Source organism: Cantharellus anzutake (genome assembly GCF_015039405.1).
Source record: "Cantharellus anzutake strain C23 chromosome Unknown EI90scaffold_21, whole genome shotgun sequence".
NCBI classification, from domain to species: domain Eukaryota; kingdom Fungi; phylum Basidiomycota; class Agaricomycetes; order Cantharellales; family Hydnaceae; genus Cantharellus; species Cantharellus anzutake.
In genome coordinates, this window is record NW_024066971.1 from 45993 (window position 1) to 181221 (window position 135229).

A 135229-nucleotide genomic window follows, 5' to 3' on the forward strand; every position below is an offset into this window, starting at 1 on the left:
GTGGAAAAACAAATGAAAGGAAAAATATAAAATGAAGGATTGTTGTTATGGGCACCATGTGGACCGTTAAGTATGGCCGATAAGTCCAACGGCCGATGTGGAAGTTCAATAAAAAGAAACAGGAGTGATAAGCAGGCCATATCCGCTAATAATTGCCATTCTCCACCAATTTCCACCATCACACTACACTCATCCGTCTCTTCCTACCTGTAGCATCCTTTCCTGACCTCTCCATTCGATTCCCCGGGTTCGCAGCTTTCTCTCGATACTAAATTTGTCCCAAATGGTTGAGATTTGACCGAGTGGTGGGCGTGAGAATCGTAAAATTGGCCCATGCACAGGGTTAGACATCCCGAAAAGTGTTTGCGAGAGTCCCCGTGTCAATTGGATCTTCATACGCATCCTTTGTGATTCTTCTGAGTTTTTATGAGCACTCCGGAGTGCATTTTGGCTGTTTGTTTGCTTTGGTACGGCTTGTGATTTCCATATTGGGCTGAAAACCAGTTTCGCGATCTCCCGAAGTACGGATCTTGGCTCTGCCGCACGGGACTTTCGACACCGCCACCCTCACGTGCCTTTCGACATCGTGCGGAACCTCGCAGTAAGATGAGAAATCATCACCACCATTGTTCCACAACGGCTGGGTCGATCTGGACGAAATTCGGGAAATCCATAGTTATGATTTTTCTCTATTTTCTGAGCCCTTGATCGTCTTCTGGCGGCCAGTAGCGCCAAGCGTAGTTTTTGGGCTGAACCAATTCAGTACCAGCACATTATGCGCAATTGTACCCCATATTAAATGAAATAAAATGTTCTTATGCACCATTGGCATTGGTAGGTGATCATCGCATATGGGAAATCCTTAAGGAATGTAAAACCACAAAAATACTGGCAGTGTAGGGTATAGTAGGTTATCCTGCCTACAACTGTTATAGAAACGGATCTAGAATCTTATGGTCCATGACTATAGGCAAGCAGACTTTGGGATTCCATCACCTTATTTCGCTGTCAAACCCCATGCCAAGCTTTCCCACTGGGTTTTGGTGCTGGCTGGGGGATTTGTTGAGTTTCAAGGGATTTCCCTTGACCATTGTAATATTTATATTAGATAGTTATGAGTCATATGACATGTAAGGCAGTTGCCGGAATTGTTTTCTCATTATCGAATACATAACCCACAAACCTTGTACCGCAATTGTAACATCCTCACCATTGTGCCACCACTGTAAACTCAACCTGTAACCTTGGAACCATGTCCACCTCCCTATTCATCCTCTCCATGACACAACCACAGCGAGGAGGGCATTCCCATGCCCAACCTCCTGCTGCCCGCTCCCACCAGTCCACCGGGTGGTTGAGCGGTCACTCCCATCCAACCAGAAGTTCCCTATCAGGAACTGTAGCCTATCCCACCTCCTTAGGAGAGGGATATAGTCCAGGCAGCTCCAGAATGTCTGACCACGCACCCGCGGGTCCCACTTCCCACGGTCACTCACTACCGTGCACTGGTCCACCAACCTGCTTTCCCCAACAACTCCCGCTGCCGGTACGCTCCCATGAGCGCCAAGTCACCGATAGCCACCAACTGGGTGACTCCCTTTGGGAGTCCCGGTATCCCATGCTACCGGTACGCTCCATTGAGCGCCAAGTCACCGCTAGCCAACTGCTCCCAGCACACCCGCTACCGGCATGCTCCCAGGAGCGCCAAGTCCCCGTTAGCAGACAGCCAGGTGGCTCCCTCAAGGAGCCCATGTCATACTCGCTACTGGTACGCTCCCAGGAGCGCCAAGTCACCGTTAGCCAACCCACAGGTTACACTGCCAGACACTCATCCCATTCTGCTCTCCCTCCGATGGCTACGCAGCCACCTCCATTAGTGAGCCGAACGGCTCAGGTTGGGTTCCCCGGAACCCATTCCTGTAACAACAACGTTTATTAATATTTCTACCTACTGTAAGGGATGGACAGGGACTGGATCTTGTGCACTTTGCGTGCATTTCTTATTCTTTATTACTTCTCGTAATAAACAATGTAAAACACCTGTATGTACATATATAGCATCCGGGGTTGGGAAAAGGGGCTTTGCTCTTCTCCTCCCCCCCTGTCGAATACTAGCTCCATACAGTCTACGTTATCGACAGCCTGAGGATTGAGGAGTCACCAAGGCTGGCACCCCAACCAGCCTTACACCTACCCAATATTACTACGGACCTCCTAGGACCTCTGCCAGCCCTGCAAAGGTTTTCCCACTTTCCAATAGCTGTCACTAATTCCACCCTTCATCTACCCACTCCACAGTGCGCGATAAGGTGATTCTCTCACAAGCTTGCCAACCCGGCAAGTGGGTAAGTCCATCTTGGGTTTTCCCTTTGTTCCTATTTGTCTTGTATTATGCATATAAGTCATGTACTGTAGTTGATGGCACCTCAGTGCAAAATCGACAACAACAACTATTCCCCCAGAGTTCGTGCCCCCTCGTTCTGAAGTTAAGGACCCAACACTAAGCATTACCGAACGTAGGCACAGCGCTCCCCTCCGAGTTGCTGAGGCCATAGTCCTTTGCTCGTCCTCTACCTCTGGCCTCCCTTCTGGGGAAAGGTCCAGACATGCCCCTCCCGGCCATGTTCTGACACCCAGACCCAAACTGCCTAAGGTTGCCCCCCCCCACCCCCTTCTCTGGAGCAACTGAAGACCTTGACTGCTTCAAGGCTGAATGCAGCATATACTTTCATGTTTGGGCAGCGGAGTTCCCTGACACCCTCTCCCAAATCCTCTTTGTCCTGTCCTACATGAAGGGAGGGACTGCAGGGGCATGGGCAACACAGCGCGCCATCGCGCTACTGACAATGGGCTCACCATGGACGAGTTCAACATGGAACTCAATGCCATGTTCCAAGACCTGAACCATGAGGCCACGGCCAGGTGGAAGCTGGCCACCCTGTGACAAGGCACTGACTCTGTGGACAAGGTCATCCAAGAGTTTGAGATCCTCAGCCCTGCCTCGCAGCTAGGAGATGTGGGGCTGGTAGACCATTTTGAACAGGCAATCAACTCCCGGCTCTGTGAGAGCATCTACCACCTCTGCCCCATGCCGACAACCTGGGCCAAGTGGAAGCGCAAGGCCACCCTCCTTGACAACCAGTGGCAGCGCTTCCAGGCAACACAGCCCCACTTGCCCCCAGTCAGACCCCAACTCCCACCTGCAAGACCCCCACTCCCTACCACCTTCCTGCAAGCATGCCCAGCCCCCGCACTGCCATGCCCCCCAGCCGCCGCTGCACCGCCACCTCCCATAGCCTGCACTGCAGTGGGGGCAGGGCTGCAACCCATGGACCTCGACTGCTCAAGGATAGACCAAAGATGGAATGGGCTGTGCTATAACTGCAATGCACCAGGGCACATTGCACAGGACTGCCTGCAACTGAATTCCGCTGAGCCAGATGGATGCACCCAGAGGACCTCAGAGCACTCATGGAGGGGCTGAGGAGGCAGCTAGTGGATGAGCTGGAGATGGATGGAGGAGAAGGGCAGGAGGCAGAGGCCCAAGAGGATTTTCAGGAAGGTGACCAGTGAGGGACATGCCCTGGCTGCCTGTAGGCAATAGTACTAGCTCATGTAGATACCGTGAGGTGCCTGAGCCAGCGCTGACGTCCAAATTCCACTGAGTCATCACCAAGAAAAAGAGGAAAACTGCATCCTCAATCAGTAAGGGCAGAGAAACCCCAAGTGCGGTGACGGAGGTAGCGGTCCCACCACCTGCCATCCATGTGCTGTCCAAGCAACCCCCCAGATCCCTCAACCTCACTGTAAAGCTGACCACCCTGACCACCCTCACCACTGTCTCTGTGTCAGTGCTCCTAGGCTCAGGAGCCACAGTGTAAGGGATGGGTGGTAGAGCAGTGATGTGCACAAAACGCACTTTCTTTATTCTTTGTATACAATGCAAAACAACTGTATTTACATATGTATGGCTCAGGATCAGGTAAAGGGTTCTTTACTCTTTACCCTCAACCTGCAGTTGAATCATAAGCTCCATACAGCCTAGATCTTGACTACTGAGGACTGAGGAGTCAACCCAGGCCAGCACCCCAACTGGCCTTACACACAGGGGACTTTGTAAGCCCCGAGTTTGTCAGAAAGCATGGGCTCGAGATGACCCCGCTCCCCCAACCCATTCCTGTCTGCAATGTCAATGGGACCCCAAACGAGAACAGGGCCATAACCGAGGAACTAGAGGCCCTCCTGACATTCAGATGACACACAGAGCGAGCCCACTTCACCATCGCAAACCTTGGGCAGCAGTCCCTCATCATAGGACACTTGTGGCTGCTCCACCACAACCCAGAGGTGGACTAGATGTGGCAAAAGGTCAATATGTCCCGCTGCCCATCCTCCTGCTGGTTGATGCAAGGGCACACCGACCCAGACCCCACAGTGGAACCTGGGGATGGGATTTATGCTGCTATCATCCCTCCAGGGTGGGGACACAAGCTGAGAGCGACCACAATGCCATCTCAGAGATGGCCCAGGAAGCCTGTGAACCAGAGGTGGAGCCCACACCATTTGAGGTGCTAGTCCCAGAACAGTACCAGGACTGTTATAAAAATGGGGCCTGATTGGCCCATTTCTATAGTGTTTGGGTGCAGGAGAGGGCCGTGACATCGAAAGAGTGTTACAGTTAATGTAACAGAAGTTATAACAGTGGTGTTTACAATAACATGGACAGGAGTGTTTTTGGGTAGTAATTGATTGTTAAGTTGTGACTATTTACATGTCACGTGATATTATAGTACACAGGGCCCATAAGAGGCTAGAAATGGGAAATTCCCATTTCCATAACAAGGACTTCCAAGATGTATTCTCGAAGGATGTCATATCCGTGCATACCCGATCCCGACCCGACTTCCGGACCTCCTCCTTCTCCACCTCTGGAGTCTTACCCTGCTGTTGTCCATTCCGATACTCACCTTCGGTCCTGGCAACACACCTCCTTCTACCTCCCATGCCACCTCTACTCCACCTTCCCTCTCCTCCCCTATCTCCATCCGCTCCGATACTCACCTCGGACCGAACACCGCCCCTCTCGCCACCCTCCTACTACTACTCCTCCTACACCTCCGCTCCCCCCTCACAACACCTCCACCCTCCCATCATCCTCCTACGCTTCCCCCGTCCGCTCCGATACTCACCTTCGGACCTGACAACTCTCCTTTCTGCCACTCCTTCTCTCTTCCCTTTCTCCTCTCTCCTCCCTCTGGTACTCTTCCGCTGACCTCCCGCCAAGTTACGACCTTCCACCGCTGTCCCGTACTTCATACTCAGGCACTGATCGTACCTTTGCTCCGAGCCTCCGTCATAGTCCCTACCTCGGACTTTGACTCCACCTCAGTCTTAGTCCATTGCATTGGTGACCTCATACTACGTGAACACCATTGCCAATATCCCTCGGACTTTCAACCCCGCCTCCGTAAGCTCCGCAACCTCCGAGCTTCGCGGATCACCTTTGGCACTTTCGCCGCTTGTAATGTATCTCTCGCATTTTCCCCTCATCCCTATTTGGACTGCTGCTTCTTCCCATTCTAGCCAGTTAGTCATCATCCCCACTTCTCACCATCCTCCTGCCCCTCTGGGCCTCACCCTCCCTACCTCCTTTCGGATGTATCACAGGTTCTGTCTTATGACCTTCGGTACCACTCTGTTTCTGTCTACCCTTTGTTCCCGTTTGGATGTCTTCGTTCCGATTCGGATCCCCTTTGTTTCCTTGTGCTTTTGCCCCCTCCATTATATATATCGGCGCTTGTACATACTCGTATCGGGCTCAGTCCGAAATCGACCTGAAATGCCCCCTAGAGACTTCCTGCTCGCCTACTGTGAAATTAAGGACCAAATGGACAAACAGCAATGGCACAGCGCTCCGCTTGAGTCGCTGAGGCCAAGGTCCCTCCACGCTAAGTCTCCGATTCCACTCCGGAGTCATCTGAATCAGCCCATCTCTAACAAAGGAGGCCTTCAACCAGCTGCCCCCATGGAAGCCCTGGGACCATGCAATAGACCTAGTGCCGGACGCCAAACTCCCCAGAGGGAGGACCTTCCCCCTGTCATGGCCAGAGCAGAAGGAACTGGACAAGTTCCTGCATGAGAACCTGCAGAATGGGTGGATACAGGTGTCCAAATCCCTGATGGGAGCGCTGGTCTTCTTCATCAAGAAGGATGGATTGTTGTGTCTAGTCCAAGATTACCGGAAGCTCAATGAGATCACGGTCAAAAACTCATACCCCCTCCCACTCATTTTGGATGTCCTTGTGCACCTCCGAAATGCCAAATACTTCTCGGCGCTAGACTTGCACTGGGGATTTAACAATGTCCACATCAAGGACAGCGATGAGTGGAAGGCAGTGTTTTCGACCAACTGGGGACTGTTCAAGCCCACCATTATGTTTTTCAGCCTGTGTAACTCCCTGGCGACATTCCAGACAATGATGAACAACATTCTTGTCAGGGCACACCCGCCTCACCCGGCTCCACCCCACCCGCTACCCCCTTCTTCCCCTTCCTGTCTCCTCCTCCCTCCACTTCCCCCTCTTCTTATTTCTCCTCTGTCTCATTCTCTATTCTTCCTATTTCTATTTACATGGATGACTTTCCTTGATCGATGTACTACTAACCCGCCTGCGACCCATGCATGACGCACCCAGCCCCGGACGCTCCGGATGACCCCTGGGTACGCCCAGCACGCGCGCCTGCAGCGGATCCCTTCGGGATCCCCCATGGGAATACCCGGGTGGCTGGGGCTGTGCATGGGGACGACGTGGCAACTCTCATGTGACCTGAGCACCATGTATATAAACATACCTGGGGTGGGAACCAGAGAAGCAGTCTTCTTCTCACCATTCCCACTTCAGGTAAGTAGCTTAGTTTTCCTTCTAATGATAATTAACACCATTCCCACTTCAGGGACATCTGCCTGCGCCGGACCCAATACCGTACGCGCCCACTTCACACCCCACCGGGCCCTCAGCGCCGGGCGATATACCCGGACGCTCTCGACCCCGGACCGGTCCCTGACAGCAGAAGAAGACTTTAACCTCATTCCCCCCCACCTTGCCATGGTGATGCAAGAACAATATGATGACCTGCTGGCCCGGTTCCAGAAACTACAGACCATTGTAGAGAGCCGAACCCGAGACCAGCCCACGCATGCACCCAGACCCAAGCCACCGAAGGTTGCCCCCCCACCCCCTTCTCCGGAGCCTGTGGGGACCTTGACCGTTTCAGGGCTGAATGCGGAATCTACCTCTACTGTTACGGGGATGGGGGAAATTCCCCATTCCTCGATCCGTTCTTATAGTGGGATGATGAAGGTCATATCTGGTCTGTACCATAACGGGATATGTAATCGATGAGTGATCCCAGTCTTGCCTGGGAGTGGACGATCGAATTCCCATTGATTGCGATTGGTGATGTAGTGAGCTATTAAGGGATTGATGGTAGGTAGTTGGAGATGCCAGGACGGACGGGTCAGCCACAGGTACTTGGCGCTCCTCAATGGAGCGTACCGTGTGCGAGGTCGCGACTTGTGAGATGGGTGAGAACTTCGTATAGTTGCCATTGGGGTACTTGGCGTTCGCAGTGCGAACGTACCAGTAGCAGGTTGATATCATAAGCGTGCAATGAGGACTGACTAATAGGGCCTTCGGTGACTTGGCGTTCCCAAAGGGAACGTACCGTTGGCGGGGAAACATGATGACTGACAAAGGAGGGAACAGACGGTGGATGGGTGGCGACTTGGCGTTCGCATAGCAAACGTGCCGGCATCACGGGAAGGTGGGCCTCAGAGTATTCACGATCTCCATGATCGTGATGTGACATCGTATGTCGAGTACTGGGGGGAGAGCGGAGTGACGAGGACCCATAGGGTACAGATTCAATAGGACGATACACATGTCGAGAGTCTTCGACTCGCGACCTCGAGTTCTCATGGCGAGGGCCGTTAGAGGACTCGATATAACCAGACTTATAAGACATATTGAGAGTTGTACAATCACACAGGTTCAGTTGAGTCACAGGGAGGGTTGTTACAGAAGACGATACACGAGACAGTTGTAGAGCAGTTGTTAGTTAGCGGGAACCGCCTTCGGCAGTTTCCATACAAGACGCATGACTATCTACAAATGGTAAGGTCAGGGAAATCCCGCAAAACACAAGTAACCTCGGCCAGCACCAAAACCCCAATGGGGAAAGCTTTGCATGAGGGGGGGGAAAGGGGTAGAACGGGTAAGGAGGATAGGGTATCGGGATAGAGGACGGAAGGGAGAAAGAGGGGAGGAACAATAGAGAGGAGAAGTCTTTGACCATGTGACGGATATGGTCATTGGAGACTCTGTATCCGTAACATCTACGTCCGCATGGACAAGTTCCCGGACGCCCTCTCCCAGGTCCTCTTTGTGCTGTCCTACATGAAAGGAGGGACTGCAGGGGCGTGGGCGACACAACGCACCATGGCACTGCTGGCAGCAAGCTCTCCCACACCCACCATGGATGAGTTCGATTCAGAACTTGACACCATGTTCCAAGACCCAAACTGAGGAGCTACAGCCTGGCAGAAGCTAGCAACCATCCGGCAGGGGAGCGAGTCCGTGGACAGGGTCATCCAAGAGTTTGAGGTACTGGGACCCGTCTCGCAGCTAAGCGATGTGGGGCTAGTCGACCGCTTTGAGCAAGCGATCAACCCCCGGCTCCGTGAGAGCATCTACCAGCTCCGCCCCATGCCCACCACCTGGGCCGAATGGAAGCGTGAGACCACCCTCACCTCCCTTGCCTCTGTGTCCGTGTCAGCCCTCCTAGACTCGGGGGCCACTGGGAACTTCATAAGCCCCGAGTTCATCCGGAAGCACAGGCTCGAAACCACCCCGCTCCCTCAGCCCATCCCTGTCCGTAACGTCGATGGGACCCCAAATGAGAATGGAGCCATAACGGAGGAACTAGAAGCCCTCCTGACATTCGGACAGCATACAGAACGGGCCCGCTTCGCGGTCGCAAACCTTGGGCAACAATCCCTCATCATAGGGCATTCGTGGCTGCTGCACCACAACCCGGAGGTGGACTGGGTACGACAAAAGATCACCATGTCCCGCTGCCCATCCTCCTGCCAGCTGCCACGAGCACGAGATGAGCAAGACCCCATGCTAGAGCCCGGGGATGGGATCTATGCCGCAATCATCCCCCCAGACTGGGGACATGAACTGAGGGCGACTACCACCCCTTCCCAGCGGATGGCCCAAGAGGCCCACAACCCAGAGGCGGAACCCGCACCGTTCGAAACACTGGTACCAGAGCAGTACCAAGACTTCCGGGACATGTTTTCAAAAGAGGCCTTCGACCAGCTACCCCCCTGGAAACCTTGGGACCATGCCATTGATCTGGTACCGGACGCTAAACTCCCCAGGGGGAGGACCTTCCCACTCTCACGGCCGGAGCAGAAGGAGCTGGACGAGTTTCTGCGCGAAAACCTGCAGAACGGGCGCATACGACCATCCAAGTCCCCAATGGGGGCCCCAGTCTTCTTTGTCAAGAAGAAGGACGGGTCCCTACACCTGGTCCAAGACTACCGGAAGCTGAACGAGATCACAGTGAAGAACTCATATCCGCTCCCACTCATCTCGGACGTCCTTGCCCACCTCCGCAGTGCTAAGTACTTCTCTGCACTAGACCTGCGCTGGGGGTTCAACAATGTCCGGATCAAAGATGGTGACGAGTGGAAGGCCGCGTTCGCGACCAACCAAGGGCTGTTCGAGCCCCTGGTGATGTTCTTCGGGTTGTGCAACTCGCCCGCGACTTTCCAAACCATGATGAACAACATCCTTCGGGATTTCATCGACCAAGAGGTTGTCATCTGTTACATGGATGACATCCTCATCTTCACTGCTACCCTAGAGGAACACCGGAGGGTAGTATGAGAAGTCTTGGAGATGCTGCGGAGGAGGAAGCTCTTCCTGAAGCCCGAGAAATGTAAGTTCGAGCGGACACGGATCGACTACTTAGGGCTTGTCATTTCCGAAGGTAGCGTGGCAATGGACCCTGTAAAGGTCCGGGGAGTTCTTGACTGGCCAGTTCCGACCAAGGTGAAGGAGGTGCAGTCCTTCCTAGGGTTCGTGAACTTCTATCACCGGTTCATCAAGGACTTCTCAGAGAAGGCACGCCCACTCCATGCGCTCACCCGGAAGACCAAGGTTTGGAGCTGGGGCCCGGACGAGGATCTGGCCTTCCATGCTCTGAAGGAAGCCATCACCACTGCCCCTGTCCTCTCCTTCCCCACTGATTCCAGGCGCTTCAGGCTCGAGTGTGACGCCTCCAATTTCGCGACCGGTGCGGTCCTCTCCCAACTCCAGCCGGACGGAGAGTTCCACCCGGTAGCATTCATGTCCAAAAGCTTCACGGACGTAGAACGCAACTACGAAATATACAACAAGGAGATGCTTGCGATCATTCGAGCTCTCGAAGAATGCAGACACTTCCTGGAGGGCGCCCAAGAGAGGGTCGAGGTTTACACGGATCACTGTAACCTGGGGTATTTCCGGACGGCTCAAAGGCTGAACTGGTGCCAAGCACAATGGTCCCTCTTCCTCTCCCGCTTCTACTTCACCCTCGTCCACCACCTGGGGAAACTCATGGGGAAACCTGACGCACTCTCCCACCGTTCAGACCACCCGAGAGGGAAGGACGACAATGAAGGGCTGACGCTCCTTCAACCGGCTTGGTTCGAAGCCCGGGGGATGGAGGCGATCTCAGTAGAAGGTGAAGAGGCAGGTATACTGGAGAGGATACGTGGGGCAAAGGACCATGATGAGAGGGTGGTGAAAGCTATGCGAGAGTTAGGAGAGGGAACACTCAGGTCGGACGAATGGGAGAAGCAAGGAGAGCTGGTTCTCTACCGGGGGAGGGTGTATGTCCCGAAGGACCCTCAACTCCGCCATGATCTGGTACAGCTACACCACGATGCACGGGCGACAGGGCACCCAGGGCGATGGAAAACCCTGGAACTCGTCTCCTGTGACTACTGGTGGCCCCGGATGGCAGAGTACGTCGGGCGATACGTACGCAGGTGCGACACCTGCAACCGCGTCAAGCCCTTCCCCACGCGCAAAGTGGGAAAGCTCACCCCAAACAAGATCCCTACCCACCGCTGGCAGGTGATCTCAGTAGACATGGTGGGAGAACTCCCCGAGTTGAAGGGCTACAATGCCATCCTAGTCGTAGTGGACCGCCTGTCCAAACGTATCCACGCGATCCCCACCACGACATCAGTGGACTCGGCTGGTATCGCGCAGCTCTTCCTGGACCATGTCTGGAAACACCATGGGCTCCCAGAAGAGATCCTCAGCGATAGAGGGAGCGCCTTCGTCTCCCGCTTCTCGAGAGAGCTTGTGGACCTCCTAGGAGTGAAGCTGACCCCCTCAACACCCTACCACCCCCAGACGGATGGACAGACAGAGTGAGTTAACCAGGAGATCGAGGCCTACCTCCGGGTATTCGTCAACCACTGCCAGGACGACTGGGCGGACTGGCTACCCTTGGCAGAGTTTGCCCACAACAACCGCGTCCACTCCTCCACCCGCTGGACCCCCTTCGAACTCGATACCGGGCAGCACCCCAGGATGGGGATGGAACCCACATGCACGTCTGAAGTGGAAGCTGCAGATGCCTTCTCGTCTAGGATGATGAAAATGCAGGAAGAGGCGAAAGCAGCGCTGGAACACGCAGCGGACGAGATGGCCCGCTATTACGACCAAGACCGTGAGGCAGCCCCAAAGTACCAAGAGGGCGACCAGGTCTGGCTTAGCGCCCAGAACTACACAACGGACCAGCCGACCAAGAAGTTGGACCACAAATGGCTAGGCCCCTTCAAGATTATTAAAGTCATCTCCCCAGCCGCTGTCAAACTCCAACTCACCGCACAACAACAGGGAGTCCACCCAGTCGTGTCTGTGACGAACATCAGACCGCACCGCCCAGACGAGATTGCAGAACGACCTCCCGACCCCCGCCCAGGTCCAGAACTCGTAGATGGAAAGGAGGAATATGAGGTGGAGAAAATATTGGACTCCAAGTGGCTACACCGGAGACTTTGGTATTTGGTAAAATTCACCGGCTGGCCGGACTCAGAAAATGAATGGCTTCCCCGCGACCAACTAACCCATGCCCCCGACCAAATTAAGGAGTTCCACCAGACACACCCCCACGCCCCAGGGAGGGAAAGGGAAAACCCTCTGGCCACTTCGAGGCAAAGCAGCTTAAGGGGGGGTGATGTCAGGGCACACCCGCCTCACCCGGCTCCACCTGGCTCCACCCCACCTGCTACCCCCTTCTTCCCCTTCCTGTCTCCTCCTCCCTCCACTTCCCCCTCTTCTTATTTCTCCTCTGTCTCATTTTCTATTCTTCCTATTTCTATTTACACGGACGACTTTCCTTGATCGATGTACTACTAACCCGCCTGCGACCCATGCACGATGCACCCAGCCCCGGACGCTCCAGACGACCCCTGGGTACGCCCAGCACACGTGCCTGCAGCGGATCCCTTCGGGATCCCCCATGGGAATACCCGGGTGGCTGGGGCTGTGCATGGGGATGACGTGGCAACTCTCATGTGACCTAAGCACCATGTATATAAACATACCTGGGGTGGGAACCAGAGAAGCAGTCTTCTTCTCACCATTGTCAGGGATGTGTCCGGGGTCGAGGCGGTCCGGGCATAGCGTCCGGTGCTGAGGACCTCATGGGGGGTAGATCGGGCATGCGTACTGGCAGGCCCGATGCAGGACAGCGATCCCTGGCCACTTAGACTGAAGTGGGAATGTTGAGAAGAAGGTTACTTCTTCGGTTCCCACCCCAGGTGTGTTTATATACATGCGGCTTGGGTCACATGAGGTCCGCCACGTCACCCCGCATACAGCCGCGGTCACCCGGGTGTCCCTGTGGGGGATCCCAAGGGCGTATGCTGCACACGCGTTGTAGGAGAAATAACGGCCACACTATGGAAACCCATTATGAAAATATGCCAGATAAATCACAAAACCTCATACGACAAGTAGATATGAGAACATAGAAGGACCTGAATTTTAACGAATTTTACGAATTTTTACGAATTATTACGACTATACACGATAAATCGAAAGAAAGAAAAATAACAAAAATACTTCAAGCTTACCATCAACGAGACGGAATTCTCGGGGAATTTATAGCAAATATTAAACCAAGAATTAGGACAATCGACCAAGATTTGACTATAAAAATAATCAGAGAACCTCCACGGAAACTACTTTCCCACGTCCGCACACATAGCAAGGATGGAAGTACCACGGAACAAAGATTCCTCAGGAACTAATGCAAAAGTCAAAGTCGTGTTTATAATAGGAAATGTAGATGTCACCCAAACGGAACCAATGAGAGTAATTATAGGGGAAACTACCCATAAACGACGGAGATATGACTAAAACTCCTGCAAAACGAGGACAATGTCTAAAAAGCAAGCGCGAAGATTAACTAGTAACGACCGAGACAAGCTTGATAGCCCATTAGAAAGGAAAGGATCTACTCTTAATCCTCCCAAATTTCCATAATAAAAGGATCATGCGTTAATGAGAAATCCAATAACGGGAATAGCGACATCAAAAGTCCGAGCTCAGGGACAAGACGATGATTGCGTAGGATCCATAATTAAAACATACAACGAAATTTACACGGAAAATATGAAAAATAGGAAACTATAGTTATGCAAATTCTCAGCCCAAACGGTCCAGCCGTTGTGAAGTTATACCCATGGCGGGAATATAGGAATCCGCATCATGTGTAATGACACGTGAGGGTGGCGATGCGCAGGGAACCGGCCATCGGAACCGAGATCCGCACTTCGGCAGATCGCGAAGACCAATTTCCGTCCAAATAAGGAAGAGCCCGGTCAAAACAAAGCACGAAAGGTGCAAAACAACCTTAGATCATGAGGGAAAAATCTGAAATAAATCACAGAAGCCCATATGAAAGAAATAAACACCCGCGCATATCATAAATCCCGAACAACTAAACGAAAACGGCTCCCGCATACGAACAACTATGGGAACGACGCACGTGATTACCGAATGTGCGCGCGAAACTTTGCTAACTCAACGAATACAGGGAAATAGGACACAACCTTAGTACCATTGGAAAGGTGGGAATAAATGGAAATTTATGATACCAAGAACGTGAGAAAACATCCAGAAATGAATGAGATACAAGGACATGAAGTTAGAAACCTGAAAACACGCGGGAAGACAGCTTCAAGAGGTCTAGAGCCCTAAATAAAATACATAAAAATATGATATCTTCGAGGACGACCTACTATAACAACGAACAATACATATGGAGGATTAGGATGTGATAATACAAAAGGGAATCAGGGAATATGAACGAAATTCACGAAAACTACTAAACTACGACGGACCATGGCGGGAATTTTAGGGAACGATGTTCTAATGAAGTAGAGAGCTATAACACATTCGTTTGAGTAATTCTTGATTACTAGCAACTTTTTCTTTCAGTTTTAAACCTGAATAATTCACTCATTTATCATTTCAGTCTCATTTTAACTAAAATGTCACTAAATAAAATTGGAATAAATCAGCTGAAGGTCTCAGCACAGTCGCACGCATAGTAATGCGAGGTTTGAATTCAGTATGACCGAGTCATAGCGAACTTAATGGGAAATATGGGGAATTTGAAATAGGGAACTGCGGCAAATGCGGTGCAGACAAATTCTAATTAACCATTAAAATAGCTTAGGCGAGGAAGGACAATAAGGATTCCAGGCGCAGTCTGACCGCAGTAGACCGCAGTTCAGCGCAGCAAAGCGCAGCGGAACTATAGCGTGAAAATTTCACTTTTTATTCAGTTTGAGAAAAATACACTGTAAATAAATCCTGTAAATAGAAGGTAGAGCGTGAAAAAGGAAGGCGACCCAAGGAGTATAAAAGGGAGACCCTTTCTGCGACCTTTCGCCCCCCTCAGAGAAGTAAGAAAATAGAGTATTATTTTTCTCAAGCATTTCTGGTTGTCACTCCAGTGCGAAAAAGTGATATACAGTTAAGATTGCCACTGTAGTAAAAGGCAGCAATTAAGGAGAGAAATATTAAGTAGATATTTCAACAGGAGAGCTGGTTAACACTCCAGATTTCAAAGTGTAAACACAAAACAGTTATTTTGCTACTGTTAAAACAAGCAATAAAATAAAGACAAAAATAAAACGAACTCAAGGGACACTCCAGACACCATCCAAATTCATTAACTGAATAGAATCTTTGAAACTTCACCAAGTAGAAGATTAAATTCAAGTTTAAATCCAAATTAAACAACGCTACACAAAATTACACCTAGACAAATTAATAAATTTCAATAAAGAAACAGCTCCGCAGGGCTCGGTTTATCTGTAAGTCAATTCCCAGGAACTTTAAAACTAACCCATAAAAATAGAATTAGCCAAAACACTCGGATTGGTACTATATTTACAATAAACAACACTAGTACACTTCCCCATCCTAACTAAAGAACCAGGGAACAGCTTGGTGGTGGTCTCGTTTGAACCTCCCAACTGACCTTCCTTCGTTCTCTCCTTCAGCGTGCACTAGGTTGTGCCCTAGAGCCGTCCGGGGTCATCCGGGGCTAGGCATGTCGTGTGCGCATCGCGGGCAGGTCAATAATACATAGATATAAGGGAAAGGTCATCCGTGTGAAATAGAAATAGAAATAGGAATAGAAATAGAAGTGGGAGAGGGATAGAGGGGGAAGGGATATGAAGGAAGGGTGCAGGGTGGGAGAAGGGGTACCGGGTGAGGTGGGTCCGGGTGGAGGCGGGTCAGGCGGGTGTGCCCTGACAACCATTCCCACTTCAGGTAAGTAGCTTAGTTTTCCTTCTAATGATAATTAACACCATTCCCACTTCGGGGACATCTGCCTGCACCGGACCCGTTACCGTATGCGCCTGCTTCACACCCCACCGGGCCCTCAGCGCCAGGCAATATACCCGGACGCTCTCGACCCCGGACCGGTCCCTGACAATTCTCCAAGACTTCATCGATCGAGAGGTCATTATCTGCTACATGGACGACATCTTGATCTTCACTGCCACCCTGGAGGAGCACTGGAGGGTTGTCCAAGAGGTCCTGGAGACGCTGCAGAAGTGGAGGCTCTTCTCGAAGCTGGAGAAGTGTAAGTTCAAGTGGAAGCAGATCGAGTACCTTGGCCTCATCATCTCTGAGGGAAGTGTCGCGATGGACCCTGTGAAAGTCTGTGGAGTTCTCAATTGGCCAATGTCAAAGAAGTACAGTCCTTCTTGGGGTTTGTCAACTTCTATCACCGGTTCATCAAGGACTTCTTCAAGACAGCCTGCCCCCCCCATGCACTGACCTGCAAAACTAAGGCATGGGTCTGGGGACCAGGCGAAGACCATGCATTCTGCACCCTCAAAGACACTGTCACCTCCACCCCAGTTCTCGCCTTCCCTGCCAATACAGGTCACTTCAAACTCGAGTGCAATGCCTCTAACTTTGCAACTGGTGCAGTCCTATCCCAGCTGCAAATGGACAGAGAGTTCCACCCCATAGCCTTCATGTCCAAGAGTTTCATGGATGTGGAGCGTAACTATGAGGTATGACAAGGAGATGCTTGCAATAGTGCACACTAGGGCTCCTAGCGGATCAGATCAGTCCGGATCCGGATCAGAATCTGCGGATTTTTAGAGGTTTGAAACAAAAACCGTATCCGGTGGTTAGAAATCCACGGATATGCGGATCAACCGCAGATTATGGATAATACGTCATGGATAATACGTTCCAAAATTATATTTTGTTAGAACGGCCCTGATGAGAGCTTTTTAACAATACCAAATATGTCCATATTGGTGGAGAACTGACAGAGATATGGGGAAAATGGCACAAAAGATGGGTGTCAGATGCCAAATTTGGAAATAACGGGCCTGGGTGGTTAGATAGGACTTGAAAAAATTGGGAGAAAATATGGTAACATAGGAGGGGTATCTAGGAAAGTGGGATATATTTAATCCATGGACAATCCACCTATCTGCGGACTAGAAACCGTGGATATTATCCTCTCAAAAGCCACAGTAGAGTAGGAGTTACAGCAAATATGGGGAATTTCACCCTTATTTGCCTCAGATCTCCTGCATATCTGCAAGCAATAAATCATGTGATAAAACTGCAGATAATCCGCAAATCTGCGGATTAAAAACTGCAGATATTTTCCTCTGAAAATCCAACACCGGATCCGTGAATTTCCAGATGTGGTTGCAGATATCTGCAGATCATCCAATCTGCTAGGAGCCCTAGTGCACGCCCTCGAGGAGTGGCAGCATTTCCTACAGGGAGCGGAGGAGAAAGTCGACATCTACACCGACCACTGCAACCTAGGGTATTTCCACACTGCACAATGCCTGAACCAGTGCCAGGCATGGTGGTCACTCTTCCTCTCCCAATTCCACTTCACCCTCATCCACTGCCCAGGGAAACTCATGGGAAAACCCGATGCACTCTCACACCATGCTGACCACCTGAAAGGTAAGGACGATAACAACGGGCTGACTCTCCTCCAACCCACTTGGTTTGAGGCCTGTGTGGTGGAGGCGGTCTTGGTGGAAGGCGAAGAGATGACTATCCTTGAGAGGATCAGCAGGGTGAAGGACCTGGATGAGAAGGTGGTGAAGGCAATGCAAGAACTAGGAGAGGGCATGCTGAGGTCAGACGAGTGGGAGAAGCAGGGAGAGCTGGTTCTGTACAGAGGAAAGGTATATGTCCCGAAAGACCTGCAGCTCCACCATGACCTGGTGCAGTTACACCACAACACATGGGCAATGGGGCACCCAGGGTGGTGGAAAACCCTGGAACTCGTCTCCCATGACTACTGGTGGCCATGGATGGCAGAGTATGTCAGGCAGTATGTCTGCGGGTGCAACACCTGCAACTGTGTCAAATCCTTCCCCTCTCGTAAAGTGGGGAAGCTCATCCTGAACAAGATCCCTGCCCGCCGCTGGCAAGTGATCTCAGTGGACATGATTGGAGAACTCCCCAAGTTGAAGGGCTACAATGCTGTTCTGGTTGTAGTGGATCACCTATCCAAATGCATCCATGCGATCCCAATTGTGATGATGGTGGACTGTCAGGGGATGACTCCCAGGTCCCCATGACCCTCCCCTATGGTCCACAGCCCTATGGTGTAACCAGCCCTATCCAGGGCACAACCTACTGTGGGTAAGGAGATGAGAAGGAAGCTAACTTCTCATCTTCCCACAGTGGCCACAATATCAGGAAACTTCTGGGGATACCCGGAAGTCACATGAGGAATAGGAACCGGGCCTGGAGCATGCGGTGCATGGAGCATGCGGGGTGGAGCACACATGCGGGTCCGGATGCGGGTCTGGGTCTGGGCTAGTCAGGGTGTGTGCCCTGACATGGACTCAGCAGGAATTGTGTGGCTTTTCCTTGAACACATCTGGAAGCACCACAGTCTCCCTGAAGAAATCCTCAGTGACAGAGGGAGTGCCTTTGTCTCATGTTTCTCGAAAGAACTCATGGACCTCCTTGGTGTCAAGCTCACCCCTTCGACACCCTACCACCCCCAGACAGATGGGCAGATGGAGCGAGTAAACCAAGAGGTAGAGGCCTACCTCTGGGTATTCGTCAGCCAAGATGACTGGGCAGACTGGCTCCCGCTAGCGGAATTCACCTACAATAGCCACATCCACTCCTCCACCTGCCGGACCCCCTTCAAGCTTGATACTGGCCAACACCCCAGGATGGGGATGGAGCCCACACGCACATCCGAGGTAGAAGCTGCTGATGCCTTCTCATTGAGGATGATGAAGATGCAGGAGGAGGCGAAAGCAGTGCTAGAGCACATGGTGGACAAGATGGCCCACTACTATGACTGGAACCACGAGGTGGCCCCTATGTACCAAGAAGGCGACCAAGTCTGGCTCAGCACCCAGAATTACACAACCAACCACCCAACCAAGAAGCTGGACCATAAATGGACCGGCCCCTTCACAATTGTTAAAGTTGTCTCCCCCACTGCCGTCAAACTCTGGCTCACTGCCCAACAAAGAGGGATCCACCAAGTTGTATCCATGACGAACATTAGGCTGCACCGCTGTCAGGGTCATGCATGCTTGCAACGAAGAAGGCCCCAGAAACCTAGTTGATATCAAAGCTGGGGGACATGCCCATGCCAGCGCAAGGTCTTATGTACACGATAGAGGCGGCTATCAGGCAACTAACTAATAACCGGTAGCAACGGATCAAAGAAGATAGAAGATCATGCAGTGTCATAACTGACAGCTGCAGACCGGATCAAACCGGAGATCAAGAAGCAAAAAGAAGAAGTTGATGGGAATGCAGGTCATGTGGCAATGTGCTACTTACGCTAGTGACCCGAAGACGTGCCCTGACAACCACCCTGACAAGATCGTGGAACAGCCTGCTGACCCCCACCCAGGCCCAGACCTTGTAGATGGAGAAGAGGAGTATGAGGTTGAGAAAATCCTGGGCTCTAAATGGCTACACCGAAAACTCTGGTACTTGGTAAAGTATACAGGCTGGCCGCACTCGGAAAACCAATGGCTTGCACATGACCACCTGACCCATGCCTCTGACCTAGTTGAGGAGTTCCATCGAATGCACCCCCATGCCCCAGGGAGAGAAAAGGAGAACCACCTGGCTGCTTCGAGGCAAAGCAGCTTAGGGGGGGTGATGTCAGGGCATACCCTGCCTGACCCCCGTGCCACCCTCCCCTACTCTGCTTCCCCCACCATCACTCCCCACTCCTCTTTCCTCTTTCCTCTTTCTCTCTATTTCTGTCATATCCATACAACTCACTCCACTCCTTCCCCTCTTGGCCTTGCCCTTTTGGGAAGCACCATAGAGTTCCAACCCTTGACCCTTGGGGTTGTTCCCTCATCCAGTCCCCCTTTGTCTCCTTCCAGTTCCCTTTGTCCTCTGACTCCACTCCTGTATTATTATATATACACTCTGTACATAGTTTCTTGTACCCCTAGTCTGAAATTGACGACTAGAGAACCAGAATTGACTGGATTGTCCCCCCAAGAGACTCCCCATGCTAACCTGAAGTTAAGGACCACCTTAGACAACAAAGCAACAGCACAGCGCTCCACTTGAGTTGCTGAGGCCAAGGTCCCTCCTTTCCTGAGTCCCTTCTCCGCTTCTGGACAATTACATGCTCTATAACAATTTCTGTTCTATGGTCAACTTCCCCTTTCTCTATGTACCACTACACCCTAATGCCACGGCCCCCACCGCCACACCCACCATGCACACCCCCACCCACACAGTGGCCACCTCTGGGATCTCCTGTGGAGACACCCAGAGAGGTGCAGCTGCATGCAGGGATGATGTGGTTCCCTCCACATGACCTTAGCCACATGTATAATAGCACCTGGGGTGGGAACAGAAGAAGCAGCCTTCTTCTCACTTTCCCACTTCAGACCAAGTGGTCAGGGATGCTCACCCCATGACAGGACCACTGCTATGCATAGCCAATACCCATCCCATCAAGTCCCCCATGCCAGGACTTTGCCACTTTTGGAGCTGCCCCTGACATTAAGCCAGGGTGGAGTCAAAGTCCAAGGTCTGGGACCAAGATGGGACCTCAGAGTGGAGGTATGATCAGTGTCCAAGGTCAGGGTATGGGACAGAACAGGGGTTGTAGGTTTGGTGGGGGAGAGTTGGGAGGAGCAGAAGGTGAGGTCAGATCCAAAGGTGGGAATCAGAGTGGACAGGGGAGGTACTATCAAAAAGTGTGATCCACTTCATGAACCTTCATGAACCTTCATGAAAATTTTCATGAATTTCATGCTGTTTCATGAAACTTCATGAAGGTTCATGACTGCTGACTTCATGAAGAGTCATGAAGCCATGCATCATGAATCTTCATGCATAGCCATGAATGTCCATGAATGTCCATGCATGGTCATGCATGGTCATGACTCTTCACAGGAATTCATGAGCATGCCCAAAAATTCCCATACCTGCACATGAATGCTCATGACCCTTCATGAATATTCCTAACTCTCCATGAATATTCCTGACTCTTCTTGGAGAGTCATGACTGAGCAGCACATGGCTTGAGTGTGCAAGGCGCAACCAAATCTCCCCCCATTTGTCTCTCCTTCAATTCTCCATCAAATGTTATGTGGTAGGTACCATTTTTGTCACATGAATTAAGGCTTTTTTCTGTATCTCATTGTGATGCAATAGTCCCAGATTATATGAAGGAATTTGGATGAGCTGGTTCACTATATGTGCACTTATTCTGCTTACTGTGCTCTCAAAAAATACAGAAATTTGGGTTACATGAAACACTTGATTTCTCTCAAATTATTGCCAGTTTGATTGCCAAAATCCATGAAGATTTGGTGTAGATATGGCCATGCACCCAGGGTGAGCACTTATTGTGACTGTGATTGTGGCTCTATTTGTTAGAAGGTGGCAGATTTGGATGGTTCCAGAAGTGGAATGGAGACTTAATACATGAGGACCTTGGCCTCAGCAACTCAGGTGGAGCACTGTGCCACTACTGTTTTGTCATTAATTTTGGTGGAGCTAACAATGGAAAGTCTCTAAGGGAAATTGGGTGGGGTTTCAAGTCAATTTTCAGACTGAGGCTACAAGTAATTATGTACATTGTATATAAGGAGGGTCAGAGAAAACAAAGGGGGCTGAATTGGGACAAGGAGCCTGAATGGAGACAAAGGGGTCTAAGAAAAAAAACAACATCAAGGGTCAAGGGTTTGACTCAATGGTGCATCTGAGAGGGGGTAAAGAGGGTGCAGGCCCAGAGGAGCAGGAGGAGAGGTGGGAGTGGGGTGTATGGCTCTAACTGGTTGAATGAAAAGAAGCAGTTGCCCAAATAGGAGTAAGGGAGAAAGGTGAGAGTGAATGGGACAATGCAGTAAACTGCAGGGTCCGTGGTGCATCTGTGAGGTCCAGGGGTAACAGAGGTTACAGAGGCAGAGTTGGGAGTCCAAAAGGATATTGGGAAAGGTGATTGAATAAAATGAGGTCACCTGTGCAGTGGAGGTGAGGTCAAAGTCTGAGGTCAGGGCTAAGACAGAAATCTTGGAGACAGAGGTACAGCATGGTGTCTGAGGTCAGGGTATGGAGACAGAACAGAAGGTAGTACCTTAGTGGAGAAGTGGGGTGGGAGTTGGGAGATGGAAGTGATGTCAGGCCAGAGGTAGAGTAGACTCTTGGAGGCTGGCCAGGGCATGGGTGAAGTGGGACTCTGGAGTTGGTGCAGGAGTCAGGTCAGATCAGGTATGTATGGATATGTGTCAGGGGACGACTCCTGGGTCCCCATGACCCTCCCCTATGGTCCACAGCCTCACATGTAACCAGCCCTGTCCAGGGCACAATCCTACTGTGGGTAAGGAGATGAGAAGGAAGCTAACTTCTCATCTTCCCACAGTGGCCACAATATCAGGAAAACTTCTGGAGATATCTGGAAGTCACATGGGAACAGGATCCAGGGACTGGAGCATGCAGCACCAGAAGCGCACATGGGAAGTGCAGCAGGTCTGGATGCAGGTCCAGGTCTGGGCTAGGTCAGGGTATGTGCCCTGACAATATGACACTATTCTTCTTCATGGAAAGTCATGCACATTCATGAACATTCATAAGAAGGCATGGGGGTGCATAATGTGTCCTGTCAATTTCCAACTTGAACTGGTTATATTTGGTCATGGGGGTTCATGGAGGTTCATGAAACATCATGAAAACTTTCATGAGACTGCATGACTGTGTATGCTCCTGCATGAACCCTCATGAATCCTCATGAATTTCTGTGCAGCTTCACGAAATGTCATGAATTCATGACCCTTCATGACTTGGTATTACACTTTTTTGCAGTTACTGGGACAGGGATAGGGGTAAGACTCCAGAGGTGGTGGAAAGGGTCCAGGAGTTGAATCGGGATCAGGTATGTATGGATATGACACCTCCCCAATGAGCAACTCACACTCCCATCTTACAAGATTCCCCAGCCCTATGAAATTAAGGACACCAGATGTAATGGAGGCACAGTGCTCCCTTCCAAGTCGCTGAGGCCACATCCTTCAAAGGCTCTTGTATAGCCTGCAGACTCTGACTACCCTGGAGAAGCTTCAGTCCACTACCTGGCCTCCCGGAACCCCTTAGTGGAGCCCCATCTGCACCAGAATTGGCATGTTTGACACTGCAGGCAGCTCAGCAATACATAGATATAGAGGAAGTCATCTGTGTAGTAGGAAGAAAAGGAAACAAAGAAGAAGAGGTAGAGGGAAGGGGAAACAGGGGGAAAGGGGAGTGGGGCACTGGGTGGAGTGGGTCCAGGTGGAGCTGGGCCAGGTGGGTGTGCCCTGACCATGAGCCCAGGTGGCTCACCTGGACAAGCTTAGGTATTAAGTCCACCTGACTCTCACAGCAGTTGGTCAAAGCACAGTTGACCACCTTCAAATAAGTCCTCAGCAGAGGCAGGGGCAATCCCCCATATCTTAAGTCCCATGCAACATCTGTTAAGTCCTGTACACCAGGCATCCTTTTAGGTCCTACACAGCATTGTTTTGGGCACTAAAGTCCAGCCTGGCATCCACCATTAAGGCTGGTGTGTGGCATTCTTCAAGTTTGTTTGGGCACACAAGTCCAGTCTGGCACCCATCCTTAAGGTCGGGCTTGGCACCCCTTCAAAGTCCTCAGACAGGCATGCAACACTCTTATTTCCCTTCCCTTCCTTGCCATGTCACCATTTTCCATTTTCCCATGGTCCAATTGCACATGCTCAAAGGCAGCAACCCAATCCCACCTTGTGTCAGGACACAGCGAGGAGGGAGCAAGCATGCCTGGACCTTTCCCCAGAAGGGAGGCCGGAGGTAGAGGACGAGCCGAAGGACTGTGGCCTCAGCGACTCAGAGGGGAGCGCTGTGCCTACGTTCGGTAATGCTTAGTGTTGGGTCCCTAACTTCAGAACGAGGGGGTGCGAACTCTGGGGGAATAGTCATTAGTGTCGATTTTGCACTGAGGTGCCATCAACTACAGTACATGACTTATATACATAATACAAGACAAATAGGAACAAAGGGAAAACCCAAGATGGACTTACCCACTTGCCGGGTTGGCGAACTTGTGAGAGAATCGCCTTATTGAGCACTGTGGAGTGGGTAGATGAAGGGTGGAATTAGCAACAGCTATTGGATAGTGGGAAAACCTTTGCAGGGTTGGTGGAGGTCCTAGGAGGTCCGTAGTGATATTGGGTAGGTAGAAATATTAATAACCTTCTATGGTTAGGATAAGGGGTACCAGAGAAGGTACCGGAGATCGGAGGTGGAGGTGGACCAGAGGTGTACCAGAGGGTATGGCAGAGGTGAGGGAGGGGATGAACTGGAGGTGAACCAGAACGGTGGCGGAGTAGGTCAGAGGTTGGGCAGAGTTGGTATGGATATGACACCTTGCACCTAGTACCAGCAGGTCATTGGGGCTACTCCCTGACTGCCTTACCACAGCACACTGTGGATTCAGAGGGTGATCTCTCCCTTTCAAATATTGTATTGGTCCCCATGCACACTTTGGACAAGTTGGACATCTGGGATCACTGAGAAGGCTCACCCCACCAACTGCCTGGCATGGCATCCACTCAAAATTGGAAGACACAAAATCCCTGTTGATTAATGGACTAACAACCTTGGCCATGCATCCATTGGATTTCACCCCTTCCACATTTCTTTCACCGCTTCATTCTCATTCAATCTGATAATTTTTTATTTCCACATTATATATTTATGTCAGACTGTTACTTTCTTCTTTGTTTGAGAGGGTGTGTTGGAGGAACAACCTCAAAGCATGTATTTACTATTGTTTTGTGGTAATCCTTCCTAATTAAGAGTCTACCATATGTCATATCCGTACGTACTCGATCCCGAACCGACTCCTGGACCTCCATCTTCAGAGTCCTACCCTACTGCTGTCTGTTCCGATATTCACCTTCGGTCCTGACACCACACCTCCCCTCACCCCTCATGCCACCTCCACCCTCCGGTCCTTCTCCTACCCTATCTCTGTTCGCTCCGATACTCATCTCGGACTGAACATCACTCCTCTCGCTCCTCCTCCTACTCCTCCTCATGACACCTCCACCCTTCCGTCACTCTCCTACCCTCCTCCCGTCCGCTCCGACACTCACCTTCGGACCTGACACCTTTCCTCTCCTCTCTCCTCTCTCTTCCCTCTGACTCTCTTCCGCCAGCCCTCCGCCAAGTTACAACCTCTCACCGCTGCCCCATACCCCATACTCGGACACCACTCGTACCTTCGCTCCAAGACTCCATCATAGTTCCTACCTCAGACTTTGACTCCACCTCGGCTTTAGTCCATTGCATTGGTGACCTCATACTACATAAACACCATTGCCAATATTCCTCAGACTTTCAACCCCACCTCCATAACCTCTGTAAGCTCCACAACCTCCGAGCTCCACGGATCATCTTCGGCACTTTCGCCGCTTGTAATGTATCTTTTGCGTTTCCCCCTCATCCCTATTTGGACTGCTGCTTCTTCCCATTCTAGCCAGTTAGTCATCATCCCCACTTCCCCTCATCCTCCTGCCCCTCTGGGCTTCGCCCTCCTTACCTCCTTTCGGATGTACCACAGGTTCTGCCCTATGACCTTTGGTACCGCTCCGCTTCTGTCATCCCTTTGTTCCCGTTTGGACACGTTCGTTCTGATTCGGACCCCCTTTGTTTCCTTGTGCTTTCGCCCCCTCCATTATATATATCGGCGCTTGTACATACTCGTTTTAGGCCTTTAGTCTAAAATCGACCTGAAATGCCCCCTAGAGACTTCCTGCTCGCCGCCTATGAAATTAAGGACCAAAAGGACAAACAGCAATGGCACAGCACTCCGCTTGAGTCGCTGAGGCCAAGGTCCCTCCTTGCTAAGTCTCCGGTTCCCCTCCGGAATCGTCCACCCTCACCCAGTTCTAACACCATAATCTCGTCCACTCACCCTCAATTTGGTTTTCCCTATAGGTCATTGAGTGGCTGCCTGAACTCTTGACCTGAGGCAGAGGACAGTTTTCTCTTTGATGGAAGTTGAACCAGATTGCAATCAGGTTGGGGTTGGGTGGGATAACAGATAATGAAAGGGTCATATTTGGGAGGCATGCTGATACTTAGGTGCTGTTTGGTGCTATCAGGGTTTGGGTTGTCAGTCTGTTGGCAAATCCAGGGTGTGTGAATTGACGAAGTGGTTTGTAAGGAGTGATGTTCCTTGAGGCCTGTTAGAGACCAGATCGAGATGAAGGATTGTCTCCATGGTGGAGGGCTTCAGCCTCAGCGACTCAAGCCAGGAGCACTGTGCCAAGTTACACGTCCGTGCCCTAATTTACTTACTGGCAACAAGAACTAAAGGGGGATCAACTCTAGTCGATTTTATCACTGAGGTGTAACCTATGTACAAGTTAAGTATATATAGTTACAGTGAGAGTGGGCCCATGAATGGCAGGGCCGAGCGGAGCGGAGCTAACAGAGTTAAACATTAGCCGACTGAATATTACGGACAAGTCAGGTTACGGGGTTAGCGGAATGGCAGGCAATAACCCAGAAATGGAAAGGAGGGATAGACCCAAAGGTGGGCTTGCAGGGCAAGCAAGTGAATTGCCCAGTGGAGGCAGGAGTGCGCTAGCGGATGTCGAAGCTGTCCGGAAGCCTTCAGGGCTCTGTACTTAGGGAGGCATAGGTAATATATTGAAAAGAGGGGGTGGTGACCATCGAGGGAGGTGGAGGTGATTATGGAATATGGGAGCTCCGAGGTTAGTGAAGAAGGAGTGGAGGTGGTCCGGAAGGATTGGAGGCAGTGGAGGTCGATGGCCGTGGGTGGATATGACAAGGCTGACCATCTTTATTCCCTTGCTATAAATAATGTAATTACATATTTATATAATGGAGTGTGAGATGAATGGAGTTTAACTCCTTTCCTCCACACCTGTCAAAATATAGCTCTATACAGCTTATCTCTTTGACAGACTTGAGGAACTAGGAGATACAAGGTCGGCACCTACACTGACCTTACATGGTCGAAGTTCATTAGTCACCATAATTACATGTACAGTAATACAAAAGAAGTAGACAAAAAATGCTGAGTCATTGTCAGGGCACACACCCTGACCTAGCCTGGACCCAGTTGCTATACTTCCCATGCGCACTCTGCACTGCATGCTCCATGCACCGCTTGCCCTGGGCCCCAGGTCTCTTCCTTCATGTGACTTCCGGATATTCCCAGAAGTTTTCCTGATATTGTGGCCACTGTGGGAAGATGAGAAGTTAGCTTCCTTCTCATCTCCTTACCCACAGTAGGCAAGTGTACCTTACCTACTGTTTATCTATCCATCTCCTTACTGAAGGGTTTGCTTACTATTTTGGGGACAGTAATGTTCCATTCCCCCATTCGCCTCAGGCCTTAGTAAGTCCATCTAAACATAAGCTTTGATGGGCTGTATATTCAATGGAGTAGAGGTAAAAGGCTACCAGGCCTTTACAACTACTCCAAGGTATATATATGTAAATTACATATCTTGGCACAAATAAATAAATAAATAACAGCATCACTATAATCAGAATTTGTCAGGGCACACCCACTCACCCGGCTCCACCCGGCTCCACCTGGCCCCCCGGACCCAGCTCCACCCAATGCCCCCTTCCCCTCTTCCCTCCTTCTGTTCTTTTCTTTCTTTCTTTTCCTTCTTTCTTCCCTTTCCTTTATTTCATTCTTCCCATCACCCTCTTCTTGTTTATTCCTTCTATTTACATGGACCACCTTCCCTTGTATCACTGTACTGTTAACCCATCTGGCCCAGACACCCCAGATGGCTTCCTGCTGTGCCCAGCACATGCGCCTGCAGCGGATGTGTCAGGGCACCGAGCTGCTCTGAATCCAAATCAAGGATCTCAGAGGTGTCGACAGAGTTGTCACTAGAAGGATGGAGGTCCACTTCAATGGGAGACCCTGAGGATGCAGTCCATGCTGAGGACTCCAGCTGAGCAGCGAGGAGGAAGTGAATTGTATTACATTATGTATATTATGCACAACATACCTGAGCAGCGAGGGGGAAGTGAAAGAAGAAAACTACCTTCCTCACTCACTACTCAGAGAATGATAAGGTTGGCACACCCGGCTATGCGGTGTAGGAGAAATAATATTCAAAGAATAAAACAATGATCTATCAGAATAGTCAACAATCAGGTGACAAGTTCAGATGTTTAACAGATCTCATGATCTTTATGAGACTGGACAGACATTAGAAGATCATTATAAATTATCCACACCCATGTAGCATGAGATTTAATCTACTACAAGCATGCCTAGAACCTGGCATAGGTGTAATATTCAAAGGATGTATCCCTACAACAAGAAAATAGCACATAGACAGCAGAATAAGAAGGAACATTGGGAAAGAAATGTGAATATCTCGGGAACCAGTAAACTTTTGACTGTAATATTTTCACCATCTGAAAGGACTGTTTCTAAACTTTATCCACGGTTTTGTTTCATTCAAAAAGCTTCAAAACTGACGGAGATATCGCTCAAACGGCGAAACACCTTATAATTCATATATATTTATTTGCTAATTCTTACAAAAAGTAATGTGACTCAAGGGAAATATATTGGCGCCCAAAAGTCTGGCGAACCAAATACCATATGACAGAGTATTCTCCGGCGCGGGCGGACAGTTTTTGATTGCATCAGAAGAGGAGAAAATGCTAAAAAACCGGATCTTGTATATTTTCCCATGATTCATCAAAACCTTTTGATTTTAAGCTCAAATAAATTGGAACAAAGGAATGATTGATGATCTGGATCTCGGATCATAAGCATAAAGTGATTCAAAAGTCCGCGGATCAGTTAATCAATTGGGAAAGCTCTAGAACATTAGTAATGATGTGGCTTCACAAAAAGGGGTGAATTAGAGAACAGTCTAGAAAGTTCCTTTATAGCTGAGTCATTTCTAAAGATAACCGTTTGTAATTAAGGCGGTGTGAGCATAGCTTTAGCGCTACAAGACCCCGCTAAGATCGGCCCAAAAGACAAAGAACTGAATTACTTATTGCTGAGTCATGTCCTAAGTCCATTATTAAGCTTACACAGCCCAAGCCCCTATATCATTCTAGAACTATCTATAATACAAATGTAGCACATGTAACTAGTGCGAGGCATGGGAGTAGAGAGGCCTCTGAAAAGCATAAAAGGCTGCCGCTTCTGCCCCCTCTCAAACCTCAGGTAGAAATATAAGTTTAATTCTCCTCACCAGTGGTTGGTTCGTTTGCTCCAAAAGATAAAAGCAAATATTAGTTGTTAGCTAATATAAAACTAACACGTCACTCTAAGCGTGAGTTAGGGTCAGTTAGACAGCTGAACAAAAGTGTCATAGTGAGAATTAGTGAGAATTTGGTGGAGGGACTTCTTAATTGAATAATCTCTCAGTAATATTTGGTTATCACACCACAGGAGAAAAGTGAGCGATCCTGAACCTGCTAGATAACTAGCACGCACTCTAAGCAATAGAAAGAGCAGTTTGGTCACTCCTGTATTGAGTAACATTTATTGCAGAATTATTTTATTAGTCATTTTCTTTCAGTAAATTATCAGGAAAATCATGTCCTACTGAAAAGTGGTATATCTAGGTGTAATATTGACTAGAAATTATAGTAAAGTCAATATAAAATTTTATCCATAGACGATCTATACGTCAGGTGAGATTGTTGGGGGGTGTTTATTGTTGTTTAGACAGTGAACAATTACATATTTGGCAACCAAAACACAGTCAGTATACAAATCAGCACAAACTCTAATATCATTATTGGACATAGGAAACTGGTTACATAAGGTGATCCAGCTCCGCTCCTTCAGCAGGGCCGCTTCACAGAAAGAAATGCAGTACTAGTCCAGGGGTGTGATCAGGCTATGCCAGTCTGGGGATGGTGAACAGGATAGGTCAGGTGCTCTATAGTGTCATCAGTGGTGAGTAAGTAGCCGTACTCTGACAGGATGCTCTCGGGATCCCCATGGGGACACCCGGATGGCTGTAGCTGCCTCCAAGGATGATGTGGCATCCGTCATGTGACCCAAGCCGCATGTACATAAATGTACCTGAAGTGGGAACCAAAGAAGTGTTAGAACATGCGGATTCGGACAACTCCGGAGTGGAATCGGAGACTTAGCATGGAAGGACCTTGTCAGAGACGGGATTATTGTCAGAGGCTGGGATATTGTCGGAGTCGGAGGTGATGCAGAGGTCTGTTGGAGCGCGCATGCGCGGATATGCGGGCGGAAATATGCGGCGCGTCCGGAAGCGCTGTTCAAGGTTAGCAGAGTGGGATCGCGGCCTCAGTGACTCAGGTGGAGCGCTGTGCCCTGAGCTTGACGTTTGGGGAAGATCCTGTATTTACAAACTGGCACTTACAGCGGACTTCAAACAAGACTTGCGGGCGGAGCGGGCCTATAGGAGGAGCACGGACTCCACGAGCACGGACTCAGAGGGGGGAAGCCCCCTTTGCAGAAGGAGAGACTCAGACCAGACAGGGGGGGGTACTCTAGTTGATTTCAGACTAAGGTCCCCGAAAGTATTTACAGGATATAAATAGGCAGGAGGGAAACACAGAAGGACTGGTCAGTCCGGTGCGGTCCGGCGCGGAAATAAGCGGGGATTGTCAAACTGAATGAAGGACAAGAGCCCGGGAAATGGGAGGCAATGAACTAAACAAAAGCGGATCAAGTGCCAATATTGACAGGTAATAAGAAGTGCATCAGCACATGGATCAAGTGCCAATATTGGCAAGTTAAGCGAATGAATGGATGAACAGTATAGGCACTCGGCAAGGAATGAATGGTATGCTGCCGAGTGACAAGATGGCCAGAGAAAAGCGGAGGTCAGCGCGTGGCACCGATACAAGTCCGCAAATAAGCGGGGTCGGTGCGGTGCCGACACAGGTCCGTGAAGGGACATGGAAATCAGCGCGGTGCTGACAAGTCCGCAACAGAGGGTGGTCCGTCAGTGCCGTCACAAACAAGGGCAGCATGATGGCCAGCAAGGTCGGAGGGGAGTGTTGGCCTGACCACAGGGTGTGGAGGGCAACCAGGAGTGGCAGAGGTCCAGAGGGTGTGGAGGTGGGCAGAGGTACAGATGCAGGTGGAGGTCCGGATGCGGGCAGAGGTCCAGATGCGGGTGGAGGACTGGATGCAGTGCATGGTTGATAGGGCAGGGGGCCAGAAATCGGATTGGGGGCTGGTTAGATTGGGTTTCGGGTCGGCGGATTCGCCTATCGGCATTGATTCGCCGCTGACAGAGCCCCAGGATTTGTTGGTCATGACAGACCTCGGCCTCAGCGACTCAGGTGGAGCGCTGTGCCATTGCTGGTTGTCCTGGGGGTCCCTAATTTCGGATCTAGCAGAGGGGAAGTCTCTTGGGGGAATTCAAGTCGATTTCGGACTGAGGTTACAAGTTACTATGTACATTGTATATAAGGAGGGGTCCGGAATCAAAAGGAACAAGGGTAGGACGAAAAGGAGACAAAGGGAGATGGAAAGAGGAACAACACCGAGGGTCAAGGGTTTGACTCAATGGTGTTTCTCAAAGGAGGAATGATGGGCCAAGGCCCAAGGAGGAAGGAAGGAGGATGGGAGTGGGGAATGGCCAGCTGACTGAATAGAAAGGAAGCAGCAGCCCAAATAGGAATGAGGGAGAATAGCAGAATTGAATAGGACAATGCAATAGTTGCAAGGTCCGAGGTAAGTCCGGAAAGTCCGAACTCGGAAGTTAAACTCCGGAATATTGGCAAACGTAATTAAATGGAATGAGCTAACCAATACAATGGGTATAAGCGGAGGTGGGGTCAAAGTCCGAGGTCGGAGCTAAGACCGGAGGTTCCGGAGACAGAGACATGAAATGGGATTCCGGAGCGGAGGTCCGGAGTCAGGGGCATAGGTGTTGCGTGCTCGTCTGGGAGGTGTCAAGGTTGAGGTCGGACCCGGAATGTTCCGGAGTCGGACCGAAGGTGGTGTTGGAGCCGGAGGTGGGATAACCTCTTGGGAGTCGGCAAGGAGAAGGTGACGGAAGGGAAGTAGGGCTCCGGAATCAGTTTTGGAGTTCCGGGAGCCCGGAGCGGAGGTCGGGATTGTATGGATATGACAAGAAGTAACCTTCTTCTCACCTTTTCCACTTCAGTCTGAGTGGCCAGGGACAGCTGTCCCACATCGGGCCCGCCAGTCGCATGCCCGATCCACCCCTGTGAGGTCCTCAGCGCCGGGCACTACACCCGGACCGCCTCAACCCTGGACACATCCCTGACAGAATTATAGTTAATCCCTTACACTTACCCACAGTATATTGTGCCCTGGACAGGGCTGTTTACAGGTTAGGCTGTGGGCCATAGAGAGGGGTCATGGGGACCTGGGGATCGTCCCCTGACAGTCATACCAACTTCATGTACAATACAAGAGAAAGTGCTGAGTCATACTGGCTACATGTACAATACAAAAAAATTGAATGGAATGGCCAGCTCTATTGGTTGTCTGATGCATATTCCCTTATGAGGCACTTCCATTTCTGAACACTATTCAACTTTCCCTTACTCAGCATTTCCATGTCTGACCTCTATTCAAGAGGGTCCGTCGGGTCCCAGCCTCTACTTTAGTAGAGACTGGGATCCTGCCTAGAGTGGAGGTCAGGATTGTACAGATATGACAGTGCCTCCTCATGGGGACTTCCTCAGCTTCAAGCAAGCTTCCCTCTTACTTCAATGATCATTGTTTGTACTTAAGGTCCAGCATACAAATGTAAATACAACACATGCCATGCAAAAACTTTGGAGCCAAGTGTAAAATTAGCAGCAAGGGCTGACAGGTCTTCACCCTTTCTTAGGAAAATATTCTGTAATTTTCCCATTCTGCTGTTTGTGTACTCCATCAATCTTCTGCTTCTTTGGTTTGGGGAGCATCTATACACAGGTGAAGGCACAGCAAATGTCTCAAAACATAACAATACTAACCAGATCATCATCCTCATCTGCTGGACCATGCTGCTTAACACTTTTAGTTGCAAAGTTCTCAACAACTCCAGAGTGTTGTGGCCATCCAACCTGACTTTGGCTCAAATGCAACCTAGATTGTGTATCTGGTGGTCATACATAATGCCAATGTATAAGCACTCCCTTGGGGTCACACAATGCAGTTACCTTCTACCTTCATTCTCTGGTTCTGAAAAAATGCTTCTATGCCATCCCTACGTTGGGAGACAGGCAAAAAGAATGTGGGACTGTTTGTCCCAACTTTCCCAACCTCTTTAGGGACAGGATAACTAATGTAATCAGACCATCAAAGCATACTGTGTAGACCTGCTGAGACACATACCAGTCAAAATCCGATTCATTGGAGTGAAGTAGTCCACACAATTTTTGGGACCAATCTTCCGGGCTCAGCCACAATTCAATGTCTTCTTGTGAAGACAGAATAAGCGGCATGCGGTCATGCAGAAAGGCCAGCCTCTTGGAGGCTTGAGTCGTGACAATTGTGACGGTGAACGATGGCTCTTGAGATCCTGAATGGAATGTCAACTGAGATGAGCTGTGGTGAAGGAATCTACACACTCAACCTTCATGATATACAACATCCCACAGTCCAGCAAAGAGCATCAGGTGGTCATCCTTATACTTGGTGAAATAAGGTATTCGATGATTCCCCTTTTTCAACCACTCAAAGTATCCTTGTGCCGGCACGAGTGCCCGCTTCTTGCTCTTAAGAGAATTCCAGAGAGCGGAGGTACCATCCATGAGATGTTCAGATCGCGCATTGATGGTATTCAGTGAACCATCATGTTTAGTGAAGTGGGGAACAATTCCCCATTTCATGGTGTGCAGAATAAGTGAACCCATGCGAGCGTGAGGGTCCTCGGGGGGTGTTGATTCACGCCTGATGACAGGGATATTCGACCGAGGTGCAATATTGTATCTAGCCAGCAAGAGTCAGAAACAATTCCTCTCTCAGCTCTTCACGTACCTTCCGCTAAACCGGTTTTCATCCATGAACCTCTCAACACCAAGATAAGGGTAGGAGACGTTTATGTAGCTAATTGACTAAGGAACCGCTTCTGCGGGTCTCCAATGTATTAAGGGGCTAAGACACCCACGAGATGCGGCAGGCCGAAACGGCCACACATTGAGATAAAGACAGTTATTTTCGAGCTGGTGTTAAAGTGAGAGGTGGAATCGGGGTGAGATCCTTTGAGACTTAGTCATCGGCGACAGCCGATCTTGGTCCCTCACATGACAGTGGTCCAGCAAATATTTCGCCTAAGTTTGCGAAGATTGACGGTAGAGAATGGCTTAGGTATACAACCCTTCGCCCGTCATCGGTACGCACTCGCTTCTTCACCCAATAGGTTGTGCTGAAGGTTTCAAGGCACGATTGGAATTCGCAGAAACACGATACTTTATCTGTCGTTGGACCAGTCCAGGTCAGTAACCTACGCCATAGCTTCGTCATAGAGTCTGACCTCATTATCCGATGAACCAGGGCAGCGGTTCGCCTCATTATTCAGAGGAGAACCTGGAGGGATTCTACCATGATATCTTGTCGCCTATTTCGTCAAAGGAGAAACACTCAGCCTCGCCACCTTCGCTATCCTATAAGGAATGGTTCGAAACTGTTCGATATCTAGTAAGTCTCGCCTCATCTGTCCCATTCCAACACTTTTCGATATCCTTTCAAGTCATCGCGAGACAAAAATGGAGTATTCCGATCCCTCGAAACGATGTTGGTCTGTGCACTTTGCAAAACATTGGCCCCCTGACGCTGATCCTTCTCAAGAAATCAGGACTGAATGTCCCTCCCGGCTTAGCATCATTCGTGATGGAAGATCTAGCTGATTCAGGACGGGTTGCAGCCTTCGAGGCTATACAGGGACTTTTTTGCGCGTGTAAGCCGCAGCCCGGTCATTTCAGAGCAATCAGTGACACCGTATCTAGTTGGAAAACCTATTGATTCAGCCGGTGTGCACTTGCATGTGAAGGCTTACGTGCGGAACGGCCAGATCGAAAGAGCCTGCGGATTGATACATTCCTACGAGGAGCGTAACATTATGCCTCAACTGAAGACATACTCATTCATCATCAGATCTCTTCTCACATACGCACGCTCGGACTTTCGTGCACTGGCATGGGACATGTTTTCCCACATGCGTTATGTTGCGCACCCCGTGCCAGACGCCCAGTTATACAGCGTAATGCTCAAAGCCTGTGCGGATGCACCAACACCCCAAGCTGAGCGTGCATTGGACTTGTTTGCTGAAATGAGCACCGATCACCAAATACGGCCTACCCGGGAAGCTTACAATTCTACCATCCTGGCTTGCGCTAAATCCCGAAATCATTTACACGGTGCATTCCAGCTCGCTCAAGAAATGCTTGAATTGTTTCGCTCGGGTGACAAGTCTTTGAAACCAGATCAAACAACTTTTGTCGCGCTGCTTGAGTGTACAAAGCGCAATGGCGACTTGAGACGGGCTAAGTGGATCTTATTTGAACTAACACGAGCACACCAATCCGGGGATGATTCACTTACACTGGATGATCGTGTTCTCTCGAATGTATTCCTCACCTATGCATCATATCGACCACGGCCTATGCATTCACTACGGCACGTGGGTGACCGACGCCCATATGCAGGTACGCGCCCGGAACCACCACTTCAACCCCCTTCCCCTCCCCTTCGGTACAACTCGAGGCAGCCTCTATCCTCCGTGGCTCTGCCTGCAACCCGTGAAGAGGTCCTGCTCGAAGCTTCGTCTCTGTTCTCACAATTTCTCGACTCCCGCGATGCTTCAAACGAGGAATCGAGGTCACTATACTGGAATGTGCCCCACTCAACACATTTACTGAATGCTTACCTCTGTGTCGTTCTCGCACATTCCTCCCTATCGAAAGCGAAATCCATATTTGACCAAATTTTCCAAGAGAGCGGGGTAACCAGGTCGGATAGGTCATATCAACTAATATTGGAACGATGTGCCCACCCCCGGACCTCCGCGGAAAAAAGAGAAGTTTTACCCGTGGCACAGTCTATTTGGCGTGAATGGACTGACGAGGGTGGAACGGGGTCTTGGAATGTGCCACTGGCTCGTACTGTCACCAAGATGTGGGCGGCAATGATTCGGGTCTGCGCGCTGTAAGCCCTTCTTTCCCTTCCCACAGGGCGATGCCACTAATGCGGAATCCTCTCAGTGCTGAAGACTATGACGGCGCGATGCAATTACTTCGGGAATTCGCCATGCGATATCCTCCATCCAGTGTTCTACATAGGCCTGACCTTAGACCGTCTTCTGAAGCGGCCCGCACCTGCCTAGCCGGACCCCGACGGTTAGTTCGTCTGACATCTGACAACTGGATCCCCGATGATACAGTTCCCCCATACCTGCTCTTCGATGACTTGGAGACACTTCACCATCGACTTCTAGTAGCTAACCGGCTTCAAGACATCGGATACATCAAGTGGTTGACAACATCATATCAGTATGCCCTCAAGTCGAGAAGGGAGCAATGTCTTACAGTAAAGGAGCGTTCGTGACCCGTGTTAACGAATACACTAGTGAAGTACACATACGTAGTTAGCATCAATTTATATAATTTCCAGCTCCTCATCGCTTTCAGTACCCGCATCTATTTGAGCCTTCCCTACCCTCTCGCGGGATGGACGAGTCGCCTTCGCCGATTGACTTGATCCTCCTTCGGAATTGGGCTGGGAGTTGCGCAGTTCCTCGACGACTTGACGCTGGTCAGATTATCAGTTCAACGATCAGAGAATGGATGGGTACTGTCCCACTATTTGCACGTTATCTTTGATGCGCTCTCGGGATATCCGCAAAGGGTCAAATCCTATTCTACGAATAGTTGATGCAGAGAATGGGCAAGTTACAGACCTCTGACTTGTCGGTGGGGTGACAGCGGGGGTGTGAGATGGTGTTTTGATCATGTCCCTCGCTTTGATAGACCTTCCCGCACACACCAAGCCCCCCATTCCTTGACTGCGTCCCGTACCACTTTCCATCGACTGTGCGATCTCAGCGCCTTGGGCACCGAGCCCCGGGCCGGGTTTCGAAATACGAAAGGGCGAATAAGTACGTAGACCCGGTTTGGGGAATTGTTCACCCGTGTCGAACCTCGCGACATGACCTGGGAATACATAAGTTGCTCCTGTCCCTGACGATGGATCTTTCGTCGCCTGGTCACTACTTCCTTGTCTCGGTAAAAGACCCCGCTTCCGACTGTAATCGGACAATGTGCTGCCAGCTCTGCCCTTGCGAAGGCCTGTGAGCATGCCCCCGGTGCTTCGGAAGCGTCAGCGATAGGTTCTACCCGAATCCAAAATCCAAACTCTTACGCTGAAGAGAATTCTGGACGAGACGCACGTCTGGACTCGACGGCTCTCTGTATATGATACTCGCACACGTCGCTGACCCGCCTGTCGTACCATGATTTGCATGTGGTACCATCTCGCCTTAACGCCGAGCATTTGCCCAAATCCTGGGACGTGCCGATAATCATAACAGAAGCCTCATGCTGTGGTGTGATAGCAAAAATGTTGTCCATAGGATGAGGCTTGTCCTTCGCTCGCTGGTGGAAAAGCGTGAGCATTCTGATCGAGCGGACCGAGGGGGTTGTTTCACCTGAAATGGCTTCAATATACGAGGATTCGTAACGACTATCACTGCTCCTTCGCGGAGTGTCGAGCTCGCCTCAAATACTCCTCCACTTCCACCTTTGTAAACGCGCTGCTCACTACCTCCTGCATCTTTGAGACTGGAAACAGTATCAGACTCAAACAGGATCATATTGAGAAGTGCATCGCCCTTGATCACGGATTTCCCTGTGGTTGGGTCCTGTCCTCGACGGCCAAAATCCACAAGACGGAGCGTGAGATACTTCTTTGCTGATTTGTGTACCACTTCAGATGCTCCCTGCGATGATTCACACAAATCATCGAGCTGGCTTTGACCCTGTGCCTCGGCCGTTGAGTGCTGAACACGCGAGCCATATCCTCGTGAGACCGATATTTGGCCGCGCTCAGCAATGACTCCAATGGTTACCCATTCGCCGGCTACAGGGACTTCATAATTGTGACCGCCTCTTGCAAGTCTGGCCACAGAATACAGCATTGAAGGGGAAATGTAGAAACGACCTCTTAAATGCTCTTGCACAACTTCATGTGCCGTTGCTCGAGATCTTTATGGTTAGATCACACACAATAAACGAATGGATGTAGCCTACATACTTCAGATTGATGTTCGAGTGCGGTTCCAACCGTTTGAAATGAGGGTCCGCAAGAGGAGGGTTGAAATGATAAGGCCCGGGTTGCAGATCTTCAATCACAGTCAAATCTTCACTGCGACCTGACAATGTGGCCCAGGAACCTCCCATTGAGGACGACGGAGTCGTGTTATGCCTGGGTGGCACGATGGACGTTGTGTTCTCTGATCCGACTGTTGCATTGAATGTGCCCAACGCTAAAGCAACACCAGATTTCTGCACAAGAGTGTTGGGGTGGTCCCACCCGGACGAACTACCGAGAGTTGCAGAGATGTCGTGCTTTCGTTGGAAAGAATCGCCCTGCCGTTTTCGGGGAAAAGTGGCGGATGGCGATGTATTGTGCGAAGATTCCCCGCGCGTTTTACGCCTCTCTGCTCATTCCAAAACCGTAAGCGAGCGGAATACTGACGGCTATGAATACACCTTACTCGGAGATGGCGTGGCAGACACGCGAATGGCTTCCGCACCCCTCTTTTTCCCTTCTTCACGAGATATCTCTTCTTCGAGCTCCTTTTGAAGTACAGCCATCTTGGCGCGCAATTCAGCTGCTCGAGAAGAAACTGCCCCGTCACCCATGGTAGAGCGATGACGAGGGTAAATCTTGAATAGATGATGATGAGATAAATCAATCTTATTACCCCGCGGCCTCGTGATGACGTGGCAGTGCGGCTATCCCATCATAACACCGTAGCGCACATGAGGGACCATCTCTACATGAAGGAAGGTTCTGGTTGGTATCATGACGTCAGGTGTAAGTTGGTGTTGAGTCAGATGATGACGTAGCGCTTCGCGGCTACCGTAACGAAGGGACCTAAAGTGAGACCAAAAGATCATCAGCAATCCTCCCTCTAGCTATGATGGCTCCATTGATCGTTCTAGTGAGCCATGTAGCCTCTGTCTCAAGCCCAGCCCCCTTAGTCGGTTTGTTCTTATGAATAAAGGAGTCGACTTCAACAAGTCGATGTGCGCCAGGCTCACCAAATTCTTGTATGAGCCAGCAAGCACTCCATCTCAAACGAACCCATGTGGGAATGTCCCAGTAAAGTGCACCCGTTGTTCAAAAGGATCAAGCGCAGTTTGGAAATATAATTTAGACGCTCACTGACACGCCAGCGCTTCCTCCTGCAGAGCTTACAATCACTGACTTCGAACTAGAAGGAATAAAGGTGCTCTGGGACAATAGGCATGTAGAAAATCGTGTCCAAGTTAGACATCAGAAGCACCTCAGGCCATGCCTCGTGATATCTGAAGCGCACAGCACGCGACTCTCTCTCTGGACCACCGATCTAGAAGAATCAAGCGCGAACACTTCCCAGCAGGCGAGGAGGGCCTAGAACAGCCTAACAATAGAGGCGATCCTTCATCGGCCGGGCCTGCATCTACCGATCCCAGCCTGCCACCCCCGACCAACCCTTTGCCGCCAACCAAACCTTCACCACCAGCCCCGCCCTTTTTTGCCAACAGATGCGGTACAGCGGCTGGAGAAGATGCTGCTGAAATTGCTGACGGGTCCACTGTTGTACGCTGTCCGTGGCCAGGATGCGAGACAGTTTGGGTCGTCAGCTTGAATGCTTTCAACTTTGATAACAAAAATCCATTCTCCTTATTAGTTTCATCGATTCTGTCAAGGGCTTGGACCATATATTCCCTCAGGGTGGAATTGCGGACCCCACAACAGCGCCAGAGCAACTAAACGTGCATGAAGACACTAATTTTTCCCTTCTCATAACATACACCCTTCGCCTAACAATCGATTTCTCACTGTACATATGGCCTATAACTTGATCTAAAATGTCGTCTGAAATAGGTTTTGCCGTCCCTCGTGAACGCCCTCGTATCCTGCGTTTGGCATTTCGGGAAATGCCCCTCCCCCTGGCCGTAATCGGACTGAACAACATAGCACCTGCATGCTAGCGCCTCGCGGCACCATTATGCGCTGCTCTCCAACATCTTGGGCAGTCCAGAAATACCACAGTCGCTGCCAAATATTACCAGAGGTAACGTAAGAGAATCAGCTGAAATGAAACAAAATGTGGAGTTCTGCTTTGATTTCGAGTACTCCAAGCACAGTAGTGTTATAATGTGATCACACAGATGTGGGCAATACCAGGCATCTACTCCATCTCAACATTAAACCCTTTGTCTACAATCTTTCAATGAGAAATACCCATGTTCTCATTCCGTTAATAAAAAATTCTCGTTCCGTGCATCCGTGCTCCCACCCCAGGTGCAGAGGTTGCCAGATGAATTGATGAGATAGACATCTGCGAAACAAGGGAGCAGCTGCCGTACAAAGGACAGCAAAGGCACCGGGACGACACACTCTGCCAAGCTCCGCAAGAAATTTGGGATACAGGCGACGCAAAGCGGAAGGCGACAGTTCACGATGTCCATAAGGAAGATCTAGATGAATGGAAGCAGTGGAACCCTGTTGCTCGCATACTCGGGTAGATATGTCATACCAGAGACGATGCCATCCACCACAGAACCCCTCAAACCACCCCCCACACCACTTGAATCCCATTGAACAGGTTGGAGCCTTTCAGTTTGGACAATTTGTTCATTTAGAACGGTTGAACGGCCAATCTGCTCCAAATTGCTCCACTGAATGTCAGCACAAATGACAATTACGCCAATGCTTTGCTGAGTGGCAAGTTGGATCATCTGATATGGAATTGATCCAGTCCCGGAAAAAGGATCCATTAGCACCGAGCCCGGTTCCAGATGCGCACGGAAATAGCGACGTAGAGGGATCGGGTTGAAGAACGGGTGCAGCCGTGTTAAAAGATAAGCGGATGAGCAGCGCAGTGATGTCCGACCGCGCGGAATCGAGACCTGTTGCTGGTAATCTGGGTAGGCGATGGCGAGGAGAAGGCAAAGCGCGGCAGGAAAGTCTGGCTGGGATGTGACTCGAGGCGCATGCTCAGGAGGTATGAGTTTCGCCGCACGAATAGATCCAAGTAACCTATCACTATACACTGGCTGAACTCCCAGTATCCGCAAACCAATGTTCAACGTTGGCCGCGTTAGGTCAACTCTCCAATTGTCATCGGTTGTCAATGGGGAACAGTCTCGTGCCTTTCCATTGAGTAGGTCATAGATTTCTTCACCAACGAACTGCGCTATTTCAGTAGTGGTAACAGTGCTAAATGGTAGAGTATGTGAAGGATTGTAGCAGGATCCTCTGAAGGTGGATGGTTCCAACGAAGGCAGGAACGTCAAAACATCCTTCAGGGCGTCATAAGACTCTCTTACGAATGATCGGACTTCCAGCAGGAATGTTTGGTCCGATGGAGGGTAAGTGCCCGCATCTATACATTCCGGTTTCCCTTCAGACCAAGCTCTTGTACCCTGGTACCTTGGTTCCTTGTCATGATTTCCTTTGAGTACTCTATTGATATGAGACTTTTGAAGCATTTTTCTGACCGACTCGAGATTCTTATCCGATACAACAAGGTAAACGGAGTCGGCACATTTCATTTCCCCAGCAGTGTAACAATCGAGGCACATGAGCAAGTGATCGCGATCGCAGAATCGGAGAATGACATGGTTTGAAAAGAGGCCGCCTGCTGCCTGGATTGTGATGGGGGTGAGACGGGGGCCATAAAAGCGATGATACCACTTGTCGAGAGTCTCAACAATGCATTCCAGCGCGAAATCCTCGAGGCCTACGCATACCAACACAAGAAGTCGGCTCAACACAGAGTGGTGAGGATACGATAGCTTGCAGCACCTTTGAGAACAGAGAATGCGACAGAAAACTTGAACTTGGGATTAAACCCCGACATTCTGGTCTCCAAGTTGCAATGACAACTGAATGTCCGGAGTCGGCCGATTCCAATACGTAAGAGGCGAAATCGAGTGAAGTTCCTCAATGAGACGTCCACCGAAGTACATCACCACTATTGGCCTGTTCTTCACGGCAACGGGGGTGTCTTCTGGCTTTGACCGCCCAGGCATTGGTCGCGGGATACGATCAGGTGGGTGGAGCTTGATCGAAGGCTGGCGCAACCGTCCTTTCTTACACTCGTCTTTCATGCTTTAGATGGGTCACTCGGTGGTCCCAGTATGCCAGAAGCGGAAGCAAGAGAAAGGCTTGTGATATCACAATGGGATGATTGTTTCAAGACGGCAGTGCACACGATCCAATCTGAGTACGCGATGCGATATCCCACCATTGAGTTATTTGAAAATTCCTCTCAGGTGCTCTCAGAACAGAGAGCTCGATCTTCCATCTCGCGTTCGAGGTGTGAAAGTCCATTCCTTTTGCATCGCGCCTTCCACTTCGAGCATTTTTTCCGTATAGCATCCATCTCAATGACCTTATGCGAGATCACTACAACCGAGAGACTATCTGTCCCTTTGGAGTGTCAGGAATACCGGAACGAAGCCCACTATACTTTCAGTGATAAGCGGCTGTCGAAAATTGATACTGTGCAGTCTCAATGCGTCGAGTATGTGCCTGGTTTTATTCGAAACCCAGATCTTTTATGAACCACCATCCCCTTTACACGCTCAAAGAGCACTTTCTCGCAGTGCACAACTCTGGACAAGCTACTCGGGCTACCTCCGTGAAATACGTAAGAGAAACGCGAAGGACATTACGCGCCTTTTTGATAAAGCATTTGCTCCAGCGCAGCTTTGCTTCGCTTTTGGTACCTGGAATGAAGTTGGTGGGTCTCAGTGGATACGTCCAGTACTGAGGGCCTTGTACTTAATAGTTCTAAGATATCGCTAAGTCACTGTACAGGAATGCAACTATCGAGATTTCAGCACTTCTTGCAGTCTTACGACGAGATGCCGACCGAATGGCTCTCGCTGCTGAGGAGATATCTAAGTCGACTGGGGTTCGCGGATTCAAGCCCGTCGCCATTCTCACTACTAACTTTCAAGTCGTAAGATATTTGGTTCATTGTCCTCTGCTTTGGAGCAAACATCCATCACGCTTGATCGCTCTGCCAATCAATTCCGCAACACACTGTACGAGACGTGGGACGAGGCAAGAAGGAAACCGAGTACTATTCTGACTTATCTTGACCAATCTCCTCAACCAGCTCCGGGAAATGCTACATGTTGCCTCACACAAGTTTCATCACGAGATGCAACAACATCGCTCCGAGGTCGTGTCAACTGTAAGTTCCGTGCTCATTGTTCACAAACAACTGAATTCAAATCCTAGGTTTCGCTCGAGTTTCAATCGTCCTTTGTGGAGGTAAACGACGACTCTTCATACCCTCCAGGAAACCGACATGATCTTAGCATGACGAAAAATTTACGGGCATCTTGATCACCATACAACGGGCCATTGATGACTACAAACACGTCACACGTAGTATTTTCACTGATATAATCGTGAACCTCACTGCAGTAATGGTGGGTGTCTCGCAGCCATCACGACCGACAAATCTTTAATTGCCATTGCAGAGCCACGCGAACTTGCAATGGGGGGTTCTACATTCTCACATAGATTTATTGCAGGAGGTTGGTCCATTTCCCCCGTCAGTCGAACGTAGGTCAAACGGTGTTGCTTCAGAACATGTATGAGCTTTCCAAGCGTAGCCACGTTGTCCTACATGAGGTCGAGCTTGGAGCGAACGCGGCAACTCGTGTCCATGTAAGACTATTGCTGTTTTCTTCAATAACAACTGACTACGTTATAGCAAGCATTGGAGAACTCGGTGCTTGCAGCAGAGAAAGCTACGGAGTCCTTGATTGCACTGACAAATGTTGCCAACACAGAGATGGTGTTCTTGAATTCGACCGCTCAAGCGGTGCATGCTAATTTCGCAGAGTTAATGCATCCCATCCCAATCCTCGCAAGTGACGTGTGGAGACAGTGGGCCGTGTCACTGCGACAGTTTGCTCCCGATTATAGTGCGTGACTTTCCCTACTCGAGCAGGTCATTCCGTCTCATCCAAACGTGAGTCCTTGATATGTTTAGTTCACATTTGACACGAATACTTGTCACTACGCTACGAACCATCGTTGCTCTACTGCGAGTTATTTTGGTGTATTTCGGGGTAAGACTAATGGTTTTTGGATCTCTCTGCGAAGAGTGATCTTTGCTGCAGAGCGGGGTACTGGTGATTTTATCGATCAGCCGACGTTTCTCAGCAATGGTTGCAACCAGTCGTTCAGCGCCCCAGCCAGATGGCACTCCAAGGTACCCGAAATAGCCAGCCTTCGCTTCATTAAGGCCGCTGAGTTTTGCTTCCATCTTCAGCAACTCGCTCATACTAACAGGGTATCGTAAACGCACCAAGAATAAAGCCCGGGTATCACTACCTTATAATCCGTGAAGAAATGTTCCAGAAGGGTATTGTTGTGATGACCGTGAGAGGGTTGACATTCTGGCAAAGGCTACTAATGGCATAGTTCGACCATCGCAGACGCATATATATATGCTGTGATGTATCACAGTAGTACCAGCACCACAAAACTCTTGAGATTCCCATGAAGGAACCATGCGAGGTTTCTCACTGTTTTTTCCTACACAACAGAGTCACTTCCCCAGCCCACAATTACGTAACTTCTGACGCTGAAAACGTGCGAATATAATACAGTTCTCCCACTATATATTGTAGCGGAGTTGTCCGAATTATAGTGTTATATTGTTATAACAAGTGGAATCCCGCGCGTGGCAGCGGATTCCCCAACAAGACTGCTCTTGCCAGCTTCGCCAACCACCCAAGTGCAAACACGACACAACCTCCGCCTGGCATGTCATATCCCATAGGAAGCCGTGAGATTGGTCCAGAAGCTCAGCCTGGTCAAGCCCGGATTCGCAGGTCCAACGTCAGCCCCGACGTGCTTGTTACCGAACCTCAAGAGGGTATTCACACTGTCTATGATATCTTGCAACATGCAGCACGAACGTATCCTAATAAGGATGCCCTGGGCTGGAGGGATATTGAGAATGTCATCGAAGAGGAGAAAGAGGTCATCAAGGTATGCTCGAGTCTTGGCTCCATCCTACCCACCAATCTTATGCATTCCATTCGGTAATGGCCAGATGGTCGCTGGAAAGACAGTCACAGAGAAGAAAACTTGGAAATATTTTCAACTCTCGCCGTATAGGTACATCACTTTTGCCGGCTTTCGTGACAAGGTTGCCACGGTCGCGAGTGGTTTGGCGTCGCTCGGCATCGCCCCTGGTGCGGTCTTCAACGTATATGCTGGGACAACTGTAAATTGGCAATTGATGAGTCACGCGTGCGCGTCAATTGGTGTGACGATCGCAACTGCATACGAAACTCTTGGAGAGGAAGGGCTGAAACATTCTCTGTCTGAGCCAGACTGTGTAGGGGTTTTCACAAATCCTGATCTTCTTCCTACACTTTCCAAGGTCATCGAGAACACACCAACCGTCAAAACAGTCATTTATGATGACAAAGCGACGCCAGCTGTTCTAGAGAGCATAGCCAGAGCACGTCCAGATGTCAAGGTTCTCAGTCTGGAAGAGGTCCTAAAACTTGGATCAGATTCTTCCATCCCCGATCTTGCCGCTCGTGCTCCCAAGAGAGAGGACTTGGTTTGTATTATGTACACCAGCGGCACGACCGGATCCCCTAAGGGAGTGATGCTTACACACGCGAACATTATATCCGCTGTTGGTGCAGTCATCAAACACCTCGGCCATCGTCTTCATTCCAACGATTTTTTCCTCGCCTTCTTGCCCCTTGCTCACATCCTCGAGTACGTAACAGAGCTGTCTCTGTTCTACCTTGGGATGACCACTGGGTATGGCAAAATCAAAACCCTGACTGACGCCTCAGTACGCAATTGTCAGGGAGACATTGGCGCGTTCCGTCCAACCCTCATGGTCGGCGTCCCTGCAGTGTGGGAAGCAATCAGAAAGGGTGTGCTGGGTAAAGTCAACAAATCAGGTGTCATTTCCAAAGCAGTATTTCATGCTGCGTACACATTAAAGAAGAATAAGGTGCCTCTGCTTAGTGCAGTGGCGGATGCAATAGTTTTCTCCAAAGTTAGGGCACAAACTGGCGGCCGCTTGCGCCTTGCTCTGTGTGGTGGTGCCGCCCTATCCCATGAAACCCAGGAGTTCTTGTCTGTGTCTATTGTCACTGTACTTCAAGGTGTGCAATGGAACCACCCAACCTTGTGCCTTCGGCTGACTATTGCACATTAAGGGTATGGCATGACTGAGTCCTGCGGGTGAGTAAAGTCCTTACAAAAGATGCGACGCGTTTCCTGATGCTTTTTAGCATGTGTACTGTCCTTACTCCAGATCAGTTTATCTATGGATCTGTCGGCACGCCGATGCCTTCGATTGAAATCAAGCTTGTCGATGTTCCAGAAGCCAATTACCTCACCTCCAATTCACCTCAGCAAGGTGAAGTGTGGATTCGTGGTCCCAGCGTAACTGGTGGCTACTTCAAACGAGACGATCTCAATAAGGACCCAAATGTCTTTACCCCAGATGGATGGTTCAGGACCGGGGACGTCGGCCAGTGGAACGTAGACGGCACGCTGACAATCATTGATCGGTGCGAACAGTGTGGCCTAGGTGTGCCAGATACTGACACCTTCCTAGGATCAAAAATCTCGTGAAGCTTCAAGGTGGCGAGTATATCGCTCTGGAAAGGTTGGAGTCGATCTACAAATCGTGTCAATATGTGGCGAATATTTGCGTCCACGCCGTTCCTGACGCCCGTCAACCAATGGCTCTAGTTTTCCCACATGAGGCAAACCTGCGTCACGCTCTTATCACTTCCCCGCCACCTGGTTTTGCGGGTGACGCCCAACATTCGGATTTATCGACCATCTGTGCGGACAAAAGCGTTCAAAGCATGGTCCTGAAGGAATGCAATGCAGTCGGGAAAAGCGCGAATTTTAAAACTATCGAGCTCCTGGAGGCCGTTGTGTTGACATCAGATGAGTGGACTCCTGAATCAGGTTTAGTCACACCAGCGCAGAAACTACAGCGGCGCGCGCTGCACCACAAGTATAAGGATGAAATAGCTGTGAGTCCGCTGATTTACCTTATGACACATCTGAGATTCCTGTACAATCTAGGCCGCATATTCTGCTTGAACTTGGCGTTGGACGGGTTGGTTCACGCACGTATCCGAATTTATTGGTGTTGGCCACGAGTCCCTCAAATTGTTTGATGCCTGATGAGACTTGGCACACACTGTACTACTGATGAGGTACCACTCCAATATTGCCGAAGTGATTAAACATTTGACTCTCATGGTGCCCACGTGCACAGTGATTGAGTAGTCGCTGGTCCCTCGTAAGACGGTTAATGCGTTCCGAAGCATGGACATGAACATGCTCTCTTGAGGTGTGCTCTTGGCCTGCCCCAATACAGGCGATGGGTCTACATATCATTGCTGAGTGAAAATGAGATGAGTGGGGTACTACATAGCGCCTGAGTTGCAAGCACTGATAGCGACCTCATTGAGGTCGACCTGTAAGAGTCACTAGTACTACTTATCCTATGTGGATCTTGGCTAAATAAACACCCGAAAGGAAGGCAACGACAGTGATACCGAAGGCCACTGTGCAGCCACGGTGTCAAATAGAATTGAAGCAGGCTGACGGCGCATGTGTGGATGGACGGATAAAGATGTTTAATTGAGAAAGTTGCCAGAGGGACAGACAAGCCACAGAACAAGTACGAGTATACAAGTGCGCGTGTTCAATGCGGGTGGAGATGGAACATGAACAAATGGACAAGAAATATTTTCATGTGGGTTGAAGGGAATCACCAGTCAGACTACCATATTGTCAGCCTGAAAAAGGGTATCAAGAGCAACAGTGATTGGGAGTCCACAGCACATACAATCAGCATCTGACGTCTTGGGGTCCGTAACCGTGGGAATCCAGCAAATGTCTACATCCAGCTCCGTGCCCACAGATCCACTCGTTTTGCAGGTTGGGGACAGTCAGTAAATTTGTATTGAAATGGTAATTATTGTTTGAGTTGTTTAGGCGCTGCAAGCTCGGCCATCCAGTTTGAGGGGAACTGGTATAATCAAATATGTTTACGTCCGCGTTCGAGTTGCCGCATCCTAATCACGTGTCAGTCCGTGGGAAGTCTTGAAAACCCTTTGACAACTGTTCCACAAGTGGGGAGGGGCTACATTATGTTTGGGCATATTACGGGTCGAGCTTGCAGGTCGACTCTGTGCCTCCATCGTGGATTCGCGACGCATGCTAGCACTCCCTTCAATATCATGGCACTCGATCATGGCCAAGCAACTTCTTCCCTCACGCTTCTCTTGAAAGCCGGTTCGCGATATGAGACTAAGCCTGGCATCGCTCGTGTACTTAAGAACTTTGTCTTCAAGGTGGCATTCTCGTTCCATTGTTTTTTTTTATCTCGAAACCCGTATAACTGACGAGGCGATGGACGTCGCGTCCCGTATTCACAGGGCACAACTGAGCGTTCTGCTCTCAGACTGGCTCGTGAAAGTGAACTGTATGGCGGGATACTTTCTGCATCATTAGGAAGAGAGTATCTTGCTCTTACGGCAGAGTTCCTTCGAGGTGATGAGTATGTCAGTTCAATTTGATCATTTATCGATATTTATGTTTTTGGACAGGGAACACTTCGTAGATGTGTTGTCCAGCGTCTTGTCCTCTTCCAATTTAGCAACCCACGAACTTCGGGAGCTTGTCGGCCCACTTGTTGATGCTGAATGCAATGCTGCATCTGCAAACCCTACCATCATTGCAATCGACACTGCTCACTCTCTTGCTTTTCGTTCTGGGCTGGGCAATCCACTCTTCACTACTCATAGAGGGGATATTTCCGTCGAAGACGTGCGCGCATTCGCAGCGAAAGCGTTCACACAAGATAATGTCGCGGTCTTAGGAAATGGCATTAGCTCTTCTGTCCTCACGTCCCACATTCAAAAGGGACTGAGCAAATTACCAGGCGGGGCCACTACTGCACGGTCTACGACCAAGTATTTTGGTGGGGAAGCCCGCATTGAATCGCCCTCGAGGCCCACACTGTTCATTGGTTTTGGGACATCGTCTCCGTTGTCTGCGCTCCCAGTGCTTGCGGCTTACTTGGAGCCCACGCCTTCACTGAAATGGACCCCAGGGACGTCGCCACTTTCCAAGGTACCGCAGGGCGCTTCTGTAGAGATTGTGCATGAAACATACAGCGACGGGGCATTGCTTGGAGTACTGGTTCAGGCTCCGACCATCGCGGCTGCAAAAGAGGCTGGGACAATCGCTGCCAAGGCTTTGAGAAATTTGAGCTCCATTAATAAGCAGGAACTTCAGAAGGCGATCTCCAAAGCCAAATTCAAGGCAGCTAGTGCACTTGAGAGCCGAGAGACGACGGCAGTTGCCATTGCACCTCAGGTATGCGGTCTTGTGTTCTCGCTCTTTATTTTCGCATTTCCTGAGATGATTGGTGGTCAGGTCTTCACTGGAAAAGGCGATTTAGTTCAAAGCACATTGAAAGAGCTTGAGAGTATTGCTGAAAGCGAAGTGAACAAGGTAAGATGTATCATCAGGATTAGCCTACACTTTTGTCCCGTGTTTCACGGAATGCTGACGTTGTGGATGGGAATCCATCTCTTTAGGCTGCGAGGAGCCTGACGTCCGGTAAGCCGACGTATGTTGCCATTGGGAGCGGAGCCTTGCCCTACGCAGACGAACTTGGACTTTGAAGAAGGGAATCGTGGGACGCCGTAGAGCAGGATCAATTGCTATAATAATGCAGCCCATCGTGTTGCAGCCGGATATTGATGCATCAAATATATGGTTTGACGATGCGAAGAGACGATGAAGTGCGTGGGTCGTCGTGCTGGTCTGCCCCAAGAATGTTACCGAATTATATAAATAAACTCGTGGAACCACTGAATGATGATTGCTGCCGGCAATTCCCGTTGAAAAAATAGCAGCGCTCGCCCTATCACCGAACTTCCGTTCACGGAGAGGATTCTGATTGATTGGATTCTGGAATCGTCATGTGCAATGCAATTTAATCGGGATTTCACTCCAGTGGCTTGGTTTTGCATCCGATCTTGATTCTGTCTTCTCTCCCCGAGTCTCTCGCCTCTGCCGACGGGGACATCATCGACCACTCCTTGGAACGATCACTGAAGCTCTTACATCCATACTAGTGATCACTCCCAAGTACAAGGGCACTGGGGTCCAGCATCCTTTACTTTTACTTTTCGTCTCCCACCGTTTTGGTCAGCGTGTACCTTGTTCTCACCGGAACAACCAACAACAATAACTCACTCATTATCATTAACACAGACCGTATCAACAAAGAGCACTGGTACTACTCGTTTCCACTCGAGATCCATAACATTCGCCGTCTGTGGTGAGTAACTGTTCACAGTATTTGTATTCATGACACTACTGACTTCACCTTCACTTCTCGCTTCTCCTATGAACCAACCAAATTATTAATACTTGTAGCCAGCAACTTACACATTCTCAAAACTCACACACATAATCTGCGAACAGACTTGATCCCGCTGCGGACTGCTGCGTCCGCACTGTCCATCTCCTGCTCGACGACTTCGGACGACGCCCAATAGCCTCTGATACTTGATTATCATCATCAATCGTCCATTATCTAATCCCAATTTCTCTCCATGGATGAAGGGCCCCGTCTCGAGTACGAGCTCATCGTCCGTCAACAGCCAAAAGCGGCTCGTATGTGCGGCTTAGGTGTGCATTCCCCCCATTCACCTGGCTAATCCTTTTTTTTTTCTTTTTCATTTAATCATCTCACTTGCTGACTTTTATCCATTTTACTTTCTCCCTTTTATCGCACTTGCCAACGTGCCCTTTACACTAAGGAGGCAAAGGTGTGTTCTCTCACACTCTCCACTCAGCCTTATCTTCATCAAACCATCTACTCATCTATTCATTCACTTTCCTTCAATAGCGGATCGGCGTCCCATTGACCCTCCTCCAATTGTCCAACTTCGCGTCAGCGAGTATCCCAAGAATGCCGCACCTGGGGATGCACCCACTCCGACGACGTCCTTTCTCCAAAATCCCTACTATTTCATGTTCGCCTCTCTCGCTGCCCCGGATTCTGACGATGAACTTCATGTTCTCAAAGATGGGCGGACTAGATGCACGACTGGCTCTGTCGTTTCCAGCCTTTATCATCTCAAAGATACCGAAAACGGTGGTGTTGATGCGGGCTTTTTCGTCTTCCCCGACTTGAGTGTCCGCACTGAAGGCAGCTACAGGCTTAAATTAAGTTTATTCGAAGTAAAAGGGTAAGGATATTTTTTTATTCATTCGTCATTACCACCGCCACCCTTATACGGCTATGCGCAACCCCTCGTAGGACCAAAGTTCATCACTGCAAGTCTATCTTTTCCAATCCTTTCTATGTCTACACGGCGAAAAAATTTCCTGGCATGGAAGGTAAGTTTCTGTCATATTTCGCACCGTCTCCGTGCCTGCTTCTCTGATTTTTGTTGAATAAATACACGCATCACCTATTCAATTCATTTCACAGAGTCCACGCCACTATCCTGTTCTCTTGCAGATCAAGGTATCAAGATTAGGATACGAAAAGATATTCGTGTCCGCAAAAAGTCGCTCCCATTCCCAGCCCCTGAGAACAGCGTGGAGGGTAACGATAGTCAAGACGGAGATGCTCCTTCGACCTCTTCCACCGTCCAGGCGACCGAAGAACTGCCAGCTGAGGATTCCCGTCCTAACAATAAGCGCCGTGCTCTGGACAGCGGCAAACCAGAAAGCATCAAAGGGAAGGGGAAAGCCGCGAGGCCCGCGAAACGCCCACGCCTCGTCAATCCCGATCCTTCGCAAGAGAAGGAGTCCGAGCCGCCGTTGTCCCAACCGTGGACCTCATACCCCCCTTCCGGTGCCTCGTTTGAGTCTACGTATCATTCAGCACCGACTTCCAGTGCGGGTCCTTCGAATTCTACTGCTGAATGCACCGCTCCAGACGTACCACCTACAGCTGTATCGCATCCTGCACACGGACAGCAAGCCACGGAGTTGGCCAATCCTCCCTCGGCCTCTCATCCTCCTGTAACATGGGAGGAGCCCCGCCCTCCAACCGTTACCCCTCAACTCGAAGCTGCTCCACCAGCTGATCCGGCATCTCGACGAGCACACCGGCCACAGGATGATTATTACCGACCGTCCCCAAGTACTTCACATTCTGGAGCGCTCGTGTCCTCGATAGGTCTTCCTGAGCCTCGGCCCACCCCTCCTCAACCACAACCCTACCCACATCCATCGTCTCATTTACCTCTTAACCGACCCACGCCTCGTGAAATGTACGGCATTGCACACCCTCCTCACCATCCGAGTACCGCTGGTCCTTTCTCCCATTCCCAAGATTTAGCATCTCACCCCTCACCTCTTCCTCGGACAGGGGCGTATCCATCATCTTCCAGCATTAACTATAACCCTTATTCAACCGCTTATTACAACCCAGTACACTCACTTGACCCTGGTTCAACGAGTACGTTCCATCCCCTCGTTTTGGCTCTCAGGGCCATCCATCTCTGCTCGCTCTCCTGACCATTCCTTAATAGCCTATACTCCGTATGCAACGTCGGGATACTCGACAACAGAATATCGACAACCAGATCCTCTTGCTCGCAATGAACGCCTCACCATACCGCCTCAAGAGTCAACGCGAGAGATTATTCTCCCTCCATCGTCAAATTCGGCTTACAATTCGTACGTAATTTCTCCTCCCACACCATCCTATGGGGTGGCAACAAGTGCCGCTTCGTACCCATACGTATCCGAGCCTCGACAAGAGAGTGCCGCTCTACCAATGTCCCCCCATCATTCTGCAACAGGAACACTCAACTATCCTTCCCAAACTTCCTACGCAACTCGGCCTGAGCAAACCTGGTCTACAACGTCACCGCATCCGTTGCAGCCTAGCCAAGGACCGCTGGGATACGCGTACCGACCCCCTCATGATGTTGACACATTCCAATATCCGGGAAGCACCATTCCTAGAGCGGATGATGCTCGCAGTGCTTTGCACCTCGGCCCCTATGATGTTCCTCAGGATACTCCCGACAAGCGTCCTATTTCTAGCGAGGAGGCGAGTCCAGCCGCCAGTCCACGGGGCCGTAATTTGACCCTACCTCCACTTCGAGCTGGCCCAACTCCTGCGGCCCCCTTTGCGTCTCACGTCCAGTCGCCAACAGAATCTCACTATGTACCTCCAGACGTTTCCGCAGTTCAATATTACACTACACAAAATCACCCCCAAATCCAACATTCCCCCCAGCTTCCACCGCAAGCGGCGGTGAATTACCGGTACGCTCATCAGGTGATGGAGGCTGGGTATTATCCGTCAAATGTCCACCCACCCCAGCACCCGGCGTACGGAAGACGTGTCGGGGATGTAGCCTCGAATACGTCTTCGAGTGGCTCTACCTCCGTCACCCCGCGTACTCCTATTATCCTGCCCCCTCCCAACCACGAGATGACACCCAATGGCGGGAAGAAGAATCCCCTAAGTATCGGACATATCGTCTCCGACCGTGCATAAGAGCGAGTGATTTGTCTCGCTCTCGTTCATGCGTTATCTCGGGCGTTTCACGTAGTATTGTGCCGACACGAATGCTCCTGCATTTCATACCTGGGTTGATGTACACAATTTTATCTTAGGATAACATTTTTATTTTGACCGGATGAAGCTGTTTTCACTGTAGTTCTTACTCAGAAACCCCTCATCCAATGCCTATTACCTACCTCCGGCCGCGCGAGCGTTGCGCCTCGTCGAAGACGCGACCAAGAAAATCATCGAACTTTGTGCATACACGAGGTTTGTCTGTGTTGAACGCTTGAGATATTCAAATGTGAGGCAATGACAAATTTATATGTTGCCGAAATTGAGTCACTGTGAGGTCTCGACTTTGGAAAAGAACGTCAAAGATATCACCTTAGTGTCGTCGCTGACCGTATCACTGTTGCTATTGCAGTCATGTCTGATCTAGATCAGCAAGAAGGGACTGCGTCTGGGCATTCAACGCCTGCACACCCAGCTTCACCAACTCCCGAAGGTCCCCTCGAACAGTCCGGGGATGAAGAATCCTCACCCAGCCGAAGTCCTGAGCCTGAAGAGACACTCCCTGACGCTTCTCACCCCGAGCAAGGGGGCGCTGACGTAGTGGATGTTGCAGAGGATTCTAATTGCATTGAATCTCAGCAAGAAGGTACTATTGAACCTTCTTCTGTCGCTCCTACCGAGAAACCGGCAAAGCCAAAATCCAAAGCCAGACCTCGTTCTCCAACGCCTCCGCCTCCACCTCAGCCAGCACCCATCACGATTCGACTCGACATTCCTTTGGGAGGTCCATCCAACTATGCTGTCAATATTCTTGAATGCGCAAAGGAAGCAGGACAACACCCCCCTACCCCGCCGCCAAGAAGACGCGACAGCGTCTCTGGAAGTGAGGACGATGATGACGATGATGAAAAGTCCAAGGGAGGACAGGCGAACGACACAGCTTCGAAATTAAACATCCCCGTCAAGCCGAGGCGTAGGAGACGACGGGCCGACCCAGAAAATGAATATTACGACCTGAACGACCCTTTCATTGATGATTCGGATTTAGGTGTTGATGCTCCAACCCACTTCGCTCAAACCAAACAGAAAGGATTTTACGTCAATAGTGGTGATGTTACACTTGTTCTTGATAGGTACTGGGTGTCCCGTCTTTCTTCGTGACCGACGCTGAAAGACTTCTTAAGTGAATCGAAACTGGGCAGAAAACGGAAAGCTGGTTCAGCTTCGACTACCTCAAAATTGCCATCATTCCTTACCGCAGCGCGACCCGGATTTAATTCATCTCGCTCCACTCTACACGGACTGGCATCCAAACCTGAGAGCGCGTTGCAACCCCCAGATGTCCTACCCTTTCAACTACCTGAGTTTCCAAGCCGGGACTCGGCAGCACAAGCTGACGACTCAAGCCCACAGATTAACAGGGAAAGTACTGTAATTTCCCGAGAACCCCCCCGTTCCGTGGGCAATGGCACACAAGACAGTCCCATCGCTTTGGACGACAATGATCAACCTGATGCATACTCGGAAACAATGAACGCTTCCAGCAAACGAATGAAGATGGAAAACGGGGCCAGTGTCAGCATTTCTACTCTACAGACCTCGAATGGCACGAAAACGGACCACGAGTCTCAAAATGGCGATCTCTCTTCTAAAAAGAGGAAACGAAGCAGTACTGGCGACTTAGTGCGTTATATATATATATCTTTCTTTCAAGTCTTATACGCTAAAGCTGTAAAGCTTCATGAATTCTCGCCTCTTATGCAAGAGGAGTTTCGCAAGTTACAGCCCCTGGTAGCGAAAGAAAGTTTCATTCTTAAAAATAAATTTCCTCCGGCTCTCCGTGCTCCACTCTCCGAGGTTGCTCTCAAAGCTGTCGAATTGGATGAGTATGGCGAAAATTTCTTCAAGTATATCACAGAGATATTTCCTTGGAACAAGTTCACCATGACAGTTCGTTTGAGCTTCTGAATGCCTCGTTTCCGATGTCTAACGCCCTCTTTCACCCAGAAACTTGTCAAGAGACTCATATACGATAGGCACGTCAAGATAATAAATCATCGCATTGATGCTCTTTTGGAAGAACTCAAGATCATAGTCGAGGAAGGTTTCCTCGCTGCACAGCAAGCGCACAAAGATGAGGTGACAAGATGGGGTAAATCCGGAATGTCTTGAGAACTTCCATGCTTTATGATCTATTGATATCTTTCAGAAGAAAAGCAGGAGAAGAAGCGAATAAAAGCGGCAAGGGCGCAATCCTTTGATTCTTTAATAAAATTGCTTATTCCCCCGCGCTGTTAATCTCTAGGAATCAGAAAATGCTCCCGCTGAGGTCGCAGCAAACCAAGATGATATTGGTAGTGCTGCCCCCGCTAAGAGGGAGCGTGACACAGCCCGCCCTGTTCAGAGATATCGATGGACAGACCCTATCAAAAGTTGTGTATGGCAGATGGTGTCCCTTAATAACACCCTGGCATCCATGGCCAACGTGATGCAGTAAGCACCAACACTCCTTCCGCCGAACGCATTGATCTATCAACTATAACAGCGAATATGAGCCAGGAAATCATCCCCTAGTTAGTGACCAAAGCATGAGGAAGGCACTTTACCAACGGGTATGCACTTGCGCGGATCCCACGTCTTCCACACCTCTCACATTGAGATAGATCGTTGGGGTGTTCCCGGAAGGCTGGATGACTAGTGGACTCATTTCCCGCGAAAGTGCGCTCCTTGTACTAAAACCGCTGCTTATTTTCTCATCCTGATGCTCAGCGAGTAACATGAAGAAGAAGGTTCAGATGGCCGAACAAGAAGAAGAGGTTTCTGATTAATTGAAAGGTTGCCATCTGAGAAATTTGGCTGGTCATAATTTTTTGGGCATCTCACCTACAGTGCTTCGTTAACTTTTTCGTTGTTATTTGGCTCAACTAGCCTTGTATGGGTGGCAGTGTACCAAAATCTATCATTGATTCGTTGCAGTGTGCATTTTGAGTTCCCAGTTGCTGCAGGAGATGAGTATTCCAACAATCTCCCAGGAAGACCTACAGCATGCATTCTCGGTTCGTGCTTGATAAGCCGCTTCATTCTTATGGCAGAAATTCATCGGACCCGACTCGTGGCGTAGATAGTTCAGCAACTTTATTCTGGACACTGTTCACCCGATCAACAGCACGCTCTTCAACAGCAACTCTTCAACTTTCAGAAGCGCTCCGAAGCATGGACAATAGTTGGTCCATTTCTCAATCATGAAGCAAGTAACCACCCGTGTTGGCTTAAGAGGCCGCTATTCACATTCACTTGCCAAGAATCCAAACGTCCAATTCTTTGGTGCTCATACGGCCCAAGTCAAGATTGCCCGTGATTGGTATGTCTGAACTCGTGTTGACTGTCTAACACTACACTTCATATATTATCATATAAGGGATACGATTCCCGAAACTGATATTGAAGCATTTCGAGAGTCATTGCTTTTGCTGACCTCGCAAGCTGCATCATCAGGAAAGCCAAAGACTGTCCTGCGCAAATTATTTGTTGCCGTGCGTTGACCGAGAAACCCTGTAATCCATGTGTTGAGATTTCTTAGGTGGTGTCACTTGGGTTGAGACTGTGCTCATATAACCCTCCTCGATGGGAAGATTGGGTGCTCAGCTCTGTTCGCACATTCTCCGCCTCGTCTTCATTCCCTCATGAGGCTCTCCTTACTTATCTCTCTATCATCGCCGAAGAGGCTTCGAGATCTGACCTTGTTGGACCCAGCCGGTAATGTTATCCGAAACGCTCAGTGCGTCGAGCTCATCTTTGGGTTTAGTGCTCATCTCAGCACCGCCTTGAGAAGCGCCAGCTACTCCGTCCTCCAAGCTATATTGAGCTCCTTGAATAATCCGGAACGTGATGTCAGCGAGAGAGTTGCCGCTTGTAAATGCTGTGAGACGTGGATACAACATCTACCAGCGAAGTGAGCGGGGAGTAGCGTTCGCGTGGGCTAACATGGACTCATACACCTCCAAGTGACATTACTAGCACACTTCCGTCGCTTTTTGCTAATCTGACCGACCCCCTGATATTCGTCTCTGCTGCTAGCATTTTGGAGGAGATTCTGACATCGTCACCATTTTCAAATGGCACGGGCACTAGAGTTTTGACAGAACCACTTCTAACGTGGTTAGATGAGGTTGGTCAGAATATATTCCAAAACAGTCTCGAAGGTTCGCCTCAAGCTCTTCCAAACCCATTGGAAGCCGCTAATGAGACGCAACATATTAGTTTCTGCCATCGATGAGGTTTCAAGAGGCTTGTGCAAGCTGCTCGTGGCCTTAGGAGACCATTCCGTCGCGTACATGGCATTACACCTTTCATCGCGCCCGATTCAGACATTTTTGCGGGTTTTCTTAGGTTATACAGGATTCCCAGGGTGGTACGGTGTTGACGAGGAGGAAAGCGAGGTAATTGAAGGCACTCGTATGTAAAGCGATATCTCATCAATATTTTTCTAGATGACAACATCTTTCTGGACTTACTTTGGGGAAGCGCTCCTTGATTCAGAGTTCATGTCCGATCCTTCAGCGTCGGAGACGGTTATGGCAAAAGGTGTCTTTGCAAAGCTAGTTGATATACTTGTACGGAAGTGTACATGGCCCTCGTCATCTGACTTAAGTGACTGGTCGACAGGTGGGGCCAAGCGTTCTATACCTTCCGCCCTCCTAGTCCCTGATATGATCCGAAGACCAAATTGACAGGTTCATTGCGTGGGTCGCATTCTTCATGATGATTATGGTTGCCCCATCTTTCCCCAGGTACCGAAGGGATCTCGGAGAGGCCGTTGTAAATGCGTACGTCACCCCTATGTCTTCAGCTTGGCGTACTCAGCAGCAGTCTCAGTAGTTATTACATAATAAAGGACGAAGCTTTGCGTATCCTGGTCGATCCTGTCTGCGATAATGTCTTGCTTTCGCCAGACGTTATCAACTGGGAAGTTGGTGTCAATTGATTACATGGCATAGCTTATGCTACTAACCCATAACGCGAACAGACTATCGAAGCATCTTTACATTGTGTGAAATGTGCTCAAGATGCCGTCCCACTCCAAGAGAATATCTATTTGCGGCGATTGTTTTCAATACTTACTGAAATTCCTGCATCTGGAAACCACCGCGTCCGGCAAACCGCACTCAATCTCATCGGTACTTTCACTTGTTCACTAGTTAATAGTCTTCCTGAGAAGTCTAACGATAGGGGAATATTCTACATGGTTTTCCACACAAGACTCTGCACTCCTCCTGAAAGTTGTCGCGTACGTTTCGAGGAGTCTTGGCGAGCATGGACTTTCTTTAGTTGCCTCGACGTCAATGAAACAACTCTGCGATGCTAACCGCACTCAATTGGCACCACACATTGCGTCTTTTGGCGATGTTCTAGTTCTTGCGGGGAGCGTACCGGTATGTCCAGAGAAGTGTTTCGGGAGTACCAGAGTAATGTCGTTGTGGATAGAATGCAGAACGTGCCAAAGTCATCGAAGCCGTGTCAAGCGTAATACAAGCCCTTCCTCCAGAACAAGGTGCAGCGCCGACGGAGGTAGGTCAAGGGATGGTTAAGTTTATCATATTATATCAAATTTTCAGGCTGTCATTCGCCCCGTCATCACCGGACTCAGTCTTGCACTAGAGCAATATTCAACGGTGAGTCACCCTTGAGGTACTGCAACCGAGCCGAGTCACATGTGTTTAACAGCAACCAGAGGAAGCACGCACGTCAGTTAATGACCAGTTGGTCCTCTTGGTGGCATGTGCGCGGGGATTAAGCGCGTCCCAAGATACCTTTCTCTACGACGACAGCGATTCGCTCGAACGGTCATCCACTCTACAGGCTATGGAACGCGGGCGTGCCTCTTCTTCCTTGGCGCACTCTCGTGATATAATCCTTAGACTCTTGGCCCAAATAATGGATCTTTGGTCTTCTGACTCTGAGGTGGCTGATGTGAGCGCACGGACTCCCTCCTCCTGTTATTCGTCGGTGACGGATGATGATGTAGACCATCAGCGAATTATTCAAATACATGACAGCTCTCCCGGAGGAGGCCACGCTGATTTCCTTGCCCCCTGCGCCTCTTCTGGAGCTCATATGCGTGGCCGCCAATCGTCAGTTGACAGCAGTTTGGCTAGGCATCGCTGCGAAGCTAGTGCTTCAACTACAGCCCACGTCTTGGACTTCACTGAAACCTGAACCTGATGAAGAAATCCTTGCCTTGGTAAGACAGGCTACCCTTAGCTTAACTGTATCGTCGTTGCGGACATTATCAGAGGAGGGCGCAATGGAAGCGGTTCGTTGAAGCCACCTAACTTGTTCCCTGTGGCTAATCCAGCCTTGTGACAGAATCCAGATTTAGTTCAAGGTTTCTTTGCATGTCTGGATCAAATTTCAATATCCTTCTTCTCCGCGATCATTGCTTTCCCCCCCGATGTTGCGAACGCTGTTATGATGTGTTCAATTCATGCCCTCAAACTGCAGGAACGTTACTCATTGGTTGGGAGCTGCAAATTTTTGGTATAATTCGAACGAATATGCGTTCACCCGTCACCTAGCTAACCTCCTCAATTAGGTCACACTCATTAAGAAGACGACTATGGAGCAGGATGCGAATTTTGACAATTCCCGTAACCTCGTCCGACAACATGGTCAGTCCGTCATTGAAACTCTGATAGTTGGCATTGCTGGGGATGCACCACGGTCAGCCGTACCCAATCTTGCCGCTGTCCTGTCAACGATTGTTTCAAAATACTCTGAGGCAAGAGCCTGGGTCATTAATGCAATGAATCATGTGAGCAGCATTGTGAGTGCCCTCGTCGGGTTGCCGATGAACGTTATTTGCCTTCAGGCTCGACTCAGCCCGAATGGAAGGGTGACTTCCGAGTCCAAGGACGCATTTATGAAGACCGTTATCAGGTGACTCACCATCTCCTTTTAATAGTAGCAGAGGCTCAAGTGGTGTCAACATTCCAGTTCGAGATCATCGGCAAGAACGGCAGCGGCTGCTAATGACTTCTCACTAATCGCGAGAGGTTTGACGGGTACATCCTATGCGGCAGGCACTAGTATATGATTCTTCATGTAACAATCGGCGGCAGGTGAGGGATTCATGTACAAGTGGGAAGTTTCGGCACGCGAAGAGAAACAATATTTTGAAACAGACGTTCAAGCTTTCGAGCGCTTCGCCATCTGTGGACAACATTATCTGTTCTATCACAGGAGACAATAAGCAGAATACGCACCAAATTGAGGGCTGAGCCGGCCTTAAACCATTCAATCTGCCCTTCGTTGAAAGAATGAGCCAAAGAAATTTCCTGACACAAAATATATTGGTTATCTATTTCACCGTCCAATTGCAATGGAATCAACTCACGTCAATAGAACCATCAGAGTGTTTTGCAACGAGAAGTATATTTTTCCCTGGTGCAAATGTTTCGAGACCTTTGATGGTGACTCTATCATCTGGCTGAACTTTGTCGTAGTCTGCAGGGTCAGCAAACGTCAGCGCAAGCATTCCCTGCTTCTTCAAATTGGTCTACGGAGGACGTCAAGTTGCGCAGCACCCATACTGCTATGTTACATCGGACGTACTTCGTGAATCCGGGCAAAGCTGCGGACGATGATGGCCAATCCACCCAGATATCGGGGCTCAAGCGCAGCATGTTCTCGAGAGGAGCCTTCCCCATAATTGTGATCACCAATCACCACCCACTTAATGCCATGATCTCGATAATATTGGGCCACATCAGGAATTGCGTTCCACTCGCCAGTCAACTTATTTTTAACGTTGTTCGCCTCCCCATTCGCAGCATTGATAGCGCCAATTAAGCAATTTCCTAAAAAGGCGTCAAAAGTGACCTGAAGGGACTACAACGTTCACTCACTCGAAATGTTTTGAAGGTGTCCACGATACTTGAGCCAAGGTCCGCCAGCACTGATATGATCGGTGGCTTGACATGCATTAACGAGTTGTATTGAATGTCGGGTGAAATGTCACTCACTACACTTTCCCTTGACTTTAATGAGAATAGGGAGATCGGTAGGCTGCTGGCCGTCCCAAGGTTTGAAAGGCTCTAGTAGCTGGAGTCGATCGCTCTTTGGATCAACTGCAACGCTCACACTAGCGCGATCATGAGGGGGTTTCTGATAGGTGTCCTTGCCAGGGTCGTATCCTCGAGGGGGGAGTTCGTGTCCAGATGGGTCCGAAAATTTAAATGGTTTGCCATCAGCCCCGATAAGGGTATCAGCAAGTGGATTGAAAGTAAGATCTCCGGCGAAAGCCATGGCTGTAACAATGTCGGGGGAAGCAACGAACGCATGTGTGGCGGGATTAGCATCATTGCGACCGGTGAAGTTGCGGTTGTAGGATGTAATGACTGTCAAAATGTCAGAAAGGTTTGACAGTTATTGTGATGACGGCACCCACTGGAATTGGGCTCTCCTTTTTTGACATCTTGACGATCCCATTGGCCAATGCAAGGTCCGCAAGCATTTGCAAGGACGAGGCCACCAACCTTCTCAAAGATTCCGATTTGACCATCACGATCGATGGTAGCGCGGACCTGCTCAGAACCAGGAGTAATTGTGAACTTGCTCTTTACCTCAATGCCATGCTCTGTGGCTTCGCGTGCAATGGAGGCAGAACGAGACATATCCTCATAGGAAGAGTTGGTGCAAGAACCGATGAGAGCGACCTTGAGATCCTGTGGCCAGCCGTTTCTTTTCACCTCCTCCGCGAACTTGGATATGGGAGTCGCGAGATCAGGAGTGAACGGACCATTGATATGAGGTTCCAACTCAGAGAGATTAATTTCGATATGCTGGTCGTATTCTGCGTTCTCGTCCGCTTGGAGGTTGCGCTGGAAGGATTGGGCATAGGCTGCAATCTCGCCGCGTTTAGTTGCTTTGAGGTAATCCGCCATACGGGAGTTAAAGGGGAACAACGAAGTAGTCGCGCCAATTTCTGCTCCCATGTTGCAAATAGTAGCCATTCCTGTACAGGACAGGGACTGAACACCCGGCCCCTTGTATTCCACAATAGCCCCCGTGCCACCCTTGACCGTGAGAATACCGGCAACCTTGAGTATAACATCTGAGGTGCACGTCAAAATTGTTAATTCGCTACGAAAAAGTGGCGATACCTTTAGGCGTGGTCCAGCCTCCAATTTTTCCAGTCAGGTTGACACCAATGACTTTGGGACACTTGAGCTCCCAGGCAAGGTCTGCCATGACGTCGACTGCGTCTGCGCCACCAACGCCGCAAGCAACCATTCCGAGACCACCAGCGTTGGGGGTGTGTGAATCAGTCCCAATCATAAGCCCTCCAGGGAAAGCGTAGTTCTCCAAAATTATCTGGTGAATGATACCGGAGCCTGGTTTCCAGAAACCAATGCCATACTGTGGACGAGTTGCTGATCATTAGGGTGCCTGCCGCAAAACATATAGAAGGAATAGACAACTATCTAACCCACCTTTGCGGTCGCGGTCGCCAAGAAATCATAGACTTCTTTATTTATATTAATGGCACGAGCAAGGTCTTTCGGTCCTCCAAGTTGAGCCTCAATCAGGTGGTCACAATGCACTGTCGTGGGAACAGCTGTGGTGGGCATCCCGGCGGACATGAACTGCAAAAGAGCCATCTGTTGAACGTAGGCTAATAGTGTGAGAACTGTGGCAGATCGGGAATACGGCAAAGCTGACCTGGGCAGTTGCATCTTGGCATGCCACTCGCTGTGGGATTTGAAGTCAGGTGTGCAGAAGAGCCACAAAATACATCGAACACAACTTACATCAGGGCGAAGCTTGAGGTAGCTCACACCCCTAGTGATGTCCTGGTTGTGAGGGTCATCCAAATGACCGTAAAGGATTTTTTCGGATAATGTAAGGGGACGGTTGAGTCTGGCATGTGGACCTTGACATCAAGCACAACGGATACTATCCCATTCTTGTGGAACTCACCTGCCCCTGACAACAGACAAATTGTCCTCGATACGCTGGTAGTTAATATAATTGCCTTGCTCGAGGGGCGACATTTCAACCCTCCTGTCAGCTATGCGGGACACGGCTGTCGCCATCCTCACATTGCTGAGAACGCGGCTAACTGAGCGCCCGAGGAGCGTACTTCGGGGCTTCAGGGTTAACATGCTGGTATGGGGATAGGCTTGTTACAGGAGAATAAGTGTGAGGAAGGAAAGCAGAGGCTTTGAAGGCCTTCTCGCGGTCAGCTTGCCGATGATCAACCCGGTAATGGCCGGCTCACGTGATGAAAATTGCTGCTATGATCCCATTCAGTTCGGCAGATCCAAGAGACACCAAGCCTTGCGAGCCACTGCCGTCTCTGGTGTCGTTTGGCCCGGGCCCGACGGGGAGTAATTTCCCCGTGAGTTGGCATACTTATTGTGTGATGATGGCCGTAATCGGAACGCACACAACTTATTTCATGTGAATCATCCTGAGTGCGACTTATTGGTTCACTTCCTTTTGGCAGAGGAAATGTCACTGACGAATCTTCACATCAAAACTCTCTATGCCACCTCCGCATCGTCCGCTAAGTGATCAAACCATCGGGTGGTGTTCTGGTTCGCAGGTGGTATGCATCCCTCAGCTGGTCATCGGCAAGTCCACATGGGTCAATCTCTGCGAGGTCTTTTTGCAGAAGATCGGCAACAGCCGTTATGACGGACGTTCACTCTGAGCAGTAAACTGCAAACTCAATGCCAACTTCACTAAATAATCATTGTACTGACAGTAGACTCCAAACACACAACAGGCCCACCCCTCTAATATTAAGCAGTCACAGGCTGGAGGCCCTGCTGGTGACACAAAATGACACTCAGTCGGCCTGCACCGAGAAACCCCAACCAACTGTGCGCCGATTGCTAAAAAGAGACCATCGTCTCAAACTAATCTGTCACGCCAGGAGGAATAGAAGTAAATCCATTCTCCCAGCCCAACCACAATGCCCCTGGCCAGTACGATTTTCGACCATGAATATTTTCGCGGTGTGCCCGGACACGAGTTCGCCCAAACGACCATGGCAGCTTGTTCCGTGGGCCGATTGGTGGCACTAAATCAAACGAGATGCCTGAGCTGCGTGAGGTGTTATAGCCTCTTTCACTCAGTAGACATCCGTGAGCACCGGAGGGTGTTGTGCTACGCATTCCATGTTACGCTGACAACATCTGTACGACCCAGCAGTTTGCACGCTACAGGCTTCGCTCGTGTTGCTGTGGATTTTTTGTAAAACTAATTTTTGCGCTGTTTAACTTTGACCGTAGGCTTGTCGGGTTACCCGGCACTGATGGCGACGTCGAACCTTCATCGAAACAAGATTACCAACGGAGCGCAGGGCTCGACACCAGTGCCGCGAAAGCGAGAGAAGAGAAACCGATTGCAAACAGTCCATATTTTGTCGCGAAACTAATGTATTATTGCAGCGTTAGCACTACAATATGAAACGACGGTGACATTTGCGTCGTACATCTGCAGAGGCAACTTCAGTAACAAAGTTTTCACGATGCGCCACACGTTGATCACTGCTGAGAGTGAGGAGCTGACACCGTCTGCGAGATTGGAGGGGGATACACTGCGTTGCTAAACCAAAACCACATGGAGTGTCAGCAGCAAACAAAATCGGACGCGATTGGGAGGGTCATTCTGCCGCGCGACAGCGAAGGTCTTACTTCATTCTGTCAAGGTGACGGAGAATGGATACACAACCTGGAATTTGTTTGACACGGTGGATAAGGGCATGTACGTTGGTGAGACTCACGTCTGGATTAGTGAACGCCTGAGTGTCCATCGATAGGGGATAGCTGACTATATATGTACTCTCCTGGGCGCACGGTCAAATTATTCGAAATCATGTACCGCTGATCGTTAAAGACATAAAATATAAACCATGAAAGAATGCATACTGTTAGGAGAGTGCCAAAGACGAAGTTGGAGGATCTAAATTACAAATAGAAGGGAAAGTTACACACAAACCAGACTAAGATCGGTTCACAAAAGGCAGGAAAAAATACACATTTGAATGCAAAAGTGCCAGGAGAGCGGCAAAGGCACACCTGAACTCTTCATTACCACCGTCACTCGTGAACCGACTCCTCCTTCACATGAGTCTGTGAAGCTAAAACCTTCATATCGCGTCATTTGGGACCCTGCACTGCATGCCAGGACCTCCAAGGACAAAGAGAGAAAGCCTGCCATTCGCTAATATGGTGTCCTCGAAGGCGAACCGCCAGTCGCGGTGCGCGATCCACGCGTCAAGAACACGAACGGATGTTTTCCCGGTCGAGGTAACATCGCATTGAACTCTATCAATTTCCTGAGTATAAGGTAAGTGACGCGATGCCATTCTCCCAGAAGCTGCCAACTTCTAATTCATCATCTGCAGTGGGATAAAAACTCAACTGAGCCCCCACCCCCACCTCCTCCACGCGCTATCTTCGTTAGAGGCCTTTCACACCTTATGCCTACCGCAGTGGTTCACGGGTGTAGGTTCGGGAAAAAGCAGCAAGTCGGTCTTTACTCACCGAGAGAGACACGAGGAGTTCAGGGGATAGGGAAGGCGAGAAAGGGGCGATGTCAGCACCCTTTTATATGTATGCAATGTAAGGTTCAGTGGTGCGGCGGAGTTGGCCGAATATATTACTTATGAAGCGCCGCCGGTTTTGAACCATATGGACAGTTTTCAGCGTTTAGAGTCCAAGCTCAAAACTTTAGTTGCTCGGTCTTCTGAAGTTCCAGAACATGCTGCTTTGGTAATTCTTGACGAAGCGAAGGACTTGTTAAAACGTCTTCTCGTCACTCTCCCAAGGAGCCCGAAGGAGAAGGTCGAGATCGAAAGCGGTGAGCGAACACTCCGAGGATGTGTATCATTTCCACCATTGATTGGTGCTCTGCCTAGGCAAATACTCTATGCAGGGTCACTCATCCGTATTTAATGTTGAATTCAAGCAAGAAGTGCTTTTTCTTGCCGACCAGTTGGACTGCTCGGAGTTTTATTGCGCCGAACTCTTAGGGCATGTGCTACGTACTCAACCAAATAGTCGAATTTCTGGGCTTGCAGAGAAAGCCGTGATGCTGCATCACAGGGAACGCATTGCTTCTATACGTTGTCTCCAGCTTATTCTCGAAACAGCGACACGCACCGATATCCCCAACCTATCCAATGTGGAATTCATCCGAGCTCTCGCACTGCAGCTCATCCTGGCCCCCTTCAGTACGAATGTGGAAGAAGGCCAAATTAATCTCGCTAGGAAGCTGCTCGCGGAGATCGATGATCTTATCCCGACGACCGAGGGCCCCAGAGGCCCGCTCCAGTCAGAAGGTGTTAATTTGTCTTCTCCGCCCGTTATCCAGGGTAAGTTTTTACCCCGTAGAATAAATCATCTCCTAACTATCATACTGCACCTTTGGAAGCCCAAAGAACTCGTTTCATTCGCATTAACCGTAAGGCTGCTAGCATTCAGGAGCGAGCCTTGTGTGCACACGTCCTTTACCTAATCGCTGCGTGCGGACAACTAGGCCCCACAGATGTGACATATCTGGTCAAGTGGCTATCCAGTGTGAAGGACTATTCGCAAGGCATTGTCTTCTATGTTTTTGCCTGTGTGCTAGTTACCATCAATCCTTCCTCCACAGACGAAGATGGGGCCCTCTCCGACATATATACTAACAGCTCTTTGTTTGTCAACGTCCATACTGCCCTCAATGCCTCTTCATGGGAGCTTCCTCACCTTCGAGCTTCCCTCTTGCTTCAATGGTCATTGTTTGTACTCGAGGTTCGAGGCAGGGATCCGAATCTCCTTGGAGATTACGTTGTGGTCGAGGATGAAGTGGGTACCATTGCAAAGGAGGCCATTCGTGGCGGCGCTTTTCAAGCCCTTAGGGAGTTTGTTCTGCGATCCCAGGGTCCGGCAAATCATGCGGCCCTGATGGATCCGTTCGCTTTCGATGGCTCTCGCGTCATTGGCGTATCGGAATATGGCAATGACGGAGAGGTACAAGATGAAGTCCTGGACCCTGACTTTAGAATGTACTTTGTAGAGTGCATTGATCGCTTGGTCATTGCACTCATAACACGGATGTCTCGTGTACTGCGCGATATCCGGAAACACGAAGAAGATGTATGGTTGTCCTGGGCACGCACTGGGAGGTCTGCTGTTAACTCCAGCAATCCCTACGGGGCATCTGCTTCCCCTGATCCACCCCGACGAGACACAGAAGCTCTTTTTCGCCTTATTGCCGCGATCTATGACCATATGCCGGCGGATTCCGCAACCCGGTTTTGGACAGAGAGGGACGGCCTGAGATTGACACCTTTCCTCAAGTGGGCTGCCGAATCTCGGCAAGCCAATACCATTGGCGCTATGTACGACATGTTAGCGTCCCTTTCGCGGGGCTCAACCAGTGCCATTTTCGCTTACAATTTCCTCTCAACGGGCGGGAACGACTCAGCAGCTACCCCACAGACGTATTCCTCGTCCAACTCCTGCTCCTGGTCCACATTATTTATGGCCATACACCATTACGAGAATCAGCTGTCTCACGGCCGAATCCCACCATCCGGCATGACAGCGATCTTTCCAGGGCACTCTATAGGCGTGCATTCCAGTTTTCACCAGTCTGATTCCCCGAAAGTTTCATTCCCACCGGAGGAAATCGTGCTGTTGGGTTCCTTTCTCAATTTGCTACGGAATGTGGCCCGGTATTCTGCGACGGCAAGGATCGCGCTTCACGAAAACCATGATTATCGAGTCGTCCAGTCTCTCTTCACTTTGGCTTCTCACCCCATACCACTTGAACTGAAAGCTATTTTATTCAACACGCTTTCCGCATTTAGCAGCCTTGACGCTGGCGCGATTGGAATTGACGTTGTGAATCACATGTGGAATGTGTTGGAAAAAATGGAGATTATTCCAGTCCGCCAAGGCGTCCAGGGCCCCATGCTCGTGTCTCGAGTTGGAAGGGCTGCGGGGGGCGCGGTGATAGAGCTGGAACAAGTTGAATCTGTTGGAAAGACCTATCCTGCCACAACAGCCTTAATCCAGCTGCTGGATTCTCTTATTCATGTCCCAACAAAGAATGTCATTTTGAAGGAAGATTTTGGAACGGTTTTTCAAACAATTCCCGACCAATTGGGGTCGGGCTACCGTATTCCTGGCCTTCGCCCGTACATCGACTTCGTCGCCGAGAAAGTCTTTCTCAAAACCTTCGAACGTGATTTCGCGGACCCCAACGAACGGTGGCAAATGTTCAGTGCATGTCTCGGCGTTTTTGAAAAAGCATTGGCAGGATTCGACCTCAGTATTCTTTATGACGAAGGCCTGTCATCCTGGACCAATCTTACACCCGCACACAAGGCAAAGGCCCTGACAACACTAGCCACACTTGTTATCCATCCCGGTTTCTCAGTCATGAAATGGATTCTTACTGTCGGGAAAATGCAAGAAAATCTGCTTTATTTGGTTGCTCAGGACTTCGAAGGGACACATCTCCAACTGCGGCGAAATAACGAGGTCGCCAGCTCAACCATTCGCACGCTACGCGTTCTCTGGCGAGTCATCCATATCCAATCTATGTTCATTGAAGGCTTGGTGCCGATATTGAATGATGTTGGTGACTTGCCCAATGTTGGATCCGTCGGATTTCCTGTATCAACAATCCATTCCCTGGAGTTGACAATGCTTCAGCATCCTTCCATTCCATCGAATATTGCAATGTTTGTCGCTTTGCCCGAGAGTGAAATACCGTTTTTTGCCCTGAAAATTCTGCGCACTCTGAGCAATTCCCAGTATTGCCGGCCTTTCTCGGCTGGGACTTATCAAACATTGGACCCCCTTGCAGCAGCGTTGCGGAACTCACAGAGACTTGACTTAATCATCCAAGGGTTTCGGCATTGGCTCGAGGTAGACGCCGAAGACACTTCCATCGATGCTGATGAATTCGACCCCGGCTTGAGCAAGATAGAACCAGATCCGGCCTATTCGCTATCAGCCCTTATACGATCCACAGTACTCCGACTTCTGATAGTCAATACGAAATCTACACGTCCATCTCCTAACATTGCTCATGTGCTGCTCGGCTTGGACAACAGTTCTAACTCCGGTCAGGTGACGGACGACCAAATCAGTGCCATCGACGAGTCGGGAATACTTCACTCTATACTTACACTTTTGGGGCAAGGACTGTCGAAGGATGATGCAGTAATTCGGCTTGCTCACTCTCATCCCTCGTTTGCAGACCAATGCTTCCATCTTATCAATCAGTTATGCGTGCATCCGTATACCTCTTCCTCTGTCGTTCGTCACTTGCGGCTTCGGGAGCATTTCTTCCAGCGACAACTGCTTGCTACCCCAATTAGGACGTCTCCCAGATTTTCAGGAAACCTTGGAATTGCACATTATGTCGATGGGTTGCGGGTATCAACAACAAGTGACGCCATGTCAACCAGCTTACGCATGACTGCTCACATACTAGACGCAACCGCAATGGAACTTCACATGTTGACTGACACTCGGCAAAAGAGCAGAGCGGCCCAGTTAGTGGAAATACTCCTTAACACTGCCAGTGTAGCCGAAGAGGATCACTTCTTAGAAGGGGAGCTTGGGCTGGATCAGTCTTCCTCACGAATTCTGGGTCTTCTGGAATCCATTTCTGTGACATGGGAAGATGCTCTTGTTGACGACCAGTCCCCAATTCCACTATATGAAAATTGTGATTTCAGCCGATGCCTTCGTGTCGATGAGGTGGGATGCCAAGTTTACGATCTTGCGCCTTTACTCGCGATTGTTTCAAAAGTCAGGGGCCAACTACACGGGGCGGGGTCTCTCCAGCCGCTCTCCCTGGACCAGGTGAGGGCTGAGACTCGAACAGTCCTAAGGAGGGTCGCCATCGAAAACCATCGCCGGAGGGTGGATCATGCAAGGTGCCACGCATACATGGCGTGGTCGAGCTTGCTCAATGTGACCCTTCTCAAGGCCTTCGACCACTTGCCTTCAGATAGGGCAGAAAAGCTTCTTTACGATATCTTTCAGAGCCTTTCCGTAGCTCTAAATTCGCCAATAACACCTGATTCGACAATGGTAGCTCTATCCTCGTCCCTGGTGCTCGTCCTTACGAAGCTGAGAGCCTTTATTCGAAGGCGGTTACACTCGTTACAAGGGGAGAGCCAACTATTTGCATTGCCCATTGATCGCCTGCACACCTTCTTCAAGTCCGTCCTTCTGTCCCTGCTCCACAGAGGAACATCCGAAGTGGTACGGGGGAATTTATACGCAGTCATAATACAATATTTGCAATTCGCGTTGGACTTCTCGAATCTTCATGAACAAAGATACCACGTTGAAAGTCTCTGTTCTAGGCAATTTGGTCCGGACGTACGGAGCAGCCATAGCCTTCTGGTGTCTGATTTCCTCAATGGGTGCCTATCCATCGTTATCAATATGGTGGATCGATTACTTCAGTGTGCATGCCGCGACGCAACTGATGGGAGTGAAGTGTGGAAGGCTATGGCATTTGCCTTGTTAGAGGTCTTGGTTCGACTGTCCCAGAGAGCCCAGTCCCAGCAGATAGAAGCCGCGTTGGCAAAAGACGGGCATATCTCGAATTTTTTGCAATCTCTCCTAAATGGAAGTACGGAACTCCAGCATTCACTCATACCCAACGCCAGTGAGTGCTTTCAATGAAGTTACCTTCATTTGAATGATTCACACCAACCAGGCTCCCTCAACGCATTATATGTTTACGAGGCAAAGATGTCCCTGCTCATTCGAGTCGCTCAGACAACATTTGGGGCTGCTAAACTTGTTGAGGCCCGACTCTACAATTGTTTAAGTCAGTGCGATTTCGTTCATGCGATGGCTGTTCATGGAGGGGAAATGGAGGGTTAGGAGTTAAGCACTAATTTTCCGCGAGCCGATCTCACGCACACATTTGTAGCTCACAATACCTTTCTTCCCTCCACTGCGGACCGACATCGCCAAATACTGGAGCCCATGCTGCGCTTGGCGGTCAGCTGCCTGACGTCGTTGCCTCCAACGCCGTCTCTCATCAAGCAGGTATGGTGATCCTACGCATGGCGTCGAATTCCCTGCTGATGGAGGTTTCAGGCGACAAGTTATTTTGTATCTCACCGGGAAGTAATCCTGGCTTTGTTATCGTCGTTTCGTGAACCGTGGACTCTTGGTGATTTCAGCCAACGTCACCTTGTTGTTACCCTTGCAGCCCTGTTGAACTCTCAGACATCCCTGTCAGGCTTGGTAAGTACCTACCTCGTGCAACATCTTAGGCTGCCCTGAAGAACGGATCTCAGTGGGACATTAACGCCTTAAAACCCATTCATGTAACAATCGTATCGCTCGCTCGCGACTGCTTAAACTTGGCCAAATGGGATCCAGCAATCGCTGTGCCGAGTGCTGGTGAACGAACAGGCCTTACTCAAAGTGCTGTTGGTATGTGCCTTGGTCCGTTAACAATAGTCTATTTTCCAACGAAATTATCAGGTTTTGGGGAAGAGGGTACTCTCTTCAGTCAGAGAATTCGCAATGCCACACTCCGACTTCATCGTTGGCTGTCGCTCTACGTTATTTACGCGCAAGACACGCTCGGTAATTTCTCCACAAATTGCCCAATCCACTGCTTGTTAACACTTCGATCATATGACAGGACCCATTTTTCGAGAGGGCTTTTGTGCGCCTTTATTTTGAGCTCCCTACGTTAGGAATTTGTCTCACACCTTATTCACACAGCGCTCACGCTGATCGATGTCTTATCTGCGCTGTCGTTTCTTACACAACAGCTTGACCGGTCACAAAGACAGATGCAGGACATCGACCTGAAATTGCAATCCATTGATCGTATGGCTCCATCTGAGGCTCTCGAGGCTAGTTCCTCTATCTAGTGTATTTGCTTCTCTCACACTACACCGTAGATTCTTCAACAATGCGGGCAAATGTCCTCTGATGCCCTCGATGTCTTTCAACTCAGACAATCCGCTTGGGCTGAACTACACCACGCTTGGCAAACATGTGGGCAATCCTTCTTGGAGTACCTCGGTTTGTTTCTCAATCTGTGGGCCTTGCTTCGTTGAACTGAAGTTCATCTACATAAGCCTCCGTGGAGATCCTGCTGTGGGTAATGTGGAGGAACATCACATCCACTCCTTCGGATGTGAGGGAGGGGCCCAATGCAGTGCTGTCTGCCAGGGATACTCTGCGTCCCAGCGATGCTCGGGCTGGGGGCACGCTAGCCAAGGCGCTCGCGGCGGCCTTAACCATCCTGAACAACATTCCAGTAAGGAAAGTCCTGAAAATTTATGTGCAACATGCTGATGTGGCCCACACAGTACAGTTACCTGTTAGGTGCTGAAATTGGCGAGGCAAGAAAATTGTATATGCAGTTGCTTAGTCGGCGTCTTCAGGATATGTTGGGCCGCGACGGGGATTTGGAAATCTTATGATAATTTGCCACAGCATAGTATGAGATCTCATTTCACAAGGATTTGACTTGATTTTTGCATCGAGTCAATATTATTTGACTCGAATTGGGAACCTCCCTGCCGCGGAAAGTCGATGATCCATCTTATGATCGCCTCCACACACCTCTACATGTACATGGCTCCCACAACCCTCCAAATGATGTTGTTGTCCCCATTATATTTATGTCATAATACTGACCATGCCAACACTACATCGGTACACTACAACCCCTAAGGATGGTATGATGAGCAGACCAGGTCTAAATAAGAAGTCCGAGCCATCCATCGGATTGCTAATTCCTCGCGTCGATTGTCAGTATCATTCTTGCAAAATAAAAGGTGTTTATTTCAAACCCAGTGGCCGTACGTACTGGCAACATTGGTTTCGGGTGACTGGCAGATCCTACCGTATTGCCCTCCAGAGCGCGGATTGCAAGGGTTGAATAATATGTCTAGAGAAGGAGGGTGAAAGGTATAATGACAATCCTATCCGCAACGGAAGAATAGCCTGTGAAAAGTAAGCGTCCACGAAACAGAACTGCAAGCAGACCATTCACTTTTGTTGCTACATAGGCGAGGACTGCATCGGCTGCAACCCCCCGAATGATAGGGCCGCCGTCTTCGCGAGGATGCAGAGAAGCGCTCGATTCTGGTGCCCAAATCCCGTACCGAGCCCCCACTCGTCCCACCAGCTCCTCGCCGTCCTTGATCCACCCATGTACTGTATGACCCCAAGATCGCTCTGGATTAGCTCTCTGAGAAAGCTGTACAATCTTGTCGAGAGCCACCTCCCCCACGCTGAACTGGCGAAAAGTGTAGAATGCCCCGACGAACGGGACAATTGCAGTGATCTCGTGAAGAACAATGAATGAGGCCAATAAGGAAGAAATAGGGGTTCCTGTTCGAGAGGAGATCCGGCGCAATGCTTCGCGACTCGTAGTGGTTTTGAGCGCCAGCAAGTTGACGGCCGAATTTCTCATGGCAATGCTATGGTTAGATTGGAATGAATCACGAGGACGTTTGTTGCCGGCCTCGTTCTCACCAAATAGCATCTTTAGCATCCTTGACCATGTCCACCTTTGTTGGCTCCATTTTTGCTTCAGGGACCATTCATAACGATGCTCCCCCACTAGAAGATACTGTCAAAGAGACTGAGGTTACAGCTGACGCTAAGGAAGTGTCTGCAGAGAACACGGAGGAAGATGCAGAACCAGAGGATGTTCGTTCGCCGTCCAGCCCTTTGACAGCCCTAGTCTCATTCCGTATTTAGCCTGCTCCTCAAATCCGTGAAGAATGCGCCGAGACTTCAGCCTGCGCACCTCTGAATCACCACTTTGCCCACTGCACAGAAAGAGTCACATCTGGGCAAGGACAACCTCACGAAGACTGTGTCGAAGAGCTTTGTAAGTATCCCTTAAAGTAATACACCCTTACACACTCAATATTAGCATTAATTTAGTCCAGTGAGTGACGATTGCACCGCGGAAACCTTGCAGATACTCATACGTTCATTCATTCAATCGCTCAATCCTTTCACTACCCTCAGTCTCATGCACTGTGTGGACGTAAGTTTCCCTCGTCCCCCTTGGGTGACATCGGACTGTTGATCACGTTGACGTAGAATTGCCTCGCACCAAAACTATTCAGCAAACTTGCCTGAGCGTACACTGTCGCCTGTGGGTGTCGGAGATACAGATTCTGAGTCGGAAGATTGCAAACGCATACAAAAGAGTATGTATAGTCGTAGATTAGCTATCAACCTGGCACTAGTGAACTACCTCAAAACCAAACAAAAACGCAATCAGTAGAGAAAGGGTGACGCCAAGCCACGGAAGAGGTTGTCGGGTCATTCGTGCCATTGATGGTGCAAACGTCTGTGCAAATGCCTTGGTTGGACCAGGGCTCCCGCTCACTGTGACAGTGGGCCCAGCCGCAGCATTGCTTGTTGAACCAGCATTGTCCTTGATCTGAAACCGAGGTGACACAGAGTACACAGTACTGCTGTCATAATTCAGGAACACTGCGAAATAATCATCCCTTAGGAACGATGGTTAGAGGAGGCCAAGGAGGATTATAACACACGGCTAACCCTGTAGGTACACCCTCAAGATCAATGTTCAACGCAGACCAAGTAGTTGGGACTTGGAGGGGAATTAATGCGCTGCACATATGTGGAAGAGACTACAGCTCACCTTGTCTTGCTATTGGGAGTATTCCGTCTGTGCTCAAACGCAACAGCTCGATATCGAATGCGTTAATGCCTTGGTCAACACCGACTACCCATTTGACGACGTTGAGACCCTTGGCGGTCCATGTGTCATTAAGTGCTGGAGAGGTAATCATAAAATATGCTGAAAGCAAGTCAGCAACCGAGGGCGTTCAGAGCACAAACGTTAGGCATACATGGGGTTTGGGCGGAGGCAATTGAGAAGAGAGTTGAAAATAGCAGAGGGGTGACCAGAGAACGAACACGCATAATTGGTCGAGGCAGTAAAGAACTCGGATTGGTGTTGCGGGTCTTTGGGGTTGGAACTGTGCTCGGATGTGGCCACGTGCTCGCGGCTGGATGATGACTATTTTCGATGGAATGTTTTGGGTCATGCGTGGTTGCATTATGGTTGACATTTTTTCTATTAGAACACCAACTTTGTTTACATCGGGAAGTTGTGTGGCGGTTATTCGTAGCGGTTATTCTGGGGCGCTATGAGGCGTTGGGGGCGTTTTGCCCTTTCTTATTCAACTTGAAACTCCCTTTGTACGACGACGTTGCCACTCAGGAATGTCGCGTATATAAGGGAGGAATTCTTAGACTTTTCTCCCTCAGAACTCTTATTCGAGTCTGAGGTGAGAACTATTTCTCAGTATTTTACCTTATAACTCTTGGATAACTAACGCGACATAGGTATTTACAATACAGAACTCTTATTCGAGTCTGAGTCTAATGCGACATAGTCTTTATTCTAATATTTTCTTGTGTGCATGACATTCGTCTCGTTCCCCTGCATCTAGGAGGGCTCGCGATGCCAGAACCCATCCCCATTTGTCGAGGTCCATGATCTTCTCATAGTCCTTTACATTTCCCACGTCCTACCTCCTGGCACGTGTCATTCATTTATCGGAGGCTGTTTTCTTTTCTTCTTCCGTTCTCTTCTCCATTTGTCTCCGAGCCAACGAGGAAGAAAACCTACAAAACCCCTCTGAGATGAGCGCAAAAGGAAATATACACGTGATGATGGCCGAACAAAAAATGATGGGAATTGATTTAGAAACCAGCCAACAACCATTGCCTACATGTGACGTTATTATGTAATAAATATTCATTGCGTGCGGTCTCATTGTCCCCTCCCTGTTATTCCCCAACCCAACCCAATTACCAAACTAAAATTATTAATTACCATTACAGCGCTTGTGTATTGTAGAACGTGCTCGGAATAGGGTTTGTTTAGTGCAGTTAGTGTAGCATTGCTTATCGGTGTTATATATACATTGAAGTCATCCTCGTGCAATAACTGTGGCAAAAAAAAATCCACCAAGAATGAATCGAACCTGCACAAGCAGGGGGGAGACAGGCTCATAAACAGCGCTATAATCCACTAGACCAAGTAGACCTTACATGGATCCGGTCCTAAAAGTAATATATAAAGTGTTAATTTCAGCCACGGACCCGGGGTTGATCACGAAGTCAAAAGCCGCCCAATGTACATTTTTCATGACATTGATCACCCCTTGGAATTGAAGTTTTTCATCTTAAAAGTTTTCTAAGGGAGAAAAAAAAGAAACACCATTCAGGACTCGAACCAAGACCCATCCAGAGACGGGATTGAAGAGAATCCGGCACCGGCCACTAAGCCAACCCACCATGGCTGGGGGCCTCAACCAAACCATATATATGTACAGTTAAACTGGCCTCACAATTCCCTCGCCCCCCTTCATCCACTATTTTTTTCTTACTGCATACAACTTTCTGTTCCCTTCCGTTAAATGCCCCACAGTTATGAAGGCGCCCGGGCCCCTGCCCGTGCGTCTTCACGCTTGCATCCTATTCATTTCCTTCATTGTAATTGGCGGATTCAAAAAAGATATCATCATTTTCATATTTGTGTAAATTCATCAAACACGTGATTTTTTGCGCTCATCTCAGAGGGGTTTTGTAGGTTCACTCAACGAGGACTTGTGCGTGGGCGAAGGCGCAACGGATAGCATGGCGACGACCCTGACAAGATGTTGAAGCCTCTTGATTTGAAGCGAGCCGGTAGATACAAAAATCCCCCCCCAAAAAAAGGAGGTGATGGGGCAGGTGGAGGGTAACGATGAAGACAGACAGAGAGTAGCAGCAAGAAGCGCCAACAAAAGAGAAGAAGTGAAGTTACAAGAAACAAGGCATGAGCCGAAAAATGAAAGACACCGTAAACATCCGGGATCCAACTTGCAAAGGGTAACCAAGGCTAACTGCCTTATCCAATGCAAGACCGAATATTCAACACCAACCAACCACCCTAACCAGAACTAATAAGAGAATTAGTCAGAAAAATACGTCAGAGTCATAGAAAAAGGAAATAAACTCCAGCGTGCGCAGACGCAAGAGGAGGTAAAAGACTGTAGAACAACAGCATGCAGCGGACGCGAGAGGTGGTGGCTGAGAAGCCAAAGCGTACCGCGGATGCAGAAGAGAAGGCACGGAGGCCGAAGCGCTCAGCGGGCGTGCATAAAGGAAAGAAGGCATGGAGGCCGAAGCGTACAGCGGACGCGTGTAAAGAGAAAGAAAATCCACCGACGTACCGATCAAGCAGCAGAGTATCAGAAACATGGACACAATTGCATACCAGACAACTGAGAAAAACTGAACATCGCGGATGAACAGTCTAAAGGCATAAAGCAATGAAAATTGCGTACAGACGAGGACTTGACCTAGCAAGGGGGCACGGCGGATACCCAGAAGAAAACTGAGGCGCTGAGGCTGGCGCACACAAGTCATATTTAATCTCGTGCCTCCATTAAATTTAAACTTGTGCGTGGGCGAAGGTGCAACGGATAGCGTGGCGACGGCCCCGACAAGATGTCGAAGCCTCTTGATTTGAAGCGAGCCGGTAACATGGTAGAAGAAGAAGGAGGAGGGGAGGGATGGTGGTGAAAAATAAAAGGAGGGAGCTAGGAATCAAAAATTGAAGACCCCACAGGGGTACGGGCACAAAGAATTACAGGGTTCTTACGAATATAAATCCGCCAAGCATCAGAAGACCAACGACCTAAAGCTTGAATCCTCGAATCTGAAAAACCAAGAGCGGCAAGATGGGTAGCCCCTCCAGAGCGAAAAGAATGACCGGCAAATTCTTTCGGAAGACAAGTACGCAATCTTTGCAAAAACCAAGAACGGGAGGGTAAGGATCCATCACCTCGGACCCAAAGCTGGGGAAAGAAGGAGAAGGCATCATCTCGCAGTTGAAGGTAACGTTCAAAAATCAGAACAGGATCAAGTGGACCAGACCTGGACTGAATCAAAATAGGACTACCATGAAACCGGCGATCCACTTTGTGAGTGGGTAACAGGAATTGGAAGCAGCGTAAGGAATCGCGCACAACTATGTCGACTGACCGATGAAGAACCAACTTCCTGAACACCAGTTTTGAGGGGTCATCCGGCACAACCAATTCACCTAATTGCAACAAACCGTGAAAGGCTGTAAAAGCAATGGCGAGGAAAAGGCAGTCATCAAAGTCTTGAGAAGCACCGAACTCTTTCAGCAACAAGAGTAAGTGCGCATCTTCAATCGGCAACTTCCGGACGATTGGCTGGCCGTCAGTCCGCTCTGCTCCACGCAACGTGTTAACTACCATTGGGTGCTTGCAGGCCTCTCGAACCGAAGGATAACAAGGCTCCAAGTGGTGAGCAAGGCCTGACAGGTAAGAGGTAATCGTGCGGATTGAAATCAGTTTTCCTGATGGTCCTGTCTGTTTCGCCATAAAAGAGATAAACAAACTAAGCATATTAGGAGTTGGCTTGGGGTCGTAATGATGGATTTGGCAGAAGGTAAGATATGAATTAATCCCTGATTGATAGGCAGATTTTGTTGACTTGTCAAGAGCATTAGACAAATAAATCGCTCGCTGACGATGCAAACGATCCAATGTCCAAGGGGCATGTTTGGGCTGACGTGCCTTGGCGCTTACTGAAACATTCATTCCCATATCACCCCCAACATATCCCGTGGAGGCCTAAAGGAATAAATTTTCAGCCCTGGACAGTGAATAAGGGCCGAGTCGAAAAGGTGACGTGACAACGCATCTGCGACGGTATTTTCGGAGCCAGGGATATGAATAACTTGAACATCAATGTCGAAATCCATCATTGTTTCAACCACATGGAGGAGGAGTAGAACGTAATTAGGTTCGGCGGCTAGTGAATGGAAGATATCGACCGTGTTCATCGAATCAGTTCAAAGTAAAATGCGACGAGGTCTATCCGGTAACTGCGCAGCCCAATCAATTGCCGAGACAACCGCCAATGCTTCGTTGAAAAGCATGTCTCCAAAACGTAAGCTAGACTCCGAAATTGTTGCCACCATTGCAATCCTGATGTCCGGAGACCAGAAAGCCAATCCTACATTAGACATGTCTGTCAAAAAGGTCAAGTCTGCCTCGTGCTCCTTCCAAGTCCTGGCTCGCAAGAAGTTAACACCCGCCGAAACCTGGATGTGCTCTGTGAACCAAGTTAAGTCTTGTATGACTGACTTGTTCAAACGAATTGGCGCTAATGGAAGATTCTTCCCTCGAATTTTGGCATACGAAGATTGAAGTGCTGGTCGTAAGAGTGGATAAGCATTCAGCGCCCAATTGCAGTAGCCTAGGAGGCGTTGCCAATCTCGAAGAGGATGTCGGCGGGAAGAATGTTCAAGAAAGGTTTTGATTTCAACAATCAAGTTCTCTCTTTTTTCGTTCGGCATGACGATTGTTAACGTATCAAGGCACACTCGGAGACCAATTATCGTGAGTTGCTGGCCAAATTCTTGCTTTTTCTTTTCGTGTGGGATTCCTACCTCATCAAATAACCTGAGTAATTCCACTTGTTTGTGCGGGTAGGTTGAACCATACGGAACATAAAGTTCCAAATCCTCACAGGGCTCAAAAGAAAACACGTCGTCCACATAATGCAAGAGTCCAGGTAAGTTTCTTTCTTTGATGCCAATCCATAGGACCAACGCATAAAAAGTACTCCAGATCGCACCTGAAGCCCGGTTCCCGAAGACGCAACAACGATCAATGTGGTATTGACCATCAATCATCGTCGCTTGTCGAGCCTGCCATCTCGGGTGACAAGGAAGCAATCTGAAGGCTGAACTCGCATCAGTTTTAAAGAGCCAAGCGGGTGAACGACCATGCTTTTCCAAAAAAGAAAGTAGGAGGTTCCCTAAATCATGTAAATTGTCTAGCTTGAACGACCCTTCCTCCGGAGGTATTGCCGCATTCAAGGATGAGTCTCCAGCCGTATGATCGTTGACTAAACGGAATTTCGATGACCCGGACTTCGGGACTGCGAAGCACGGTTGCGACACCATTCCGGGGAGTAAGGTCGGCCCAAAGGCAATAGAATATCGGTCCAAAGAAATCTCCACATCTCGCTGCGACTTCAAGAATTCCCGCTTCTCCTCATCCATCTCATCCTTCCCTCAGCGATTATCATAACCTTCTCGAAGTGAGACCAAACGTTCGGGGTGCGCTCCCGGCCAGGAACCCTCGCAAAAACCTTTCAGCACAGACTCCACCAGGGCTCGATTAGGGTGATTGATCAAGAGTTCCTCAAGCTTATCAGAACGGATAGGTGTCACTATTTTAAAGAGATGAGCATTATGGGCGACAGTTTCGGTAACCAACTCATGGTCATAGTCGGTATTCGGGGTTATGGGTAAAGGTTCTCTGAAGACAGTAGACGTTACCGAAGGTGTGCCCGATTTTTCGTTGCCCCACACAAATCCTCGCAGATAGCGTGGCTCTCTGATCGATCTTCTCCAATCACTGATCCTTTCCAGACTTCTTCCCTTCCTTTTGTTGACAGTTGATACGCCGATGTTCTCCTTGGCACTGGTCACATACGTGCTTGTATCGGCAGTTGGTATGAGGGGTTCCCGCATTGAAGCGTCGACAGATCTCTGAATCAAACCTCCCTCTCCCACTAGGGTTAGGTCGTTGTGATCCACTGCTCCCTGCAAAAGAGCCGAAGAGGAATGGGTGGTTAGTTTCGACGTCATCAAAGGTAAGTCTAGCATCTGCTGCGAGATCTTTTCGGAACCTGACATCGAACTCAATGACTCCGCGCTCCTTATAGAATCCTGCCGAGGTAAAGAGTCGTCGCATGTAACGCTTGTACCCCTCAAGTTCTCCCTTCCTGTGTGGGTATATGAAGAGTACTGCTTCGGAGTAGGCTTCAAAGGCCCTTGTCCAGGTAGCTTCTCCTCAGATTGTTCCTTTCACTTCAACTTGATTAAAGATGAATTTGAAGCGACTGGATTCATGGACCACCTCTTCATCCAAGGCCTGCCCCAACTCGATGGCATAGAGTTTGTTGAAATCCACGAATTTGTTGAGGAGAACTGCTTCCCAGAGTGAGTCGGGTAGAGGGGGCTTATGCAACTCGCCTTTGAGGTCTCTGAGTGCTCTCTTCTGCCTCTCCAAGTAATATTTCCGAACAATATTCGTCTTGGTGGCAAGGCATATGTTTTTAAAGTGCTCGTGCTTTGTTCCCCTACTCGATCCCGCAAAACTAACGTGTTTCTTCCCATCACTGCTCGAGCTACTTCCTCTTGAATGGGTTTCCTCTGAGTCGCTTTCTCGCTTGTCAGCATCCCTGAGGATTCCTTTGACTCGTTTTGCTCTCCGACTCCATCCATCTTCTTCGTCGCTTGATTCTCGTTGTCGCTTTCGACGTTCTTGTGGGTCACTACCTTTACCTTTTGATTCAAGGGTAACTACGGTAGTATCTCCTTTCCCTTGCTCAAACCTGTCAATCAATGAGAAAATATGCTCGCGATGCTTTTGTAAATCGTAAACTTCAATAAGGTCAAGGGCCTCCTTTCTCGCGTGATTGTAGTCCCCAGTGGATTCTGCGTCTCGCACGATGTCCTCAAGGATGTCCTTCGGGCCCTTATCAAAGTCGGACTTGGGTGGATTTCTCCTCTCGATTCCTGTTGACGCCTTTACTGAGGACGAACTCGTTCCCAGTGTCTCAGAAGTTCCGCTCGTTCCTCCTGCCGTAACCTGGGGTAAAATCGACTCTTCCTCCCCGTCAGGCATAAACCTTCTTTGTTTGGACGAAGGACGAGAGAATAGGCTGATTCGATAGATATAACGATGAAGACAGACAGAGAGTAGCAGCAAGAAGTGCCAACAAAAGAGAAGAAGTGAAGTTACAAGAAACAAGGCATGAGCTGAAAAATGAAAGACACCGTAAACATCCGGGATCCAACTTGCAAAGGGTAACCAAGGCTAACTGCCTTATCCAATGCAAGACCGAATATTCAACACCAACCAACCACCCTAACCAGAACTAATAAGAGAATTAGTCAGAAAAATACGTCAGAGTCATAGAAAAAGGAAATAAACTCCAGCGTGCGCAGACGCAAGAGGAGGTAAAAGACTGTAGAACAACAGCATGCAGCGGACGCGAGAGGTGGTGGCTGAGAAGCCAAAGCATACCGCGGAGGCAGAAGAGAAGGCACGGAGGCCAAAGCGCTCAGCGGGCGCGCATAAAGGAAAGAAGGCATGGAGGCCGAAGCGTACAGCGGACGTGTGTAAAGAGAAAGAAAATCCACCGACGTACCGATCAAGCAGCAGAGTATCAGAAACATGGACACAATTGCATACCAGACAACTGAGAAAAACTGAACATCGCGGATGAACAGTCTAAAGGCATAAAGCAATGAAAATTGCGTACAGACGAGGACTTGACCTAGCAAGGGGGCACGGCGGATACCCAGAAGAAAACTGAGGCACTGAGGCCGGCGCACACAAGTCATATTTAATCTCATGCCTCCATTAAATTTAAATGACTTGTTGATCAGGTCCTTGACTGTATTGTAGCGGAGTTGGCCGAAGCCCTTGTATTGTATTGCATTACATAATATTATACCCGTGCTTCATCATCATACCCGGCTAATCGGTTCCGACCAACTTAGTGGACACGGGCCAGCGCAAAATGGGATTGCAAGAAAAGAAAAAGAAATACAACGGCCAAGGGCGAGCCGGTACAATAAGATGATAACGAGATAATAGTACCAGTCACAAAGGTGGAGTTGGGGAAGGTGGAGGGTAGGCAGAAGAGAGAGCAGCGCAAGCGAGGTTGGAGCAAGAGCTGACAGCAAGCAGTCACGATAACGAAAACAAGGGAGAAAGATATGCTTACAGAGAACAGTAAGAAGGAAGCGGAAAAGCAATTACTACGCAATAACCAGAGGGGGTACTGGCAAGCGAGCGTGAGTTACAAGCCCTGCTGCACTGGGGGAAACATACCAGTAACTCCGAGCACAAGCGCGAAGGCAAGCGAGCAGGTGGGGGAAAGGAGCAAACCTCCCCCTTCCTCAGCAACTTAACCTCAGCCATGCTAGAGGCAAGTTAGGACCCGGGCAGTTGGTCACCCATCACGATCCATCAGCACTGCGGCAGTGCAGAACGAGACGGACTGCTCCAGGTCGCACGTGCCCGGCCCCGATTAGTCCCGTGAAATAGGATATTAAACTGGAATGAAACTGGCCCACGTGAGAATCTGACCGGACATTTGTAAGCTAGGCAGGTTACCAGCCTCCGCCGCATAAGATCACATTTCCAATCGACGCTGTGCGAGTTTGCTGCCAACACCTCCCATCTAACACTCCAATAGTGTTGTTCGCCTCTTTACAATGACCCCCAGCCACTTCGAGCATCCGAGGCCCCCAACTCTTCCAGTGCTCTTCCTGCCGAGCCCCGCTGTAGTTCTCCCCGCGCTCACAGTCACAGTGCCTATCACAGATGACATACTCCGCCCGCTTGTTAAGCTCGTCCAACAATCTGACTACCCCATACTTGGTGTCTTCCCATTCCTTGGCAACGATGCTCCCATCCATGAGTGGGGTTGCGGTGAGCATCGTCCAATTGTTCAACAAAGCTGTCCTCCCCGTTAATGGATGCTTTTTGCTCACTGAAAGCCGCCCGTCTATTAAGGCTTTCTCGCCCTTCGGGGCTGTCCCTAAACTCTAGATCGTCACACTATTCCGTTACCCTCCAGGGCCTTACTCGTATTCGTCTCGCGAAGGTCTCACCGATCGTCGATGAGTCCCCTGACCATCTTCCAGAATACTCCGTGGTATATCCATCTCCTGAAGACAATGACGACTTGCCATCACCAGAGTTAGACCATTCTTTCCGATCGGCTGCGAACAGAATTATCGAACGAATGGAGTTCGAGACCATCGCTGGTAACTCTCCGCCTCTAAACGGCCGAGGCAGTCCCGAAGTATGGCGGACCCTTCGTTCTTTGATTTCTGAAGCAAAACCAAATGGTTTGGTTTGGCTTGCTGACATGATGATCGGTGTTGTCAGTGCCGAATGGGAGGATAAATTAGGTATGGTTGGCTTCGCTACGGCGTGGACGCTCGCTAATTCTAATTTACCCTGTCTAGCTTTCTTGTCTGCTGCAACAGTTAACCAACGCATCCAGAAAGCGGTGGAAATTTTCAACAAGCGTGCAGACATATCGGAAGTCGCCACCAAGATTTCGCAGGATGTTAGCGAATCCGTCTCGAAGCAGCAGAAGGAATTTTTCTTGTAAGCCCCCTTCGTTTTAGTGCTCTCCACCTTATCACTGAGGCTTAGGTTTACTTAGACGTCAACAGCTGCAAGCGATCCAGCGCGAGCTGGCAAGATTGACACGGAATAATTCACCATCATCAGTAAGCCGGAAGAAGATAAGTGAGAGTGATTCTCCAACTACCGGTTCGGAGCTCGACGACGATAACGATGAGGGCGACGACTTGAGTGACATGAAGAAGCAAATTGAAGCGATGAATCCGGGTAGTGAGGAGAGGAAGATGGCTGTAAGAGAATACAAGCGACTCAAGCGGATACCCTCCGGTAGTGTGGAGAACGGAGTCATACGCAACTATGTAGGCCCTGCGCTGCCCATCACACATCATTAGCAGATCTTACGTTCCCTCGATAGCTGGAGTGGCTCACATCCTTACCATGGCCCGGAACAATCGCCCAGGACCGATATTGGGCAGCGCAGTCTGTCGTTCTTGACAAATCATTCCTTGACAGAGCGAGGCGGCAACTTGACGAGGATCATTATGGATTAGAAAAAATTAAACGACGATTGATTGAATATCTAGCAGGTTGGGTCCCGATGGTGCCTCTTATGATGAACGGATGATGCTGATTAGGTCTCAGTTGTACGTTTGAAATCACTGAACGAAGTCCGAGCAGCGGAGATCCCGCCTGCCTCAAATGCCCTTGGTCTTAATGCCACTTCATTGACGCCGGTACCCACGAAGAAAGCCCCAACCACGAGCAAGGGCCCAATACTCCTGTAAGTGAAATGCTCACCTCCCCATCCTCTGCCCACATCCGTGCACGCATAGATTAGTGGGGCCCCCAGGGTGCGGAAAGACATCCGTTGCACAGTCAGTCGCGAAGGCCTTGGACAGACCATTCCAGAGGATATCGCTGGGAGGTATACGTGACGAAGCTGAAATCAGAGGTCACAGGCGCACGTACGTTGCAAGCGGTCCAGGAGCAGTTGTTCAAACCCTCCGAAGGGCTGGCAGGCCAAATATGGTTCTTCTCTTGTATGTCGTTTTCCCAGAATGACCACCCCTTCTCATGTGTTTTGTTACAGGGATGAGATTGACAAGGTAATTCCCTTATGACGCACGGTGCGGGGGCTTACGAGGTTCAAGGTTGGACATAATAACTTCCATGGTGACCCGTCGGCTGCCCTTCTGGAGGTGCTGGATCCCGAGCAAAACCACGCATTCAATGACCATTATATCAATGTTCCGGTTGATTTGAGTCAAGTTTTGTTCATTGCAACCGCAAACACTCTGGATACAATTAGCGGGCCTCTCAGGGATCGATGCGAGGTTGTGTATCTGTCAGGTATGCCCGGGGAATACCGTGAGCTAAAATAGGCGTTTGACGCAGTACATGTTTCCCAACTTGAAGGCTACACGTATGACGAAAAGATACACATTGCGTGAGTATCTCCGCGCCTGCTCCCGATATCACTAACTTGGCTATTGTGTAGTAAGCGTTTCCTCGTCTCAAAACAGGCGAAGGCAAATGGATTGCCAATGGATCAACTTAAAATTACCGACTCCGCCATGCAATACATTGCGTCGCGTTATACACGGGAAGCGGGGGTGCGGAATCTTGAGCGTCAAATTGGCGCCGTCGTTCGCTTTAAAGCAGTGCAGTGGGCTGATTCTCATGACACAAGCAACCAATCTACCTATAATCCTGTTGTAGACGTTCAAGACTTGGGGGAAATCCTTGGGCTTGAATGGTGGGACCCTGAAGAGCGGGAGCGAGAGGGAAGAAAGGGAATCGTTAATGGAATGGTCGTTCAAGGCGAGGGTGAAGGAGGTATTCTTAATGTCGAAACTATCCTTATCCCAGGTAGCGGAAAACTGCGTCTGACAGGTTCGCTTGGCGAAGTGATCCGGGAGAGTGGAGAAATTGCGCTTAGTTGGGTAAGACTACTTATCATCTAGAGTACTTTGACTGAGCTTTGTACCTGACCAAGGTCAAGTCGAACGCATTCTTACTTGGAATTACGTCTTCCTCGATGGAAGATCCTTTGCTGCATCCTGACCATGTGGACGTTCATTTACACCTCCCCGCTGGTGCACAGAAAAAAGATGGTCCTTCCGCTGGGATTGCTATGGGTAAATTGTCTCAATCTACTCCAAATCTTGACTGACCGCCCTCGAAATGAACCAGTCTGTGCCTTCGTTTCCCTCTTCACCGGAGCTGTGGTCCCCTCAAATGTCGCCATGACGGGTGAAATCACACTGCGTGGTCACATCACCGCAATTGGTGGCGTCAAGGAGAAATTGCTTGGCGCGCATCGAGCGGGGATCTCTACCGTAATCCTTCCGGCGAAGAATAGAAAGAATGTGGAGCACGACTTAGGCAATCACCCTCTCCGTCGCCAGATGAATATTGTTTTTGTAAACACTGTTCGGGAGGCGCTAGACGCTGCCTTCGGTCCTGGGGTCCTCTCTTGGAGGGATTCCCTGCGTCCCGGCTTCCTCGAGAGCAGGTTGTAACATTGTGTGTGTGTGTGTGTGTGTTTTTTCGCTTCTTTTGGCAAGCACATTGTACAAATCTATCTAGTGCAAACTCGATATTGATGTGCGACTGCATTAATGCGTAGCTCATTGAAGTAGGCTCTATGGCTATGAGGGATAGGAGGGATAGGACAGCTTATCTTTGTTGATCCAACTTGAGCTTGAGGAATGAAGTTATGTGAGGATATTGTAAATCCCAGACTGCGTCCATAACGGAGTCAACAGTTAGAAATCTCAACCATGGATCCAACTTTAGCTCTTGATTCCACACAAACGAGGTTGATTCGCCCCCTCGATATATCGCCGCCGTCACTTGATATACCTGCTCGCTCCGTGGATCCTTTCGAGGGTGCACGTTAACGTTTGCCTTGAAGAGTCGAAACTCCCATCCGCAGAGTATGCGACCGTCCACAGTTATAGTTTCATTGGGTATATCGCACTCGATGCGGTTCCAATCAAACCCAAGTCGGAGTGGTTGTCCGATGGCCTTTAAGTAAGCTTCTTTCAAAGTCCAGAGGATGAAGATCCGCCTCATTATCACTTCATCACCCAAGTCAGTGGACAAGAATGACCGTTCTAGCGGTGTGATCTCCAGATATCATTCAGAATGGATCGGACGTGATGATGATGATGCCCAAAGAAATACCTTGTGCGATAACGATTCAACGAAGACGGAAGTCGAGATGCTGGAAGGAAGGTGTATCCGGCGAACATCGCAGCCAACATTAGCGACAGCAGCTGCTGGACCTAGCGCAAATGCCATTGCAACTAGCAGTCCGTCGTGGGAAATATTATACCCCAACTTCTTTTCGTAGGCCGGACACAGCTGTCTCATAGTTGAGAGGAGACATCAAGTCGCACAGCAAAGGTTGCTTACGATAGAGGGTTTGCTGCCATCTTCATTTCCGACGATACGCCATGCGCTGATTGGGATTTCTCTTTGGTTCATAACAATATGCGGAAGAAGTCTCCCACAAAGGCAAGCTCATGGAGGAGGTACCTGAGCAAAGATCGCATAAACCTCACGAGAAATACACCTACACCAAGCAGCATACTGATCCCCACTCCGAGCTAGAATATTGGTAACTTTGGTTTGAGAATCCTTGTCAAGACATTGGAAACAGATATTGTACTCCTAGAAACCGTCGCTACAATGAACACGGCCGACTATCCCACACTATCGTCTGCTGACCTCTATTGTGGGCAGTCGGTTAAGGGTGAGGATCCACGCATATATTGGGGGGTCCAAAGATGTATTCATCGGCCAAAGGTTTAGACTGGCGATCGCCAGTGGAAACCTTTCGCAACAGGGGAATCGTAAAGTCAAGGATGGAGATCGGTTGATTTAAGCGCCAGGGCTGACGAGTCGGTGATCATGTGATTACGGGTAAAATCTCCTATGTGATAAATTGTTTTTGGCATTTTTTTTACCAACGGCCCAACAGTCAATGAGAAGGCAGACGTTGTGATTGTTAGATGTGACAGGTTTATGACAATTTCGATGCAGTGGGAGGTATTCATGACACAATTGTTAAAATTGTTAAAAACATATTCAGAGTGTTTCAGGGTGTATAAATATATCAAAAATGCCAAAAACAATTTATCATGCATACTTAGAAATAGTAAAGAAATCCTCACCTCAGACCCATATAAGGGATCCGAGGGAGGGGGAGTAGTAAATAATTTTGCTCTCTTTATACACGGTATAACAGAGAGAATGAGGGTTGAACCCCCAAATATCATCCAATAATTGCGACGATATTAGAACTGTCTCAGGTAGTCACTGCTGTCAATAATCACATTATTGACAGCTGGATGATGGGGCCGATTGTGTCAGAGACCGGATGCGGGATGAGGGAGACATCCCCATGGTGGAAGGCTTTGGCCTCAGCGACTTAGACCAGGAGCACTGTGCCCAGTTTACACGTCCATGCCCTAATTTACTAACTGGCAATGAGAACTAGAAGGGGGATAACTCTAGTCAATTTTATCACTAGGGTGTAACCTATCTACAAGTTATGTATATATAGTTACATAGGGGGCGGGCCCATGAACAGTGGGACCGAGTGGAGCAGAGCTAACAGAGTTACATGTTAGCTGACTGAATATTACTGATGAGTCGGGTTACGGGTTTAGCAGAGTGATGGGCTATAACCCACAAGCGGAAAGGAGGGATTGGCCTGAAGGTAGGCTTGCAGGGCAAGCAACTAAATTGCCCAGTGGAGGTGGGAGTGCACTAGTGGACATCAGAGCTGTCCAGAGGCCTTCAGGGCTCCGTACTTAGGGAGGCGTAGGTAATATATGTTAGAAACCACCTCTGCCTAATGTGGGCATTTAGTGTAATGGTAACACTCTTGGTACCTATGCAGGGTTCTGCAGTTCGACTCCCAGAATGTCCATATTTTAGCATTAAGGTTCCCAAGACCACGTGTACAAATTCCAACAATATATTGAATTGAAGGGGTGGTGACCATTGGGGGAGTCAGAGGTGATTGTGGAATCCAGAGGCTCTGAGGTTAGTGATGAAGGAGTGGAGGAAATCCGGAAGGGCCGGAGGTAGTGGAGGGTGATGGCCATGGATGGATATGACAGATTGTTGCATTTCCAACAGATGTCAGGGACTGACCTGTGTCAGGGCTTGGTCCTCAGTCAAGGACAGCCCAGCCTCAGGGCTAGGTGTGTGCAATGTTCTGGGTGCCTGGGTGCTAGACCCTGTCCTCAGCTCCTCAAACTCACTGAAGGGACTAAGTGGGGATTGAGTTGAGAAGAAGGGTAAGTTTCCCTATTCCCCACTTGGCTGCTATAAAAGGGAAATGTACTGTACAGTTCATAACGTGACTATGGGTAGAAGCTGAGCATGTTCCTGCAACTCGGAAAAGGTGTCACATGGGTTAAGGCGAGTTGCTTGCCTTGACCCACATGATTTTTCCTGTGGGTTCACATGCAGGCTGTAGTTGTGAGAGATATGTAAAGATGGGGAGGTCAGGGAAGTGGGGGAAGTCAGGGAGGGTGGTTCTGGGGTTGTGTGGTTGGGTGCCCTGACAGTGGGGTCAAGGGCTGATCCCTGACACCTGGGGTCAAGAGCACCTGGGTGTATCACCCAGCGCTGAGGGCCCAGTAGGGTGTGATGTGGGCATGCATAGCAATGGGCCCGGTGCAGACAAGCATCCCTGGCCACTTAAGCTGAAGTGGGAAGTGTGAATTGTTATTAACAGAAAAGAAGGTAAGCTACTTGCCTGAAGTGGGAAGTGTGAGAAGAAGGCTACTTCCCAGTTCCCACTTAGGCTATGTTTATATACATGTGGCTGAGGCCACATGGGAGAAGCCACATCATCTATGCACACAGCCACACCTGTCCGGGTATCTCTGCAAGAGATCCTAGGAGCATCCAGTGTGTGGGAAGTTGCTTGGTGTGCCTGGATCCAGGCATGTTGCACTGTGGCTGGGTCAATGGTACATTGATATGAGGAAAGTTGTCTGTGTAATATGTAATAGGAAAGAAAAGAAGAAAGAAGAAAGAAGGGAAAGAGAAGAAAGGGGGGAGGGGAGGAAGAAGGAGAGGGAAGGGTGGAGGACAGTGGGATCAGGTGGGGCTGGACCAGACAGAGCAGGGTCAGGCAGGTGTGCCCTGACAGGGGATAATGCAATTTCCGTGACATTTCCCACATCAGATATTTGGCAATGACCTGTGACTCACCAGCAAGCACACATGACCTGCATGTGACCACAGTCCTCATGACTGTGTCACAAACCCACCCAGGGAAGATCTGAAACACTACCCAGGCAGGTGTGTCTGATGGAGCTTGGTGTTCTTATTGTAGTCTGAAAAAGAGGCCACACCAGGATTCGAACCTAGGACCATCCAACATATATTTGGAGGTGTTAACCACTACACCATATGGCCGGTAGCCATAGGCCTGTTCTCTAGGAGCAGATGGTCTGACCACAACAGTTCTGGGTCATCCGATGGTGGGTCAGAGACAGGCCGGAGGTGGGGTGGAGCTCCGAGGGTGATGGGGTGTTGAAGGGACTCAGCTTCAGCAACTCAGAATGGAGTGCTGCACCCGTTACGTCCTCATTGTCCCCAATTTGTCAGGGGGGCTGGCAATGGAGGAACTGAGGCCACCAGCAGAAGGGGGCCAGAAGTGTTACGGGGATGGGGGAAATTCCCCATTCCTCGATCCGTTCTTATAGTGGGAAGACGAGAGTCATGTCTAGTTTGTACCATAACTGGAAGTGTAATCGATGAGTGATCCCAGTCTGACCTGGGAGTGGGCGATCGAATTCCCATCGATCGCGATGGGTGATGTAGTGAGCTATTAAGGGATTGATGATTGATAGTCGGAGATATCAGGACAGATGGGTCAGCCACGGATACTTGGCGCTCCTCAATGGAGCGTACTGTGTGCAAGGTCGTGACTGGTGAGATGGGTGAGAGCTTCGCGTAGTTGCCATCGGGTACTTGGCGTTCGCAGTGCGAACGTACCGGTAGCGGGTTGATATCGTAGGCGTGCAATGAGGGCTGACTATTAGGGCCTTCGGTGACTTGGCGTTCCCAAAGGGAACGTACCGTTGGCGGGGACATATGATGACTGGCAAAGGAAGAAACAGACGGTGGATGGGCGGCTACTTGGCGTTCGCGTAGCGAACGTGCCGACATCGAGGGTAAGTGGGCCTCATAGTGTTCACGATCACCATGATCGTGATGGGACGTCGTATGTTGAGTACTGGGGGGAGAGCGGAGTGATGAAGACCCATAGGGTACAGGTTCAATAGGACGATACACACGTCGAGAGTCTTCGACTCTCGACTTCGAGTTCTCGCGGCGAGGGCCGTTAGAGGACTCGATATAACCAGACTTATAAGACATATTGAGAGTTGTACAGTCACACAGGTTCAGTTGAGTCACAGGGAGGGTTGTTACAGAAGACGGTACACGAGACAGTTGTAGAGCAGTTGTTAGTTAGCGGGAACCGCCTTCGGCGGTTTCCGTACATGACGCGTGACTATCTACAAATGGTAAGGTCGCGGGAAATCCCGCGAAACACAAACAACCTTGGCCAGCACCAAAACCCCAATGGGGAAAGCTTTGCACGAGGGGGGGGAAAGGGGTAGAACGGGTAAGGAGGATAGGGTAGCGGGATAGAGGACGGAAAGGAGAAAGAGGGGAGGAGCGATAGAGAGGGGAAGTCTTTGACCATGCGACGGATATGGTCGTTGGAGACTCCGTATCCGTAACAAAAAGCCCCCCTCACTACTTAACAATGGAGGTGTTAGCAAGGGTCAATCATTTGTCATGTGATTTGTTGGGTTTTATACCAAGGCGCCTTTAGATGCGTCTGTCACTCAGCTCTTGGTTCAAGGTGGAGCAGCAGGTGAGTAGAGTGCGATAGACATCATGGAAGAGGGTTTGGATTCAAGGACTTAATATTATAACTGGGGGAAACTATTTACTAGAGTGGTACATGCATACATATAGCAGAGATAATTGGATCTGAAGGTAAACAAAGGTTACCAAGGGGAAGAAGAAGTAAATAGAAAGACTCCACAGGACAAATATAGAATAGGCAAAAAGCCTGAGTTACGTCTGAAGTTTGTGGAGTGGGAGAATTAGAAACCAACTGAATGGTAAGGCCTGGGCCCATCTATGAAAGAGCAGGGGACTACAGGGGAAGATGTCTGGAAAGGTCTGGAGCCTGGAAGTTGTAGTCCTGAAGATTGGGGTTGTAGAAAATATCAAATGATAAAACAATAAAGAATAACATGACCAGAGGTAAGGTAGGAGTGGGGAGGTACTGGAGGTACATGACTGGAGGTGCTGGAGCTGCGGAGACCAGAAGTAAGAAGGAGGGTGGATAGGCAAGTTGAGGGTTACCAACAACAAGTAGATCCATATCCTTTGAACAAGAGGTCCAAGGAGGTGGAGGTGTGGTAGGGGAGGTCTGGAGGTAGGAGTGAGAGTTGAGGTATGTCCTGAGGTTCCCAACAGCTTGTCAGTACTCTAGTAACTTACCAAAACAATGTAGGAGTTCCAGAGGTGATGTGGACGTAGATGGGAGGAAGAGTGGGAGAGAGTCGAAGGAGGAGGTAGTCCTAGGATTGTTGGCATCAACTGGAGGCAGCAGAGAGAGATTGGGAGGCTGGTGGAGGTCATAGGAGTCGTCTAGGACTAGGGTGGAGGGAGGTGGAAGATCTGGGATATGACAGACTGCATGTATAGTTCCTTATTCACTGCATTTAGAGCAGAATGTCAGGGGATGACTCACAGGTCCCCATGACCCCCCCCCCTATGGCCCACAACCCTATGTAGAAACAGCCCTATCCAGGGCACACTGCTGTGGGTGAGAAGGTGTATAGAAAAAGGGCAAGTAGTATACAACTTGCCTGCTATGGGTAAGAAGGTGAGAAGGAAGCTAACTTCTCACCTTCCCACAGTGGCCACAATATAATGAAAACTTCCAGGAATATCCGGAAGTCACATGAGGCCCAAGGCCCAGGGCCTGGTTGTCATATCCATACCAACTCCACCCAACTTCTGATCTACTCTGCCACCGTTCCGGTTCACCTCTGGTTTGTCCTCTCCCTCACCTCCACCATATCCTCCGGTATACCTCCAGTCCACCTCCACCTCCAATCTCCAGCACCTTCTCTGGTACCCCTTATCCTCATCTTAGAAGTTTATTAATATTTCTACTTACCCAATATTACTATGGACCTCCTAGGACCTCCACCAACCCCACTCCACAGTGCTCGATAAGGCAATTCTCTCATGAGCTCGCCAACCTGGCAAGTGGGTAAGTCCATCTTGGGTTTTCCCTTTGTTCTTATTTGTCTTGTATTATGTATATAAGTCATGTACTGTAGTTGATGGCACTTCAGTGCAAAATCGACGACTAGTTCCCCCTGAGTTCGTGCCCCCTTGTTCTGAAGTTAAGGACCCAACACTAGCATTACCAAATGTTGGCACAGCGCTCCTCTCCAAGTTGCTGAGGCCATGGTCCCTCCGCTCATCCTCTACCTCCAGCCTCCCTTCCGGGGAAAGGTCCAGACACACTTGTTCCCTCCAGCCATGTTCTGACAGTATTTTGCACTCATAATGTTCCTTTAATGCTGACTATGTCTAGAGTGATTTGTACACATTCACAGACTTGTGGATTAGTTATGGACGTGATGCCGAGAGCAGGCACCAGTTTCCTCTGAAAGATGTTCACAAACATGTTCACATTCTTTATGTTTGTGACCTAGGCATTCATGCTCCCACTCTCGAGCTACATACGACTCTTTTATAGGTTCTGACTTCAACTGTGTTGTTTCCAGTAGCACGCATGATTTGGCTGTCATCATCGAGGCTGTTGATGAAGATGGGCTGGCTCCTCATGAACCCATCCCTCTTGTTGACCTTAACCTCCTGTCAGGGCACGGATGGTTATCCGGCTGGCCCGGACCCCTATCTGGATAGGTTGAGTACCCATAAGCCAATATCTCCATGTGATTTGCCGTAGTTAGAATGCAGGTTGTATTCAATGCACTATTTCTGCTATCACATCACCCTTTACCCGTTATCGCCCCCTTTTTCACATGATCTATCTTCCTATCTCATGTCGCTTCTCTATCGGCTACCATGTATTCCCAATGTAGCTGCGCTCTTATGAGTTGTGGAACTCATGTATATAAGGCCTTATCACCAGCTGGGTTGGCTCCCCAGCTTTAACAACAACTAGTTTCCTGGGGAGATCTTTACATGTGAACTGACACATGGACTCTGACACCTCCCTATACCACCTATTCCTATTCTTGTTGGTGACAACGATGAAGTTGAGCAAGTTCTTGTTCCGGTACTCGCCCAGTTAGCACAAGTGATCACCTATCTTGCTTGCTCCACTGCTCATCCCGCTCTGATCCCTGTTCCGGTCCCTGCTCCCGTACAACCTCCTGCTCTGTCCACCTCCCTTAGAACCAAGGTTTGAGAACCCAACCAGTTTGATGGGGTCAAACCCCGCAAACTCTGCACCTTCTTGGTCCAGTGTGAACTGAACTTTCAGGACCACCCCCTGGCCTTTGTGAGTGACTGCTCGAAGATTATTTACACACAGTCATTCTTGACAGGGATGGCCCTTGATTGTTTCAAACCGGACCTTCTGGAAGGGCTGCCTGAGGGCGCTCGACCTTTGTGGATGGATAACTTTCAGGAGTTTGTCTTAGAGCTCAAGGAGAACTTCGGCCCCCATGATCCAATGGGCAACGCTGAAGACGAGATCCTCCAGTTGAGTATGAAAGATGGACATCACATAAATAAGTACATTGTCAAGTTCAATCAATATGCTACACAGTTGCATGGTTATGGCAAGCCTGCACTTCATCAGTTCTTCTACGATGGACTGCCAGAGCATCTCAAGGACAATTTCTCACGTGTCACCAAACCTACTTCACTTTCTGCCCTCCGAAAACTCGTGCAGACATTCGATGCGTGATATTGGAAGTGTAAGGCTGAAGCTGGACGACATGTTAGACCTCCGCCCTCCTCCACCACTACCTTCGACAAGGCTGCTGTGTCTCAATCGGCAAGTACTTCCTTCCATCCTTCCTCTACTCCCTCTGCCTCCACCTCTGCTGTGGTTGTGAAGCCTCCTAAAGACCATAAGAAGTCTGAAGGATGCCCCGCAGCCAAACCGGACCTCTCTTCAAAACTTGGTGAGAATGGCAAGCTAACACTGGAAGAGTGTAAGCGCTGTTTCGATGGGAATCTGTGTATGTTTTGTGGTTTGTCTGGCCATATGGTCAAGGACTGCCCAAAATCATCTTCTTGCGCTTCTAAGGCATGAATTGCCCAAACTGCGCACTCTACAGCTCCTCCTGTAGAGCCAAAAAATTAGTTTGCAACTCTGTGGACTCAGCATGAACCTGGGGTTGCATTACTCCCTTGCATGCTATCAAAGAGGTTTGCTTATGTGAGGTCTCTGGGGTAGCTCAGCACACAGAGCCATAAGTGATACAAATGTGTGTATTTTACGGTAGTGTGTAAGCAGTTACCCGGAGGTTCCCGCTTACCCACGTGACTATATGTATCTAATTACATGTGGCTTGGGGTTCGGGGCTATTGCCCTGACATTCTCCCCCCTTGCATTGCATTTGCGATTTGCGATGCATACAAGGTTGATGGTGAAGAAAACAAAGTTTTTAATAATTGATTTACATTGAGTTTGAAATTATCAATGAGTGTTTTGTTGTCGCCACTTTAAAGTGGGCGATTTTTGTACATGTTGGTGAAGGAGAGAAAAAGGGTTTAGGGAATAAGTGAGTGTGGGCCGTTACTTTGAAGTGAACGGCGATACATGGGTATCGCAGGGAGAAAAGTAGTGGAGTTTGTTGGAAATGAATTTCAACCCAAAGGTTGTATGTCTTTGGTGTTCCTCACTTGTTCCATGAGGGTTCGTGTGTAAGTGGTGTTTACACACGAGCGGTGGTGGATGTGGGTCTTTTGATGGAGTAGAGATTTCCGCAATTGTTACTTGCGGTTCCTTGCATACAGTATTGTGTGTGGGGCCTCGAGTTGGGGGAAGGTGTTTTCACGGGCGCCTCGATGGCGTATTACTGTGTCACTTTCCCTTTTCTCAAGGGTGGAGTCATTGCCCCGGAGGAGGGTTTTCCTCCAGGTTGTTCATCTGGACATCTGATTGCTGTGTCGGATGCGATGACGTAGCCTGGGCTACATTGTTGGGCTGTGGGCTCGACGAAGTAGGCGCTCCCTGGGTGGGAGTGGGTTGTTGTGTTCCTGAGCTACTTGGCTCAGGTGTGGAGTACAGTAGGTCTACCGTTCTTCCCATGGGGAAGGGTGGTCGTTGGGCTGGTTGTCCAGCGCAGAGACTTGCGTCTCTTTCCTGGTATTTGGAAGCTTTCGCTTCCCGCTCCGCAGTTTTTGCGGCATGTTCCTCAGGAGTCCTGAGTGGTTTGAACTGGGACTTTAGATAGGCGGCTTTGCCTAGACTTTCCCAGGAGATTTTTCCCTTGTTCTCTGGGGAATTATACTCCTCCGTGAGTCTTGCAATACTCAGGAGTCCCAAGAAGTATTTCTTGGTTTCCTTTGCTTTTTTGCGAAGGGTTCTGTGTACCTTGCCGCTTTTGAAGGCAGCTTCGGCCTGTTTGTACCAATGTACGAAATCTTTCCCACTCGCGCTTGTCCACCAAGCGTATGCAGCGTCGTGCGCTGCTTCTGACCCCGCTATTCTCCTCATGGGGAAGTTGGGGTCGATTGTTATGTCGACTGGAGCTTCGACTTTGCCGAACTCGTTGAGTTCGGCAGTCTCGTATAGCATGTGGACACTTCCCTGCAGGGTAGCTTGCCCATAGGGTGCTGAAGTACTCAGTGGCCCACCGCCTCTGGCAGTGGTCCCCATTTTAGGGTCTGCCATCGGTTGCCTACTGCTCCCTCTTCCCCTCGACATGGGTTTGCCCTTCTGAGGGCGGGCCCTTATGCAACCCGGACAGGGTCGCCTGCCCACGGGGTGGCGGGATAGTCGGTGCCCCGGCACCATATCCCCTCCCCCTGACCTGGGAGGCCCCCGTCATAATGGGTTTGGCAGCGAGGTCTGCCAGTGCACGTGCCTCTCTGAGCTCGTGTTTCAGTAATTCGATCTCCCTTTTTTGGAGATCGACCTCTCTCTCTGTGTCTTTCAGAGAGTCGAAGATGCCCTCGGCGTCTCTTTGTGCTCTGTTGTATTCGTGCCTCCAGTGGGTGCAATGGTCGCAGGCATCTTCTGACGCCCTCGAGTTATCAGACCGTGCCCGTTTGGACGGTCTGGATGAGGAGCCGCTGTCGCTCCCTCGTCTCCCTCCTTCATCTCTTTCAGCTCCTCACGGAGCTGACCTGTCTGAGCAGCTACCGCTGATGCGATGGCTGATTCCCAGCCTGCATTTGGCTGGGGTGTTGTTGGACCTGGGCCGAATTGGCCAATCCAGGGGTTGATCTGGCCAGGGAAGTTCCCTGGGGAGTATGCCTGGGGCTGCAGCAGCAAATGCTGCCCCTGGAATGGCGCTTGTTGCGCCATCGGTGCAGTTTGCACCGCGTATGGTTGGAAGCCCCTCTGAGGAGGCTGGGGGTATGCGGTGCCTGTTAGCAACGCGGATGGTTGTTGGTTCGTGGCACTCATTTGTGCTGCATGCGTCGTGTAGTCCATGGCGCTTATCTGCACCTGGTGTTGTTGTTGTTCCAGGGAGCCTTGCTCCCCAGGTTGTTGTATTTCGATGTCCGGTGGCTTGTTTGGATCGAACCGAGGGTTGCCTCCCCCAGAGAACGACATTTCGTTGTTATGTTTCTCGTGGTGGTGGGAGGGGTTTTTGTTCTTGCGTGCGTGGGATTTGCCACAGTTGTGTGTTCTTTTACACGTGAGCCTGTGGTTCACGTGGTCTAGGTGAGTTACTTGCCTGGCCCATGTGATCTCTAGTACATGGTGTGGCTGTCCAGGCGAGTTACTCGCCCAGAACTTTCCCACGCTCTTGGCTGTGGGCCATCGTCCCTCAGCTTTACTTCCTCTGCCTCCGTTTTTGGGGGCATAGTGATGCCGAGAGTTCCCTGTCTTCTTTGATAGGGAGTTTTTCTGGTTCCCTTACATTTTGTAAAGTGAGGTACTCATCCAGGTGGACGAGGTCGTTGCAATTTCCTAGGGGTTCCCATGTGGTGTCCCCTAGCTCCCATTTGACCTTAAACCAGAGTTCGTTGTGAACCCACACGTGGTTTAAGATTTCGTGAACTACTGCTTCGCGATTGGGGTCTTCCCCAAAATCGTAGAATGTGTTTACTTCCCTATTTGGGAAGATCTCTTGGTCATTCGGCTTGTGAGGTACGAGCCGGGATATGTGGAATCTTGGGTGGATTCCGCGTTGTTCAAGTTGTGGTGGCAACTTGAGGACGTAGTTTGACATCTCTGGAAATGTTTCCAGAATTTTGTAAGGCCCTATTATAAGGGCTTTAGTTTTCCTGCCCTTCCTTTGGGTAGGTTCAGCTTATCCGTGGATAAGTATGCAAGCTCACCTTTTCTCAAAGGCGGGTCCGGGCGTCTTTTCTTATTTGCCTGGATTGTTTGAGCAGTGCAATTGTGTATTATTGCGTCATGTGCTGTCATGAGGTTTTCCTTCGCTTTTTGGGTGAAGTCGTTTACTCCCGGGTAGTCCGAGAGTGGTGCTGTTAGGCACATCTTTGGCATATGGCCGTAGATTAATTCGAACAGGGAAAATCCTGTCGATGTGTTCGAGCTCGCATTGATCGCGAATTCCGCCATCGACAGTTTCGCTGCCCAGTCGCGTTGATCTGGTCGAACCATTGCACGTAGTATTTGTACTACTTTTTGTATCATTCTTTCCACTTGGCTGTCGCCTTGCGGGTGGAATGCAGTTGTGAATTTCAACTGCACACCGAGTATTCGGTGTAGTTCGCGCCAAAATTTTGACATGAATTTCGAGTCTCGATCTGATATGATCGAGTGTGGTAGACTGTGGAGTCTTACAACTTCATGAAGAAATATGAATGCTAGTTCTAGTGCATTTGTTGTTGTCTTTATTGGGATTAGGTGGACGTTGGACGTCAACCTACAAATGATTACCCAGAGGTGTACTAGTAATATTTGTTGTAATTATAGTACCAATCTGAGTGTTTTGGCTAATTCTATTTTTATGGGTTAGTCTAAAGGTTTCTGGGAATTGACTTACAGATAAACCGAGCCCTGCGGAGCTCTTCCTTTATTGAAATTTCTTAATTTGTCTAATCATATCCCAAGCTTGTTGGGAATGGACCTGTGAAGTCCATAGCTATTGATGACTGTGGTGTTTCCAGGGTCGGGAGTGGGTGAAGCAGTCCGGGATTTCTCCTGGTGCTTTTCTTTGTTGTTTGACAAGTTCCGCAAGACCTGCAGAACTTGTGGGTATCCTTCCTCATCGACTTCCACCAGAAGTGTTGACAGAGGGTTTCCACTGTTTTCTTGGATCCTAGGTGTCCAAGTGTTTTGTGGATGTTTTCGAGGATTATTCCTTGGATGGACTTCCTTTCGTAGTTCCCTGTTACGGATACGGAGTCTCCAACAACCATATCCGTCGCATAGTCAAAGACTTCTCCTCTCTATCGCTCTCCCTCTTTCTCCCTTTCATCCTCTATCCCAATACCCTACCCTCCTTACTTGTTACAGGAATGGGTTCCGGGGAACCCAACCTCAGCCATTCGGCTCACTAATGGAGGTGGCTGCGTAGCCATCGGAGGGAGAGCAGAATAGGATGAGTGTATGGAAGTACAACCTGTGTGTCGGCCAACGGTAACTTGGCGCTCCTGGGAGCGTACCGGTAGCGAGTATGATGTGGGCTCCTTGAGGGAGCCACCTGGCTGTCTGCTAACGGGGACTTGGCGCTCCTGGGAGCATGCCAGTAGTGGGTGTGCTGGGAGTGTTTGGCTAGCGGTGACTTGGCGCTCAATGGAGCGTACCGGTAGTGAGGGATACTGGGACTCCCAAAGGGAGTCACCCAGTTGGTGGCTATCGGTGACTTGGCGCTCATGGGAGCGTACCGGTAGCGGGAGTTGTTGGGGAAAGCGGGCTGGTGGACCAGTGCACGGTAGTGGGTGACCGTGGGAAGTGGGACCCGCGGGTGCGGGGCCAGGCATCCTGGAGCTGCCTGGACTGTATCCTTCTCCTGAGGAGGTGGGATAGGCTACAGTTCCTGATAGGGAACTTCTGGTTGGATGGGAGTAACCACTCGACCACCCAGTGGACTGGTGGGAGCGGGCAGCAGGAGGTTGGGCATGGGAATGCCCTCCTCGTTGCGGTTTTGTCATGGAGAGGAGGAATAGGGAGGTGGACATGGTTCCAGGGTTACAGGTTGAGTTTACAGTGGTGACACAATGGTGAGGATGTTACAGTCGCGGTACAAGGTTTGTGGGTTATGTATTTGATAATGAGAAAACATTTTCGGCATCTGCCTTACACATCATATGACTTCTAACTATCTAATATAAAAGTTATAATGGTCAAGGGAAATCCCTTGAAACTCAACAAATCCCCCAGCCAGCACCAAAACCCGGTGGGAAAGCTTGGCATGGGGTTTGATGGAGAAGTAAAATGGGGGGAGGCCCTGGGTCCACCCACGGACCATAAGATTCTAGTCTATATCCATAACATTACTCGTTCTACCCCTTCCCCCCCCCTCATGCAAAGCTTTCCCCATTGGGGTTTTGGTGCTGGCTGAGGTTACTTGTGTTTCGCGGGATTTCCCATGACCTTACCATTTGTAGATAGTCACACATCTTGTACGGAAACCGCCGAAGGCGGTTCCCGCTAACTAACAACTACTCTCTACAACTGTCTTGTGTGTCGTCTTCTGTAACAACCCTTCCTGTGACTCAACTGAACCTGTGTGACTGTACAACTCACAACATGTCTTATAAGTCTGGTTATGTCGAGTCCTCTAACGGTCCTCGCTGTGAGAACTCGAGGTCGCGAGTCGAAGACTCTCAACATGTGTATCATCCTATGGAATCTGTACCCTATGGGACTTCATCACTCCACTCTCCCCCAGTGCTCGACAGACGACGTCACATCACGATCTTGGAGATCATGAATACTCTGAGGTCCACTTTCCCATGATGCCGGCACGTTCGCTATGCGAACACCAAGTAGCCGCCCATCCACCATTTGTCCCCTCCTTCGTCAGTCATCATATTCCCCCGCCAACGGTACGTTCCCTTTGGGAATGCCAAGTCACCGAAGGCCCCGTTAGTCAATCCTCACTGCACGCTCATGATATCAACCTGCTACCGGTACGTTCGCACTGCGAACACCAAGTACCCGATGGCAGTTATACAAAGTTCTCACCCACCTCACAAGTCGTGACCTCGCACACGGTACACTCCATTGAGGAGCGCCAAGTACCCGTGGCTGACCCGTCCATCCTGACGTCTCCGACTACCTACCATCAATTCCTTAATAGCTCACTACATCACCAATCACAATCGATGGGAATTCGATCGTCCACTCCCATGCAAGACTGGGATCACTCATCGATTACATATCCCATTATGGTACAGACTAGATATGACATTCGTCATCCCACTATAAGAACGGATCAAGGAATGGGGATTTCCCCCCATCCCCGTAACATTCCCTTTCAGGACTACTATTTGGGTCGTTCCTCCTTCTCCAAGTCGGGTTATCAGCCCATCTTTTATGGAGAAGTTTTTGAAGTTCCCCGGGTTCTCTAGGATTTCCCGGTGGATCTGGCTTTGCGAGTATCCAGATTTTATTGCCTCAATGAGGTCTTTCTCTTCGAATTGTTTTTGAAGGTTCTCTTCTGGAATTATGATTTCTTCCAGATTTTGGGCGCTCCCCCTAGAGTTTCCTCTAGGTTATCGCTCCCCCCTAGAGCTTCCTCTAGGGTATTTCTCGCGTGTATTGCTGCGAGTCTCTTTCTCTCTGAGTTTTTACTCAGGGTACTGCTTAGTAGCAGTTCTTCGTATTCCTCGATTCTGTTGGGGATAGTATCTTCTGCATTTTTGTCCAGATGGATGTCCGCTGACACGTAGTCGTCGAAATGCAGATCCTCGTCCGTTGACGAGTCGTAGTACCGTGAGAGTGCATCTGCCACTTTGTTCTTGTGGCCTTCCATGTATTTTATTTCGCAATTGAAGCTTGTGAAGAAGGCTTGCCATCTCAGGTGTCTACCTGAGTTGTGGTTTTTCGCTTTGAAATATTCCAAAGCTTTGTGGTCCATGATTACTGTGAATTCACGGCCTCCCATGAGATCGTCTTGCCATCTCATGAGTGCTTCGAGGACACCCAGTGCCTCGAGCTCGTAGGCGAAGTACCTACGTTGTGTGTTGGTGAACTTTTTGGACATGAATGCGGCTGGGCGGCAAGTCTGCCACTTTTTGCCTTGTCCAATTAATGCGCCCATGCCCGCTGGGCATGCGTCTGTTATGACCCAGATGTGGAGTTTGGTCCTCTCTTCTTCTGAGAGGCTTTCCGGTGGATTCCACTGGACGGGCTTCAGGATCAGAGCCCTGCATGCTAGACGTTTAATCTCGTCGAAGCATTTCTGGTGGAGTGGTGTCCACCTGAATGTCTGCTTGTTTGAGCAGATTGTTTGCAGTGGTCCTGTGTAGCCACTGACGTTTGGCATGAATATCGATAGATATTCTACCATTCCCAGGAATCTTAGGACACCTGTGTGGTCTACTGGCTCTCGCCAGTTGCGGATTTTTTCCATTTTATCCGCTTGAGCGTGGATGCCCTGTTCATCCATGCGGCTTCCTAGAACGTTTAGGATTGGGGCAAATGGCTGGAATTTTTTCCGGCTTATGTAGAATTTCGCCCCCTTTAGGTGAGTGAACAACCACAATAATGCTTTATTGTGGTTCTCCACCGAGCTTGTGCTGGTGAATATATCGTTGAACCAGACGTGTAGGCATCTGCCTACTTCTCCTCTGTCAGGGATCAGCAATGACCCTGGACCCTATGCCGGCTGCGTGTATGCGCGTGGGAAGTATGCCGGTAATTCCCGTCTACTCCGCTTACCTAAGCCCCGGTGACCCGGATCATCTCCGGCATTGTTCTGGAACATTCTATGATCACGTGATTCTATCGGCAATCTGTTTGGTTTCCTTATTGCCGGACTCTACATGTATATAGCTGACCCTAAGATGGGGACATCCCTTTCCCCCGGCTTTAATCACAACTAGGTTATCGGAGCATCTTGCGCGAGCACGCGCGTCCCCTGACATCCTCGTAGTTCCCAGGTCAGTGCGCGCTGGAAGGTGCAGGGAGCGTTGCAGTCTCCTTGCTGCATCGTGTTCGAGTTGAACGTCCCATGGGGCGTAGAGAATGTCGTTCTATGGACATCGTCTGGATCCACCCATATTTGTTCATACATGTCCGACATATCGATCTTGGATCGGTATGTTGCTCTGGCGACTCTGATTCTTGGATCAGTCGCATGTCTGGCATTGGTGTGACATCGAGGATCGTGTTTGAGTTACGATTCCTCGTGTCTATTACCATGCGCAAAGATCCATCTGCTTTGTGGATACACAGTAGCGGGCATGCTCGCTCGCTGTTCACGGGATACCACCATCCTGCTTTTACATAGCAATCTATTTTGGTCGCTAGTGCTTCCTGCAGTGCTGCAGGACATCTCGGGGTGTTTTCCCGAAATTTCTTGTTCAGATCCTTCAACGGGATTCGATGGTTCACCTCCCTCAAGGGAGGCATTTCTAATGGCGCTGGCACCATTACGGTTTCGAATTTTTCTCTCCACCACTCCCTGAGTATTTCGAACTCGGGGTTGTTCATGGAGAGACCTTCCAGATGTGGTACGTCTGGAAGTTCTAGTCCTTCCGGACTAGGATTGGGCCAACCTTCAGGGTACTTTCTTTCGATTACCCTGAGGTGTGTTTCAATCCCACATCCCTGTCAGGGGGGCTTCTTTTTTGGTTGTTCTCGAGCTCTTGCTCGAGTTTTCCATCCGTGTGATCTTGTCACACGATCTTCGCTTACTCCAAGGGTGTCTATGTTGCCCTTGTTCACCGTTCTCACTTTGTGGGACCGGAAGTCTAAGCTTACCTGGTTTTTGTTTAACCAGGGGGCGCCGAATATGGCGTCATATCTATCGATGTTAATTACATCGAAGTAGTGTTTTTCTACGTGGCCGTTAATCTCAACGTCCACGTTTGTTCTGAACAGGATCTGTGATCTTGTTCCTTTCATCCCCATTTGAAGGACGACTGGGTTCTCCAATTGGAGAATTGGGATGTGGACCACATGGACAAAGTCCGGCAATAAAGCGTCCGTTTCGGCTCCACTATCAAATAGCATGTAGGCTTTTATGCCTGCTATTTTTATGTGAGCTATCAGCGTTCTCTTTGTTGAGAGCGGTCTGTTTGCAGGGTATTTTCCCGTGTCTTTTGAGATGCGGAATTTCGCATCAAACAAGGGGGACTGGGTTTCGATGGACTTTTGGTCCTTCTTCCCTTTGTCCTTGTTTTCCTTGGGTACTTTGGTGTATTTCCCCAAGGCGTCTTTTCTTGGTGCTTCCACCAAGGCTTTGGCGACTTTTTCGTCTGCTGTGTTTTCTAACTGGCGTGCTACAGCCAGTTTGATTTTGTAATTTATGTCGTCGTGATCGACGACTGACATTGGGCCCATCCTTATGGTCCCAACGTTGACTTCCTCACCCTCTGAGTCGGGTGAGTATTGAGGTCCTTCGTATGGGTCCTCTACTTCGAAGCTTGATGCTTCGGAGTTACCAGAGTTGTTCTCTGGTTTCTCATCTGATGAGTCTTTTGACTCTTCTTCTGTTGTGATCGCAATCTCCATGGCGGCTATGCGCCTTGGTTTTTCATCGCTCGTTACATTGTGTCTTGGGCAATCTTTCGTTTGCCCTATTTTGCCGCATTTGCCGCAAATTGGAACTGACTTTTGGTCAGTTTTCCTTGAGTTTTTCGAGGATGTATCCTCTTTCCATCTGGGTTTCAGCTCTTCAGCCTTCTTTCCTGATGGGAGGGCTCTACCACGGCTCATGGTTGCCGTGGTAGTTGTTCGGGTATAGTATCCTGATTTGTAGGCTGAAGACATTTTCAGCCCATCGATTATCTCGTCTACACGAGATATTGCTTTTAACATCTCCTCGTTTGAGGAGAAGTCTGCTCTGATTCTATCATGAGCAATCATTTCCCTCTTCCATTTGAGGGGAATGTAGTTTAGGAACCTGGCGTTAAAGGACGCCTGGTCTGGCGGCGTCACCATCTGGGACGCTGCTTTGGACAGTTCTAGGTAGAACTGTTTTAGGCCTTTTTCCACTTCGTATTTGACGTTGCGGTACTTCTTTGTTGCGTTCAACGCGGCAGAGGCTTTAATGAAAGTTCTCATCAATATGTTGAGAACTTCGAGGAACATGCCCTTGTCTCCTCTGAGGAGAGTTTCGTCTCGGAGTCTTATTCCGAGGTCGAACACGGGCCCCCCTAATCCACGAATCAAGCAGTCCAGATGGACTTCGTCAAATTGGGGACCTTTGCATCCTCGCGAAGCGAGGAATCCTAGTAGTTCTGTGAACCACTGCCAGAACGATTCCATGTCGTTCTCCCCTGACCATTTCTTGTCAGGGAATGCCAGCCCATTTTTTAGGGCTTCAGGCTTCACTCCTTCTGGGTAAGGAGTGAGTATTCTCACTTCGGCCATTCTTATGGCCTTTTTGTACCATTTCTCTAGGTACTCCTCTTGCTCCCCTGCCTTCGTGGGGTCGCTATCCAATGGAGATCTCTCCTTTGGGGGGGTTTTTGCTGGGGGAAATCTTCCTCGCAGCGTTTCTTTGGTTTCAGGCGAATTCACCTGAAGTTGTATTTGGATTCTCTCATTGTTTTGAGAGAGTGTGTTTGAGTTACCTCTCTGTTCGAGAGGTCCGTCGTAAGTGGATGTTTGGCCAAACCTTTGGTACATGCCAATTCTCCTCCTAATCTCTGAACGATGCCTTCTTTCGGCATCGTCTTCTCCTATCCTTGGGAGAAGGATCTCCTTAGCGTCTCTGTCGAGTCGCTGATGATACTCCAGTGTGCTTTCACTGGTGGTTCTTTTCCTGAATTTTTCACAAGTTCTATTTATGTCCTGGATCGTGGTCCAGGGGTGTTTATTTGTTTCCTCACTTTTTTGTGAGAAGTTTATTTCCTTCAGCAAGTCCGTCTGTTCGCTGATTTTTTCAGTCAACGCATCGATTGCGTTGGCCATTCTTTCTAGAGTTATCTCTAGATGAGCCGTACTATTGTGGTTCGTTTCCTCGATCTTTTTTTGGATCGAGTTTATCGCGTTTATTATGCGCGATTCCTGGTTTTCCAGGAGGAAGTTTGGTTGGGCGAGCAGTGACTCTCCCCAGTTGACATTACCGCTTCTGGGGGTTCCAGAAGGGGTTCTTGGAGTGAACGCTCCACGCTCGCTTTGTTTAGGCGAGGCCGTTGCAGAGGGTGCTTCCCTTTCATAGAGGGGTCTGTTCGCTGGTTTTTCCTTACTTTTCCGTAAGGCTTCCTCAGCGAACTCCCTCATTTCAGTTCGCCTCCTCTTCATTATCTCGGAGACCTCCTCCGAGGTTGGCGACCTTGCCTTGTCTGGCATGGCGTGTGGGAGTGTAAACAGCGGAAGTTCTTTTGGAGCTTCTGCGCTCTGGGAGATCCTGCTCTCAGGGCGTATCTTCATGCCTTCTCGGGCTTTCAGCCTGAGAAGAAGTTGGTCTTCGCTTTCCATCCTCCATTCGACGGAACCTGGAACAAGTCCAGTAGTTTTTCGGATAGCCGATGTGGGGGCTCTTCCCTTTGTTTCCCTTTGTCTGCCTTTGGGGCTTGACTTGGGGACATGAGGGGGGACTCCAGGGGATAGTTGGGCCCAGGAGTTTCCTGCAATTCTATCCGATCAGCTTTTTGGGCTGATCGTTTGGCGCTTACACGTTTATCGCGCAAGTCAATCACCTCGTGAGGAGGTGAGGGATCTTCCCCTGCTTGGGTTAGATCAGTATGTCGTGGAGTTCTAGGGGTATTAGGCCCCACACTTACTCCACGTAAGTTTCTAAAACCTTCAGGGGCCAGCCCTGAGGTGGTTGCTACTGCCGGATCGTGTTGATCCTTGTCGTCGTCTGTGTCAGAGACCAGATTCGAGACGAAGGAATGTCTCCGGGAGGGCTTCGGCCTCAGCGACTTCTGCCAAGAGCGCTGTGCCTAGTGACACGTCCGTGCCCTAACTTACTGACTGGCAATTAGAACCTAGGGGGGTAACTCTAGTTGATTTTTCTACTGGGGCATAACCTATGTACAAGTGGGATATATATATGGTTACAGCGGAGACGGTTCCGCAATTGGCGGAGCCGAACGGAGTGGAGCTAACGGGGTTTAAACATTAGCCGACTGAATATTACCGACGAGTCAGTTCGCGGGGTTAGCAGAAAGGCAGGCGATAACCCAGAAACGGAAAGGAGGGATAAGCCCGAAGGTGGACTCTGCAGGGCAGGTGAGTGTATTGCCCAGCGGAGGCGGGGGTGCGCTAGCGGACGTCGGAGCTGTCCGGAAGTCTTCGGGGCTCCGTACTTAGGGAGGCGTAGGTAATAAACTGAAATGAGGGGGTGGTGACCATCGAGGGGTGCCGAGAGGATTGTGGAATCTGGGGGCTCCGAGGTTAGTGAGGGAGGAGCGGAGTTGGAACGGAGGAATCGGAGGGACCGGAAGTCGATGGCCGGGGATGGATATGACAGTCTGACGACGGCTTTTGGTTTGAATCTCCCATGATGGGAGATTGCGGTTTCTTAATAAACCGCTTGTTTCTTTTTAGCATCGCTGCAGATGCGACCTTGCCCTTGCAGGCGTGTTTAGGTGCCATAGGCGCTACCGAGTCAGATGTTAAGAGTGGATAGTTTTTTGTGGGTTGTGTTGTAAAACACACCTCATACACTTAAAAAAGTGTGAGGTCTCTGGGGTAGCTCAGCACACAGAGCCGTAAGTGATACAAATGTGTGTATTTTACAGTAGTGTGTAAGCAGTTACCCGGAGGTTCCCACTTACCCACGTGACTATATGTATCTAATTACATGTGGCTCGGGGTTCGGGGCTATTGCCCTGACAGCTTAGGTGCCCCCTCAATATCCGAAACATCCTCCCTCATCATTCCCATTTCTTTTGTCCCTTTTTCTTCTTCTCTTCTTTCTGAAAATGGTCCACTCTCTCCTCCTCTGTCTCTCCCTTCTGTTGTTGATCCAGGAAAACTGTTTTCTCCAAATGGTCTACCTCCTTCATCATCTGTTGCTCTGAATCCTTTGTCCTCACTTCCTCTTTCTCCTTTTTCTGTTACTTCTGTCCTGCCCATTAATAAAAACACCCCTGATGAGCAATACCAAGCTCTCGTTGATTCAGGATCATCGGATTGTTTCATTGATGAAAAGTTTGTGATTAAAAACAACCTGTTGACCTATCCGGTTTCACCTTGTCTCTCTGCTTGTTTGACGGGACCACAAATTCTGTCATCACTAAAGCAGTAGACATAAAACTCCATTTTGCTTCTGGTAACATCACCTAGACGAGTTTCTATGTCACCTCGTTGGATGGTACTTGTTCCATGGTTCTAGGCAACTGGCTCACCTGCCACAATCCATTGATTGACTGGGTAAAGAGCAGTATCTTGTTCTGAACCTCCAAACTGTTGAAGTTATGCATTTCTTTCTATTCAATCTCCACCCCACGAGCCACATGACTACTGAGTCGGACTTTACTGTTTCTACTACTTGTATAAACACTAAAGTCTTCCTCAGAGGTGCCATAACCTGAGTTACAACACAAACATACCAGTCCTGCCTCTGTGCACACCCCTCAGTCGCATCCGGAACTTATTCTGCCTGTTGACTCCACTACTCCGATTACACTGATTGCATCTGACCACCAGGCTCCCTCCATCAAGTTCGTTAGCCACTCTGCATTCGCGAAGTTGTGCAACCTTGAAGGTTCTACTTCATATAGCCTGAGCACACTCCCGTTAGAAGCTAAGCTCCGTGCTGCTTCTTCAGCCTCCGAAACTGTTGACCTTTCGGCCATTCCAGAGCAGTACCACAAATTTGCAGATGTGTTTAGCAAGAGCAAAGCCTCTATACTGGCGCTGCATCGTGAATACGACTTAAAGATCGACCTTGAGGAAGGCACATCACCACCCCTGGGAACCCTTTACTCCCTCTCTCCCCTGGAACTTGAAGCTCTTCACATGTTCTTGGGGGAACGCTTAGCTTCTGGTTTCATCTGCCCTGCTACATCCTCCCATGCAGCACCAGTTCTCTTTGTTTACAAGAAGGATGGTTCGCTCTGCCTTTGCATTGACTTCCGAGGACTGAACAAGATCATGAAGAAGGATCGTTATCCGCTTCCCCACATATCAGATCTCCTTGACGCTCCTAGCCATGCCAAAGTCTACACTAAGCTCGACCTCTGCCATGCATACCACTTGGTCCATATTGCTGCAGGCGATGAGTGGAAGACTTCCTTTTGCACCCGCTATGGATCCTACGAATGGCTAGTCATGCCATTTGGTCTGACTAATGCCCCTGCAGCCTTCCAACAATTTGTCAACATGATCTTCGCTGACCTCTTGGACGTTTCCATGGTTGTGTATCTGGATGATATCCTCACTTACTCCAAGGATGTTGCTTCTCACCAGGAGCATGTCTGTGAGGTTCTCCAGAGACTCCGTGCTAATGGCCTCTATGCCAATCTGAAGAAATGTGAATTCCACACTGATACTATGGAGTATCTTGGCTACTGCTTATCTCCAGCTGGACTCACCATGTCTATGGAGAAGGTTAAGGCTGTTCAGGACTGGCCTGAGCCCCATAAGGTTAAGGATGTCCGGTCCTTCCTTGGCTTTGCAAACTTCTATCGGCATTTCATCCACAAGTATTCTGACATTGTAGTACTCTTGACACAGCTCATGTGTAAGGATACTCCATGGCTCTTCTCTGATGAATGTCGCTCTGCTTTCCATCTTCTTAAAGATGCTTTCACCTCTGCCCCCATCCTTACTCATTGGGTGCCTGATGCTCCGCTCATTGTGGAGACGGACGCTTCCAATTATGCAGTATCAGGGATCCTCTCCATCTGTTGTTCTGATGGTGAGATACACCCTGTCGCTTTTTGCTCGCGTACATTGTCCCCACCGGAGTTGAATTATGACATCCACGATAAGGAGCTCCTCGCGATACATGAGGTGTTTAAAGGCTGGCATCATTACTTAGAAGGATCCAGAGATCCAATCGACATTGTCACTGATCACAAGAATCTCAAATACTTCTCCACTACAAACAAAGCTCCTGATGTGGCGTCAAGCCCATTTGTTATGAGGATGGGGAGAACTTCTCCCTTCTCGAACCATTCTTGTAGCTGGAAGACAATCACAAGATCTTGTATGTACCTTAACAGGATGTGTAATCGATGGGAGGTCCCAGTCATGTATGAGAGTAGACGATTGAATCCCCATCGATCGTGGTTCACAATGGAATGAGTTATTAAGGGTTTGATTACATGTAGTCAGGGATGCCAGGATAGATAGGTTGGCCATGGGTACTTGGCACTCCTCAGGGGAGCATACTGTGCGCACGGTCGTGACTTGTACGTTGTGTGAAGATCCTGTATTGTTGCTATTGGTTACTTGGCATTCATAGTATGAATGTACCAGTAGCAGGTTATAATCATGAGAGCCCAGTAAGGAATGGCTAGTGGGGCCTTTGTATTATAACCCAGCTGATAGGCGCTTCCTGAGTTGGACTTTAGTGTTAATACACCTAGTAGTAACAGTAAAGGATGACTCCACAGTCATGTGACGTGAAATAGAGCGCAGATTGAAGAGAAACTAAGTGAAGTAACCACAACACTTTGGTGACTTGGTGTTCCCAAAGGGAACGTACTGTTGGCAGCAAGGTACAATGACTGACAAGGGAGGGACCAGACGGTTGATGGGTGGCTACTTGGCGCTCATGCAATGAGTGTGCTGGCATCACAGGAATATGAGTCTCAGAGCAGTCGCGATCCCGAATATGTCAGGGCACACCTGCCTGACCCTACTCCATCCGGTCCGACCCCACCCGATTCCACTACCCTCACCCGCTGCCCCCATCCTCCCTCCTCCCTTCTCTCCCTCTTCCTTTCCCTCCTTCTTCCTTCTTCTTTCCTTTCTTTCTCCTTCTTTCCTTTTCTACTACACAGACGACTTCCTTGCTTGATGTACCATTAACCAGACTGCGCAACACACCTGGACCCGGACACACCGGGTGATGCCCTACACACCGGACGCCCCTGAGACCTCTTACAGAGATACCCAGGCAGACATGGCTGTGCGCGTTGTAGGAGAAATAACGGTCACACTATGGAAACCCATTATGGAAATATGCCAGATAAATCACAAAACCTCATACGACAAGTAGATATGAGAAAATAGAAGGACCTGAATTTTAATGAATTTTAACGAATTTTTACGAATTATTATGACTATATGCGATAAATTGAAAGAAAGAAAAATAGCAAAAATACTTCAAGCTTACCATCAGGCAAGCACGAAGATTAACCAGTAACGACCGAGACAAGCTTGATAGCCCATTAGAAAGGAAGGGATCTAATCTTAATCCTCCCAAATTTTCATAATAAAAGGATCATGCATTAATGAGATATCCAATAACGGGAATAGTGACATCAAAAGTCCGAGCTCAGGGAAAAGACGATGTTTGCGTAGGATCCATAATTAAAACATACAACGAAATTTACACGGAAATTATGAAAAATGGGGAACTATAGTTATGCAAATTTTCAGCCCAAATGGTCCAGTCGTTGTGAAGTTATACCCATGACGAGAATATAGAAATCCGCATCATGTGTAATGACATGTGAGGGTGGCGATGCGCAGGGAACCGGCCATCGGAACCGAAATCCGCACTTCGGCAGATCGCGAAGACCAATTTCCGTCCAAATAAGGAAGAGCCCGGTCAAAACAAAGCACGGAAAGTGCAAAACAACCTTAGATCATGAGGGAAAAATCTGAAATAAATCACAGAAGCCCATATGAAAGAAATAAACACCCACGCATATCATAAATCCCAAACAATTAAACGGAAACGGCACCCGCATATGAACGACTATGGGAACGATGCACGTGATTACCGAATGTGTGCGCGAACTTTTGCTAACTCAGAAATAGGACACAACCTTAGTACCATTGGAAAGGTGGGAATAAATGAAAATTTATGATACCAAGAACATGAGAAAACATCCAGATATGAGATACAAGGACATGAAGTTAGAAACCTGAAAACGCGCGGGAAGACAGCTTCAAGAGGTCCAGAGTCCTAAATAAAATACATAAAAATATGATATCTTCAAGGACGACCTACTATAACAACGAACAATACATATGGAGGATTAGGATGTGATAATACAAAGGGGAATCAGGGAATATGAACGAAATTCACGAAAACCACTAAACTATGATGGACCATGGCAGGAATTTTAGGGAACGATATTCTAATGAAGTGGAGAGCTATAACACATTCGTTTGAGTAATTCTTGACTACTAGCAACTTTTTCTTTCAGTTTTAAACCTGAATAATTCACTCATTTACCATTTCAGTCTCATTTTAACTAAATGTCACTAAATAAAAATGGAATAAATCAGCTGAAGGTCTCAGCACAGCCGTACACATAGTAATGCGAAGTTTGAATTCAGAATCATCAAGTCATAGCAAATTTAAAGGGAATTTGAAATAGGTAACTGCGACAAATGCAGCGCAGCCAAGTTCTAATTAACCATTAAAATAGCTTAGGCGAGGGAGGACAATAAGGATTCTAGGCACAGTCTGACTGCAGTAGAACCACAGTTCAGCGCAGCAAAAGCGCAGTAGAACTATAGCGTGAAAATTTCATTTTTTATTCAGTTTGAGAAAAATACACTGTAAATAAATCCTGTAAATAGAAGGTAGAGCATGAAAAAGGAAGGTGACCCAAGGAGTATAAAAGGGAGACCCTTTCTGCAACTTTTTGCCCCCCTTAGAGAAGTAAGAAAATAGAGTATTATTTTTCTCAAGCATTTCTGGTTGTCATTCCAGTGCGAAAAAGTGATATACAGTTAAGATTGCCACTGTAGTAAAAGGCAGCAATTAAGGAGAGAAATATTAAGTAAATATTTCAACAGGAGAGCTGGTTAACACTCCAGATTTCAAAGTGTAAACACAAAAAAGTTATCTTGCTACTGTTAAAACAAGCAATAAAATAAGACAAAAATAAAACAAACCCAAGGGACACTCCAGACACAATCCAAATCCATTAACTGAATAGAATCTTTGAAACTTCACCAAGTAGAAGATTGAATTCAAGTTAAATTCCAAATTAAACAACGCTACACAGAATTACACCTAGACAAATTAAGAAATTTCAATAAAGAAACAGCTCCACAGGGCTCGGTTTATCTGTAAGTCAATTCCCAGGAACTTTAAAACTAACCCATAAAAATAGAATTAGCCAAAACACTTGGATTGGTACTATATTTACAATAAATAATACTAGTACACTTCCCCATCCTAACTAAAGAACCAGGGAACAGCTTGGTGGTGGTCTCATTTGAACCTCCCAACTGACCTTCCTTCGTTCTCTCCTTCAGCGTAGATGACGTGGCGCTCCCCACGTGACCTCCAACTGCCTGTACATAAACACAGCCTAAGTGGGAACTGAGAAGTAACCTTCTTCTCACACTTCCCACTTTAGGCAAGTAGTTTACATTCCCCTGCTAATAATAATAACACACTTCCCACTTTAGCCTAAGTGGCCAGGGACCCTTGCCTGCTTCGGGCCCGTTGTTACACACACCTGCGCTGCACCCTACTGGGCCCTCAGCCCTGGGCGATATACCCGGACGCTCTCGACCCTGGGTCAGTCCCTGACAGAATACCATAATGTGATGTTGTCCGTCGAACGCTGGAGGGAGAGCTAGGTGATGACATCCTGTAGGACATGGGTTCCAGTGAATGATACACAAGTTGTGTGGCTTCAACTCGTGACTTCGAGTCCTCATGGTGGGAACTGCCAGATGACTCGACATAACCAGGCATATAGGACATATTGAAGGGTGTACACACACACACACACACATGTTCAGCTGAGTCACAGAAGGGGTTGTTACAAGAGACAATACACAAGGTAGTTTGTAGCAAGTCATAGTAGTTAACAGGAACCACCTCTGTGGTTTCCATACATGACATGTGACTATCTACAAATGGAAAGGTCGTGGGAAATCCTGCAAAATGCAAACAACCTTGGCCAGCACCAAAACCCTGATGGGGAAAGCTTTGCACGAGGGGGGGGAATGGAATAGAACAGGAGAGAATAGTAGGGTTATTGTATCTCAGCAGGATACCTCAGTCTGAGTTGCACTTTAGTGTTATTACAATGGTAAGAACAGTAAAGAGCGACTTGGCAGTCACATGACACTATATGGAGCACAGATTGAATAGAAAATGAAGAGAACTAATGTCAGAGTCGGAACACTGTCAGGAGGCGGATGGAAGATGGATTGGGTTCTGTCTGAGTTGAGGTCGGAGGTGATGCAGAGGTCTGTTGGAGCGCGTGCGTGGATATGCGGGCAGAAATATGCGGCGCGTCCGGAAGTGCTGTTCAAGGTTAGCAGAGTGGGATCGCGGCCTCAGCGACTCAGGTGGAGCGCTGTGCCCTGAGCTTGATGTTTGGGGGAGATCCCATATTTACGGATTGACACTCACAGCAGACTTCAAACAAGACTTGCGGGCAGAGCGGACCTGTAGGAGGAGCGCGGACTCTGCGAGCACGGACTCAGAGGGGGGAAGCCCCCTTTGCAGAAGGAGGGACTCAGACCAGACAGGGGGGTACTCTAGTTGATTTCAGACTGAGGTCCCCGAAAGTATTTACAAGGTATAAGTAGATAAGAGAAATCAAAAGAGGGACTGGTCGGTCTGGTGCAGAAATAAGCGGGAATGAGCGGGGACTTGTCAAACTAAACCAAGGACAAGAACCTGGGAAATGGGAGGCAAGGAATGAATAAAGTTAAAGCGGATCAAATACCAATATTGACAGATTAAATGAATGAATGGGAAAGTGCAATAGCACACGGATCAAATGCCAATATTGGGGTGAACATAATAGGCACTTGGCAAGGAATGAATGTTATGTTGCCAAGTGACAAAAATGGCCAGAGGACAAAAGCGGAGGTCAGCGCGCGGCGCTGATACAAGTCCGCAAATAAGCGGGGTCGGTGCAGTGCTGACACAAGTCCGCGAACAGAGGTTGATCTGCCAGCACTGTCACACAAGGACAGCATGAAGGCCAACAGAGGTACAGAGGGGAGTGGGAGTGTTGACCTGACCAGAGGTGTCAAGGGCAACCAGAAGTGGCCAGAGGGTGCAGAGATGGGCAGAGGGTGCAGAGTGGCAGAGGGTGCGGAATGCATGGAAGCGGGGCATGGCTGTGACCACATAGCGGGAAGCGATGAGTGTGGTTCAGATGGAGACAAGGCAGGCATGACTGAATGCCGGGAGCACCAAGGGCTCAGGAACTGGAGGTAAGGTCGGAATACCGGCAGGGTCTAGGTTCTGATTATTGGCCAAGTCTCACGCAGTAAGGCAGGGGGCCAGACATGGGGTTGGGGGCTGGTTAGGATGGGTTTCGGGTCGGTGGATTTGCCTATCGGCATTGGTTCGCCGCTGATGGAGCCCCGGGATTTGTCGGTCGTGACAACTAACTACAACAAGGGTATCGGGAAAGAGAGTGATAGAAAGGGGGGTCTTTGACAATGTGATGGATATGGTTGTTGGAGACTCTATATCCATAACATCGCCCCCCAGTCTCCTACTGACCATGATGCAGTCCCCAAGGGGTGTATCTCTGCGGGTTGTCTCTCCACGGTGACCGGCTTTGTCAGAGACCTGGTCGAGATGAAGGAGTGTCTCCATGGCAGAGGGCTTCGGCCTCAGTGACTTGTGCCAGGAGCGCTGTGCCAAGTAACACGTCTGTGCCCTAACTTACTAAACTGGCAACCAGAACTGAAGGGGGTAAACTCTAGTCGATTTTATTACTGAAGTGTAACCTATGTACAAGTTGAGTATATATAGTTACAGCGAGGGCAGGTCCACAAATGGCGGAGCCGAGCGGAGCGGAGCTAACGGGGTTAGACATTAGCCGATTGAATATCACCGACGAGTTGGGTTACGGGGTTAACGGAAAGGCAGGCGATAACCCAGAAATGGAAAGGAGGGATAGGCCCGAAGGTGGGCTTTGCAGGGCAAGCAAATGTATTGTCACAGAGGTGGGAGTGCGCTAGCGGATGTCGGAGCTGTCCGGAAGCCTTTGGGGCTCCGTACTTAGGGAGGTGTAGGTAATAAATTGAAAGGAGGGGTGGTGACCATTGAGGGGTACTGAGGGGATTGCGGAATATGGGAGCTCCGAGGTTAGTGAAGAAGGAGCGGAAGTAGACCGGAGGGATCGGAGGGATCGGAAGTCGATGGCCGGGGATGGATATGACAGGCTTCTCAAATGCTCGTGATAGGATTCCGGAGGGAGGGAGTCACACTGAGCTCCACCGGAGGAGGATGGGTGTGGATCTGGTCCCGAGTAACGTGTGGGCAGATGGTAGGTGTCAGGGACAGTGCAGGAGAGGTAGGGGTGGTGGCGCAGCGCCCGGCACTAGCGGCTTGGGCAGTAGCAGAGTAGTTGGGCAGTAGCAGAGTAGCGGGGCAGTATAGTGGATAGCCCTCCCTCAGGCTCACATCCCTCCATGGCTTCTTAGGCTGAAGCAGAAAATGTATTGTTATTAAGATGAAGGGCTAAACTAGGTTAGGGTACTTGCCTGAAGCAGAAAATGAGAAGAAGGTTACTTCTTCGGTTCTGCTTCGGCTCGGTTTATATACAAGTGGGAATCAGTCATGTGAGGGTGCCACGTCGCCCCCGGATGGAGCCGGGATATTGTGGGTGGCTCCGCAGGTGATCCTGAGTGTCAGAGAAGAGAAATACAAGTAGAGGTGCACAGCACGTCCAGCAGTGCGGTACCCCTGCAGGGTACCTGGCGTTGGATGCATCCAGGCTACAGGTGTGAAGGAGAAGGTCATCCATATGGAGAAAGAAGGGAAGAAAGAAAGAAGGAAGGAAGGAAAGGGAGACAGAAAGAAAGGAAGACAGACGGGAGAGAGAGAAGGAGGTGGCGTGCCCTGACAGTAGGGCAGGTTCGGAGGAGGATGAACAATCATTGGAGGGGCTGCCAGGTTGACGACAAACACAGGCACAGCGGTGTTGGTGTTGCTGTCCACCACCCACATGGGATTGACCAGCATCGCGAAAGTTGGTGTCCATGGGATAGATGGTGGCCTTCTGGTGCTATATGGTACCAGACCAGATGGGGAAGAATCGAGATTTGAATCTCTCAGGTTAGGGCAGGTGTCCCTTTGAGCAGTCAAATCCCATGACGCCAGTCATGGAGACCACCTTCTATCCACATCCCTGTCATGGTTGGATTGACTATGTTTGGGGCGATATGAGTCCATCTGAGGTCAACGAGTTTTGCTCCCCATTTCCCAATGAGCCTGTCCCAAATGACCTGAGACTGATCCATCTCTTCAACCGGGATATGGATGGGACCTTCTCTCTTCTTGAGGCAATTTTCTCCAGCAATTTTGGCTTGACAAGCCTGAGGGGGAGGATGAGGCAGAAGAGTTGTCAGCAGGAAGGGCAGATGGGGTGTTGGTAGGAAGAACGTTTGGCTGCAGCACCACCACATTTGGAGGAGGTAGGAAAACTGAACTGCCCACACCTGGCCAGTTGGGAGATGGAGGCGGAATTGAAATATCCCCAAGGTTTAACCCTAATGTTCCTGATGTCAGCTTGTCAGATTCATTGTCAAAGGGAATCGGTGAATCTGGCTGTGCCAGTTGATGTTCAGCATCATTCGTGACCACCTCCTGAGCTTCAGCACAAGTCATGAAGCATCCAGTATCCAGGTAGTAGAATGTTCAGCTTAGACGATGTCTCTCCACCAGCTTGAGGGTAGATGGGTCTTTGTTGGATTGGGGGGGACCAGGCCATATGAGTCGGAATTCATAGGCATCCCTGTCCTCAGCACCAGGCAATGGTCCAGGCGTGTCTTCCCATCTGGGCCAGTCAAGGAACCAAGGGACTTCAGTCCCTTGAGCCGATAACTGGGAGCTGCCTCGACATGTTCGCTCAGATCCAATTCTTCAAACAATCCATTCTTGATTATGTGACACAGCAGCTGACAAGCTATGTATACAGCGAACTCAGGTGAACTTGCCATTGATCAATCATCAGTTGAGTTATCTTCAAGGAAGATTCCTTTTGGATGTTCCAACCAGGATATCTTACATCCCTCTTGGACCTCCCCTTCCATCAGGTGTTCATGGATCTGGGTGTAATTGATGAAGGCTATAAGGAGGGAAATGATTCGGAGTATGTGTCATATCCATACAATCCTGACCTCCGCTCCAGGCTCCTGGAACTCCGAACTCCGACTTCCGGAGCCCTACTTCCCTTCCATCACTTTCTCCTTGCCGACTCCCAAGAGGTTATCCCACCTCCGGCTCCAACACCACCTTCGGTCCGACTCCGGAACATTCCGGGTCCGACCCCAACCTTGACACCTTCCAGACGAGTACGCAAACCCTATGCTCCCGACTCCGGACCTCCGCTCCGGTATCCCGTTCACGTCTCGTCTCTGGAACCTCCGGTCTTAGCTCCGACCTCGGACTTTGACCCCACCTCCGCTTATACCCATTGTATTGGTTAGCTCATTCCATTTAATTATGTTTGCCAATATTCCGGAGTTTAACCTCCGAGTTCGGACTTTCCGGACTTACTCCGGACCTTGCAACTATTGCATTGTCCATTTCAATTCCGCTATTCTCCCTCATTCCTATTTGGGCTGCTGCTTCCTTCTATTCAGTCAGCTAGCCATTCCCGACTCCCATCCTCCTTCCTTCCTTCTTGGGCCTTGGCCCTTCATTCCTCCTTTGGGAAACACCATTGAGTCAAACACTTGACCCTCGGTGTTGTTCCTCTTTCCATCTCCCTTTGTCTCCTTTTGTCCTACCCTTGTTCCTTTTGATTCCGGACCCCTCCTTATATACAATGTACCTAGTAACTTGTAACCTCAGTCCGAAATCGACCTGAAATGCCCCCAAGAGACTTCCTGCTCACCTACTGTGAAATTAAGGACCAAATGGACAAACAGCAATGGCACAGCGCTCCGCTTGAGTCGCTGAGGCCAAGGTCCCTCCACGCTAAGTCTCCGATTCCACTCCGGAGTTGTCCGTTTCCGCCATTCTAACAGTATGTAGGTATAGTGAGATAGTATGGTGAAGGGATGTTGCCAGGGAACGAATTGAAAAGCAAAGATGTGACTGTCTAGCTTGTGCTTGCCACCCGACCTGGACTCGACTTTGTATATTACTTCCCTTAGTTCACTAGGCATTCGCAATTTTGTGAGGGCCTCAGCCTTGAGCGCGGTGGCTTTTGAAGACTCCCAATGTTCCACCAATGGGGACAGAGATCGAGGTGAAACATTCTGGTTCCCGTTTTCTCTCAGTACTTCAGCCTCGTTGAGGTGATGATTCTCAGGTAGCAAGAGCCATAATTGATCCAGAGATCGAATGCCAGATCTGATGTGGTGCAGAGCGACGTAGGAGAATGTCGGGTCAAGTGGTCCCAGCTGCCCGTTTAACCACATGGGATCAGAAGGGGCTCTCTTGAAGGATGCAGACGATACTTCAGCTGCCTCAAGGCCTGGGCAGTCTTGTCTGTGTTCGTCTGTGATCACAACGGAGTTATGTGGGGTGGGCCTGCAGCTCATACTTGCCAGTCTGAGAGACATTGTCAGTTAGATTCGTTGATGGGATCACGAAAACGATGGAGATGTAGGATGATCGAAGTGTACCCTGGTCACGTGCTGCTAATCGGCTTCATGCAAGTACCCAATTGGGAAGTGGGCACTTATTTGCATCTGCTCAGGCCCAGCTTCGATCTGTACCTTCCAAGGATCTCAGGGGCATTTCGGAGGTCTCTCTCTCGGTTGCCCACATGTCTTCTTGTGCCCCATATCCTTTCCATCTTACCCTATACAGGAGTTTCCCTTTCCGCTTCCTGTGCCCCACCACCTCTTCTGCCTCAAACTCTTCTGAGGCTTTTATATCATCTCTGGGGTTGTGTTGTGGTCAGACCATCTGCTCCTAGAGAACAGGCCTATGGCTACCAGCCATATGGTGTAGTGGTTAACACCTCCAAATATATGTTGGATGGTCCTAGGTTCGAATCCTGGTGTGGCCTCTTTTTCAGACTACAATAGGTTGGACAGTAATGGTCTTGAGATGTCACCAGGGGAACGATAAGGCCTCAGGTGTGCTACATTCACCACATTGTGCATAGGGTAGGAGTTGGGGAATTTTAATCGGTAGGCATTCTTGTTTATCACTTCTGTCACCTTGAATGGCCCAATATGTCTCTGCATTAGCTTCCACCCAGTGCCCTTCACTTCCAGGAGGTTGAGCTTATGAGGATCGATCAGTACTAAGTCTCCCACTTCGTATGTTATGCTCCGGTGTTTGGCATTGTGTGCCCTGACTTGACACAGTTGTGCCAGATGGATCGATTCCCATGCCCATCTTCTGTGTATGTTCAACACGTTGTAGGAGAAATAACGGACACACTATGGAAACCCATTATGGAAATATGCCAGATAAATCACAAAACCCCATACAGCAAGTAGATATGAGAAAATAGAAGGACCTGAACTTTAATGAATTTTAACGAATTTTTTTACGAATTATTACGATTATATGCAATAAATTGAAAGAAAGAAAATTAGCAAAAATACTTCAAGCTTAGCATCAACAAGACGGAATTCTCGGGGGAATTTATAGCAAATATTAAACAAAGAATTAGGACAATCGACCAAGATTTGACTATAAAAACAATCAGAGAACCTCCATGGAAACTACTTTCCCACGTCCGCACACATAGCCAAGGATGGAAGTACCATGGAACAAGGATTCCTTAGGAACTAATGCAAAATTCAAAGTCGTGTTTATAATAGGAAATGTAGATGTCCCCCAAACGGACCCAATGAAAGTAATTACAGGGAAAGCTACCCATAAACGATGGAGATATGACTAAAACTCCTGCAAAATGAGGACAACGCTTAAAAAGCAAGCGCGAAGAATAACCAGTAACGACCGAGACGAGCTTGATAGCCCATTAGAAAGGAAGGGATCTAATCTTAATCCACCCAAATTTTCATAATAAAAGGATCACACATTAATGAGATATCCAATAACGGGAATAGTGACATCAAAAGTCCGAGCTCAGGGAAAAGACGATGTTTACATAGGATCCATAATTAAAACATACAACGAAATTTACACGGAAATTATGAAAAATAGGAAACTATAGTTATGCAAATTTTCAGCCCAAACGGTCCAGCCGTTGTAAAGTTATACCAATGACGGGAATATAGAAATCCGCATCATGTTTAATGACACATGAGGGTGGCAATGTGAAGGGATCCGGCTGTCGGAACCGAGATCTGCACTTCGGCAGATCGCGAAGACCAATTTCCGTCCAAATAACATCCAAATAAGGAAGAGCCTGGTCAAAACAAAGCATGGAAAGTGCAAAACAACCTTAGATCATGAGGGAAAAATCTGAAATAAATCACAGAAGCCCATATGAAGGATATAAACACCCACACATACCATAAATCCCGAACAATTAAACAGAAACAGTGCCCGCATACGAACGACTATGGGAACGATGCACGTGATTACTGAATGTGGGCATGAACTTTTGCTAACTCGACAAATACCAGGAAATAGAACACAACTTTAGTACCATTGGAAAGGTGGGAATAAATGAAAATTTATGATACCAAGAACGTGAGAAACCATCCATAAATGAATGGGATACAAGGACATGAAGTTAGAAACCTGATAACGTGTGGGAAGACAGCTTCAAGAGGTCCAGAGCCCTAAATAAAATACATAAAAATATGATATCTTCGGGGACGACCTACTATAACAATGAACAATACATATGGAGGATTAGGATGTGATAATACAAAGGGGAATCAGGGAAGATGAACGAAATCCACGAAATCCACTAAACTACGACGGACCATGGCAGGAATTTTAGGGAACAATATTCTAATGAAGTGGAGAGCTATAATACATTTGTTTGAGTAATTCTTGACTACTAGCAACTTTTTCTTTCAGTTTTAAACCTGAATAATTCACTCATTTACCATTTCAAGTCTCATTTTAACTAAATGTTGCTGAATAAAAATGGAATAAATCAGCTGAAGGTCTCAGCGCAGCTGTACGCATAAGTAATGCGAAGTTTGAATTCAGAATCACCGAGTCATAGCAAATTTAATGGTAAATATGAGGTAGAGCGTGAAAAAGGAAGGCAACCCAAGGAGTATAAAAGGGAGACCCTTTCTGCGACTTTTCGCCCCCCCTTAGAGAAGTAAGAAAATAGAGTATTATTTTTCTCAAGCATTTCTGGTTGTCACTCCAGTGTGAAAAAGTGATATACAGTTAAGATTGCCACTGTAGTAAAAGGCAGCAATTAAGGAGAGAAATATTAAGTAGATATTTCAACAGGAGAGCTGGTTAACACTCCAGATTTCAAAGTGTAAACACAAAACAGTTATTTTGCTACTGTTAAAACAAGCAATAAAATAAGACAAAAATAAAACAAACTCAAGGGACACTCCAGACACAATCCAAATCCATTAACTGAGTAGAATCTTTGAAACTTCACCAAGTAGAAGATTTAATTCAAGTTAAATTCCAAATTAAACAACGCTACACAGAATTACACCTAGACAAATTAAGAAATTTCAATAAAGGAACAGCTCCACAGGGCTCGGTTTATCTGTAAGTCAATTCCCAGAAACTTTAGACTAACCCATAAAAATAGAATTAGCCAAAACACTCGGATTGGTACTATATTTACAACAAATAATACTAGTACACTTCCCCATCCTAACTAAAGAACCAGGGAACAGCTTGGTGGTGGTCTCATTTGAACCTCCCAACTGACCTTCCTTCATTCTCTCCTTCAACGTCCACTCTTTCTTCTGCTTTGATGTTGAGGGACTCTTCGGGAATGAGGAATGAGCTAGGCAGGCAGGGTTGGAAACCCATCAATAGCGTAGCAGGGGCTCCTCCCATAGTAGTGTGAGGGCTATTATTGTATGCTAACATCAGAATGTCCAAGAATTCATGCCAGTTGTCCCTGTCTTTATTGACATAAGCTCGTAACATAACTTCCAATTGCTGGTTCATTATCTCCATCTGTCTGTCTGTTTGCAGGTGCACAGCTGAAGACATCGCCAGCTTAGTGTCAAAGTGATGTGCTAAGGATGACCAGAACATCGAGAGAAAATGAGGGTTCCAATCACTGACTATTACCACAGGCAACCCCACATGTTTAATTACATGGCACCATAGCAAATCTGCAGCACCCGTCGCATCTGTGGTTGAGGAACATGGGATGAAATGCCCATATCTCATGAACTTGTCCACCACTACCAAGATGGCATCTGGCTGAGTGGTCCCCTTAGGAGGAGGTAGTCCCATCACAAAATCCAAAGTTATTGTGAGATATGGTAAGTCTGGGACAGGCAAGGGCTTTAGCAGACCCGGTGTTTTGCCTCTGTCATGCTTGATCTTCTGGCAGATGTCGCAAGTTCCCACATACTGTCGAGTGTCCTTTCCAAGGTCCTTCCAATAGCACTTAGATTTTAGGTGCTTGAGTGTCCTTTCTATGCCTGTGTGAGCAGCCTCATGAGGAGTGTCATGAATTTCCTTGAGGATCGTGGTCCTCAGACTTCTCGGGACACACAGGCGTCAGTTGGTTTGCAGGTCATCCCAAAGTAGTAACCCTTCCTCTGACACTTGGTAGGCACCACCTGCTACACCACCACTAAGGGTTTCGTGGTATATGTCCCCAAATTTCCTGTCCGTGGAGTAGGCCTGATGGAATTCCTCAGCCGTTCTCAGGGCTAGACCCAACCATAGGCTCATTGTGCTCCTTTCCTCTTGGCTTTCATCAACGATATCCATGTTATGTGATAGGTCTAACTTGTCCACAGTGTTAGACCGTGCCCTGGTAACCACAAAAACTCCTTTCACCGGGTCCTTGCACAGGTACATGCTCCAACTTTGGATAATATCCTCCTGAGCCAGGTTGGTTTCCAGACTGAGAAACTCTTCCACATTCGGGATATTGCTTCCGGGGTATGGGCCAGGCATGACAAGGGGTCTACGTTAGAATGTGCAAGGCCCAGACAGTGGACTATGGTCATCTTCGGGAATGCTGCGAAGACTAGACCCCACGCCGCTAGGCGATGGTTGTAGTTTTCGAAGGTCCTTGCCCATTGTAGTGCTGCATGGTCTGTGATTAGGAGTAGGTCCTCACCTTCGATGAATGGCATGAACCTGACTAACAATTCCTTAGCTGCTAAGGCTTCTCTCTCAGTTGCCAAGTATTGTGTCTCAGGACCCTTGCATGACTCCAATATGTGATAACTCTTTCCACCTGGATGGTAGATTCTTTGAAAACTGACACCCACTGTGTAGGGAGGGGGCAGTCATCTCGCCTGGCATTCAGCTTCTTTACCAACTCAGGGACCCACTCCCATCGATCATATGCAAGTTTCAACTTCTCATAGGCATGCATCCCTTTGAGGTCCTTGATGATCATCGGCTGTATCTGCTGTAATGTACCTGCCAAGGCCATGTCAGACACATCGGTATAGAGCCTATAACCCAACCCTTTCATGGGGTGTCCCCTGACTGGAGCTGTGGCTAGGGTGTATTTCAGCAACGAGAAAGCTTGTTTGCATGGCTCGTGCCACATCCAGGGTGCCCCATCCTTCAATAAATCGAATAGGGGTCTTGCAATGAGTGAATATTGAGGTATGAATGATGAGAAGTAAACTGCTATTCCAAGGAAGGTATGCAATGCCTTCCTCTTTTGGGGTTCTTCAATCTCCAGTAAGGCTTGTACCTTTTCCTTGTGAGTGGAGAGCCCCAGACAAGACACCTTTTGGCCCAGTAGCAACAAGCTCTGGTATCCTAAGTGACACTTGGGTGGCGAAAGTGTGAGATTAGCCCTTTTTATGGTGTCAAGGACTTGATCTATATGTGCCACATGCTGGGCAAAGGACGTGGAATATACTACGATGTCATCTATACTAAGGTGAATTGCCACAGCAAAGGAGCTAGGACTTCCTGTATGACTCTTTGGAACACAGGCGGACCATTTCACCACCCGAAGGGCATCCTCGTGAATTGAAACAATCCACAATGGGTACGAAAAGCCATCTTATCTCTCAATTCTTGATCAAACTCTAATTGCGTAAACCCTGATAACGCATCGAAGGTTGACATATATTGGGAGCTGGATAGGGCCTGTAGGATATGTTGTGTTTTGTGTTGTGGGTTATTTCTTTCAATCTTCACTTTATAGATAGTCATGTGACTACTGAGTGGTTCTTTACTGTTTCTGCTATTGTATAAACACTAAAGACCAACTCAGGGTGTGCCACCAGCTGAGATACAATAGGATATCCGTCTGTCTTGGGATGGGGAACTCGTCTGGGATAGTGACCTCATTCAGCTTTCACCAGTCCACACAGAGCCTATTCTTCCCCTTTTGGCTGACGATTATAACTGGGGTGCCCCAAGGACTCTGGGACGGCTCGATCACTCCCATCTCCAACCAGGCATCTAACTGCTTATTGATGATCTCTCTCTTCAAAGGGGAAGCGTGGTATGGTGGAAGTGAGATGGGTCTCACACCTTCTTTCAGTGATATGTGCACGTGGGCATCATATCATCCCAGGTTCCCAGCTGTAGTGAAGGCCTTCTCATGCTTCCGCACCATGGCCCGGAGCTGTTCCTTTTCCTTGGGCGATAACTCTGGGTTCACATCTATCATGTCCACCAAGGTCTCAGGAAGGACTTCATCTCCGGGTATCGTCTCTGCTGTCTTAGGTCTGACCAAAGCTTTGTTGATATCATGGACTTCATCAGGTTGTACCTCAGTATTGGCTCCTGCTGCGACAGCCCATATCAATAACCCCTTACTCTGGAATTCTCGGATCTGAGGCTTGCTTAATTGTTCGGCATGGTCCAGGTCAGCATTGGGATTACACATGGACGCTATCGTCATCCTGCTCTGAACTTTGATCGGGTACAGATTCAGATTGGTCAAGGGCAGTCTAAGGGGGTAGGTGGTGTCTACAAGCATGGTTGGAGGTGGCAGACAGTCACCCTGCTTCCATCCATTCCTCCGTCCTTCGACCAGGTGTACTCCTGAATTGTGGTCGAAGTTACCAGTGACCCCAACCAGGCGGACTGTGTACGGTTATAAGGTGACATCCTCCATAATTTTTAGTTGGCCTGTGCCTGAGACGTCTCGTTCACTTGCTTAGGTTCTTGAGGGTGAGAAGGGCTGGCTATAACTGGATAGACAGATGTGTGATGAATCTGGCTCCTGAGGGGAACCTGGTGACCCGAGTCCACCACTTGCCAGAATTCTCATTCAGGCAGATGCATGGTATGTAGCTGGAACGCAGTCTGCACGTCTTCGGCTATCAACAAAGGGATAGTCATCCCTTTGAGCACGTAAGCTTCCACGCCCTGCAGCAGGATGTGACCTCGTTGTAAAGGCAGGTATAAGTCAATCGTCGTGTAACCTTGGCACTTATTCCCTGTTAGCTGAACCAGATTCAGCTTCAATCCTTGCCTTATATGGGTGCCCTCTCCTTTAATACAGTCGTATAAGTCGGCCGATATTAACATGCAGGCTGCCCCGGAGTCAGCCAACGTGTCAGGGCCCGGCCTCTGTCCGGGGGCGGCCCTATCTCAGAACTGGACACTTGCGGTGTCCCAGGCAGCCAAGTGCTGGATCCTACCCCAACTCGAACTCACTAAGCAGGGATTGAGTTGTCATGTATTATGGAAGGTAGCTACAACTTGCCTAAGTGGGGATTGAGTTGAGAAGAAGGGTAAGTTTCCCTATTCCCCGCTTGGCTACTATAAAAGGGAAATGTACTATACAGTTTGTAACGTGACTAAGGGTAGGAGCCGAGCATGTTCCCACGAAAAGGTGTCACATGGGTTAAGGCGAGTTGCTCGCCTTGACCCACGTGATTTTTCCCACGGGTTCGCGTGCGGGCTGTAGTTGCGAAAGGTGTGTGAAGATGGGAGGATGAGGGAAGTGGGGGGAGGTCAGGGAAGGTGGTTCTGGGGTTGTATGGTCAGGTGTGGTTGCCCTGACACAACGCTTCTATTTCGATCCCATCTATTGCATTGATACAACAACGTACTTGACAAGCGTCAGATCCTAAGGATTGCTGACCCGGGGGTCGCTTGAATATCTTATGGGCTTCATATATCTCACCCAGGATGATGGCAGCCCCAATGAGTCTTTCGTCAGGTGGGATCTCACTCCATGTACAGGCCACAATGTAGGAAAAGGAAGAATCTTCAGCATTATCTATGTCAGGTACATCACGAAAATCGGACTGGCGCTCCCACATGGTCCAGATGCTCCCAGGTGCTCTGGAGCCTCCGGAGTGCTCTGGACCAGGGGACCTTGCTCTAGTTGCCTGTCCGATTTTCGTGATGTACATCTGACAATTCGGACTTGGACAAGGTACAGAACTCTGTGTAGGCCACTGCAAATTCTGCTTCCTGACCCTCCACTAAGGCAGTATAAGCCCGTCAGTAGGTACCTTCCAGTTTGGATGAGCTGTCACACTCCTTACGGTTGTTCCTGGTCTGATCAGCCTTTCTGGGGGACAGTCGTTGTCCCAGTGGTACGTACTTCCACAGTGTCAACAAGGTCTAGGCAGTTTCTTCTGTGACTTGAAGTTGCTTGTAGGATAGGTGTGGCTCCCGGACACAACAGTGGCACTTCTGGTCTCAACACAGCCTCCTCCATGTTTATTCCTCTCCAAATTAATCTGGGTGACTCTGTTGGCTAAAGCGTCAATACTGAACTCATTGCTAGCTACTAACTCGTCATGCTTAAGTTTAGTCAGCTGTAAGAGTTCTTCAGCCATGTTGACCTGATTGATGTTGAGGTGGGCCCACCATCCCTTTGGGATGTCCTCTAAAAGTCTTTGGGCCTTGCCCCTCAAGACCTCAGGTCCGGGAACATCGGCAAGTGGATACAAGATGCGCAAGAGTCGCAGCTTGTGTGTCGCAAAGTCATGTGGGGATTCCTTATAATACCTCTCACCCTTACAGTACCTGCAGACATGGAATTGGTCTCAAACCTTGTCAAGGAAGGCAGGCATTAAGAAGAAATGTAGTACGTATCCATGTAGATCCTCCCAGTTGGTGGTGAAATATAGTTTGTTGGTGACCGGTACAGTTGACCACCAGTCTGCCAGAGCACCCTTGAAACAATCAGGGAGTACATGGGTCATTTGTTGGGTGAAAGCAGGCGAGTGCCTGGCTAGGTTCTGACATATGCTGCACCATGTTATATAGCTGTCGATTGAGCTCCATCCCACTGTTAGAACGGGCGGATTCGGACGACTCCGGAGTGGAATCGGAGACTTAGCGTGGAAGGACCTTGGCCTCAGCGACTCATGTGGAGCGCTGTGCCATTGCTGGTCGTCCTGGGGGTCCCTAATTTCGGATCTAGCAGAGGGAAAGTCTCTTGGGGGAATTCAAGTCGATTTCGGACTGAGGTTACAAGTTACTAGGTACATTGTATATAAGGAGGGGTCCGGAATCAAAAGGAACAAGGGTAGGACAAAAGGAGACAAAGGGAGATGGAAAGAGGAACAACACCGAGGGTCAAGGGTTTGACTCAATGGTGTTTCTCAAAGGAGGAATGAAGGGCCAAGGCCCAAGGAGGAAGGAAGGAGGATGGGAGTCAGGAATGGCTAGCTGACTGAATAGAAGGAAGCAGCAGCCCAAATAGGAATGAGGGAGAATAGTGGAATTGAAATGGACAATGCAATAGTTGCAAGGTCCGGAGTAAGTCCGGAAAGTCTGAACTCGGAAGTTAAACTCCGGAATATTGGCAAAGGTAATTAAATGGAATGAGCTAACCAATACAATGGGTATAAGCGGAGGTGGGGTCAAAGTCTGAGGTCGGAGCTAAGACCGGAGGTTCCAGAGACGGAGACGCAAACGGGATTCCGGAGCGGAGGTCCGGAGTTGGGAACATAGGTGTTGCATGCTCGTCTGGAAGGTGTCGAGGATGAGGTCGGACCCGGAATGTTCCAGAGTCGGACCGAAAGTGGTGTTGGAGCCGGAGGTGGGATAACCTCTTGGAAGTCGGCAAGGAGGAGGTGATGGAAGGGGTGATGTTCGGTCCGAAATGAGTATTGGAGTGGACGAAGGTAGGGTAGGAGAAGGACGGGAGGGTGGAGGTGGCATGAGGGGTGAGGGGAGGTGTGGTGTCAGGTCCGAAGGTGAATATCGGAACAGACAGCGGTAGGGTAGGACTCTGGAAATCAGGTTCGGAGTTCCGGGAGCCCGGAGCAGAGGTTGGGATTGTACGGATATGACACCCACCATGCATCATGACCTTTCCCAGGGTATGTAATGATGTGTGCATCTGATTTTATCCTTGCTTCAGGTCTGTGCCTATTATTTTCCATCTGCTCCTCTTCTGTTAAGACCAAGTGACCTTTCTCTGTGATGAAATCAGAGACATGAATTGAACGCCCATTTCCCTTCTTCCTGAGTGGCTGTTGGCCATCTTTAATCCACACCCGGCGTCGATACTCATTAACATGAAAGATACTCTCATCTTGATACATGGGTATGTGTTCTTTCCTGGGCATACCCATGGTACTGGATCCATGTCCGGGCCTTCATACTCTTGAATGAATCTGATGCTGTTCTCTGATCAGCAATGCCAGCATACATAACAGGATGTAACTCACTGTCCAATTCCCTTTCACATGACATGTAGTCAATGAAAACTTTGCGGTATGCAACAACATCAGGCCATTCATGCCCATCAATGTATGCACCTTTTTTTGACTCAATGTGTTACAGATATAGAGTCTCCAATGACCATATCCATCGCATGGTCAAAGGCTGTCAGGGCACAGCCTAACCGGCTACCCTGACTCCCTATGCCGGAAGGGAGTTGCTGTAAGATGATCCGGAGTGATCCGAAGAATGCAGGTAATCTCGCTTAGCTCTCGCTTAGCATCCCGCTTCTATCTTCCATCCACATGTCACCCCTTTCCCACACCTTGCTTACGATTATCCAAATGAATAGTTATCTTTTCATGTCGTCATTCTATCGGCTGTTTCTTATCTCATTTGTAGCCATGCTCTAGTGGATAGCGGTATCCATGTATATGAGCCCTATCTCCGCTGAAGGTGGCACTTCAGCATTGACAACAACTAGGATTCTCGGGAACGTCTTTGTCATCGTGAACTGACACACAGTCCCTGACAAAGACCTCCCCTTTCCATCACTCTCTCTCTCTCTTTCGCTCTCTTTCCCGATACCCTACTATCCTTACCCGTTCTACTCCATTCCCCTGTCAGGGGACGGACCCTGGGTCCCCATGACCCCTCTCTATAGTCCACAGTCTGGCCTGTAAACACAGCCCATCTCAGGGCATAGCTACTGTGGGTAAGAAAGTGTATAGATAAATGAAGAGTAGGCTACACTTGCCTACTGTGGGTAAGAAAGTGAGAAGAAGGTTAACTTCTCACTTTCCCACAGTGGCCCCAATATGGCGAAAACTTCCGGGGATACCCGGAAGTCACATGAGGTGGGATCCGGGGTCGGATCATGCGGCGTGCGGAGCGTGCGGCGCAGGAAGTGCGCGGGAAGTGGAGCAGGTCCGGACGCGGGTCCGGGTCCGGGCTAAGTCAGGGTATGTGCCCTGACATCCCCCCCTCGTGCAAAGCTTTCCCCATCAGGGTTTTGGTGCTGGCCAAGGTTGTTTGTACTTCGTGGGATTTCCTGTGACCTTTCCATTTGTAGATAGTCACACATCATGTATGGAAACTGCCGGAGACGGTTCCCGCTAACTACTACAACATACTATAACTGTCTTGTGTGCTGTCCCTTGTAACAACCCCCTTTTGTGACTCAGCTGAACCCATGTGCTTGTACAACTCTCAACATGTCTTGTCTGGTTACATCGAGTCTTCTGACGGTTCTCACCATGAGAACTTTGCAAGTCGAAGACTCTCAGCTTATGTATCATCCCATGGAACCTGTATCCTACAGGACATCATCACTCAGCTCTCCCTCCAGTGCCTGACGGACGACGCCATACTATGATCTTAGGGATCGCAAATGCTCTGAGGCTCATACTCCCATGATGCTGGCACGCTTGCTACACGAGCGCCAAGTAGCTGTTAGAACCGAGCGGATTCGGACGACTCCGGAGTGGAATCGGAGACTTAGCATGGAAGGACCTCAGCCTCAGCGACTCAGGCAGAGTGCTGTGCCATTGCTGGTTGTCCTGGGGGTCCCTAATTTCGGATCTAGCAGAGGGAAAGTCTCTTGGGGGGAATTCAGGTCGATTTTGGACTGAGGTTACAAGTTACTAGGTACATTGTATATAAGGAGGGGTCCGGAATCAAAAGGAACAAGGGTAGGACAAAAGGAGACAAAGGGAGATGGAAAGAGGAACACCACCAAGGGTCAAGGGTTTGACTCAATGGTGTTTCTCAAAGGAGGAATGAAGGGCCAAGGCCCAAGGAGGAAGGAAGGAGGATGGGAGTCAGGGATGGCTAGCTGACTGAATAGAAGGAAGCAGCAGCCCAAATAGGAATGAGGGAGAATAGCGGAATTGAAATGGACAATGCAATAGTTGCAAGGTCCGGAGTAAGTCCGGAAAGTCCGAACTCGGAAGTTAAACTCCGGAATATTGGCAAACATAATTAAATGGAATGAGCTAACCAATACAATGGGTATAAGCGGAGGTGGGGTCAAAGTCCGAGGTCGGAGCTAAGACCGGAGGTTCCAGAGATGGAGACGCAAACAGGATTCCGGAGCGGAGATCTGGAGTTGGGAGCATAGGTGTTGCGTGCTCATCTGGAAGGTGTCGAGGATGAGGTCGGACCCGGGATGTTCCAGAGTCGGACCAAAGGTGGTGTCGGAGCCAGAGGTGGGATAACCTCTTGGAAGTTGGCAAGGAGGAGGTGGCAGAAGGGAAGTAGGACTCTGGAAGTCAGGTTCGGAGTTCCAGGAGCCCAGAGCAGAGGTTGGGATTGTACAGATATGACAGTAGCCACCCATCCATCGTCTGGTCCCTTGTCAGGGCACACCCGCCTCACCCAGCTCCACCCGGCTCCACCCCACCCACTACCCCCTTCTTCCCCTTCCTGTCTCCTCCTCCCTCCACTTCCCCCTCTTCTTATTTCTCCTCTGTCTCATTCTCTATTCTTCCTATTTCTATTTACATGGACGACTTTCCTTGATCGATGTACTACTAACCCGCCCGCGACCCATGCATGACGCACCCAGCCCCGGACGCTCCGGACGACCCCCGGGTACGCCCAGCACGCGCACCTGCAGCGGATCCCTTCGGGATCCCCCATGGGAATACCCGGGTGGCTGGGGCTGTGCATGGGGACGACGTGGCAACTCTCATGTGACCTGAGCACCATGTATATAAACATACCTGGGGTGGGAACCAGAGAAGCAGTCTTCTTCTCACCATTCCCACTTCAGGGACATCTGCCTGTGCTGGACCTGTTACTGTACACGCCCACTTCACACCCCACCGGGCCCTCAGCGCCAGGCGATATACCCAGACGCTCTCGACCCCGGACCAGTCCCTGACATCCCTCCCTCATCAGTCATCGTACCTCATCACCAACAGTATGTTCCCTTTGGGAACGCCAAGTCACCAAAGGCCCCACTAGTCACTCCTCACTGTACACCCATGTTAACCACCCGCTACCAGTACGTTCACACTGCGAATGCCAAGTAACCGACAGCAACAATACAGGATCTTCACACATCTTACAAGTCATGACCGTGCACACAGTATGCTCCACTGAGGAGTGCCAAGCACCCATGGCTGGCCCATCTATCCTGGTGTCTCCAACTACACACAATCAAACCCTTAATAGCTCACTCCATCACGAACTATGATCAATGGGAATTCAATCATCTGCTCTCATGCACGACTGGGAACACCCATCAATTACACATCCCGTTATGGTACAAACAAGATCTAGCGATCGCCATCCAACTATAAGAACGGGTCGAGAAGGGAGAAGTTCTCCCCATCCTTGTAACACAATGTTTCGATATCCAAGTTTCCATAGCCACCGCTGTAGGAGAAATAACGGTCACACTATGGAAACCCACTATAGAAATATACCAGATAAATCACAAAACCCCATACGACAAGTAGATATGAGAAAATAGAAGAACCTGAATTTTAACGAACTTTTACGAATTATTATGACTACATACAACAAATTGGAAGAAAGAAAATTAGCAAAAATACTTCAAGCTTAGCATCAACAAGACGGAATTCTCGGGGGAATTTATAGCAAATATTAAACCAAGAATTAGGACAATCGACCAAGATTTGACTATAAAAACAACCAGAGAACCTCCATGGAAACTACTGTCCCACGCCCACACACACATAGCCAAGGATGGAAGTACCACGGAACAAGGATTCCTTAGGAACTAATGCAAAATTCAAAGTCGTGTTTATAATAGGAAATGTAGATGTCTCCCAAACGGACTCAATGAAAGTAATTACAGGGAAAACTACCCATAAATGACGGAGATATAACTAAAACTCCCGGAAAATGAGGACAACGTTTAAAAGACAAGCGCGAAGAACAAGCAGTAACGACCGAGACGAGCTTGATA

The 135229-nt window shown here is 49.2% G+C and overlaps 24 protein-coding genes and 3 non-coding genes across 27 annotated transcripts; 14 read left to right on the plus strand and 13 right to left on the minus strand.

The window, feature by feature from the left end:
• Positions 1 to 32860: 32860 nt before the first annotated feature.
• Positions 32861 to 34592, minus strand: EI90DRAFT_888391 (uncharacterized protein). Its single transcript, XM_039068197.1, has 7 exons — positions 34131 to 34592; positions 33727 to 34082; positions 33486 to 33672; positions 33311 to 33432; positions 33215 to 33249; positions 33125 to 33154; positions 32861 to 33073 (listed from the first exon to the last, which is right to left on the minus strand). Exons 1-7 carry the CDS (start codon positions 34154 to 34156, stop codon positions 32984 to 32986), a joined length of 846 nt encoding a protein of 281 aa, XP_038916387.1. The 5' UTR covers positions 34157 to 34592; the 3' UTR covers positions 32861 to 32983.
• Positions 34397 to 36707, plus strand: EI90DRAFT_3289113 (uncharacterized protein; the record flags this gene model as incomplete). The annotated part of the gene is made up of 7 exons (XM_039067150.1): positions 34397 to 34485; positions 34533 to 34587; positions 34647 to 34790; positions 34843 to 34890; positions 34941 to 35049; positions 35099 to 36296; positions 36323 to 36707. The coding sequence occupies 7 exons, from the start codon at positions 34397 to 34399 to the stop codon at positions 36693 to 36695; spliced, it is 2016 nt and encodes a 671-aa protein (XP_038916388.1). The 3' UTR covers positions 36696 to 36707.
• On the minus strand, positions 36646 to 37557 carry EI90DRAFT_889212 (uncharacterized protein). Its single transcript, XM_039068198.1, has one exon. It carries the CDS (start codon positions 37443 to 37445, stop codon positions 36924 to 36926), a length of 522 nt encoding a protein of 173 aa, XP_038916389.1. The 5' UTR covers positions 37446 to 37557; the 3' UTR covers positions 36646 to 36923.
• On the minus strand, positions 37505 to 38325 carry EI90DRAFT_2919190 (uncharacterized protein; the record flags this gene model as incomplete). Its single annotated transcript, XM_039054697.1, has 2 exons — positions 37505 to 37741; positions 37795 to 38325. Coding segments are annotated over 2 exons (768 nt in total), but the record flags the coding sequence as incomplete, so codon positions are not given.
• A 2085-nt stretch (positions 38326 to 40410) lies between these two features.
• EI90DRAFT_3055605 (uncharacterized protein) lies at positions 40411 to 42420 on the minus strand. The gene is made up of 3 exons (XM_039060155.1): positions 42168 to 42420; positions 40897 to 42102; positions 40411 to 40837 (listed from the first exon to the last, which is right to left on the minus strand). Exons 1-3 carry the CDS (start codon positions 42220 to 42222, stop codon positions 40578 to 40580), a joined length of 1521 nt encoding a protein of 506 aa, XP_038916391.1. The 5' UTR covers positions 42223 to 42420; the 3' UTR covers positions 40411 to 40577.
• Positions 42421 to 42492: 72 nt separating this feature from the next.
• EI90DRAFT_3055606 (uncharacterized protein) lies at positions 42493 to 43753 on the plus strand. Its single transcript, XM_039060156.1, has 9 exons — positions 42493 to 42588; positions 42638 to 42681; positions 42741 to 42888; positions 42956 to 43014; positions 43069 to 43107; positions 43163 to 43281; positions 43335 to 43433; positions 43489 to 43566; positions 43614 to 43753. Exons 1-9 carry the CDS (start codon positions 42503 to 42505, stop codon positions 43719 to 43721), a joined length of 780 nt encoding a protein of 259 aa, XP_038916392.1. The 5' UTR covers positions 42493 to 42502; the 3' UTR covers positions 43722 to 43753.
• Positions 43754 to 45040: 1287 nt separating this feature from the next.
• EI90DRAFT_3055607 (long-chain-fatty-acid-CoA-ligase) lies at positions 45041 to 47646 on the plus strand. The gene is made up of 6 exons (XM_039060157.1): positions 45041 to 45383; positions 45448 to 46528; positions 46583 to 46607; positions 46658 to 46939; positions 46987 to 47416; positions 47469 to 47646. The coding sequence occupies exons 1-6, from the start codon at positions 45156 to 45158 to the stop codon at positions 47484 to 47486; spliced, it is 2064 nt and encodes a 687-aa protein (XP_038916393.1). The 5' UTR covers positions 45041 to 45155; the 3' UTR covers positions 47487 to 47646.
• A 988-nt stretch (positions 47647 to 48634) lies between these two features.
• EI90DRAFT_3122936 (Metalloenzyme, LuxS/M16 peptidase-like protein) lies at positions 48635 to 50086 on the plus strand (the record flags this gene model as incomplete). Its single annotated transcript, XM_039063548.1, has 5 exons — positions 48635 to 48748; positions 48833 to 48954; positions 49004 to 49775; positions 49836 to 49913; positions 50000 to 50086. The coding sequence occupies 5 exons, from the start codon at positions 48635 to 48637 to the stop codon at positions 50084 to 50086; spliced, it is 1173 nt and encodes a 390-aa protein (XP_038916394.1).
• Positions 50087 to 50716: 630 nt separating this feature from the next.
• EI90DRAFT_887941 (velvet factor) lies at positions 50717 to 51955 on the plus strand. The gene is made up of 5 exons (XM_039068196.1): positions 50717 to 50748; positions 50847 to 51101; positions 51233 to 51241; positions 51322 to 51664; positions 51736 to 51955. The coding sequence occupies exons 2-5, from the start codon at positions 51026 to 51028 to the stop codon at positions 51860 to 51862; spliced, it is 555 nt and encodes a 184-aa protein (XP_038916395.1). The 5' UTR covers positions 50717 to 50748; positions 50847 to 51025; the 3' UTR covers positions 51863 to 51955.
• A 1122-nt stretch (positions 51956 to 53077) lies between these two features.
• On the plus strand, positions 53078 to 54108 carry EI90DRAFT_889249 (uncharacterized protein). Its single transcript, XM_039068199.1, has one exon. The coding sequence runs from the start codon at positions 53209 to 53211 to the stop codon at positions 53938 to 53940; it is 732 nt and encodes a 243-aa protein (XP_038916396.1). The 5' UTR covers positions 53078 to 53208; the 3' UTR covers positions 53941 to 54108.
• A 159-nt stretch (positions 54109 to 54267) lies between these two features.
• On the plus strand, positions 54268 to 56935 carry EI90DRAFT_3154274 (uncharacterized protein). Its single transcript, XM_039065922.1, has 8 exons — positions 54268 to 55094; positions 55146 to 55644; positions 55699 to 55911; positions 55969 to 56100; positions 56267 to 56454; positions 56507 to 56573; positions 56625 to 56679; positions 56731 to 56935. The coding sequence occupies exons 1-8, from the start codon at positions 54376 to 54378 to the stop codon at positions 56787 to 56789; spliced, it is 1932 nt and encodes a 643-aa protein (XP_038916397.1). The 5' UTR covers positions 54268 to 54375; the 3' UTR covers positions 56790 to 56935.
• Positions 56936 to 57082: 147 nt separating this feature from the next.
• Positions 57083 to 61054, plus strand: EI90DRAFT_2919153 (armadillo-type protein; the record flags this gene model as incomplete). Its single annotated transcript, XM_039054692.1, has 21 exons — positions 57083 to 57212; positions 57238 to 57322; positions 57380 to 57494; positions 57542 to 57717; positions 57767 to 57913; positions 57967 to 58163; positions 58222 to 58400; positions 58452 to 58626; positions 58682 to 58703; positions 58752 to 58787; positions 58840 to 58930; positions 58988 to 59138; positions 59191 to 59393; positions 59446 to 59529; positions 59577 to 59633; positions 59686 to 59931; positions 59987 to 60274; positions 60328 to 60498; positions 60554 to 60796; positions 60866 to 60897; positions 60955 to 61054. Coding segments are annotated over 21 exons (2928 nt in total), but the record flags the coding sequence as incomplete, so codon positions are not given.
• On the minus strand, positions 60656 to 64372 carry EI90DRAFT_2971889 (aconitate hydratase). The gene is made up of 12 exons (XM_039055742.1): positions 64248 to 64372; positions 63940 to 64199; positions 63771 to 63879; positions 63682 to 63711; positions 63453 to 63620; positions 63123 to 63378; positions 62408 to 63073; positions 61983 to 62357; positions 61866 to 61931; positions 61573 to 61817; positions 61355 to 61516; positions 60656 to 61295 (listed from the first exon to the last, which is right to left on the minus strand). Exons 2-12 carry the CDS (start codon positions 64122 to 64124, stop codon positions 61089 to 61091), a joined length of 2469 nt encoding a protein of 822 aa, XP_038916399.1. The 5' UTR covers positions 64125 to 64199; positions 64248 to 64372; the 3' UTR covers positions 60656 to 61088.
• Positions 64373 to 66634: 2262 nt separating this feature from the next.
• EI90DRAFT_3055626 (nucleoporin Nup186/Nup192/Nup205) lies at positions 66635 to 73674 on the plus strand. The gene is made up of 13 exons (XM_039060158.1): positions 66635 to 66831; positions 66890 to 67345; positions 67405 to 71655; positions 71707 to 71871; positions 71926 to 72044; positions 72096 to 72245; positions 72299 to 72437; positions 72489 to 72593; positions 72652 to 72675; positions 72735 to 72868; positions 72917 to 73040; positions 73097 to 73278; positions 73331 to 73674. The coding sequence occupies exons 1-13, from the start codon at positions 66663 to 66665 to the stop codon at positions 73442 to 73444; spliced, it is 6132 nt and encodes a 2043-aa protein (XP_038916400.1). The 5' UTR covers positions 66635 to 66662; the 3' UTR covers positions 73445 to 73674.
• EI90DRAFT_3055628 (uncharacterized protein) lies at positions 73455 to 74474 on the minus strand. The gene is made up of 2 exons (XM_039060159.1): positions 74020 to 74474; positions 73455 to 73970 (listed from the first exon to the last, which is right to left on the minus strand). The coding sequence occupies exons 1-2, from the start codon at positions 74440 to 74442 to the stop codon at positions 73866 to 73868; spliced, it is 528 nt and encodes a 175-aa protein (XP_038916401.1). The 5' UTR covers positions 74443 to 74474; the 3' UTR covers positions 73455 to 73865.
• A 57-nt stretch (positions 74475 to 74531) lies between these two features.
• On the plus strand, positions 74532 to 75122 carry EI90DRAFT_3122944 (uncharacterized protein; the record flags this gene model as incomplete). The annotated part of the gene is made up of 4 exons (XM_039063549.1): positions 74532 to 74681; positions 74733 to 74865; positions 74927 to 75027; positions 75084 to 75122. The coding sequence occupies 4 exons, from the start codon at positions 74532 to 74534 to the stop codon at positions 75120 to 75122; spliced, it is 423 nt and encodes a 140-aa protein (XP_038916402.1).
• On the minus strand, positions 75092 to 76066 carry EI90DRAFT_3055631 (uncharacterized protein). Its single transcript, XM_039060160.1, has 4 exons — positions 75866 to 76066; positions 75655 to 75813; positions 75552 to 75603; positions 75092 to 75499 (listed from the first exon to the last, which is right to left on the minus strand). Exons 1-4 carry the CDS (start codon positions 75936 to 75938, stop codon positions 75229 to 75231), a joined length of 555 nt encoding a protein of 184 aa, XP_038916403.1. The 5' UTR covers positions 75939 to 76066; the 3' UTR covers positions 75092 to 75228.
• On the plus strand, positions 76011 to 76266 carry EI90DRAFT_3055632 (uncharacterized protein; the record flags this gene model as incomplete). The annotated part of the gene is made up of 1 exon (XM_039060161.1): positions 76011 to 76266. A coding segment is annotated over exon 1 (222 nt), but the record flags the coding sequence as incomplete, so codon positions are not given.
• Positions 76267 to 77868: 1602 nt separating this feature from the next.
• On the minus strand, positions 77869 to 78448 carry EI90DRAFT_3055639 (uncharacterized protein). The gene has a single exon (XM_039060162.1). It carries the CDS (start codon positions 78435 to 78437, stop codon positions 77985 to 77987), a length of 453 nt encoding a protein of 150 aa, XP_038916405.1. The 5' UTR covers positions 78438 to 78448; the 3' UTR covers positions 77869 to 77984.
• Positions 78449 to 82900: 4452 nt separating this feature from the next.
• EI90DRAFT_3055646 (uncharacterized protein) lies at positions 82901 to 83479 on the minus strand. Its single transcript, XM_039060163.1, has one exon. It carries the CDS (start codon positions 83467 to 83469, stop codon positions 83017 to 83019), a length of 453 nt encoding a protein of 150 aa, XP_038916406.1. The 5' UTR covers positions 83470 to 83479; the 3' UTR covers positions 82901 to 83016.
• A 48-nt stretch (positions 83480 to 83527) lies between these two features.
• EI90DRAFT_3055647 (uncharacterized protein) lies at positions 83528 to 84104 on the minus strand. Its single transcript, XM_039060164.1, has 3 exons — positions 83966 to 84104; positions 83856 to 83915; positions 83528 to 83804 (listed from the first exon to the last, which is right to left on the minus strand). Exons 1-3 carry the CDS (start codon positions 84050 to 84052, stop codon positions 83625 to 83627), a joined length of 327 nt encoding a protein of 108 aa, XP_038916407.1. The 5' UTR covers positions 84053 to 84104; the 3' UTR covers positions 83528 to 83624.
• A 244-nt stretch (positions 84105 to 84348) lies between these two features.
• On the plus strand, positions 84349 to 87753 carry EI90DRAFT_3122949 (Lon protease C-terminal proteolytic domain-containing protein; the record flags this gene model as incomplete). The annotated part of the gene is made up of 13 exons (XM_039063550.1): positions 84349 to 84565; positions 84634 to 85050; positions 85108 to 85252; positions 85311 to 85590; positions 85647 to 85818; positions 85874 to 86012; positions 86065 to 86271; positions 86322 to 86337; positions 86383 to 86581; positions 86648 to 86678; positions 86730 to 87174; positions 87228 to 87369; positions 87425 to 87753. 13 exons carry the CDS (start codon positions 84349 to 84351, stop codon positions 87751 to 87753), a joined length of 2739 nt encoding a protein of 912 aa, XP_038916408.1.
• On the minus strand, positions 87679 to 89250 carry EI90DRAFT_3055653 (uncharacterized protein). Its single transcript, XM_039060165.1, has 5 exons — positions 88967 to 89250; positions 88816 to 88909; positions 88652 to 88758; positions 88421 to 88600; positions 87679 to 88363 (listed from the first exon to the last, which is right to left on the minus strand). Exons 1-5 carry the CDS (start codon positions 89033 to 89035, stop codon positions 87911 to 87913), a joined length of 903 nt encoding a protein of 300 aa, XP_038916409.1. The 5' UTR covers positions 89036 to 89250; the 3' UTR covers positions 87679 to 87910.
• An 852-nt stretch (positions 89251 to 90102) lies between these two features.
• On the plus strand, positions 90103 to 90173 carry EI90DRAFT_t121. Its single transcript has one exon. It is a non-coding gene; the product is annotated as a tRNA-Arg (tRNA).
• Positions 90174 to 91605: 1432 nt separating this feature from the next.
• EI90DRAFT_t124 lies at positions 91606 to 91678 on the minus strand. Its single transcript has one exon. It is a non-coding gene; the product is annotated as a tRNA-OTHER (tRNA).
• A 1759-nt stretch (positions 91679 to 93437) lies between these two features.
• EI90DRAFT_3122952 (uncharacterized protein) lies at positions 93438 to 94443 on the minus strand (the record flags this gene model as incomplete). Its single annotated transcript, XM_039063551.1, has 3 exons — positions 93438 to 93747; positions 93788 to 93867; positions 94363 to 94443. 3 exons carry the CDS (start codon positions 94441 to 94443, stop codon positions 93438 to 93440), a joined length of 471 nt encoding a protein of 156 aa, XP_038916410.1.
• A 27132-nt stretch (positions 94444 to 121575) lies between these two features.
• EI90DRAFT_t122 lies at positions 121576 to 121648 on the plus strand. The gene has a single exon. It is a non-coding gene; the product is annotated as a tRNA-OTHER (tRNA).
• The last annotated feature ends 13581 nt before the right edge of the window (positions 121649 to 135229 follow it).

What these genes read in the sequence shown, in the direction of transcription:
- EI90DRAFT_888391 (XM_039068197.1), bottom strand. Translation starts at nt 34,156, where the DNA reads ATGGATGAAAACCGGTTTAGCGGAAG. An exon ending in GGATGTTGTATATCATGAAG is followed by an intron (nt 33,673 to 33,726) that starts GTTGAGTGTGTA and finishes CATTCCATTCAG; the next exon opens with GATCTCAAGAGCCATCGTTC. An exon ending in AATGAATCGGATTTTGACTG is followed by an intron (nt 33,433 to 33,485) that starts GTATGTGTCTCA and finishes TGATTACATTAG; the next exon opens with TTATCCTGTCCCTAAAGAGG.
- EI90DRAFT_889212 (XM_039068198.1), bottom strand. Translation starts at nt 37,445, where the DNA reads ATGCTCACAGGCCTTCGCAAGGGCAGAGCTGGCAGCACATTGTCCGAT.
- EI90DRAFT_3055605 (XM_039060155.1), bottom strand. Translation starts at nt 42,222, where the DNA reads ATGTCGGGGTTTAATCCCAAGTTCAAGTTTTCTGTCGCATTCTCTGTT. An exon ending in CGCATTCTCTGTTCTCAAAG is followed by an intron (nt 42,103 to 42,167) that starts GTGCTGCAAGCT and finishes TGGTATGCGTAG; the next exon opens with GCCTCGAGGATTTCGCGCTG. An exon ending in GGTGGATGGCATCGTCTCTG is followed by an intron (nt 40,838 to 40,896) that starts GTATGACATATC and finishes CCATTCATCTAG; the next exon opens with ATCTTCCTTATGGACATCGT.
- EI90DRAFT_3055606 (XM_039060156.1), top strand. Translation starts at nt 42,503, where the DNA reads ATGCCAGAAGCGGAAGCAAGAGAAAGGCTTGTGATATCACAATGGGAT. An exon ending in TCTTCCATCTCGCGTTCGAG is followed by an intron (nt 42,682 to 42,740) that starts GTGTGAAAGTCC and finishes TTTTCCGTATAG; the next exon opens with CATCCATCTCAATGACCTTA. An exon ending in TGTACGAGACGTGGGACGAG is followed by an intron (nt 43,434 to 43,488) that starts GCAAGAAGGAAA and finishes CTCCTCAACCAG; the next exon opens with CTCCGGGAAATGCTACATGT.
- EI90DRAFT_3055607 (XM_039060157.1), top strand. Translation starts at nt 45,156, where the DNA reads ATGTCATATCCCATAGGAAGCCGTGAGATTGGTCCAGAAGCTCAGCCT. An exon ending in AGGAGAAAGAGGTCATCAAG is followed by an intron (nt 45,384 to 45,447) that starts GTATGCTCGAGT and finishes GGTAATGGCCAG; the next exon opens with ATGGTCGCTGGAAAGACAGT. An exon ending in ACGCTGACAATCATTGATCG is followed by an intron (nt 46,940 to 46,986) that starts GTGCGAACAGTG and finishes ACACCTTCCTAG; the next exon opens with GATCAAAAATCTCGTGAAGC.
- EI90DRAFT_887941 (XM_039068196.1), top strand. Translation starts at nt 51,026, where the DNA reads ATGGATGAAGGGCCCCGTCTCGAGTACGAGCTCATCGTCCGTCAACAG. An exon ending in AGTTTATTCGAAGTAAAAGG is followed by an intron (nt 51,665 to 51,735) that starts GTAAGGATATTT and finishes AACCCCTCGTAG; the next exon opens with GACCAAAGTTCATCACTGCA.
- EI90DRAFT_889249 (XM_039068199.1), top strand. Translation starts at nt 53,209, where the DNA reads ATGTCCCCCCATCATTCTGCAACAGGAACACTCAACTATCCTTCCCAA.
- EI90DRAFT_3154274 (XM_039065922.1), top strand. Translation starts at nt 54,376, where the DNA reads ATGTCTGATCTAGATCAGCAAGAAGGGACTGCGTCTGGGCATTCAACG. An exon ending in GTTACACTTGTTCTTGATAG is followed by an intron (nt 55,095 to 55,145) that starts GTACTGGGTGTC and finishes AGACTTCTTAAG; the next exon opens with TGAATCGAAACTGGGCAGAA. An exon ending in GGAACAAGTTCACCATGACA is followed by an intron (nt 55,912 to 55,968) that starts GTTCGTTTGAGC and finishes TCTTTCACCCAG; the next exon opens with AAACTTGTCAAGAGACTCAT.
- EI90DRAFT_2971889 (XM_039055742.1), bottom strand. Translation starts at nt 64,124, where the DNA reads ATGTTAACCCTGAAGCCCCGAAGTACGCTCCTCGGGCGCTCAGTTAGC. An exon ending in TTGTCTGTTGTCAGGGGCAG is followed by an intron (nt 63,880 to 63,939) that starts GTGAGTTCCACA and finishes TCCACATGCCAG; the next exon opens with ACTCAACCGTCCCCTTACAT. An exon ending in AGGCTGGACCACGCCTAAAG is followed by an intron (nt 63,074 to 63,122) that starts GTATCGCCACTT and finishes CGTGCACCTCAG; the next exon opens with ATGTTATACTCAAGGTTGCC.
- EI90DRAFT_3055626 (XM_039060158.1), top strand. Translation starts at nt 66,663, where the DNA reads ATGGACAGTTTTCAGCGTTTAGAGTCCAAGCTCAAAACTTTAGTTGCT. An exon ending in TTACGCGCAAGACACGCTCG is followed by an intron (nt 72,594 to 72,651) that starts GTAATTTCTCCA and finishes ATCATATGACAG; the next exon opens with GACCCATTTTTCGAGAGGGC. An exon ending in CATTTTTCGAGAGGGCTTTT is followed by an intron (nt 72,676 to 72,734) that starts GTGCGCCTTTAT and finishes TTATTCACACAG; the next exon opens with CGCTCACGCTGATCGATGTC.
- EI90DRAFT_3055628 (XM_039060159.1), bottom strand. Translation starts at nt 74,442, where the DNA reads ATGAGAAATTCGGCCGTCAACTTGCTGGCGCTCAAAACCACTACGAGT. An exon ending in TCGCCTATGTAGCAACAAAA is followed by an intron (nt 73,971 to 74,019) that starts GTGAATGGTCTG and finishes TACTTTTCACAG; the next exon opens with GCTATTCTTCCGTTGCGGAT.
- EI90DRAFT_3055631 (XM_039060160.1), bottom strand. Translation starts at nt 75,938, where the DNA reads ATGCGTGTTCGTTCTCTGGTCACCCCTCTGCTATTTTCAACTCTCTTC. An exon ending in TGCCTCCGCCCAAACCCCAT is followed by an intron (nt 75,814 to 75,865) that starts GTATGCCTAACG and finishes ACTTGCTTTCAG; the next exon opens with CATATTTTATGATTACCTCT. An exon ending in ACTCCCAATAGCAAGACAAG is followed by an intron (nt 75,604 to 75,654) that starts GTGAGCTGTAGT and finishes TTCCCCTCCAAG; the next exon opens with TCCCAACTACTTGGTCTGCG.
- EI90DRAFT_3055639 (XM_039060162.1), bottom strand. Translation starts at nt 78,437, where the DNA reads ATGACTTGTGTGCGCCAGCCTCAGCGCCTCAGTTTTCTTCTGGGTATC.
- EI90DRAFT_3055646 (XM_039060163.1), bottom strand. Translation starts at nt 83,469, where the DNA reads ATGACTTGTGTGCGCCGGCCTCAGTGCCTCAGTTTTCTTCTGGGTATC.
- EI90DRAFT_3055647 (XM_039060164.1), bottom strand. Translation starts at nt 84,052, where the DNA reads ATGGCTGAGGTTAAGTTGCTGAGGAAGGGGGAGGTTTGCTCCTTTCCC. An exon ending in CGCGCTTGTGCTCGGAGTTA is followed by an intron (nt 83,916 to 83,965) that starts CTGGTATGTTTC and finishes ACGCTCGCTTGC; the next exon opens with CAGTACCCCCTCTGGTTATT. An exon ending in CTTCCTTCTTACTGTTCTCT is followed by an intron (nt 83,805 to 83,855) that starts GTAAGCATATCT and finishes GCTTGCTGTCAG; the next exon opens with CTCTTGCTCCAACCTCGCTT.
- EI90DRAFT_3055653 (XM_039060165.1), bottom strand. Translation starts at nt 89,035, where the DNA reads ATGAATACATCTTTGGACCCCCCAATATATGCGTGGATCCTCACCCTT. An exon ending in ATGGCAGCAAACCCTCTATC is followed by an intron (nt 88,601 to 88,651) that starts GTAAGCAACCTT and finishes ACTATGAGACAG; the next exon opens with CTGTGTCCGGCCTACGAAAA. An exon ending in TTGAATCGTTATCGCACAAG is followed by an intron (nt 88,364 to 88,420) that starts GTATTTCTTTGG and finishes TGATATCTGGAG; the next exon opens with ATCACACCGCTAGAACGGTC.